Source organism: Pleurodeles waltl, chromosome 12 (genome assembly GCF_031143425.1).
Source record: "Pleurodeles waltl isolate 20211129_DDA chromosome 12, aPleWal1.hap1.20221129, whole genome shotgun sequence".
NCBI lineage: Eukaryota > Metazoa > Chordata > Amphibia > Caudata > Salamandridae > Pleurodeles > Pleurodeles waltl.
This window is the reverse complement of record NC_090451.1, coordinates 186213097-186357275: the sequence shown is the minus strand read 5'-3', so window position 1 is coordinate 186357275 and position 144179 is coordinate 186213097. Positions and strand designations below refer to the sequence as shown.

The following is a 144179-nucleotide window of genomic DNA, read 5'->3' as shown; positions in this document are numbered from 1 at the left end:
TGGTTACCCCCCACACACACACATTTTGCCTGATATTGATGCTCACTTGACTGGGAACGTGCTGGGATCCTGCTAAGCAGGCCCCAGCACCAGTGTTCTTTCCCAAAACTGTGCAATTGTACCCATATTTGGCACATCCATGGCACACAGCTATGTCCCTTGTAAAAAGGTACCCATGGTACCAAGGGCTCTGAGGCCCGAGAGGGTCTCCTAGGGCTGCAGCATGCACTGTGTCACCCTAAGGGATCCCCCACCAAAATTTGCACACTGCCATTGCAGCCTGTCTGTGTTGGTGGGGAGAAAAAGGCAAAGTTGGCATGGCATCCCTCTCAGGGTGACATACCCACAAACAGTGCCTGTGGCATAGGTAAGTCACCACTCTAGCAGGCCATAAAACCCTAAGGCAGGGTGCACTATACCACAGATGAGGGCATAGCTGCATGAGTAATATGCCCCTTCAGTGTCTAAGTCCATTCTTTGACATTGTAAGTGCAGTCTGACCATACTGAGTACATGGACTGAGAGTTTGTCATTACACATTACGAACTCCACAGCTCCATGATGGCTTCACTGAAGTCTGGGAGGTTTGGTATCAAACTTCTCAGCATAATAAACTCACACTGATGCCAGTGTTGGATTTATTGTAAAATGGATCCAAGGGCATCTTATAGATGTCCCCTGAATTTTAACTAACTCTTTAGTGCAGGACTGAGCAATCTGTGACAGCCTGCCACTACCAGACAGGTTTCTGACCTCATGGGGTGAGAGCCTTTGTGAGAGCCTTTGTCCAGAAACAAAGCCTGCTCTGGGTGGAGGTGCTTCACACCTCCCCCTGCAGGAACTGTAACACAAGGCAGTGAGCCTCAGAGGCTCAGGCCTCCTGTTACAGTGCTAAAGGGCATTGCAGCTAATGGAGATGCCCACCCCTCTGCCCCCCAGGCGAGGCCCACTTTTGGTGGCAAGTCTGGCAGGAAAACTAGGTAAAACAGGGAGGAGTGACCACTCCAGCTAGGACCACCCCAAAAGTGTCCAGAGCTGAAGTAACCCCCTCCCTGCAGAATCCTCCATCTTGGTTTGGAGGACAGGGACCAATAGGGTTAGGTATGTGTCCCCCTCCCCAAAGGGAGAGGACACCAGAAAGGTGTAGTCACCCTCAGGGACAGTAACCATTGGCTACTGCCATCTGACCCCTGTAACGCCCCTAAATCCAGGATTCAAGGGCTCCCCTAAACCTAGCTCATCAGATTCCCTGCGACCTCAAGAAGAGAAGAAGAAAGAAGGACTGCTAAGACAACCCCCCCAGCAGAGAAGACTACAGACAGCAACTGACTTGGCCCCAGCCCTACCGGCCTGTCTGCAGTTTCAAAAGCCCTGCTCCAAAAGGGTGAAGCATCCTGCAGGTCCATTGACCTCTCCAAACCTCCAGAGGACTGCCTGCCTACCAGCGGACCAAGAACTCCAGAGGACAGCAGCCCTGCCCACAAGAAACTCCTACAAGGACTTCAGAACTGTCCCAGATCCTGCAAGTCCTGCCCACTCTGCACCCGACGCCCACGGCTCATGTCCAGGTGACCCACCAGTCCAGAGCAGGTCCCCAGGAGATTCTGACCTTGTGTCTACTTGTGATGATGCCTGCAAAATCTGGAGGACCACCCTGACCGCAAGAGAGCCGAACGAAGATTCCCGACGCCTAAAGGTACCCCTGCACCTGCAGCCTCCTGGCCTTGGGGAATCTGATCACCAGTCCAGCAACATTCAGCAGGCAGCCCTCTTCCTCGCCTAGCCGGTGGTTTTCTGGAACCAACCCCTTGGATCCAGCCTGCAGCATTCTTGTGACCCCTGGGGTCCCCTTATTGAAAAGGATTGGGAACCTGACACTATGTTTGCACCCTGCACCCAGCTGCCCCTGTGCCGCTGAGGGGGTGTGTTTGGAGCTGACCTGTGGCCCCCCCTGGTGCTCAACTAAACACCCCAGGTCTGCCCTCTGAAGACACGGGTACTTACCTGTTGGCAGATCTATTTCCGAGTGACCCCAGTCTCCATAGGACTCCATTATAAAACCTACAGCAACTTGGACCTCTGCACCTGGTCGGCCCGTGTTGCTGGTGGTGGGTGCTTGGGGTTGATTTGAACCCCGACCAGTGGACAGCCTAACCCCCGGAGTCTGGAGCAGTAAGTCTAGTACTTACCTCAAAACTTCTCAAACATTTCTTCCCCCCACGACTGTATTGAAAAGTGCACTGTCAACGTTTGAAACACAAAATTGCTATTCACTTGTAAATTGTTTTCTTTACCAAACCTTAACAAAGTGGTGTTGATACATATGATTGATACTTACTTGCTAATGTACTTACATGCAAGAAAATCCGTTTGCTTTTAGAAATAAAGTAACAATATATATATTTGTTATATAAAAACAATTGGGCTGGAGTTAGTTATTGAGTGTGTGCCCCATTTCTTGACTGTGTGTGTACAATAAATGCTTAGGACTACCCTCTGATAATCCTAGCTGCTCGACCACACTACCACAAAAGAGAGCATTAGTATTATCTACTTTAGTCTCTGTTAAGCCTCCGGGACCCCCGGGAGTCTGTGCACACTATATCTCATTTTGATATAGTATATACAGAGCCAGCTTCCTACAATTACTTTAAAACTAAAGTGCAAATAAAAGTTTAAATCTTTGGTCTCTAATGTTTATCTATAATACCTCTCTGAGAACAAGGTTGTTTACAACTCTCAATGAAGGTGCAATAAATTCCAATCACATGACAACAATATTCCGGCTATAACAAATATATATCATGATTGCCTAGCAAGGAAAGCTCTGAACTATGCAGAACATATACTCACTGTATCCTAAATGGCAGACAGCATTGCAAGTCTCAAAAGAGTTCTATGGCATTCTGGAAAATGTGCTTTTCTTGAATTCACATGCATATTTTGCCTAATGTGGGGTGTTACACCATGAAGCTTGACACCTGATAAGACTGGCCTATTGTTTCCTAAATGTGCCCTGAGACCGTCATTCTCTCCTTCATATTTCACCAGCAGTAATATGTAAAGGGCCACGGAGACCAGAGGAGCTCCTCTTGCTCTGATCAGTGCAACACTAAGAGGCCACAAACAGAGAAAGTAACATTGTCACAATTTGTTTACAGTAACAATGTAGGGTTTACATTTTGGGTCTGACCTAGAGGTAGTTTTAACTTTCTCACCAGCCTTATGTAATCGGAAACGTGAATACATAAAAATGCAAACATATATAAGCAGACCCCACTTCATGCATTGGTCTGTTAAGCTGTCATTCAAATTTATTTCCACCAACCAAATTATATCCAATGGGCCAATGGGCAGTCCACTCCATCCACTGTCTCTCTTGCACTGTGAGAGATACCATTTCACCAGTCAACATATGCAGATCTTCCTAAAAATAAATGTACTTCAGAGACAGGGCTCTTTATAAGTCATCATTGTGTATTTAAACTCTTTCTTCAGGATCATGTAATGCAAAGCTATTAGTACCTTAGTATGTCTTTTCAAAGTGCACCCACCAGCAAGAAAGCACCTTTGCTGTAATAATAAATGATCTGTGATGTTTAATTACTTTTTACATTTAAACGTTATTGCAAGCATGGGTCTACTAAGTTTAGGCAGTGTCATGTTTTCTCTTTTTCTTCTTTCTATTTTGTGGCTTATGCTTGCAATAAAAAAATAAATGAAACTTAACCATTGCACCAGCTTGCTGTGGACAGACATATCGACTTTGCCAGTGTTTGTTAATTCCTCTAGACTCATTTGCTGTCCTATATTTCCAAACTTCAAGGTGTCTCTCTGTTGCCTTGCCCATTTAACTCCTTTACTCTGTAGTATTGCTAGCTTTCTTTGAATGGCAGTATCCCCGCAGAGTGCCTATGGTTGCCCTACTTTAGTGAAAAGAGACATGAGATATAACCCTGCAAGTGTCACTCTAGAGAGGACGTTTACCTTTAATCTACACTGCAATATTTTAACCTGCAGTGAATAGTGTCTCCAGCAATGCTTAGCACAATATCTGCGCTGAGAACATTGTAGTGGGTATTGTTTATAAACGCACTGTCACGCCTATGTGTTTGAAACGCACTGATTAAGCCCATAGAAACTGCAGAAATGTGGTAGTAGCACTATATAAAACATTGTTATTAATAACACATGGCAAACTCGACAAACAAATATCCAGGTGGCAGTTGATTTTGTCTTGTGAGTTTGGATGCAAATTTGAACGAATATGAAATACGCTGTTCTTCAATAATTGTAGGGTACATGCCTAATTCAGTCATTAATATGTGATGTTTTCAAGTGTTCCACCCTTTTTTCCAAAATGTAGCTCTACTCTGCATGTTCCTTTCGCATCATATTTCTGGGGTAGCCCACAGGTGTATTCAGAGAGAAATATGCATGCAAGGGCCCAGAACCATATAGGAGGAGAGACCGATGCACACAGACTCGTATGGCAGCAGCACAATACAGTGTCATCTTAAGGTTTTTGGAGGCCCCCGGCAATAAATATTTTGGTGGCCTCTGTTTGGAATAACTTGTAATTGTTATCCATTTTCTGCTAATCCTAGCCCTGTATTGCGAAATAATACTGAATTATATGTAAAAGCTTAAGATGCAGAAATACTCTGAATAGAGCTAGAGAGAAAGTTCACTTGCCGAGGGGCCCGTTGGATGTTTAGGGCCCTGGGCAATTGTCCGCTTTGCTCATGCCCCGAAACGTCCGCTGTGCTCGGGACAGGGTAGAAGCTTCAATAATGGAAATCAAACAAATATTTTCATTCCAAATATGTTCCTTAATTATGTAAATCATTATCTCAGAAAGTAAGAGTCCCTGCCTATGTTTGGCAACATCCTATCAGTCCTAATTAAAGTAACGATCCTGGAAGGACTGTGGCCAATAATCCCATCAGTAAATGGTAATACCTGGTATGTGCCACGTTTGCTAGATTTTCAGGCTGTATCTAGTCAAATTGTATTGTTAATGTTGCAGTCCAATGTGCTATATAAGCTGCACTAAGCAACATCCAAAGTTACACAGGGCACGCCTCTTTAAAGGTTATTTGGTTATGTTTCTTAGGACATGCCCTTTAGACGTCCTTCTTCACCTTCCTTCGTTTTACTTAAAGCACTGGTTTATGCTTGCCATCATTTGACCACTAGGTGGCACTAGCTTCTTTGTTACAAAAGAATAGATTTAAAACAAGTATAAAACTCAGCTTTGTATGAAGCTGTAAACTGAGGGATGCAGCCAGCATTAGACAAAAATAATAAAATTATCACGTAATATGGTACCGCAATTCCTCATAAAGCATTTTATGAGAATGTACTCCAGTTCGGAGCAAAATACATAAACGTTCTGGCTCTTTTGGAGAGAATGTCAGCCTATTTAGTAGGCCAGTGTTTATGGTTCTTTTTGAACTCTTTCAAAGACCTTACTAGGCTGAACAAATGCTTACATAAGGAAGCAACAGTCTTGCCATTGAGATAATGAATTTTGTGCCATCTTTTCTCTTTTTTCTTTCCAGCATGCTAGATGTCCATGCATGACTACACAGTGAGAGGAGTTGTTAAAGATAACTATGGGACAATCATGCTGGCAAACAGGGAATGTGAAATGAAAAGCTGAAGGACGTCATTTTTTGTAACACACAAAAAATCTAAATTAACTCTACACATATTTAAATAGATATAAACAGTAAAGAAAGGAAAAATGGAGGGAATTTTTTGTATTTCTAAAATGTGAAGGAAACAAAGATTTTATTAGACTCAAAACAAATTAAAACACTTTTGCTTGGTGATGCGCAAATGTTAAATATTCACTGAAACCCAATTTCCACTCATTATCATTTGTCTGCTATATAGTGTTAGCTGTAAAACGGTATGAATGTGCAAATTTAGTGGACATTTCAGTGGAAAATATGCTGTCAGTAAATGACAATGTGGAGCCACACCAGGATTTAGTAATATATTTGCGACAGTTTGCACCAAACGCACCACAAGCTACCTACTACACCCTCCCCACTCTCCTACCGAATACATTTGCTACTCTTTGTGTGAAGCTAGGATTTTTCACAATCACTTCAACCTCAGTGATGTTAGATTGATGTTTGCACCCTGGTCTGAAAATTGCTCCAGAGCCATTGGTGAAAAAGTGCAGCACTATGGGCCTGATTACAACTTTGGAGGAGGGTGTTAATCCGTCCCAAATGTGACGGATATCCTGCCCACCGTATTATGAGTTCCATAGGATATAATGGCCTCTTAATACGGCGGGTGGTATATCACACCATCCTCCAAAGTTGTAATCAGGCCCTATGTCCCTAAGTCCAGTTTTAAAACAAACCCTTGCAAGAATTCCCTGGGAAGACTCCAGGTGAGCCACCCAGTATTTCCTGCTGCTGTTTTTTGTTTTACTTCACAAAGACATTTAAACAGGGAATGTGCTCTCTATACGTGATCATGCACAATCATCTCACTTTTTATGACTTTCACACATAAATGGAGAAATAGAGAAATATGGATGTGACCTAAAGGCCAGAGCTGCCTTTGGATCTGGGGAACCAGGTTTGAGTTCTGGCATTTTAGCTCTGAGCAAATCACTTACTCTTCTGTGCTTAAAATAACATGAAGCTGACCTTATTTATTGTAATCTGGTGCTCCAATGCCCTTCAGGCAGTGTTCAGGCTATATAAAACTAAGCACCACTGGGTCTTGTTTTAACACAAAAATTGATATAAAGCTTTACGCTATACGGTTCTGCAGAAAGGATCTCTTAGCTGATAGACTTGACTTAACACTGCACCACATTCTTCATCACCTGTTTTGGCATTAGGACCCCCAAAATCTCTCTTGGAGCATCAGCAATGCTGCTGAATCTTTGGCTGAAGCTCTGTGCTTCCCTGATGATTACCCACTCATTGGTCTGAGACAATGAGAGTGCCATCAAGTCTCAAAGTATATGTACATTTAGACAGAGTTTAAGTAATTTGAGATGCATGTATGAGATGCAATGCTATATCTGAGTCAATTTTGGTTTGTGACCTCGTTGTACCTTTCTCTTAGTTGTTAGTCCTCTTGAGATTCCTCTTCATGAGAAGACTGGGGCATTCTAACACAAGGTCTGGATTTAGATGTATTGTTGTGGGGTTTCTTTTCTTCCTTTTAATTTATTTCACTGTCCCCTCAGTTTTGGTTTTTAGTTTTAGCTGAGGTCTGGGAAAGTGAATCCTTAAGATTCACTTAATCAAAGACATATATTTGAGATCTTACTTTCATTAACTCTGCTTCTTTCTGATTTGAGGGGTCTCAGCAAACCTCAAGCACATGACCAAGAGGGATGCATCATTTGTAACATTATTCAGTGTTATCCCAGTAATTATCTATTTCTTTTAATTGCCTTTAAAAAAAAAAAAAGGAAAAATACTACAAAACTATGCAATAATCATCATCCAGATACATTGAGCAAATCTGTAAAGCCATCACAATTTTAATCTTATTTAATCAATATCACATTTTTTGTGTACACATCAGAGTCAACCAATTTCTTCAAGGAATCTTGAAGCCATCAATAGTCATTAAAATTGGGAGTGTCACACCACATCAAGAATAAGACTCCATATCTGTTCCACATTTTATCTCTCGTAACCTGTGGACAAAAGATTGATTTTGAGGTCACAAATGTCAACAAATTCAAACCACCAAGTCCTGACATTTGGAGGGTCTGTATCTAGCCAAGTTCTAGTAATGCAGAGTCTGGCAGTGACCACAGCAAAAAACACTCCTCCTTAGAGTAGTGATCACACGTCCAATGAAGGACGAAAGATAATGAATTTAGACGAGAAAAGCTAGTTGGAGCCCAATAACTTGTTTATTGCTGTAAAAGCTTGTTTCTAGTATTCTGTATTCTTGTGGCACCTGATGAACAAATGAATCGTGTCAGCATCCGTGATACCACAGTGAGAGCCATCTGAACATCTTGTACTAATTTAAATTGATGAGTCTTCAAACTAGAGCTGTGGACAACGGTGTCCCTATTGAAGGGAGTCAACAATTTCTTCTACAATCACAATTTTCTCTAGCTTTTTGGTCCATCTGTCTGACAAGTGCCATCTGTCTTCCAAGTGCATCTCAAGTTATTTGGATATCCAAATATGAAAACACTGTACAAATGCGAAATCATACCCATGCAAGAGGAAGCTGTCAACCAGGGGGAAAGATGCCAGACTAATTTGATTTGGCGATAATCTCCTGAAAATTTCTATTACTTTAAATATTTAAAATAAACTAGACACAAACCTGCGTATATCGAAACTCACCTTTCAAATTACATCAATTCACCTGCTTAAAAAAAAAAATCACATTCCCTGCCCTGGTCAGCATTCTACCACTGACTAATTAAAGTATCATGGAAGAAAACAGGAAGGGAAGGGTTACACCAAAAGAGAGACATGCTTACTAATATGAGAGTTAGCAACCATTTTAGGACATAGCTGCCAAGGCTGTACAGTGAAAATCTTGAATTTAAGGTTTGATTTAGACTTTGGCGGATGGCGTACTCTGCTGCAAACATGGTAGAGTACCCTGTCTGTCAAACTCTTGGTCCCACCCACTCTGTTATGAGTTGGTGGACATTCATCTTTCTGAAAATAGCGCCCCTGCTGGGTCTGCCACCAGAAAGCTGACTCCGACAGCCGGATGGGGGCATTGAATAAGGATATCAGACCATCTGCCCTAATTAGAAATAATTCTGGCAGTCCCAAAAAGAAAAAGAAGAAAAATCACCCTCAGAGGAAACTCCCAGTGCATAGGGTAAGTCATTTTTTGTTTTCCAATAACAAACACTTGTTTGGAAGTTTGTTTTTGAAAAAGAAAAACATTAGGTGCATGGGCACCTGTTTGACACCAAAACAACAAAAATGCAATAAAGGCAACTGGGGATACACATGTTAAAGGCTCACCGTGATGGAGAATGAGTCAAATACACCAAACGAGTTATTCCCAAAGATTTTACCTTATTTTTTTTTATGGAGCTCAAAATTGTCCAGAAGAGCAAGCCTTAAACTGTATTTGAGAAAGGTGGATTAACATCGCACAATCCTAACGCACGATCTCCTGATGGATCCGGAGATCTTGTAAGTCCACACTTTTTAGAGTTTCAGGGTTTCTGGTGCATCTCCTCTAGGTCACTTTTAAGGCTCCTAGGACCACAGGGGATCATTTAGGTGCCAGGATACACTCCAGTAGAGGCTACCAGTAAGGTCCAAGCAGGGTCCATTTGATGGTGGACAACTGGTCACTTCAGGAAAAGGCCTCTTGCAGTTTTTAGTGTCTTTGTAGCCACACAGGAGGTCCGCCAACTGACCTTTGGTGTTCACTTCTTTTGTCCTGGGAACAAGAGGAGGCTGATTGAGTCTTCTGGGTCATTGACAGCAGGTCCAATCCTCTTCTGATTTTCCACAGGTTCAGAAAGTGTTCTGAGGAGGATGTCCTTCGGTGCCACATTATTGGCCGGCATGAGCTAGCGGGTGGGGATGTCTCCTTACTCCTCGCTAACAAATAGGGTAACATTTCCCAGGGCAACCATACCCACCTTTGCAGTAGTTACTCTTTGCCCTGCTACAAACAGTCCCACTGTACACCTTACACCAAACATTCATGATGGAGAACCTCTTCCTCCCTTGTGCAAAGCCCTGATGCCCCCAAGAGGTGTGGCCAGGGAAATAAGTAGTCCCCTCCTCTGTGGTCACTCAACACTGGTTCTGGAAGTAGATCCTCGCCCACTGGGTTTGATGCCATCCTAGATGGGGGACAAAGGGTTGCATTCTCCATGTCTCACACCTACATTTACTTGTGGATTGGCAGGCCCCTCTACAAATTAATGAAGTTCCTGGCTCCACCCTAACTGGAAATCTCTGAAGTGGAAGAACAACATCCCCCCACACCCAAGCTGTTAAAGCCAAGGACTGGCTGGTCAGCTGTTAGAGAGCCAAAGCAAATTAATCATCATAAATGTCCTTTAGAACAGACATTGTGGAGCAAAACGTCCTCTCTCCAATCTCAATAGTTATGAAAGTTTGTATAATAGTCCTATGAAGAAAAAAATGTGAGTAAGGAGGGCCACTGGTTCTCAGAGTATTGTCCTGATGACAAAGGGTTTGGTGTATTCTAACCCATGTGTAAAACCTTGTTTACACACTGGCTGGAATTACGAGTTTGGTTGTATTGAACACATCCTATAATTATTCGATGCATTAAATACATCAACCTCTATTATATTTTGGCAGGTCAAACTAGCCAAAACGTAACAGGGCAAAAGCACATAGTATTTACCATATCATGTGCATTTTGGTGCATTAAACACCACAATCTGTATCGTATTCCCCACACTCAGGTAAGAGGTGCTATTTATTGCACCCAGTAAATAACATGCCCAGTGCTTAATTTGAGCCAGTGGTTTATGGTGCTCGATACCAGCACTTAATTTTCAACACAGGCACTTATTATAGGGGGTCATTACGAACTTGGCGGCGGCCGCCAATGCGGCCGCACTTGCACCACGGCCATTATGAGATCCCCGCTGGGCCGGCGGGTGGAAACCTGGTTTCCGCCCGTCGGCCCAGCTGGGATCTCGGCCGCAACACAGGAGCTGGCTCCAAATGGAGCAGGCGGTGTTGCGGCCGTGCGACGGGTGCAGTTGCACCCGTCGTGCTTTTCACTGTCTGCACAGCAGACAATGAAAAGCTGCACGGGGCCGTGGCAGGGGGTCGGTCCCGCGACTCCCCTTTCCGCAAGCCTTTTCATGGCGGTGCAAACCGCCATGAAAAGGCTGGCGGGAGGGGGACTCGTAATCCCCTGGGCAGCGCTGCAAGCAGCGCTGCCCTGGAGGATTACTCCAGCCAGGACTTCCGCCGCAGTCGTATTACCAAGGATTTCACCGCCAGCCTGCTGGAGGTGAAATCCGCCAAAACAACCCTGACGGTCAAAGACCGCCAGGGTTGTAATGACCCCCACAGTCTGCCACATGTAGCACTGTTTATCTCGTTTAGAGATGAGCACAACAACAATTGTTTAGTAATTAAATATACATTAGAAATGACTAATACCTGTCACACAAGCCATTCTTATAGCTTTAGGGGCCTGAAGTAGTCTGGCTTGCCACACTTGTAAGACTGTGGTGGTTGGTAGTTGTGTTGGTAGTGTTATTGGCAGAGGGAAGTGGGTGGTCCCAGCTACAGTGGCCCACTGACAAGGGCCCTTGCACTTATATTTTTTAAAGAAATTAAGTACTGAACGCACCCCGTGGTATCATTATCGGGTGTGATAAACAACTCCTATACTCATAACCAGGTCCTCATGGGAAGGGCACACATGACAGATAAGCAATTGTGAGGTTTACCCATTCATCCACTAACCAAACAAAGTGCTATACTCTATGAATATGGGCCGACAATACAAGAATGGCGGCGATTTATACAAGCAAGTCTTGGTAAAATATACATTTGGCAAGTATTTCATGTTCCAGTATACTGAGATAATGCAAAAAAACATACAGTTCCATAATAACGACTAAGTAATATGCATAGGCAGCAGATACACAGGACCCAGGTTATGGATCTTGAGTGAAAGCTGCAAGAGAAGTTGACTCAGGATATACAGACACACGACAGTCTGGCAATTAGTGGCCCTGAGAGATATTTTAGGTCTTGGGTTCTTACCTCGTTGATAGGTTTAGAGTTTTTATTGCAGGAAGAGAGTTTCCACAGCACATTGATTTTCTGATATGCAAAGCAGAGTACCTTGAATGACAGAAGTCATTCAAGGTACTCTGCTCTGCATATCAGAAAATCAATGTGCTGTGGAAACACTGTTCCTGCAATAGAAACTCTGAACCTATCAACCAGGTAAGAACCCAAGACCTAATTAACAAGAGTTCTAAATCAATGGTTGCATGGACGAGATTGAAAATTCTAGGAATAAAATGCATTTCAACATCCTGCATGATTAGAAACTGCACGAGCTTAGCTAGTTGACTTGTTATTGATAGCTTGTTTTCCAAGATTACACCGATGTTCCTAACTGAAGCTGGTGGAGCCCCAAGTTCTTTCGGACATTGGACACATGTCAAGATGGTAAGGACAGTGTCTCACTGCCATGAGAAGCTGAGGGTCCTAATGACTAGGAGTGGTCTATGTTAAGGTTTGAAGCGCAGGGACATGATTGTAGCACCTTGATGTACACCAGCTCCAATGTTGAATGGTGATGATTCATAAAATGGGACAAATGCAACAAATGAGCCAGTGTAGGACAGCTCCTTGACTCAAGTTGTATGAGCCTTTGCAGGAAATAAAATGTGTCGGACTGTGCCGAATGCCCCTGAAGCACCAAGAATCAGAAGAGCTGCCCCCATTCCTATCCACTGAAGACTCGTGGTCCAGTCAGATGAGGATTCCGTGTGGGGTCCAGAGTCCTGTGTTATTTTGTTGTTAGACCAGTGAAACCTCAAATAGTCCAGACACGAATCTTGAAATAATATCTTCAGAATGTTCAAACCTCTAAACCCATCCATGTGGTTCTAAAACAGCAATGCTGCCACCTCTGGGTCTCTTTCCTTAAAAAGCCTCTTGCCTTGCCTAGTTCTTTTTTCAAAATCCACTTGGGAGATAAAGGAGTGGAGAAGAAGAGAAGCCAGCAGAGATGTTCACCTGGCGGCCTTGCCGAGGCCATTTTTGCAGCACTCCGTGTACCGGAAAATGTCCCTGCTGCCCCTGATGCTCATCACTCGGACATCAAGCATCACTAGATCCAATGAAGCCTTCATACTCGGGCTTCTATGGCCTTTTATACTTGTCCCACAATAGTACTGCACAATCCGCGAGATGTTTTGACAGTACTTGATGTTGCGACTTTGTGTCATTTTGGTGTGGTTGTTTGGATTTGTTTGGACCTACTTCTAGCCTAGATCCACCCCCCCACACACTTACCAGAAGCTGTGTGTTCTGCAAATTGTATACACGATTGGCCTTTGATCGAAAGTGTTGCAATACAATTGACCTTGAAATAGAAACCTGGGAACAAATTAAACATCGCAGTGTGCCTTTGCTTTATTGTTGAACATTAGCTGTACGCCTACTCGAATCATGCTTTGTAGCGCTAAATGTTGTCACTAACCCTGTGAGCTGCCTGACTTTAGAGCATGCACATGGATCCATGCAAGCAGTTCACCCGCTGACCAAACTGACCTAGCGGGGTTTATCTTCGCACACTGCTGCTGGCCATCCTTTTCCTCCGCTACAACATGGACAGTCGAGAGAAACGGCCTTTTAAGGTCATCAGACCTGCTGCTCATCAAGGAAGAGGCACACATTTCTAAAAACGTGTGAGTCACAGACAGATGAGCTGGGAGCCGCAACTTTGCTGAAAGGGGAAGTGGCTGCTACTAAAAGCAGTTCTGAAATGTGTTTTCACAGCTACTTCCTAATGACCTTTTCTGCCAAGGAACAGCAGTGCAGAGATGTAGAAATAAAATGTTACTACATGGAGACAGAGTACAGAATAGGAGCCGTACCATAGGAATTGAACACGAGGACCACAACTTTTGAACGAGGAATTTTGCATCCATCCAAATCATAGAAACAGATCTTTAGGGGCATATTTATACTCTGTTTGCACCGAATGTTCATCAAAAATTTTGACGCACATTCGGCGCAAACCTTGCCCCATATTTATACAATGACGCCCGACCCCGCGAACGTCAAAATCCCTCCATGTGCATCATTTTCTGGATGAGGGAAACCGCCTTGCGTTAATGACATGCAAGGTAGGTGTTCCCATCCCAAAATCACATTCCTGTGCGCCTTATTTATACTCCTGCGCCATTTTGACGCACATGAGGGGGCGGGCCTTAAAAAAAGGCACACACCTTGATGTGCGCTGTTTTTTAACGCCTGGGTGAGGGCAGGCATTACGGGACATGTGGGCCCACTTCCATGGTCTGTGCCCCCAGGGACACCCCCTGCCACCGTCGCCCACCCCGGGAGGACACCCATGGATGGGGGGACCCATCCCAGGTAAGTACAGGTAAGTTAGGGTAAGTATATATTTTTTATTTTTTTAAAGTGGCATAGGTGGGCCTAACTTGGCCCCCCCTACATGCCACTGTGCCCAATGGCCATGCCCAGCGAACAGAAGTCCCTTGGGCATGGCCATTGGGCAAGGGGGCATGACTCCTGTCTTTGCTAAGACAGGAGTCATTTCAATGGGGGTTGTGCATCAAAAAATGGCGCAAGTCCGGTCTGAGCCATGAATTTTGACTCAAACCTGACTTGCGCCATTTTTTGATGCACAACCCCCATTTTTCCCTACGCCGGCACTGCCTGGTTTGAGTAATTTTTTTTTTACTCTGACCAGCCCGCAGCGCCGGATAACGTCAATCCTTAAATAAGGCGCCCGACTGGTGCGTAGGAATGGCGTTAGCCGGCGGTAAATGTTTTGACACAAACCAGCGCCGGTTTGCGTCAAAAAGTATAAATATGGGCCTTAGTGCTCTATTTTTAGGGCTGACTTCCAAGGCAGCTTTAGCTGTCTCCCTATTGTTTCTCCCCAAAAATCATACATAATATACATACATAATGCTGCTTTTGGTCAGAGATCTTCATGTTTTAGTCTGTTAAATTGTCATTCACATTTTGCTTCTATCCACTGCAGCATAAAGCATGAGGCAATTGGTCAGCCAACTTTACCCATTGGCTCCCTTCACTTTGAGTGACTGCACAAAGCCTGTGCACATTGTTCTCACCCGCCTAAAGATAATTCCCTTTTCTTTTGTGACATAGCTGATTTAAAATACTATATTTTTATGCTTGAATAACTGTTTTTTATTTTGCCTGCACTTCGTGTGCCACATTAGATGGTGATTTAGTTTGTCTCTTTTTCAAAGTTTGTTATAAAGTGCGTAAGTCACATTGCAACATTGTAGAGCATGCAATTTGAGTTTTATTTGTTATTATCTCCTTCACAAAAATAATAAAATGTGTAGCACAACTCAAAAGCGTATTATTTAACAAAAATCATTAGTAAAACTGCCACAGCAGAGAATGTGTTTTAAATCATTCATTCATATATCATACTTTAGTTTAGTGATTGCCATAAAACCAAAAAAAAATGTGATACATCAGTACAATAATGATTAAAAAAACATTGAAATCATCTCAGCAAAAAGTTATTCAGGACTCAAGATAGAGTATAAAGGTTCTATCAGATGGAAGACGGTCATTCATGATGTAAAGAAGTGCTTAATATTCAAAGACTAGTGACCTCCCATCAATAGCCCAAGGACATCATAAAATTAATAAATCATATCCAATTAAAAGGTACAAACATTAAGTGCATGCAAGTCTCATGACCTAGTCAGGTGCCAGCAGAGCAACACTTTTCGGTCTATACCTCCACATAGATAGCAAGTTACGGGGGACTGCGAATACGGTCAGTTGGGCTTTGTCGGATCTTAATATCCTTGTTACAATTATACATTCCCTAACACCGAATTTGGGGCACAGCGGCAGGATCCATGTCCTCCTAGAAGTATGATAGTGTGGGCAAAAATACAGGACACAATTCCTTAGCCTCAAAACAAAAAGGGCAACTCAACTCTGGTTGAAGAAGGGGGCAACGCCATTTTGCAGTAAATATTCGAAGTGGCAAGGTCCCAATCCAAAATTTAATGTACAGAGTTCTAACGGCCATGGGCTCGATTGTATCCATGTACTTTTCCAGGGAGTGGGTGTTCTTAAACTCCATGAAATCTGAGGTCAATGAGCCCCGCTCCCGGACCTGTGAAAGCTAGCATCCACACGGCTCCAATTCACCCCCTTAAGCATCGTTCTCACACAAATTCAGAGAGGCAATTAGGCCATTGACCTATACCGTGAAAAGTGTTGGAACAAGAACACAGCCTTGTCTGACTCCTCAGATGACAGGGAAGGGGTTAGTTACCTCACCCAGCAATCAACATTTAACCTGAGCATAATTGTGATCATTGAGCCTCATTATGACAGTAAGTAGGCATGCTGGGACTCTCATGTCATATAACATTTCCCACAGACTCTGTTTAAGTACTAAGTCAAAGACTGAACGCAGGTATACGAACACTACATACAATCTTCCGTCCTCCATGGCAATAGTTTTCCAAAGTAATAACTGGTTACTATGGTTGATGTATGCTCCCGAAAGCCCACCTACAGGGGAGTTAAGGTCTTGTTTGCTACAATCCACTCCTGCAGTCTTTCTAAGATGACTCTACTGAACAGTTTTTGTGTCTTGGTAAGGAGGCTAATGGATTTAGTTGCTGGTAAGAGAGGAGAGCCCTTTTTCGGTTTTGCCTGCATATGCGCTTGCTTGCAAAAAAAATTGTTGGTAAAAAAAAAATTAAAAGGGTATTGGAAGTAGCCCCTTACTTACCTGAACATACCATTGGCTTCCTCCAACATCACTCTGATTTACCTGCTTCCAATTGGCTAGCACGTCGTCTTCATGTCACTTCCTGCCGTTGTCGTTGAGTTGCCTGTGGACCTAGTATTCCTTCGGGTCACTTGCTATTGGACACTAGCCAGTGGCCGTCCCGCTGTCTGCGGCACTGAAGGTACTTCTTTTTAGGTCGAGCACGCAAGTGCTTGCGACCCGTTCTCATCTATTCTGTGGGCCTTAACCATGCCTATCCCACTCCCATCACTTTTATTTGTTTCTGGGCTTGCCTTTCAAAAATCCCTTGATGTCATTGTTACATGCTTTACGTTTGTCCGTCCTTGAGGCTGCCCTTGATATGCCTTGCAGACTAACCCTATTAAATGGATTATTGCATGATTGCTGATATGCTTTACTGTGAGCTAACTACTTTTTTTCTTTTGTCTCTCCCCTTCACGCTCCATGGCACTTTTAAGTTTTACAGAGTGCAAACTTGATCAGCAGTATTCGAGCGCTTTCCATAACTACCAGTTACTTTACATTGTTTCTTTTGTTTTCCCTTCGTGCTCCATGGCGCTTTCAAGTTTTACACAGTGCAAACTTGATCTGCAGTATTGTAGCGCCTTGCATGACTACCATTTACTTCACATTATTTATTTTTTTGCTCCTTTGCGCTCCATGCCAGCCATGGCACTTTTAAGTTTTACACAGAAGGAACTCAATCTGAAGTATTGGAACGATTTGAATGACTACTAGTTACTTCATATTGTTTCTTTTGTTTCTCCTTTGCGCTCCATGGCGGCCATGGCGCTCGATTCGCCTTCCCTATAAATTAACTTTACTTTTTATGACTATGTAGCCCACATTACATATGATTGTTCCATAATGCACAATTCTATTCTTTCTCCCAATGTGACACTTTTGCTTTTTTTAGTCTTACTCTGTGTCCAAAACATGTGGCAGCAGTGCTTAATTTGTAAATAATCACATGCTGGTGCCTAACGCTTTCCTTTGCAGTGCAGGGCTGCTGCAGTTCAATGTGAATACTAAGGCAGTATTATTCTAAAGCCATCTCAGGCATTTTAAATATATATAGAGATACCTTTAACCCCTTTAGCACACTACTTAATTTGTAAATAATCATGTGCAGGTGCCTAAAGCTTTCGTTTGCAACGTGTGGCTGTTGCAGATCAATGTGAATAATGAAGCACCATTATATTAAAGCCATCTCAGGCATTTTTAATATATGTACACCCATGTTTAACCCCATTAGCTTGCAGTGTCTCATTTGTAAACAATCATGTGCCAGTGCCTAAAGCTTTCCTTTGCAACGTGCGGCTGCTGCAGTTCAATGTGAATACTGTGGCAGCGTTATTCCAAACCCATCTCAGGCATTTTTTAGATATGTACAGCCACTTTTAACCCCTTTAGCTCGCACTGCTTAGTTTGTAAACAATCACATGACAGTGCCTAAAGCTTTCTTTTGCAATGCACAGCTGCTGCAGTTCAATGTGAATACTGAGGCAGCGTTATTTTAAAGCCATCTCGGGCATTTTTAATATATCTAAGGCCACTTTTAACCCCTTTAGCGCAGTGCTTAATTTGTAAATAATCATGTGCCATTGCCTAAAGCTTTCCTTTGCAACGCCAGCTGTCCAGTTCAATGTGAATACTAAGGCACCATTATTCTAAAGTCATCCTGGGCATTCTTAATATATGTACAGCCACTTTTAGCTCCTTTAGCTCACTCTTGCAGTCCTTAATTTGTAAATAAGCATGTGCAAGTACCTAAAGCTTTCCCTTGCAACATGCGACAGTTGCAGTTCAATGTGAATACTGATGCACCATTATTCTAAAGCCATCTCAGGCATTTTTAATATATGTACAGCCACCCCTTTCGCTTGCAGTGCTTAATTTGTAAGTACAGCCAAATCCAAAAGTTTATTTCAGAAAAATATTTTTATTGGGTTTATATGATAATTGTATATGTTTTATTAATCTCTCCTTATTACAATTATGACCGTGAGTCAGGACAACTTAACATCCTTATTACACTATGACTGTTTGAGCACTCTTGATATGTTTGGGTGACCCTTTCTTGTTTATTTCTCTTGTTACTCCTCAGTGATTGCCTTCTGTCTTTTTTTTTTATTGTGTAGCCTGCAACTCTGATGGGGTGGTGAAAGTAGTATTCTTTTGGAATAAGCATAGCAGATTTAAATTAGGATGCTAAATGGCAGCATTTTAATTGTTTGCTGCAGATACAGGAAGAAGGAAAATGGAAGAGCGTTAGTTATATGCAGAGCTACTGGAATTACGTGGCAGGAAAAGACCAAATTATGAGGCAGGGTTGACCAAGTTATGTGGCAAGAAAAGTCCAGTTATGAATTTACAATGGCAATAGCTCTAACTCAAGCAAATGCGAGACCTATTGCATTGCAAATACTTTTTTTTTTTTTTTAATGCTGTCTTGTTGTTGGGCACAGTGCACCTTGGGCATTGTAGTCCGCCCTGCTAGACCATGTTGTGGTGCCCCCTTTCCCAGGCAGATGATCAGTGGCGGCCCATCCTTTCGGGCGGAGTGGCCACGCCCCCCCCCCACCTTTTGCCCCCCATGAAGAGTGTCTATCAAGCTGAACAAAGGTCAGCCTGACAGACACTCTTCATGTTCAGGTCAGGCAGCCAGGAGCAGACAGGAGCGATTTGCGCAGACTCCTGGCTGCCTGAGCTGAACTTTGCTGGGCTGAGGAGATCACAGCTCCTATGGGCGTGACCTCCTCAGCCCAGCAAAGGTGCCTCGAGGCCCTCCCCTGGGTGACGAGGAAAGCGTCAGCAATTGACACTCTCCCTGTGCGCTTCAGTTTAAGCCCTGAAGTGCCCAGGGCGAGTGTCAATCAGTGACACTTCGTCACAGAGTGGGGTGGAGTCAGCAGACTCACTGGGCCCATCCCACTCAGTGACAAGGCTGGGACTGCTGCCTTCCCTCATTGGCTTACCTTCCCTCATTGGCTGACCTAAGGTCAGCCAATGACGGAAGGCAGCAGTCCCAACCCTCCTGGGACCTGGAGGCCGAAGGTAAGTGTGTGTGTGTGTGTGTATGTGTGTGATGTTTCAAACTGAATGTTTGGTGCGTGCGTGCATGTTTGAGTGGTATGAATGTTGTTAATGGATGTGCGTGCGTGTGTGAAAGAATGAGTGTGTGTGATGTTGTAAAATGAATGTTTGGTGAGTGCGTGCATGTTTGAATGGTATGAGTGTTGTTAATGGATGTGCATGCGTGTCTGTGTGTGAAAGAATGAGTGTATGTGTGTGTGCCCCGCCCGCCCCCCTCCCTCCTAAAGCTGCCGGCCGCCACTGCAGATGATGTCAATACAATTGGCCCCTGAACGCTGCCCCTGCGATAGAATAACCAGTTCCTGTTCATTGTCCCCATGGAGTTTAAGCGCATCATGTGCTGCATGGGCTTTGCTACCTTTTATCCTGCCACAGCGAAGAGTGTCACCTGTTGTTGGGTGTAGAAGGCTGGCCTGGCTTATAGTGGGTACCTTGTGGTACTTACACCTTGTGCCAGGTCCAGTTATCCCTTATTAGTAGATTAGAGGTGTTCTAGCAGCTTAGGCTGACAGAGGTAGCTATAGCAGAGCAGCTTAGGCTGAACTAGGAGACATGCAAAGCTCCTACTATAACACATATCATATAGCACTATATCATAAGAAAACACAATACTCTGAGTTACTAAAAATAAAGGTACTTTATTTTAGTGACAATATTCCAGAAGAATCTCAGAGGATATACTCCCTTAGGAGGTAAGTAATATACACAAAATATATACACAAACCAAAATCAGGTAAGTAACAGTTAGAAAAATAGTGCAAACACTGTAGAACACAATAGAATGCAATAGGAGACAATAGGCCTAGGGGCAACACAAACCATATAGTCCAAAAGTGGAATGCGAACCACGAATGGACCCCAGGCCTAGTGTAGTGTGTAGAGGGTCGCTGGGAGTGTAAGAAAACACTAAGGGTGTCCAAGATACCCCACCCCAAAACCCAGAAAAGTAGGAGTAAAGTTACTCTACTATCCCAGAAAGACAGTAAAGTCGAGATAGGGGTTTCTGCAAAGACAACAACTGACTGCAAAGCACTGAAGATGGATTCCTGGACCTGAGGACATGTAAAAGAAGGGGACCAAGTCCAAAAGTCACAAAAGTGTCCAGGGGGGGCAGGAGCCCACTAAGCCCCGGATGGAGGTGCAAAAGTGCTGCCTCTGGGTGGAAGAAGCAAAAGATTCTGCAACAACGAAAGGTGCCAGGAACTTCTCCTTTGGTCAGAAGATGTCCCATGAAGTGCTGGAGGATGAAGAGTTGTTTCCACGCAGAAAGACTACAAACAAACCTTGCTAGCTGCAAGAGTCGCGGTTGAAGATTTTGGACACTGCCAGGGCCCAGGAAGGACCAGGAGGTTGCCCCTTGGAGGAGGAGACAGAGGGGGAACTCAGCAATACAGAGAGCCCATGCAGAAGCAGGCAGCATCTGCAGAAGCACCTGAACAGGCACTTAGAAGATCTGAGGACAACAGTCAACTCAGAACGACAAAAGAGGGTCCCACGACATCGGAGTCCAACTCAGCGAGTTGGGCAATGCAGGATGGAGTGCTGGGGACCTGGGCTAGGCTGTGCACGACGGAATCCTTGCAAGAGTGCACAGAATCCCTAGCAGCTGCAGTTCACGCAGTAAACAGGATTACTGTCTGGCGTGGGGAGGCAAGGACTTACCTCCACCAAATTTGGACAGAAGGGCCACTGGACTGTCGAAGACACTTGGACCAAGCTCCTGTGTTCCAGGGACCACACTCGTCAGGATGAGAGGGGACCCAGAGGACCGGTGATGCAGAAGTTTGGTGCCTGCGTTAGCAGGGGGAAGATTCCGTCGACCCACAGGAGATTTCTTCTTGGCTTCCAGTGCAGGGTGAAGGCAGACAGCCCTCAGAGCATGCACCACCAGGAAACAGTCGAGACAGCCGGCAGGATGAGGCGCTACAATGTTGCTGGTAGTCTTCTTGCTACTTTGTTGTGGTTATGCAGGCGTCCTGGAGCAGTCAGCAATCGATCCTTGGCAGAAGTCGAAGAAGGAAGTGCAGAGGAACTCTGGTGAGCTCTTGCATTCGTTATCTGAAGAGAAACCCACAGGAGAGACCCTATATAGCCCTCAGAGGAGGATTGGCTACAGAGAGAGGTAAGCACCTATCAGGAGGGGTCTTTGATGTCACCCGCTGTCACTGGCCACTCAGAGCTGTCCATTGTGCCCTCACACCTCTGCATCCAAGATGGCAGAGGTCTGGGACACACTGGAGGAGCTCTGGGCACCTCCCCTGGGGAGGTGCAGGTCAGGGGAGTGGTCACTCCCCTTTCCTTTGTCCAGTTTCGTGCCAGAGCAGGGCTGGGGGGATCCCTGAACCGGTGTAGACTGGCTTATGCAAGGAGGGCACCATCTGTGCCCATCAAAGCATTTCCAGAGGCTGGGGGAGGCCACTCCTCCCCAGCCCTTCACACCTATTTCCAAAGGGAGAGGGTGTAACACCCTCTCTCAGAGGAAATCCTTTGTTCTGCCTTCCTGGGACTGGGCTGCCCAGACCCCAGGAGGGCAGAAATCTGCCTGAGGGTTGGCAGCAGCTGTAGCTGCCAGGAAAACCCCAGAGAGCTAGTTTGGCAGTACCCGGGCTCTATGCTAGAGACCTGGGGATGCATGGGATTGGCACCCCAATACCAGAATGGTATTGGGGTGACAATTCCATGATCCTAGACATGTTACATGGCCATGTTCGGAGTTACCATTGTGACGCTACATACAGGTATTGACCTATATGTAATGCACGCGTGTAATGGTGTCCCCGCACTCACAAAGTTCGGGGAATTTGCCCTGAACGATGTGGGGGCACCTTGGCTAGTGCCAGGGTGCCCTCACACTTAGTAACTTTGCACCTAACCTTCACCAGGTGAGGGTTAGACATATAGGTGACTTATAAGTTACTTAAGTGCAGTGAAAATGGCTGTGAAATAACGTGGATGTAATTTCACGCAGGCTGCAGTGGCAGGCCTGTGTAAGAATTGTCTGAGCTCCCTATGGGTGGCAAAAGAAATGCTGCAGCCCATAGGGATCTCCTGGAACCCCAATACCCTGGGTATCTAGGTAACATATACTAGGGAATTATAAGGGAGTTCCAGTGTGCCAATGAGAATTGGTAAAATTAGTCACTAGCCTGCAGTGACAATTTTAAAAGCAGAGAGAGCATAAACACTGAGGTTCTGGTTAGCAGAGCCTCAGTGATACAGTTAGGCACCACACAGGGAACACCTATAGGCCTTATGAGCACTGGGGTCCTGGCTAGCAAGATCCCAGTGACACATATCAAACATACTGACAACATAGGGTTTTCACTATGGGCACTGGGCCCTGGCTAGCAGGATCCCAGTGAGACAGTAAAAACACCCTGACATATACTCACAAACAGGCCAAAAGTGGGGGTAACAAGGCTAGAAAGAGGCTACCTTCCTACATTGGGTGCAGTGCACCTTGGGCATTCCGATCCGCCCTGCTGGACCATGTCTGCGTTTCCCATTTCCCAGGCAGATGATGTTAACACTGCCCTTGTGATAGATCAGCCAGTTCCTGTTCACTAGGTCCCATGGAGCTGAAGCGCAGTGCACGCCGCGGGGACTGTGCAGTGTTTTATTCTGCTGCAGAGATGAGCGGCAGCTGTTGTTGGGCACCTTGGGTGTTCTGGTCCGCCGTGCTGGACCGTATCGGCATGCCCCTTTCCCCAGGCATATGATGTTAAAACAATTGGCCCCTGAACATTGCCCCCATGATAGATCAGCCAGTTCCTGTACACTAGTCCTCACGTAGCTTAAGCGCGTCAGATGACAGAAATTATTGGGCTGATGTTCCAAACAGAGTAGTCTGAACAGGCTGTTGGAGACCTGGGGGCAGTTGGTAGGGGTCTCTTAACCGTAGATGGTTTGCTCTGCAGACGAATACCACACTTCCTAACATAATCTCTACTATGTTTATATAAATAAGGCCACCAGTAGCATTGGTATAGCATTGCTACAATGGCATTAACCCCAGCATGGGCTGATGCCAATCCTTCATGAACTTCCCTGATAGAGGGCCTGATTTAGAGTTTAGCGGAGAGGGTTACTCCGTCACAAACAAGACTGATATCCAGTCCGACGTATTACAATTCCATAATAGTCTATGGAGTTTGTTATACGGCGGACAGGATATCCATCATGTTTGTGACGGAGCAACCAGTCCCCCAAACTCTAAATCAGGCCCCAAATCTAATGTGTACTGCTTATTAGGTTTTATCACGTCTTCACTCCTAGTAGTGTGACTACGAGAGGGTGGTCTGAATTGAGAGTGTATGAAAATTTGGGAGAAATGCCTGCAGGTGGCTTTCTGCCTTGGTGGTATGTACGGCAGTTAAAGTATCTGTGTTGATCTTCATTTGGGATCTAGTTAAGGCTGCTAGTCTAACAGTTTGAATTGCAGCTTTGGCCGCTCTATGAGCCACACAGCTTCCTTTAGCAAGAAATCCATCACGTTGTTCGCCCAAAGTATGCCTCACATGGACCAATGTCAGGTTATCTTGTAAGACAGCTACTATTCCCCAGAGTTGTTTATCATTTGTAGATTTTCTCTTTGAAACCTTGAGTAAATTCAAGAGCCAATGTTGCAAATCAACATGGTTCCCTTGAGCGCAGAAGGACAAATTGGACCCTATAAGTCTGGAAACTGATGGATTGCCCTTTGATTGTAAGTAACAGGGCATGAAGTTCTGTATGTTGCTCAGTACTATCACCTAAGATCTTGGTGTGGGTGCGCCGCAGACAGAATTCACCATCTTTCACTACGCCTTGCACTGCAGCACAGGCTACAGAATACTTCAATTCCATTCCTTTTGCTGGTTGAGCAGAGCCATGCGTATACAATATGCTCTGGTAAGACTCAATGGGTAAGGCTTTTGGAGTAGGAGGGATATGTTGCTCATATTGGAGAAAAGCATGGGTACAGACAGTGGGATCATGCAGACACATTTCCTCCACTGCACCTAAAGGAGGGGCCCACTGCACCCACTTGGGGTGTAGGGTGTGAGCATTAGGAATGCTTGCCTTGGTGGCTGCCTCTAGGTGTGTCACAGGAGAAACTGCAATAATTAGTTTTCCCTGCCCCAAGCGGTGCTCCTTCAAGATAGCTGTTTGCATAGCTGCAAGAATTTTTCACTTGAAGCAAAACGTGCTTCAGCTGGAGAATACAAGTGAGATGTGAATGCAATAGTAACAGTCTGTCCCTCACTGTAGATCACAGAGGTATAATCGGAGTGACTTGGTAAGACTCAAAGAACTAGGGTGGTCTTACTGTCACTAGTTTGTAAATATTTTGTCTCAAGCATGTCTGTATGGAAAGCATGCAATATATCGGCGTACCTGTTTGTCCACTGCTTTGTCTGAACATGTGGGAGAAATAAAGTCTACAAGGGCTTCACTTTCTCAGCATAGTGCAGCAAATAAGTTAGTCCAAACTTAAGCCATCCCAGGAAGGACTTCAAGGGAGCACACTTCTGAAGAAAATCAGAGGCCAGACCGTTGCCCTCATTGGAAAGGTCATATCTGAGGAAGGTGCCCCTAAGGGAAGCAATCTTCATTTTTTTTTTTATTAATTCTGTAACCACGTGATGTCAATAATGTAACAACTTTATCCACCCTATTTAAGTGTACATCCAAGTTGTCATCTGTAAGACAGATCCCTTCAATGTATGACAATACCTTAGGATTTGGTTGTAAAATATTCATAAAATGCACTGAGAATAAGCCGAGACTGTTCTTATAGACCTCAGGCAAGTGTCCAAGTGAGAACTGCACCCCGTTGAAAATAAAAGCAGTTATGTTTAGGTACTATGCTATAAATGAAATACCTATTAGAGATGTCTAGGGTTGTTTGGAATTTTTTGCACATCAGGGGCCATATGTACTAAAGCATTTTCCCATAGACACAGAATGGGTAAAACCCTTTGATACATCTGGCCCCAGATTCCTTATCAATTCTATGCTATCTGTATTTCGCCCAGCATATGTTCTTGTATGTGCATTTAAATTCCTATGGTCTAAAGCTATCCTGTATGATCCGTACGTTTGGAGACAGAAAACACAGTGTGTTCATTGGTGAAAGACAAGGCACTATTATGCCCTGATATTGCAACTGATCTAATATTGATTTAATACCACGATTTGCTTCTTGCTATAAAGGGTATTGAGTCTTCGCTTGAGGTTCGCTGCATAAGCGAATGCAGCTACTTTATCACTTCTTGCTTCAGTTCTGTACAAGGCTGGAGCCTGTCTTACAGTTTATTCAATTAAATACATTTTCCTATTGTCTTCAGGTACTATGGGTGAAAAAGATACCCTGATTACTTCCTCTCCACGGTGCACATCCCTAATAAAGGCTGGAGACCTGTCTCCCTCAGCTAGTATGATGACATAAACTTCTGATAAATGTGCCCAGAAGGCAGCTTTAATAGTGTGTGGTATGTACCCTTAGATTTGCAATTCAAAATGATAAACCCCATCAGGAGGATTTAAATGTTTATCCGGAGTTTTGACTTGTATGAAATAATGAGTTGGATTCGCCATCAGAAACCTCTGAAGTGTCAGAGTCTTGTTTTGCAGGAGGATCCATAGTTGGATTGGTGTGTTTCTTAGAAAGTCCTGTTAACTTTCTTCTTAACCAAAGTCTAATTCTTTCACTTCCACCTTCACTCTGACTTCAGGCTCTCATCCTGTGGCACCTTTTCTGTTATATTCCTCCATTCCTCTGAACTGGAATCATTTCTCTCTCTGCTTGTTTACTCTCAGAGTCCTGAAAAGAATATGGAGAGTGGATATCAGAATACTGGTATCATCCAGGTTTTTTATTTCCTTGAAGTCGCTTAAATTATAGCCACCTCCCCCACAAGATTCCAAAGATGTGGAAATCTAGTCTGTCTTTGCTCTCTAACCCTGTTTCTTTCTGCCTTTCATTGTAAATTTCTCTTTAACTATACCTTTGATGTGACGTTTAGGTTTAATATAAGGCTTAAAAGCTTGCAAACCTAACAGCTTGCGAACCTAAGGTATCACAACCCACAGAGATGTATACTCCTGCAATTATTTTTGGTAGTTTCCGTTTATAATCTGGAACTGGAATCGGTCCCAGCCTCTTGTGCATGGCCAGAACAGAGGCTTTTTCCTTTATGTAACTCAGAATGATTGAGGAAACTGTAGACAAGTTCCCCATTAATTTTAGTCCTATGCCCAGGGCTGGTGCAGCTCCATGTTCCTTTTGTACTTGTTTTAGTATCTGAGAGAGAACTGCCAATAAAGGTGTGCCATGCAGTCTAGAGTAAATGCATTCAACTGTGCTTTCCCAGGTGTTACGTTCCTCTTTGGGTGACACCACCTGTTTAGGGAGACACATAGTCAATAGTCTTTGCTGGGGTGTTAAGAATGGGTAAACCACTTCCAACTGGTTGGGTTTGCGGGAATCCCAGAAGGGAATCTCTTCACGCTCCACAGGCACTTTTCCCATGACAGCATTAATAGTCTGTGGAGTAATGGTTTGTATCCGCACATGGGCTGCTGGTCCTGATGTGAAAACAGGTCTATAGTTCATGACACCTTATACAAACTGTACAAGCCTTCCGTATAAGGTGTGAGTGTAACTGGAAATCTTTATTCACCTTTACAAGTGCCAAGGTGTCTGGACATGGAACGGGTGTGTAACTAGCCAAGACTGGCCCCGTAGCCCCTTCGTTACTCGGGAGTCCCAGGTGGACATTCCTGTGTGTGTGTGTATGTGGTGACTGACAAGCAATCAGTTGTGGTGTTCCTGGTAACTCAAAGGGATTTCCAAATCTTGGTAAGCACTATAATCTGCAGACAGTGGTCTTATCTTATTAGCCTGAAATTTCCTGAGGCAGCATCCATAGACTCATACTCCACTCCACAAAAGTAAATGCCCCTCCCCCCACAACAGGGATACCTTGATGCTTGAGATGGTGATTAACTGCTTCCCTGTATTTGACACCTATCAGAATAGGGGCTGCCATATGCTTGATAAACCACAGCAATAGGTGTTCCCTTATTCCCCATAGAAAGTAATCATGATTATTACAGAAGTCTCCATAATGATGGTAAATGTGTGTGTGTGCAGCCCCCCTCCCTGCGCCTTCTTAGGCCCGAAGACCCCATACTCAGGGCCAAATATAAGAAAAAAGGGGAGGGGGCCACGTGGCCCCCTCCCCGAGACTTATTAGGCACTCGGAACCCTAGCCCAAGGGACTTGTATTTTTTTTTTAAAGGGCAGGGGGGGCACTTGCCCCCCTTCCTGAACCTCATTAGGCCCTGGAGACCCCATCCCCAAGGGCCCTATGTATCTTAAAGGGGAAGGGGACCTCACGGCCTCCTTCTCTGAGCACCTTTTTTTCTTTTTTATAAAGGTGAGAGAGCTATATGGCTCCCCTCAGCTTGCCTCGTTAGCTCCTAGGGACCCTAGCCTCCTGGGCTCTTTTTTTATTTTAACCAGGAGGACTCCAGGCCCCCCTCCCTGAGCCATTCATGGCCCTGGGTCCACCATCCACCAGGGTCATATAGTTTGAATGGGAGGGTGTGACGGGCTGGAACCTGTTCGCCCGCAATCAGACTTCGCTTGTGCTGACACTGCCACTGGTGGGCCCAGGCAGCCCAGTTTACCTTCCCGTGATTGGCTGGATGCTTTGGAGTGGCGGGATGTCAGGAAGTCAAATTCGCCGCTACCCGAGCATACGGCGTTTGGTGTTTGTGAGGAAGGAGTAAGAGGCGATAGAGGGACCGTGAACCATTTCCCAAAGGAGGAGTCGGGAGGAAATAGGACGGACGCCGAAAGCAGAGGACAGAGCCAAAGTAATAACCGGAGGCAGTTGAAGCATTTGTATCCTGGAGGAGACGGCTGGAGACGAGCATCAGATGCCCCGAAACCCAGCAACCGGGAGGACGAGCTGCTGCATTCCGCCACGCTTCTGGAGAAGCGTGGCAGTACAGGTGCGTGGGACCACGACCCTGAATCCGAGTGAAAGAGTGGAGAGAGAGAGAGAGAGAGAGACAAACAAGGGCACAGGCACTACACAAATGAGGGGAAGGCGAGGGAAAGGACCGGAATCGAAGGGGAGGGTCAGAAAACTTACCACTGAACACTGTAGAACACATGAGTAGCATAGGTTACCGAAGACACCGCACACAGGATAACGAGCACTGTAGAAGGAATAAAAACACAGAAAACCTATGTGTTAACCATAAGCATCACTCGGAGAACTAGTACCTTGAAAAGAATAGTGGGATAAGACAGAAACAAAAGAAAGACTTACAGTAAGAGCAAATAGACAGACGTACCTAGTCCACTTACCGCTACTGTTCTCTTCTTTTCGCATGTGCCTCCGGGGGAACACCCTACGGAAAAGGAACAGAAAAGAGGAGAGTGAAGACCAGACCACGGAAAACATCCTACCACCCTATACCCAGCGGTTAAAGACAAATAAATACGTACCTGCACTTGTTCACCTCTATTATTCAAAATAAAACTTCTTGTTTTGTCACACCTGTAACTCTGTCGGAGTGTTTCATCCCTACCATCCGTCACAGAGGGTGGACCCCAGTGCTATATATATTTTAAAGGGGAGGAGGGCTGTATGACTCTCCCTCCCAAGCCTCTTTAGGCCCTGGGTACCGCATCCCCCAGTGCCTTTTTTTGTTTTTGTTTTGTTTTTATAAATGAGGTGGAACCCCTCCCCAAGCCTATATAATTACCTGGAGACCCCATTCACCAGGGCCACTCAAGTTGTAGGTGAGGGGGTCCGCATGCCCCTCTCCCTGAGCCTATTCTGGCCTCGGAGACCCCATTCCCTAGGCCTGTATTTAACATAGGTGAGTGCCCCGGTACCCACTCACCATACACTTGTTGGGTGCCGCAGGGAAGCACCAGGACCCCCTCAGCCCCAGCTGGTGCCCCACATGCAGTGGGAGTGAGCATTGTTCCTGCCTCCATGGAGGAGCAGTCTCTTGATCTGTTTTACTGACTGCATCTGTTTGGACAGGAAAACAGGTCATAAGTCTGCTCCCAGCCGGCATGAGCATTTTCAAAGGTCAGCCCTATGGGAGCAGACTTTGTGTTTGATGCTCCCTGGCTGGTGCAGCCTGGAAAACTGGTGTGTCCCAGGGTGGGCTCCCTGGGACATAGCATGTGAGCCGGCACCAGGGGATGTGTTCCAGGTGGCCAAAGAAGGCTCAAGGACAGGGGCCATGCCCTGGGGAGTGAGGTAACCGGGGCCTTTGAGGGCTCAAGCCCCTTAAGCTTGAGGAGAGAGGCTACGCCCATGTCCTCTTATAAAATGTGATCCCGGGGTTGGACTTCCCAGTGCCCTACCTAGCTTGGGAAGGAGGCCATGTGAATTCCTCCCCTTATCAAATGAAGCCCTGGGGATGGGCTACGCAGGGCCTACAGTGGTTTGGGGAGGGAGGGACTGCCTGCCCCCTCTCCTTATCAAATTCAGCCCTGGGAGTGGGCTACCCAGGGCCTACAGCGGCTCAGGGAGGGGGGTTTCTGCATTCCATAAGGGAAGGGGGCACGCACCCCCTCCATTACAGAATGCTGCCCTTGGGGGAGGGCTTCCTGGGGCCGATAACAGAATAATGAGGCCCAGGATGACATTTTTTTTTAGTTTTACTGAGATCCTGCAGGATTATTTTTTTTATTTAGCCCCCTGGTCCCTCTAGGTCCCCTGGCCCGGAGGAAATCCCTCTAGATCCCCTCCAAGGCCATTAGGGCGGCAGGATATCCCTGCCGTGCTCCCTTATCTTTTTGTTTTTTTTAAACTTCAGGACTGGTGACTAAGGGCCATATGTATGAACACATTTTCCCATTGACACAGAATGGGAAAAACCCTTTGCTACATCTGGCCCTAAGTCCCCAAGACTGCAACATTTTTTTCATGTTGTTAGCCAATCAGAGTGATTGCTCCCTTGGGTGCCTGACTCCAGAGGAAGAAAATTGTCCCAAGAGAAAAATAAACTCCCGGGGCCCACCAGAACGCTCTATTTTTAAAATTAGGTATCCAGATATACACATATTTTTACATGAAATCACAAAAACCACAATCTGCGCACCAAGATCTAGGTTCCTGCCAAATTTAATGTAATTCTGTTCAGTAGTTTTAAATGTAGCCCTGTCTAAAGGAGTCTGAGGAAAATGCATGGAGATTTTGAGTTTTGGGACCCCTCTTTTTCCTCAGCCCTCACTTCACAGATCACTCCAAATCTTTCCATGCACAAACGAGTCACAAGTAGCACCTTTTTGGAAAGTTTCATGGAGATTCGTCAAATGGTGCCAAAGTTATGAGCAACACAAAAAAACAATTTTCCTATGGAACAGCTGACCTAACTATACCCAGTGGTGACCACCGCTGAGTAATCCTTGTCTATTTATCTATCTATTTATCTATCTATCTGTTTGTGTATCTATTTATGCATATAAATATATATATATACACATACACACAGAGGGTCTATTCACAAAGGTAAATTACGAGTAATAAAGTTAAAAGTGTGAAGTCTTCGTATTCACTGCGGAGTCTAGTCTCCGCACTCGGGGTAGAATTACTGCACTCAAAGCGGAATCTCCACACTGCGCACTGCAGAGAGTGCGCTGTGAGGAGATTCCACCCTGAGTGCGGAAATTCCACCCCAATTGCGGATACTCCACACTCATAACTTTACCACTTGTAAGCCACTTTTGTGAATCAGTCCCTGAGGACTTTGAGTCAAGTGGCTTTATATACTGGCCTGTTCAGATGTTCTCCGGAGTGGCTTCTTAGCCTTCTCAGAATGCAAGGAGGGGAGAATGAAGCAGCAGCAAAGTCCAGACATTCCTACAGTGGAGCAGTGAGTCTGCTGGAGTCATTGGGGCTCTTCTCTACTCATATATTTTGCTTATATTTGCCATATTTCACATTATTGGAAATACAAATACATTTAAAAAATAGCATGTTTGCCAGGGTAGTCCTGGTGACTTTGCCAATCCTTACTTGTATTTTTGAGACCATGACTGAGAAATGAGTTGATTTAAATCCTTCTTGAGAGAAGGAAGGAATTAGACTGCATGTCAGAACTGCTGAGACTGTGTGATACGATTATTCGGAATAAGGAATCTTCTATTTGGAGCCTCTTTGCCTTTCTTTGGCCCTACATAGGTTTAGAGCACTGCTCCATGTTTTGAGATGTCTGAATTTTAGGAATGCAAAGTTCTGTGAATTATTTTTCTTCCAAAGCCTAAGTAGTGCTCATTCCATGACCTGGTCATAGGGAAAGAGTATGTCCCTTGCTAGCCAGTGGTGGACTTGGATTATCGGAGTGACCCACTAGTCATGCTTTGTGTTCTCGTTCTTTACCTGCTGAGGGAGGCATTCATTCTTGCTTTGACTGGCGGGTGGAATTTGATTAGGTTTCAACATCTGGGTAGTTTTTCCATCCCTGACAGCTATCAGACCAATCCCAGAAAAATTCAACCTTGTCAAGGAAAGTGAAGTGGTCACTAATTAAAGAATTATTTTGAAAAGGTCCTTCATTTTGGAGTACGAGGGGCAAAGGCATGCAAAGAGGAGAAAAGTAGGATTGTTGTTAGTAGTCAAGTGTTGTGTAAGAATTTGAGCACTTTAAGTAAAATGGAATGTTTTCCTCCTGGATCTCTCGCCTTGTTTTTATTCGTTTTATAGTAATTCAGCTCCACCTAACACATTGGCCTACCTTGCATTAGTGTAGGCTTTTCTTGCTTATGGCCTAGTGGTTTTGCTGCAAATCATTTCAGTAGACATATTTGTCATAATGGACTTCTCTTTGGGGGTGACATATAAATTCCCATGCTGTCTAGCCTCTAACATGGACAGCAAAATGCAGATGCTTTAAGGAGTTTGGTCAGATTTTAATCTGTCTCAATCCAAACAGCACAGTTGGGGCCAGATGTAGCCAAACCCATTCTGTGTCTATGGGAAAATTGTGTTCGTACATATGGCCCTAGGTTACTTCTTGGGAGAAGGGTGTCCTCATTACAACATTGGCGGTAAATGCTGCTTACCGCTGTGCAGAAGACCGCCAACACACCGCCATGCCCGCGGAATTCCGCCACAGGTATTACGACCCACAGCTCGGAATCTGCCAAAATCTAGACACCCACACAAGTCCGCCACACCAAAGGTCAGTGATAAACCGGCAATAACAAAACCTCCACCGTCACGCCAACAGGAATACGCCCACACTATCACAACCCACGAATCCATGCGGCGGTCTTTCAACTGTGGTATTCCATTGGCGGTACACACCGCTGCGCTGAAAATTCACACACATCCACAAAACACGACCACATTGGACAATTACAAATAAACACACCTGATGCACATACACAAACCACTCCCACACACCCAATACAATATAAAACACACATCCACATTACCCACAAACCCTTACTACCAAAATTTCTGACGAAAGCCAGAGAGACAGCACAGCAAAGACAACACCAGCATACAGAGGCACACAACACCATCACACATACACATCAATGCACAAAACAACACACACCCCTAAACATCACCCCACATATCACAACACACACCACCTCACACATCACCCACACCACCCCATGGCACTGCAAAGACACCCCAGGTTTTCTGAGGAGGAGCTCAGGGTCATGGTGGAGGAAATCATCCGGGTAGAGCCACAGCTATTCGGATCACAGGTGCAGCACACCACCATAGCTAGGAAGATGAGCTATGGTGCAGAATCGTGGACAGGGATAACGCAGTGGGACAGCACCCCAGAACACGGGATGACATCAGGAAGAGGTGGAATGACCTATGGGGGAAGGTGCGTTCCGTGGTTTCAAGACACCACATCGTGGTTCAGAGGACTGGCGGCGGACGCCCACCTCCTCCCCCACAACCAACAACATGGGAGGAGCAGGTCTTGGCTATATAAGTCAAATCTTAACTATTACATCCCCCACCCTACCTGCATGCTATCACATACCCCCACCCTCGCCCTCACCCCCATCACTCCAACTCCTCACAGATGTCCCACTATCACAAAACACACATCCCAACACCAGGCCCTGCATGCAACAACAAAGCATGGACACCCATCACCAATGCATGGCCACTACACATACCCACACAGACCCCTAAACAATTAGCATACAAGGTCCTACACAGGAATGGAAGCACTGGGGTACAGGGTCACCCACCCATTGCACACCATGGCACACACAGATGCAATAATCATGCCTCTACACACCTGCAGGACCCCTACCCAATGTCATCGGACAGGAGGTTTCAGACATGTCCACTTCACCCACAGAAGAAGCAGCTCTGTCCAACTGGATCTAGATCACCAGCCCGACCCATCTGGGACCTCGGGACAGTCGCTTCCCCTGACACTGGCACAGGCCACCGCAGTCCCTCCCCCCTCAGGAAACACCAGCACAGCACCCGCCCAGCAGGCCCATACCTCTGTCCCCAAGACACGTCAAGCAGCAGTGTGTCCACCACTACAGGGAACCCAGGCTAACCCACCACCCCAAGAACAGCAGGGACCTGGGGGCAGTGGCAGTGGGCACATGGTTCAGGGGACAGAGGCCCAGGAACACAGGGGAACTGGGAGGGCTGCTGTGCGACAGGGTGAGGACAAGCCAAGGGAACCCACTCTCTGCGAGGCCCTCTCCAACATCATGGGAGCCTATCATCAGTCCCAGGAGACGATGGCAACGGTACTGGCCAAGTTTCGGGAGACCCAGCAGCTGCAGGAGCAACCGTATTTGGGGCTCAGGGAGGAACTCAAATCCATCAATACCACCCTGGGCACCATTGTAGGGGTGCTGAAGGAACTTGTGAACACCAGGAGGGACACTGTGGCACAACAAGGGGCCCCTGACACTAGCCTGGATGATGAACTGCCCGCCACCTCTGCCGGTGCTAGTGGACAGGAGGCACTGCCACAGGACCACAACACCAGCACCCCACCCCCTGCAGATGGAGAACCACCCCGCAAGTGGTCCCTGAGATTCAGGACAAAGACAGAGAACAATGCCAAGACCCCCGCCAAGAAATGAGACCACCCTGATTGTCATCCTTCTGTCCCACTTTGTCACCCTGTCCATCCTTAAACTGCCCCAGCTCCACTTCCTATGCCCCTTTGGACAATGCACCTGTGAGACTAATAGACTGGACTCTGCCATGGACATTCCTTCACTATCACCCCTGACCATTTTACAACACCCTCCACTATTTAGCACTTAAATAAACACCCTTAAATCACAAAACAATCTGGAGTCAGTCTGTGCTTTCACCAATGTGTATTTGCAATAACCGAGGGAATAGCAATGTCAATTGTATTGTCAACATACCTATGTCACACAGCTCTAGTCCGTGAGGAAACATAGCAGAGGTAACACAGTGGGACACACATCTGTGAAATCGAAAGGGTAAGTGACAAATCAGGGTCCATACACTGGGTGAAAGTGACAGACAGATGAGAGGTAGAACAAGTGTATCAGATGTAGGAGGCAGTGATGTCTTCTTACCTGTGTCTCACTGGAAGTATTGATGGATCACAGTGTTTCTGTTGTCTGTGTCCTCTTCTTCTGCCTCCTCTTCTTCACTGTCCACAGGCTCCACAGCTGCCACAACACCTCCTTCAGGACCATCCTCCTGCAGAAAAGGCACCTGTTGTCGCAAAGCCAAGTTGTGCAGCATACAGCAGGCCACGATGATCTGGCACACCTTCTTTGGTGAGTAGTAGAGGGAACCACCTGTCATATGGAGGCACCTGAACCTGGCCTTCAGGAGGCCGAACGTCCTCTCAATAACCCTCCCAGTTCGCCCATGTGCCTCATTGTAGCGTTCCTCTGCCCTTGTCCTGTGATTCCTCACTGGGGTCAGTAGCCATGACAGGTTGGGGTACCCAGAGTCACCTGCAAATGTCGAGGGACAACTGTTAGACACACACTAACCCTTAAAGACAACCCCAGACCCAGACAACTATTCACACTGTATAGGGTCCATGTCCTCACCTAATACACTCACACGGTGCCTCTGGAGTTGCCCCATCACATAAGGGATGCTGCTATTCCTCAGAATGTAAGTGTCATGCACTGAGCCAGGAAACTTGGCATTCACATGGGAGATGTACTGGTCGGCCAAACACACCATCTGCACATTCATAGAATGGTAACTCTTCCGGTTTCTGTACACCTGTTCACTCCTGCGGTGGGGGACCAAGGCCACATGTGTCCAATCAATGGCACCTATGATGTTGGGGATATGTCCCAGAGCATAGAAGTAACCTTTCACTGTAGGCAAATCCTCCACCTGAGGGAACACGATGTAGCTGCGCATGTGCTTCAGCAGGGCAGACAACACTCTGGACAACACGTTTGAGAACAAAGGCTGGGACATCCCTGATGCAATGGCCACTGTACTTTGAAAAGACCCACTTGCAAGGAAATGGAGTACTGACAGGACCTGCACTAGAGTGGGGATACCTGTGGGATGGCGGATAGCTGACATCAGGTCTGGCTCCAAATGGGAACACAGTTCCTGGATTGTGGCACGATCAAGTCTGTAAGTCACAATTACATGTCACTCTTCCATTGTCGACAGGCCCGCCAGCGGTCTGTACACCGGAGGATGCCGCCATCTCCTCACCTGCCCCAGCAGACGTGCTCTATGGATGAGAACAGCGAGCAGAGGGTCAGCCAACACTGAGGTACGAAAACACAACTTTATTGCACACATTTGTCAATCCGCTATGTGCCAGTCTTATTGTATATGCAAGGCCTAGATATGTGTGACGCATTAAAAAATAATGCCATGAAATAGCGGCTGCCTGACCTGTAAGGTGGGACAATGGGATATGAGGTAACTGCACTGGCATTGTACACCGTTTCGGTAGGCGGTCGAAGACCGCGGCGCAATCCTGCATTGGTTAACATTCGACCCTATGGGTCCCAGGAGCCAATGACGATGTACACCGGCAGTGACGGTACGCACCGCCGCGGGCGTGACCACCATTTTCTGTCTGTTCACTCACTTGATACCTGATCTTCGACAGGAGAGGACCTACACTGCAAGTGCTGCTTTGACCTCAGTCTGGAAACGACAATGGCTACAGTGTCTGGGGAAAGGGCCCCTGCCTTCACATCGGAGGAGTTGGACAAACTAGTGGATGGGGTCCTCCCCCAGTACACGCTACTCTACGGTCCTTCAGACAAACAGGTGAGTACACTGTGAGCATGCTGTATGGGCAATGCCTGTTTGGAGTGGTGTGGATGGGGGATGGGGGGGGAATGAGGCGTGCATGAACAACAGTGAGTGTATGTGCGTCAGGGCAAGGGTGGGCACGTGGGCCAATGACTGTGACGGTCCGGACGGTTATATTTTCTCCTTTTCCCCTGTACTATTCCTCAAGGTCAGCGTCCACCAGAAGAATGATATTTGGCGTGCCATCGCCAAAGAAGTCCGGACCCTGGGGGTCCACCACAGACGGAGCACCCACTGCTGTAAAAGATGGGAGGACATTTGCCGCTGGAGCAAGAAGACGGCGGAGGCCCAGCTGGGGATGGCCTCCCAACGTGGGAGGGGTACCCATCGCACCATGACCCCCCTGATGTTCCGGATCCAGCCATTGTCCCTGTGTCCAGCCTCCCCCCTCCAACTTCCTCCACCCAGACCCAATCCCCAGTACCTCATCCTATCCCAAGCACACCATCAGACCAGCATGCACACACCTCAACACACAAAGGTAGCTCTGGCAAACATAAGCACCACACATCTCACAGGCACTCACACAAGCATCATACCCATGCAGGCATACCAACAGCCACTGCCTCCACTGTGTCCCCCTCCTCCACGTCTCCCTCCTCCGTCCCTGCCATATCTCCACTCACACCTGCATGCACTACATCTTCAGCCACTACGTCCATCACCAGCAAGCCCATCACCACACACTGCTCACGTGCACTCACCACCCCCACTACCATTCACACATCCCCTGTGTCCTCTCCCAGTGTGTCTGTGAGCCCACCTCCCAAACTACACAAAAGCAGTCACACACACACCCAACAGCCATCAACCTCACGACAGCCTCCAGCCCATGCACCTTCACCCAAAGTCAGCAAACGAACACCAACTACAACCACTACCTCTTCCTCCACTACCAAACCCCCTCCATCTACCCATCCCAGTGTGTCTAAAAAACCTTTCCTGTCAAACCTTGACCTCTTCCCTACACCTCCCCCACCCCTTCCGTCCCCTAGGGCCCACCTTTCCAGGTCCCAACCCAGCACCTCAGCCACCACATCACTGGGAAAAGTGGTGCCAGCAGTAACCGGCTTCTGGAGTGTGCCAAGCAGCAGGGCAGCCAGTGTGCCAAGGAGCCAGCCCAAGGACTTTCGCCCACCTCAAAAGCTAAAGAAGTTGGCCACAGCCTGGAGGGAGAAGGCCAAAACACCTGCCACCAAGGGCTCTCCCAGGACTACAGTTGTGAGTGGCAAGACAGCTGCGCCACCATCCAAGGTGGGGAAGGGCCAGAGGAAGAAAGGGAAGTCGCAGCCAACCTGCACAGTGGGCAAGACCACCACCAGCACCGCCACATGCACCGCCGCCAGGGGCACTGCTTCCCAGGACACCGCTGCCAGCAGCACGCTCACTGAGCCACCCACCAGCACCACTGCCCAGGACACCACCGCCAGCAGCACACTCACTGAGCCACCCATCAGCACCGCTGCCCAATGAGCGCCGCAACCACTGCCGCTACTGAGGCCGCCGGCTGCACCGCCAGCTGCCACGCCACATCCCGTGCCAGTGGCACCACCGCAGACATGGCTGCCATCCCCAGTGGTCATTCGTACGTGGCTGGTGGTAAGTTCCAGGGGCCTGGACAGCTTCCATGTTGGCCCACTGTCAGTGGAGTATCACATCCACTACCTCAGTCCTTGGCAGGATGAAGCACTCTGGGCACAAAGCCCCCTCCAGAACCAGTGGAGAAAGGCATCCACTACCTCAGTCCTTGGCAGGATGAAGCACTCTGGGCACAAAGCCTCCTCCAGAACCAGTGGAGTATCACATCCACTACCTCAGTCCTTGGCAGGGTGAAGCACTCTGGGCACAAAGCCCCCTCCAGAACCAGTGGAGAGATACATCCACTACCTCAGTCCTTGGCAGGATGAAGCACTCTGGGCACAAAGCCCCCTCCAGAACCAGTGGAGAAAGGCATCCACTACCTCAGTCCTTGGCAGGATGAAGCACTCTGGGCACACAGCCCCCTCCAGAACCAGTGGAGACTGTTATCCACTTGAGAGACTGAGGCTTTTCACTCCCCAGGAAAAAGCAGTGGGCAACCCACCCACTGGAGAGACTTGAGAGACTGTGGCTTTGCACTCCCAAGGATGCAGCAGTGGGCAAACCACCCACTGGAGAGACTTGAGAGACTGTGGCTTTGCACTCCCCAGGATAAATCAGTGTGCAACCCATCCACTGGAGAGACTTGAGAGCCTGTGGCTTTGCACTCCCCAGGATGCAGCAGTGGGAAAACCACCCACTAGAGGGACTTAAGAGACTGTGGCTTTGCACTCCCCAGGATAAATCAGTGGGCAAACCACCCACTGGAGAGACTTGAGAGACTGTGGCTTTGCACTCCCCAGGATAAATCAGTTGGCAAACCACCCACTGGAGAGACTTGAGAGACTGTGGCTTTGCACTCCCCAGGATACATCAATGGGCATGGAGCCCCCTCGTGGAGCTGGCATCGTGCACTCATCTGGCTGAGGTGCCCCCCTTCCCTTCCCCCTGAACTACCTGTTTTATTTCAAACTGATGCCCCTGCACTGTTCTCTCCGTTTGGATCGGGTATTGAGTGTGGGCCTCGCCCATGCATTTTGGGCCCAGTGGTCCAAGGACTATGTAGGTGCAGTACATGGACTTGAAATCTTGGTGTACATATTTGTTAATAGTGTATATATATTTTTGACTAATGGATTTTTCATGATTACAATTGTTCAAATCATTTCCTTTTGTCCTTGCGTTCTTCCAGGTGGGTAGGGGGGTGTAAATGTAATGTTGCAGCATGTATTTGTGTGTATGTTGTTGTGTGTGAGGGTGGGGGTGGGGGTGTTGCGTGTATCGTGTGTGTGTCACTCTCTTTTCCCTCCCCCTCCCCTGTGTCGTAGGTGCAGGACTCACCGTGGTGGTCGCCGCCATCGGTCATGCTCCTGGTAGAGGAGCAGGAAGAGAATGGCAGGTAGAATTTGGAGTTCCGGCTTCATGGCGTCCTGGTTCCTCGTGGAGTGTGTAGAGGTGAGCGTTTTCCCTTCTAAGTCCTGTTTCCGCCGTGTTTTTGTTCACGTTGAATCCCGCCCCGGAAAAGGTGGCGGATTGGCCTCTCATATTGGTGTGGGAGGTACATTGTCTTCCGCCTGTCTGTTGCCGGGGACCGCCGTGCTGTTTGTTTGTACCGCCATGGCGGTTGGAGTGTTAAAGTGGCTGTCTATGTTGGCGGTTTCGGCCACGGTAGTGATTCCATTTTTTTCCCCACCGGCCTGTTGGCGGTCTTACCGCCGCTTTACCACCGACCGCCAGGGTTGTAATGAGGGCCATAGTATTTACTAGATAAATACCTACTTTGTTGGATTAATGGGACTTAATTAATGGTAAACAAGTGTCCCAAGACCCAATTGTAAGCTGCATCCACCTTGACTTGTTTGAATGAATGTATATAAACTTGATTTTTTACTAAACAATATAAGCCAGTAGCTTTTGGAAGCTACTGGCTTTACCAATGCGTTTTCCTCATGGGTTTTTAGAATCAGTGAAAAAAGGCACACCGACGCAGCCACTGTTGGTGATCACATCGTCCTGTAGGCGCCATTGCCTGTAAATTTTATGAGCCAGTCTAAGGGTGTGTGCCACTTACATTGGTCAATAAAAAGAAAATAAATTGTAAATGTGGAAAAGTGACTTTGTGGAGAACCAGCAACAATTTACTGACTGGCCCTTCAAAAAATATATATTTAAAAAAGAACAAGGGGCAATGGAGGAGTGAGTGGGGTAGCAAGATGGGGGAAGAAATGGGAATTGGGCATGGAGCATGAGGGAGAGAGCAACATGGGGGCGGAGAGAGAAACACAAATGAAGGCAGCAAGAAGCACTGAGGGATACAGACATAGGATTAGGATAGAGAGCGAGCAGCCATAAGGGAGGGAACAAGCAGAGAGCATCAGTAGTGGGTATTTGGCAGGGGAGGAAGGGAAAGAAACACAAGAGGCAGAGAACTGGAAAACACATGCACCTGGATGAACTGCTTAATCAAAAAGAAAAACATAGCTCCATAAAAGTGAGCAGTGGAAGGACACGTGTCAGCCAGTCAAGAAAATGATAAAGAAGCTATGCTCCACAGAGGAACAAACACATGATGGGAGAGGACATGCACTGAATAAAAAGCAAATACATGTGAGTGACAATCAAGCCAACCAGTGGTAAGCAACAAATGGGATGAAAGCCCCTGTAAATTCTTGTTAATACCTATGTATTTTACAAACAGACACCGCTTGCTGTCTGGTATGCTCGTCCTAAAAAAGAAGAGAAAAAAGCTGTTTAGCTGAATAGGGTTTCTTTGAATTCCTAATTTGGAATGCGGAAGGAAAACTTGAATATCAACAGGTATGCACCTACGAATAACAATGTATGCCCTCCCTCTCACTATCATTCTGTAAATTTTCAAAAGGCTACCTGTACACTGAGTGCCGAGACCTCTGGGTTGATAATACTGATTTCCTAAGAGTCACATGGGGCTAGCAGTTATGTGGCCTCATAGTCAAGCAATTTTGATTGAATGTCAGCTTTCCCCCATGAATTAACAGTGTGTAACCTGGACACATCACTCTATGATCTGTGACCTCTGACCTCTCCCCCCATCTGCTAAAAGACTGATTCAGTGTATAGTGAGTGCTGTACAAAGAAAAATAGTTATTCCTTTTTGACTTCCGGACTGGGCAGATGCCAGTCTTCCTCACAATGACAACACCTCCCATGCTGCTAGCGCTCAAACTGAGGGCAGGGTCTTAAAATGTGAAAATAAAATCAAAGGTCTGCTGGAGCCAAGCTCTTAGTAACATGAACTCGAATATGCAAAATACGTGCAAACTTCAGTTATACACATACCTGAGCTAAATGTATGTAATCTGGGCCTGGGAGAAATTTCTACGTATTCTCCTATAATTTCTCCCATTTGACATTTCGCTTGTTAATCCAAATGCCCAAGATTGTGTCACCTCGCATAACATTGTATCAGTTTTGGGGAATTTAGCGTAATTTCCACACAAGAAATTACGCAAATTTCATCCAGAACTATGATATGATCCAGCCTTTCACTGCAACAGTATCATAAATATGTAAAATAACTCTGACCAGGGAATTAACAGATGGGTGGGAGAGTAAGGAGCAGTTATACTCCAATGGGGTACACAGAATGCTTTAAGAAACAATAGATTTTACACTTCGCAAAGCACACAAAAAGAGGAATGCCCGAGCTACTCAAACCCAACAGAAGGAAACAGATCTAAGAAAACAAGTTAATTGTATGCAGTTTCACAAGCTGACTTTAGCAACACGTTTAGCACAAAATCAAGCAACACATAACAGCTCTGGCTGTTAACACTGTTCTGCAAAGCAGTAACCTCGTTTTAACTTCAATAATTTCAAGTAAAAACTGAGAATAATGTCATAATCTGAAGCCTGTTTCGTTTTCAAACATCCATATAACTGGAGCAGAAGCTGCGGCCGGTGAGAGCACATGCAGTCACCGTCCCACCATGGAAGCAGCATCCCCGGGGGGGTCGGAGGGGGCACCTCTCGGCTGATGGCTCACCTGAATCCCCGTGCCTTCGAGGCAAGGCCATATATGGTAAAAAGAGTCTGGCAGTGACTCACCGCCTCCTAGTCCTGACATAATGTGTGCCTCATGCAGGAAGTGGGATTGTGCAAAGAAAGTGCAAACCTCTGCAGAAACTCACACGTTCCTCCTTGCTGCAGCCATGCTGGCAGTGAGTGACTAAGCGGAAGTGTTTCAAAGGGCAGTTGAGGGTCAGCGGCTAGAGTTCCTCTTCACTGCACACTCCCTAACGCAGTGAACCGCAGGATCTACCAATCGCCTGCTTAGATACCAGAGGCAGAGCTCTCACGTTTCCTAGGTCCTTGTCCGAGATGCTCACCCAGTCCATGCTTTTTATTTGAATTTTGTGACACATAGTCCTTATTTAATTTAGAAATAGAATTGAAAATATGTTCAGATCCAAAAACGCGAATAAAATATACTGGATTGTGTAGTATTTAAGCATGGACCTGGGAATATTGAGAGATCTTCGTTGGCATGGACCAAAGGAGCCACACACCACATATTTGCCTACTTGAAAGCCTGTGTGTTGGTAGGAAGGTAGGTGCTTACTTATATTCAGAGGTTCATCATAGAAGGGCCATGATACAAAACCATCATGTGTGCATGCATGAACCTACAAAAAGACGTGCAGATTCACATACAGAATAACGTTAAAAAGTGAAAGGTCATTAACATTAGAGTTTGTTTTGTACTGAGTTTTCAGTCCATGCTTACAATCTTAACCAGCATTGACAAAGCCAATAGGTCTGGCTTGGAATTTTACTGATCCATTGCTTTTCTAAATGCTTTTTTAGCAGATGCATGGCAACAAGATAAGAAGGAGCCAGCAGACACACTGAACAACAGATGCAGTCTAATAGCAGCAGAGAGACAGCACGCAGACGGAGAAAGAGCTTCTGGGCATGCAGGTGCAGAATGAGTCTCAACTCAAGACTAGGTAAGGACTGATTGGTCGAAGTCTGGCATGATTGCACCTTTGTTGCTGATCTCACAATGGTATTCAAAGTCGGGCTTTCTATATCTGCAATAAAACACGCAAGTGGAGTGGCCACTTTAAGATCAGTCTTACATTGAAGTGCTGACAATATCATGCAAAATGGTCTCGAGAGAGAAAAAAGAAAATAAGGATTCCTTTATGTATGAAAACATGCATGAGATAAAGGATTCAGTGTGACCAAAGTGGGATCAATCTGGATATTTTAAAAAGATAAAGTAGTCCTTTGTGTATTGCAATATAAGCACTCTTCAGGAGGCATAATGCTACAACAACCAATCAGCTACATGTGGAGAGAGAAATACTCCTCTGGGCGGAGCCAAACCCCGCTCTGTGTACATTTAAAAAAAAAATAACTGGTAGCAGTAGGTCATAAAGACAGCTGGACCATCAAGTCAGGCCTAAAAAAAACTACCAGTCCCAGAATGCAAAGTTCGTTTGGATAAACAGTGAGGACTGAATGAAGGTGTCACAGACGAAAAGGTGCCACTTAACAACTGTGCCACATTGGAAGGGTGATACTTTATGATATTGGCAACCTCCCCTATGAAAATAACGTTTTCACCCTTGAATGCAATAGGCACATGTGCCATTTGAAGCCCCTTTGCAGGCAATCTGTTGCCCCGTTGATGGTGCCTTTTCCTACTATCTAGAACGTCTTTATCATAGCACCGACCCTCTGTGTGGTGAGATCTCCAGGGACTTGACTCTAATGCCTCGTTGGAAAATGTGTCCCCATCAAGGTTGGCCTGGTCTACAGGGCTATCAGGCAGCCCCCGACTGGCAGATCCAAAAAGTTAATGTGGGATTTTTTTTTTCTCCTTGAGGGCCTGTTTTATGGTCTGCTTGGTCAGTTTTTACTGTTGATTTCCCAGATACTAAAACAAACATTGCTGCAGCAAGTTCAAAACCAGGCAGTCTGTCATACCTTGTAAAACACTTAGGCTTCATGATTTACAAGTTCAAAACTGCCCCAATTTGCAAATATGGGACACTATTTTAGCTATCTAATTCACTAATGGGAGCAATATTTTTTTATTTTTGGTGCCTGGGTCTCTTTGCTATCTCAGTCAGACCCTGGTCCTCACCTATTTTATCTCAGAGGTGAAGAAATGTACCTACTCAACATGTGGCACTTCTGCTCCATCACCACCACCAGTCCATAGACTTAAAAAAATAACAAGCATTGGTAAATGCATTAGGTTTTGCCTATGTGATTAATAATTTGTTTAGCTTGGTGAGCAGTTGAGCAATATAAATTAAAGAAACCATGAATGACAAATAGAGTAGTTATTTTCTTGTTCACCTTAAACACACTTTGGGCACCACAAGGGATTTTAAAGTGCTGTGTAAATGCAAAGACAATGCAAAACAATAAATCTAACTTCACAAATTCACTAGGGCACAGAGTGATTTCAGCTGCAGCATGAAGGAACCCAGAAGCATGCACTGGCAGTAATTAAACAAGTTCTGTGACACATCTGTAGTGTAGCATGTATGACCCACAAATACAATAGCCTGAGCAACAGTTTGAAAATCCCAGCTGCCTACACACCTAGCATTGCACATATAGCTTCTGTTTATGGGCCAGTATGTAGAAAAGCTGTCTGGATGACAGAAACCTACAGCTGAATACTTAGATCATACATACTTTAAAATACCAGTACAGCTTGCTGTGTCCATGTACAAAATGTCCTTGCCGTGAATGGAGCTTTGCTTACAGCACTTGCTGGGTTTCTTCTCAACAATAATATACAAAAATAGAAAAAGTTTGAACCGTGAGGCACTGTAACAAGATAGTGTTTGTCAACCTTATCTTTAGAGCCCAATATGGAAGAATTGTGCCTAAAGGTTCACTAATAGTCTGCCATCTCGGTGAGACATCCGAAAATGTCCAAGCAAAAATGCAGGAGGGGACATGAGGTGGGTGGGGGGGTGGAGCACAGGAGAGAGGGACAAACATCAACACGGCAAGCAACGATGGGACAACAACAGGGGAAGCAACAACGGAGAAACAATAACAGGGCAACAACAACGTATAGAGGGAGGAGGAAAACAGACTGCAAACACGTGCTCTTAAGGAGTGTATAACTAAAATGTAAATAAGTTTGCACACTCAAAACCAGAACACCGCTAAACTTGTTGCAGTGGGGGCAGACTTGGTACATTAATACGGAGACACGTGCATGTTGTTTTGATCTTACTGGTGTAGGAACACACACAGAAAGTTCTACACGTGCATCATTATTATGAGCAGCACAACTCTTTCTTCGAAGAGTGAAAGTAATAAACTGCACATCAATATGTTATTCCTGAATCTTTTCCATGGAATAGGACACATGTGGTAAAAATCACCCCAAGACAACTCTTTGGATTATCTAATCTCAAAGAAGATACTCAAATGATTTAAGCCTCATCAATGAACCTGACTCTCGCAGTGTTGGCAGGTTAAGTTACGCTAATGATGGGGACGCCAAAAGGAATGTTTTTTTACTAGCAACCAAACGTTACCAATCTTGCCGCAGTGCCTATTCACCAGTTTCGATAATTTGAAGTCCACCCAAAAACAAGCATTAGTATTTGCAAGAAATATGCTACAGCCAACAAAAACAGAGGAAAAGTAAGTGGCAAGCACAGGAACCAATAAAAAGCAAGAGGTAGGGATTAAGTCCCTTTTAAGATATATTAACAATAGATTTCACAAGCACAACCACTGTGCAGGCAAATCCTAAAAAAGGAGCCTGTTTTAGTTTCTTGGCAACAGCACTAAGCACGGGTAGACTTATAAAATGAATACTGTATCTATAGTTGCCACCAAAACCCAAATGCTGCTGATATTCTATGGTTACTAGATGACACCATGTTACCAGACCAAAACTTTTTCAACTTTTTATTTTCCTTTTGCAAATCACTGGTTTCAGGTATATTTATTTAACCCCTCAGGTGCCCAGGACGAGGTGGTTACGTCCGCTACCGTGGCGCTCAGGCACCACGGATATAACCACCTTGTTCTGAAATGGGCCCTCGGGGGAAGCGCTAGCACTCCCCCACAGGGACTCGCACCACCCTCCCATGGGCAGGGTGGAAGGGGAATCGATTCCCCTTCCATTCCCGCCACTGTGATGTCTGATGATGTCAGCGCACGATTGCTTAGCTTAGCTTCCAGCGCGGATCGGAAGAAAAATGCAAAAGCATTTCTCTCCAGATCACGGGCTGGGGGTGGGGGAGGCATCAAAGGAAAGGAAAGGCTTTTCTTTTCCTTTGATGTCTCTCTGAGCATTTCCGCAGCCCGATCATGAAGCAATCAGGCTGCAGAAATGCCCAGAAGACACCAGGGATTTTTTTTTTGTGTGTTTGTATGAGGCCGCATCTACGTCTTATAAGAAGATGTCTGCAGGTTCAGCCAACAGTAGCTGAATTCTGGGAGTTGTAGTTTTGCTTTTCACAACACAAGTATAGAATGAAAACTCCCAGCACGCACACAGTTGTTGGCTAAAAAAAATCTTCATTGGCTGAAAGTATCAGACATGAAGTGGGGGGACCAGTTGAACAGCTAAGCGCCCTTAATAGCATGGGACCAGCTGCATTGAAGTCTGCAGGAGATGTGTTTGAAGTACAATGAGCGCATGTATGTTACTACAGCACACCAATTTCAAACCGATCTTATCGCGCCAGCCGGGTGCGAAGGAAACCTTCATTCTCAACAGTCTCTTCAAGGTAATCTGAAGGAAGCAGCTGCTTCTCGCATGCCTGTCCTCTCCTCAGTCAGGCGGGAGATATTACAGGAAGTTTAACAATAGCTCGCGCCTGCTGGTAAACTTGTCAGCTGAAGATTCTGCCGTAAACAACCTCCGTGATAAGTCGTAGCTGCAGCCGCATCCCTGATGAATACAGTGCGCGTGCCGCGCATTCTGTGCCACAGCATAATTACTATGCGAGGCATTAACACGTGCACGTGATTACGCGGTAGGAGAGCATGCGTGTCTCCCGATCACTACTGGTATGATTTTCATGTGAGAGCAAAACAGATTCATTTCTCTCTCACCTGGTCTGAATTTCACTCTTTGGGGCACACTTTCACTCACTGGTTTTGAGCAGGACTTTTGTAATTATACAGCAAATTATGTTATTATGGGGCAAGTTTGCAAATTCATAATTATGCAAAAAAAAGCCTGGGCTGCAGATTTGGATTTGTCTAGTCGCCCTGGTTGCGCATGCTGCTTCTTAGAGAAGCGTGCCAGTCACTGTGTGCATGTTTCATACCTTGAAGATCAGTCTCACTGTTAACTACCATCTGTAGATCTTCTCACTTAAAAGGATGTCCTGTTTTGGAATAACCCCATTTCTGTTAAGATTCATTTTTAGACAAACCATTTAACAATATAATTGATGGGCTCTTGAACCTTGAGACTTCTGTCAAAATGAATACTAAACAATGTAGCCAGGGCAAGAATTTTTTTTGGCTTGGCATGTTCAGTGTAATCTGCGCTCATGAAGTGACTGATGTACTTATATAGCACGTGGGGTGCTCCCTGTTCACAAATGAGAACACAGGAAACAATGTATCATTGTTTTAAAACTGACAACTGACCAACTGCCATTCGAATCAACCTTTAAATCGAAGGAACACAATGACCCTGAACTATGCATTAGTGGCATAGCACAAACTGATGAGCCCCACCTGCAGAATGTCATAAGGGCCCCCAGAGTCTCTCATATCTTACAGATATGGGCTGAACGGGGCCCCCCTGAAGGGTTGGGATCCCCCCAGAGGGTTGCAGGCCCCCCTGCTCTCCAGAAGCTTCAGGATCCTGCAACCCACACAACAGGAGTCATTTTGGACTCCAGGAAGCACAAAGGGTTGGGAGCAGGAAGGAGTGGTAAGATGGGGGTATCGTCTTTGGTACATTTCCAAATTCCTAGTTTGTGCAAAACTCTGATGGCATGTCAGCAATGTTGCTTTGCTTCATATTCTAATTCTCAGCTGTTTTTTAGATGCTGAATTGTTACAAAGTCAATTGTCTTCAGGTGTGGTTATTACTGGGTACAAATACTTGAAAATGTTATCGGTAAAGCACTGTTTTCAGTTTGAGAAAGTTGTGATGTGAAAGAAACTTGCATTTCTCATCTGTCCAAATCATGAAAATGGGGGCCTGGATTAAGCAAGGTTGCTGCTGATGCAGCAGAGGAATGGCTGCTACCCTTGACATCATAAACATAGATCTATACGTGATCATGCTGAGCGCAAGTTGTATGAATTTCCGGTTGAGTAATTGTGAAGTGGTGCACCTGAAGTCCATATCGAGGTACATTCACTATTGTGTAGAACTATATGTGTGCAGTATAATCATATTAAGTGCAATTTTACCTTTTTTAAAATTTCTCATTAATCTGATACTACCATAATTAGTTACTTCGAAACAATAATAATTTAAATAATTTATGTGTACTAAATGTTATAGGTTAATGTTATAGAAACATGGTTCCCCATCATACCTACTTATAGGCTTTAATAAGTCAATTCATTTCAATTATCGTAACACGTTTATATTTTAAGTGTATATGTGTTGTAATTAACATGAATAAAGAGCAATACACTGAATCCTGAGTTGCTTAAGATTAGAAACAAGAGGCCTGCTAGGCCCCGTTTAATAAACTGTGAGAAATTGTGTTCCTTTTTGTTAACCTGTCATTTCTTTCAGAAGTAGTTCACATGAAATGTTAGTTTAGAAATAGATGTGCTATTGTTTTTCCACATAGGGAGCCTGAGAAATTAACCTTGAAGACAGTATACCAAGAGACTGTCAATGTGAAGATTGTCGCTCTTTAAATGTGTTGCAAATTCCTACACAAAAGCAAGGACAGATACCTTCCCAGGATGTTCTTGGGAATTAATTTGAATATTAATGATGCCTGCCGTATGATGCGAAGGCATAGGACAATTAAATCTTCCGACCCATAAGGCGTTACCAGTGGACAAATCATCATTCACTTTGGACTTTAATTTTTCAATTTCAGCAGTTGATAGAGGAAGTTACTGTCTGGATTATGAGAGGTACAGACCTTCTTGCCCCTTCCCCGCATTTACCCCATGCTTGCAGAAAGAATTTAGGATTTTTCCTTTACCCATGGGTACTTACCGGTAATCTTCATTACTCCGATTCTTCCTTCCTCGTCCCATTCCTAACGTCATGGAGTGGATGTGCCCATTCACTCCCAATGTCACCCTTAGAAAGCTACTTCTTCCCTTTTCATGAAAGGGAAGAAGGACAAGGAGCATCTATCCCTCCCATTCCTATGAACTTCCTGTATATCACCAAGCACCACATCACCGGCTGCTGAAAGAACAGGGAGGTAGGAACGTACGAAATGAGATGAGGAAGAATGGTAATGAAGATTACCTGTAAATAATCTGAGCGTTACCTCCTCATCATCCTTCCTCATCCCATTCCTAACATCATGGAGGAATGCCCAAGCAAGACCACTTTCAGCAGCACCCAAGGAACCACAAGGAATTGAAAGTAGTATAGAACGAACAGCAAAAGCTAAAGGCCAAACAAACATCCTTCACCAGTGGGACAGGAAAAGACCCCACTGAAAGCATCCCCGACAGGAGGAGGAAGCAGCAGCCACCACAAGTCCCAATCCAACGGACAACACAGAACCTGGAGCCACAAGCAACCAGTAAGGGCTAATGAAAGTGGAGGGAGAGGACCAGGTGGCAACCCCACAAACCTCCTGGAGTGGAACACCAGACCAGTCCAACCAGGAAGCAATCAAATACTGAGGGGAATGGGCCACCCAGAACCACAATGTCCAGAGCACGTGGAGTAGATGAATCACAGACCTCATCCAATGAAACAAGTAGAGGAAGAGGGTGACTCGCTCAACCGGATAGGCCAAAAGAAACAAAGAAGGAACAGAGACCAAAGGCTCCCAAGGCCAAAAAAGGGAGAAAAACATCCTGTCCACTGAGAAAGGAAACCACCTTCGGGGGAAACTGAGAATCCAAGGAAAGGACAACCTGGTCATCAAAAACACTGAGGTAAGGATGGCGGTAAACCAGACGATGAGGTATCTCCAAACTCCCTGCAGTGGTAATAGCTACAAAAAAAAACACTGTAAGGGCAGGGACGGAAGGGACTCAGACTCCAGTGACTCATACAAAGTGGACTACAAATGGGAAAGCACAAAGGAAGGACCCAAATGGAGGACGAAGAAGGAGGAAAGCCCTGAACAACTGAGCGGTGGGACACACAGCAGATGAGAACAACCCAGGGAGCCCAAAAAGGCCCAAAAGAGCACCACTAAAGCATCAGAGTAGCAGTGGAAAAGAACAAATCAAACCCCTCCAGAGAAAACTGAAAAATAGCAGGGGAAGGGATAGAAAGGAGACAAAGACCATGCCTGGAACAAAGAAGCCCCAATGACACGCCAGTGCCCAGTCAGTGGAGACCCTGCAAAAAGACAGGAGGGATGGGACACTGGTAGAGAAGAACCATCAGTACGAGGCCCGTCCTTGCAACCCCCAAACAGAGAGATGCAACCGGGCCCGAGACTGCAGAGGAGGCAGAGGGATGGACAGATGGGATGGGCCAGAGGAAAATCCACTCCAGCTCCATAGCCAGGAGATGGAGAAGGGGAAACCAAGGCCGCGGTGTCCAAAAAAGTTTAAAAAAAGAGGACCACCACCACCTTCACCACTACCTGCAGCAGAGTAGCCAGGAACCGTAGGAGCAGAGAATTGGAGGAAAAGCATAAAGAAGATCTGAAGGCCAAGGACTGGAGAGGGCAACAGACCCCAGATCACTCCGAGTGAAGAAGAGGGGAAGTGTGGCAATCAGGGAAGAGGGAAAACCCCACTGATGCCAGATGACCGAACACTGAAGGAGCCAAAACAAACTCCAGGGTGGATGGGAAGACTCAGCTCAGAAGAACCGCTAGACCATTTAGCACCACTCTGAAGGGGAACAGCCCCCAACCCAAGAAGAGTGGACTCCGCTCCAGACATGAAGAGGGAAGCCACAGTCCAGGAAGGAGTACACAACCAGCAGCGACGATCCAGGATAAGGAAGGGCCACGGAGGTGCCACGTGCCAGGGTCCAGTGAAGCAGAATATGATGCACAAACAGACCTAGGTGAGAGCACACCCAAGGCATGAAGAAGCAACAAAGGAGCACCACAGAAACCAACCACAAGGATAGGCAACAAACAGGTAAGAAAAAGAAAGGGATTTGCCCACACAAAAAACTCCACTTTACAAGTAGATCGCAAAGGTAAAGCCACACCCTCTTGGAGGTGACCTGGACCGCCAGCGGATGCCGAAGAGACAGACACAGCTGGCACACCTGGAGCAGGAAGGAACATCGACCCCTTGTGCCTACAGCACTTGGTTAACCCAGGCAGTCTCCCATCCAAGGACTAACCAGGCCTGACCCTGCTTAGCTACCAAGATCGGATGAGATCAGGTGCATTCAGGGTGGTATGGCCCATAGGCCTTGGAGAAAACAGGAAATGGAAGCCATACAAGAGAGGCACCGTGGAGGCCGTGACTGCCAGAGACTCAGAGGGACCAGGAATGAAGAAGACCCAATGCTGGGGCCAGGACCCCAGAAAAAGTCCAGTGGGAGGACAGTAGGCCAATGGAAGTTCCCAAACTGCCAGTGGTGCCAGTGGTGGCAACCCAAGGCAAACCACAAAAGGACCTGGAAACAGGAGCCACCCGAACGTGGAGATAGGCGACCTGAAGGACGGACCTCAGAAAGGCCAGCAAATCACCAAAGCAAAGTGGTCAATTGGAAGAGTAGTCGAGCATACCAGCATAAACCATGTCAAGTAGTATCCGGAAATACCTTGCTATGTACCCAATCAGGAAGGCACGGGAAAGCAACTGCAGCCCCCCCAATAGAGGCAGAACAGCAAGCAGGGCCTGTTCCAGTACCAGGGAGGTGATGCCCCCAGCCAGGGCCAACGACAACACATGGTTCTGAGGCCAGGCAGTTGGAAGGAGGATCTGGAACTCCATAGAAACGTCCTGAAAACACCAAGGGACACCACTGAAAGAACCCAAATGCCAGAGACTGAAGTCACCAAAACAGGGAAAAACTGCCCCCAGCGCCCTCCCTACAGGACAAAAAAGGGGGGGGGTGACAAGGTAGGAAGGAGGTACATGGCCTCCCGCAACAAAGAGATGGGAGGCACCCTCCGACCGAGGACCCCGATGTAGAAAACCAGAGCGAGTGGCTGGGGAATCAGGCCAGCAGGTCCCAAACTGAAACATACACCACCTACCGCCATCCCAGGGCCCGGGCCACTGACGGAAGAGGGGAACATGCCACTGACAGCAGAAAAACATTCCTAGGACTCCCATGCATACCTGCTGGATGGGGTTGTGGACCTGTGTGCTTGTCTTCGACCAATCTTCGCACCCCTGGGGGTGGAGAGCCTGTCATGGGGAATCCCCTGCCTGGGGCTCGCTGGGGAGGACAGTGCAGTTGCACGGGCACCAGCAGGCATCAGTCGCCTCCACCAGAGGGGACGGCAGGGCCCACACCAATCCCAAAGAGCCCAGAACTCCCAAAGGGTAAGCAAGAGGAAACAATCTCCGAAATTCGAAGATGAGGCTGTGCCAAAATAGAACTGGCAGTGGCAAGAGCCAAAGCCCGAGTTAAACAAAGGCAAAGAAGAAGAAACTAAGGCTGAACCTCCAAAAAGGACAGTAGAACAAAAAGACAATACTGACCCGAAAGGCAGCAGAGAGGGAGTGAAAACCATGACCAAAGACTGAGTAGCACAAAGATGACAGAATTTAAGGAGAGATGGAGGCCAGCAGGAGAGAAATTGAGAGCAGCCTCTACCGTACAACAAGAGGAACAGAGACCCTCATATGAGCCTGCGATATCCAAGGCTACCTAAGAATATACGTCCCCATAGCCAAGGCAAAAGCAGGGAACTCCAGAACAATATATATATTTGTTTTCAACGGAAGCAGGAGACTGCATGGAGCAAACCACAGTAGATGAACAGAACCTGGATGCGCACACCAAAAACGGGGTTACAGCATCAAGTACCCACCAACACACACACCTGAAGGGGCATATCAGGGGAAAGATGGCGACCATCCAGAGTGTCAGTCCTCATGATGTAAAGCAACAGAAGAACAAACACCAGGAGGAAGGGAGCGTCTGCAAAGCCTCAAGCTCCCACAAGAAGTGGAATGACCATGGACAGACCTGGAGATGCCAGTGGAAGGGACAGTGAACCCAACCATTAGGCCACATGCGACTAGTGTCCAAAACCACTTGTCCGTCAATGCAGGAGCACAATGGTGTTCAAATGCACTTACCGTGATCATTTTTTAATGTAGGGAGACGTAAGGACATATGATATTAAACTCAAAATCGGGGTGAAAAAGCTTTAAACCTGTCTCAAGGAAGAAGTGCGCAGCGTGTATGGCGACCTGGGCTTTTCTTTCAGCTGCATAAATTGCCATGTATTGGTGGCCGGTTGTAATTCAGGAGTTTGGTTTGGAAATCACTAATTGCATATTAAAAAGTCGCGGTTGGAAATACATAAAATGCATGTGTTAAAAGCTTTTAAAGAGCGCGTATACACCAAAATGGGTGTCTGCGAGAACCAGCAGAAAGGACAGCTGGATCAAAATATTGGACCACATTTAGCAAAGCGGTAAAACCTTGCCCCAGCAGATAGTAGGGCATCTTCTACTCCCGTCACCCTCCAATCAGGAGCAGCCTTCCTGTATTCCCACAGCAGCAGCCATTTTACTGTAGTCGGTTACCACCTCCAACGCCCGAGATTTGCCTCAGCAATCAATGCAGCATCCTTAGATGATGTCACTTTCCGTTGTCAACCAATCAGAAACAGCTGTCTGTTTTTTTGCCCCTTAAGCCTGTTCATTTTGGCCACTCAATATTCTCAAGGCCTGAGTCAGGTCTCAGCACAGCATTCTCAGCTTACGTCAGTCACTCTGCCTCTTTGGCAAATCACGCACTGCCTCCTTTGTTCTCGCTACAACATCCCTTTGATTTTGGCAAGTGACCACCCTCCAGACCCAAGTCTTACCAAAGCAGCCAGTGCGGCATCCTCTCTAAATTCATCATTCCGCCACAACCCAGCTAGGTTTAGCTGATGGCTAGGGCTTTACCTGTTTGGTCGAGTATGGTACTATGGCCGAAACGTTGCTCAGCTGCATCCACTTCATGCACCAGCAAAATACTAGTGCATCATGTGTTTAACACCCTACACTACCCATTCCAACAATCACACTCAAATCCAGGCTATCAGTTCCAACCTCATACACATTCCACTAATGACTAACCACCCACAAACTACCAAATATTCAACTCATGTTCAAGAATACACTCTTTGCAGTCCTCTACACCTCTGACATCGCAGACCTCATCATATATCACAGCCATGATTCATTCATTATCACAAAGGTTTGCCCCACAGAGTTATGCATCCTAGACGTCCTTCTCCCCAGAGTTTACCACATTCATTCTGTGGACCACACATACACACACGAAAGGGGAAGCTCTCACCATCATCCACAAGACCACCTAGCTCTGCACTGTACACAAGCAAGCAGCGGTCAGCATCATGGAGCTCCTCAAATGTCAGTTCCAACTCCCACAACTCACTACCACATTCCATCTTATCTATAAGCCTCCTGGACACAGCAAAGATTTCATAGACACTTTCTCAGGCCTCAACAATCCCTCATCTGCCTGACATGCCCACATCACTCTCATCTATGACTTAAACCTCTCAGACCAACACAGCACAAAGTAGGAGATGCCATCCTATACTCACAGACTATCTCAATATCTTACATCTTGTCATCCAACCAAACAATTCCAGAGGTAACACTTTCAATCTTGTCTTCTACGGTTTACTAACCATGAAATAGAAACCCCACATATCCCTGGACCAGACCAACTCCTTCTCCATTCCCTTAACCCTGCTTCACATCCAACCAGCACAGCAAGTTCAACACAAAAGTGAACAACTCTTCAGATCTTTGAAGTTTTTCTTCATCAACACCCATCATCTTGAACCTATCTCATGCTCTGTTCTTAACCTTCTTATATCCAGGGGGAACTCACTGAGGCAATCATGAGTTTTTCAATGAGTACTTCAGGAGTACAGTTACATGTACCCATCAATGCAAAACACACAAGTATAGTCCTGATCCATCTGCGCCCTTTTACACAAAAGAAACCTCTGACAAACAGCATACCATCTGATGACTGGAAAGAAAATGCAGATCCCCAGTGACCCTATACAACTGAATCCCTTCTGTCAACACCCAGACACAGGGCCAGACTAGAAACCCAAAGCAGCCCTGGCAAATTGTGTCAGACCAGCACTCTTAGGGTGCATAGCGAGCGAGCCTGACCACCACAATTGGGGTTGGGGAGGGTTCTTCCCCCAAAGAGAATTTGGGGAAAATGTCAGAAACGGTAAATTCTACAACAGATTTTTACTTATATATTCAATTGCATTAGTTTTTAAAGCATAGTAAATAATGCTTACAGTGACCAGGATATGGCAATCCTTACCGGGGCTCTTCAATGATTCTCTCTCATATATATTTCATTTGTTTTATAACACCACTCTTACCAGCGTAGGGTGCTGGAACACTTTACATCACACACATACAGAGACAATGAATCATCTGTGTGCAAATCAATGTACAGAAAATGTTACATAAGACAAAGGGGACTACAAGGTGTAAGATTCACGTCATACATACTGGTAAGCATTTTTTAAGAGTTCTTGGTCTTGCGAAGCATAAACTCAGGATTCAGAATGTTACACTGTGGTTAGGATTGCCTTTAATAATAATAATTTATTTCTACCCAAACAAACCATTTTAAACAAAATTAAGATCATCAAAGACTGGGAAAAAAACATAACTTTCTAACATGTACCATGCAGATGCATGCAATTCTTTGATGGCAGTTCATGGCTCACTGTGCTAGATTACGATTGTAACTTACGAATTGCACAGTAGTAAAATGACCTCTTTAACAAAAGCAGTGACTCACTGAGCATTGCACTTAAAATTCTGTACTGTGATCTGCATATTTCACGTTTTTTGCAGCAGGCATATAAACCCTCTGCACTACCTTCAATGAGTCAAAACGTTTGTACTGACTGAGTCAAAACTGCCACTAGACAAAACTCCGATCGCTCTCCAGCAGGTACATCTTGGCACTTTCATTGTTGCCTGAAAACTGTTGGATGAATCAGGAACTTTGCAGTGCTTTTAAAATTGCTGCACTGTTACAAAACCACCCCCCCCAATAACAGATGCAGCCCTCCACCCTTCCAGCCTCCCGGGGAAACATCCGATGCAAAGTACCACGAGTCCAGCCCTGCCCGGACACATAATTCCATCAAAAAGGCAAACACTATTACATCATGAATAAAATAGCTTAAAAAACTTTAAATATACATAAGTATCAGTACCAATTAGATTTTTGTCATTTTGGTGTTGAATAATGTAGAACAATATACTCTCTATTTCTAAATTAGTGTGGGATTTTTTTTGTGTTTTATTTTCACTTTATTACTGTTTAAGTGCTGCATAAATACTTTACACATTGCCTCTAAGTTAAGCCTGGCTGCTTTTGTGCCAAGCTACCAGGGGGTTAAGCACAGGTTACTTCAGTGACTTTATGTGGTTCACCTGACAAGGATTGTGGCTGTTGTATGAGTAGGGTTTCAGCCACCCCACACCCCCAATGAAAAACCCAATGTCTCACAACTGTCTTCTCAGAAAATCCTCAATATGATCCAGATCCTCTCACTACTGACACAATCCACACTAGACCTTGATGACCTCTCCAATTATTGTCTCATCAACCACCTACCCTTCAGTGGCAAGATCTCAACCCGTTTTTAAGTGCTGATGGGCCAGGATGCTCTGTGATAGGGTTGCTGTGACCTAGCTGTTCCTCATGCTGTTTTTCTAGTCTGGCTCAGTGCTGTGGTGGGCCATTAGGGCGGTTCTCTACCAGGGAAGGGAGGTGCTAGGCTGGGGACAAGGTAGTAAAGAGATGTACATTTCCTTAGACCTGAGTTGGGATGGGTGATGCTTTTACTCCAACCTAGGAGAGCAGACCTCAGTGCCAAGCAGCAGCACTGGGTCACAATGATTCTAGCTGAACCAGTTTTACTTTAATGGTGACAGGCAGACTGATAAGACTGGTATCTCTCTGCTTCCATGGCCAAGTTATGTATACAGCTTAACTCTGTCTCCCCCCGGTGAGTTGGCATGGTCTGTAGGATGTTATTTGTTAAGAAGTGTCACTGTTGCTTGTGTGAATCTCAGATTCTCCTCACTGTATTTGTGAGATGATCAAACTGTTTTGTGTTATGCACATTCTTCATCAAGGTTTGTTCGGAGGTTTCAAATTGTGCCAGAATAAGAGACCGGATGACTACATTTGAATGTGATTGTGGGTATGAATATAGAACATAATACACCTTCTTTTCACTCTAGTGCTGTACAGTTGAAAAAAGGATATGGATGTGCTACTATTTTTATGTTACAAGGCCTTTATCATAGATTTTGTAATTTATGAGCAAAAGCAGAATCTGCTGGGAAGAAAGACAGATATCTTTGAAGTCCTGGGCTTTCGGTTTCCCAGAACTTTTGTCTGTCCCACGCCAGGTGTCATTAGTTACTCTGGTCCTGGTTTTGTCTCTGCATTCTAGTGCCTGTAGGCCTGCAATTAAAATAGAGAAAAACACAACTACAAGAATGGTTTATCAAAGGGTCACTGCAATGAACACACTTTTACTATACAAAGTGTCATAGACAGAAAAAGTCAAAGAACACGTTGTGTCTGCACCCTGGGCCAGCATTGTCATTCAATCTGTGCCTAGGCAGCGTTGTAACTCTTTGAATTAAGAAGCCTACATCTTGCAGCCTTCAATTCCCAAACAATATTGGTATCAGAAGCTAATGATGTTTTTATACTTTATGACTGTATTTATGGTCCTGATGCAGGAATCCTAAAACTAAGTTAGCTGCCATTTTTCTGGATTAGCTGTAAACTGACCAGCCAATATTTTGGAAGGTCTAAATAAAACATGTCCCACAATCCACTTGTGAGGCCACTTTGGCTTGAACCACTTTTTGTTTACAATATTATAAAGATTACATAGGAAACATGTTCATGATGCCTTTAACAAGAAAGAGAACAGCCAGCTCAATCTTCTCACATTAGGTTTCTGGATGAGATCTACATCCCTGTCAAAACCCAAACTTACAAACTAAAGTAGATGGAACTGTGGCTGTACCCAGGCTATTAGTCTACGCGGGATCAGAGAGTGGGGTTGCCTACAATGAGGACTAATTAGCATCGAGTTTGAGAGCTTTCTGGGTCATCTGGTTTGCCACTGTTTTCTTGTATCTTTACAGGGAGTGCAGAATTAATGAGTATTTTGACCACATCATCCTCTTTATGCATGTTGTCTTACTCCAAGCTGTATAGGCTCGAAAGCCTACTACCAATTAAGCATATTAGGTGATGTGCATCTCTGTAATGAGAAGGGGTGTGGTCTAATGACATCAACACCCTATATCAGGTGTGCATAATTATTAGGCAACTTAACAAAAAACAAATATATACCCATTTCAATTATTTATTATTACCAGTGAAACCAATATAACATCTCAACATTCACAAATATACATTTCTGACATTCAAAAACAAAACAAAAACAAATCAGTGACCAATATAGCCACCTTTCTTTGCAAGGACACTCAAACTCAAAATCCTGCCATCCATGGATTCTGTCAGTGTTTTGATCTGTTCACCATCAACATTGCGTGCAGCAGCAACCACAGCCTCCCAGACACTGTTCAGAGAGGTGTACTGTTTTCCCTCCTTGTACATCTCACATTTGATGATGGACCACAGGTTCTCAATGGGGTTCAGATCAGGTGAACAAGGAGGCCATGTCATTAGATTTCCTTCTTTTATACCCTTTCTTGCCAGCCACGCTGTGGAGTACTTGGACGCGTGTGATGGAGCATTGTCCTGCATGAAAATCATGTTTTTCTTGAAGGATGCAGACTTCTTCCTGTACCACTGCTTGAAGAAGGTGTCTTCCAGGAACTGGCAGTAGGACTGGGAGTTGAGCTTGACTCCATCCTCAACCCGAAAAGGCCCCACAAGCTCATCTTTGATGATACCAGCCCAAACCAGTACTCCACCTCCACCTTGCTGGCGTCTGAGTCGGACTGGAGCTCTCTCCCCTTTACCAATCCAGCCACGGGCCCATCCATCTGGCCCATCAAGACTCACTCTCATTTCATCAGTCCATAAAACCTTAGAAAAATCAGTCTTGAGATATTTCTTGGCCCAGTCTTGACGTTTCAGCTTGTGTGTCTTGTTCAGTGGTGGTCGTCTTTCAGCCTTTCTTACCTTGGCCATGTCTCTGAGTATTGCACACCTTGTGCTTTTGGGCACTCCAGTGATGTTGCAGCTCTGAAATATGGCCAAACTGGTGGCAAGTGGCATCGTGGCAGCTGCACGCTTGACTTTTCTCAGTTCATGGGCAGTTATTTTGCGCCTTGGTTTTTCCACACGCTTCTTGCAACCCTGTGGACTATTTTGAATGAAACGCTTGATTGTTCGATGATCACGCTTCAGAAGCTTTGCAATTTTAAGAGTGCTGCATCCCTCTGCAAGATATCTCACTATTTTTGACTTTTCTGAGCCTGTCAAGTCCTTCTTTTGACCCATTTTGCCAAAGGAAAGGAAGTTGCCTAATAATTATGCACACCTGATATAGGGTGTTGATGTCATTAGACCACACCCCTTCTCATTACAGAGATGCACATCACCTAATATGCTTAATTGGTAGTAGGCTTTCGAGCCTATACAGCTTGGAGTAAGACAACATGCATAAAGAGGATGATGTGGTCAAAATACTCATTTGCCTAATAATTCTGCACTCCCTGTAGACACAAGAATTAAGATAAGAAGGTTGGACATCTAAGTAGATGACAAGTTGGATGTTATCTATGTAGGTGTAAAATAGAAGTTTGAAGGGTTGGAGCAAGTGCTCTGAGCAGTTACATTAATGTTTAAAGGTGTGGGGCCCACGGAAGAAACCTGAGGCACTTCCCATTTTAAAGTTTTTAGCCCACAGCATTAGTGAGGAATGGAGATTGCTTGGCTCTGATCATCTGACAAAAGTGCCTACCATGGCAGTGCAAAGCCATCACCTCCGACCGACTGCATACGTTCAATTAGCATGTTATGGAACAAAAGCTGTGAAGAGGTATAAATGTGTGAGGTTGACTCTTAGTGCCTCATCAAGAACATGAAACATGGCAGCAGATACCAATTTGATAGTGTGGTTAGGCCGAAACTAGTTCCATGCTGGGTGTGTGCAAGTCATGGCTATTAAAATATTTTGTGAGTTTTTTGTTGACTGCATTCGTAAGATCTTCACAAGGGAACAGAAGCAGTGAAATCGGCTGACAGTTTGACAGAACATTACTACCAACAGAGGGTTTTCTTCAATAGTGGAAGCACATTACCTTAATAACAGATATATCTTGATACAATGCTTCTGAGTCTGCTATGGTGTTTTTTCTGAAAAATGGAGAGGCAAATTCAGAAAACAATTGAGAAAACATCTTTTACCTAGGTGTCATTAATGTGTATCAAATACAAAGTAGATAGACTGCATTTAATCTGACTTTTGTAATTTTTGTACTCAGTAAGATAATTCTCTTTATTCAGAGGTTTAACATTTGGATGTCATTTATTTTGAGGTGTTTTAACTTTTTTATTACAGGTAATTCCTGTGTGCACCAAGGGACTGTCTTCCTGGCACACTTTTGAGAAATTTGTTTTCAGAGGAGCTACTTTCTTTAAAGTTGATATGATCCAAGTGCTGACAGTTTCAATGTTGCTATCATTGTTAACACCTGAACTCGGGGGACTCTGGGTGAGCATCAATGTAAAATCAAAAGATGTAACTGTCAAGTACTGGTCTTCTGCTCGACGATTGCAGGGTCTTCTTCTTTCACAGAAATAGACATCTACCGCCAGAGGTAGTTTCAGGCACCAAATTATACAGAAAGTCTAGAACTACTGCAGAAAATAATCCAGCCTGAAGGAGAAAAATCTAATAATCAGAAAAATCCTTCTAAGAGGCCAGGCCAATCAGCAGATAAAGGATAGTGAGTGGTGAAAACTGGAAAAACAGAAAATCCACAGGATCGAGGGAGCAACTAATGATTCAAGAACAATTGTGATGCAGCTAGACTTTGTAACTGATCTCCTTTTATAGTGAAACACAGGACATGGCATCATCCAAGGAGTTCAGCCATCTTGAATTGGGATCCACACATAAATATACTAAACAATAACACTTTCTGTAGAAATGTATAAAAACATAAGGAAGTATAAATATAACAGGGAAATATATATATTATGTTCCTGTTAAGTTGTGAAGAACAGAATTCCCTATAAGCTTATAGAAATGTCTCTCCTGCATGTAGCATTTCTGGAAGGCTTACATGCAGGAAGAGGTACCCCCAAATCCTTGGCGCTGTCAGACCGTGACAAGCGCAGATAATCATGATGGTGCTGGCTGGGACGCTGTTGTGCCCTTGGCCCACATCGAGTGACCCACCCTAGAGATAGCCACTGTGGCACCACCCGCAAGAAGGTAAGGACATTTTCTTTGCAGTAGCTATGGACCAGGAGCACATAGAAGTGGGAAGGGAGGGAGTATCTTTGGAGAAAATATTGACACATATAAACTAAAATGTAATGTCTGTATAATCAGTCCAGGGGAGATGAATTAAAGTTGGCAGTGATAACTTAATGAAATTGGAAAGAATTAAGTCATGGGTATGACCTGCCTTGTGCGTTTGGCCAGAAGTCAACAGGAAAGGACTGAATGCAGAAAAAATTACCACAAGTAGGCAGCTGCAGTTGACCAAATGGTATAGTGACCAGTAAGGATTAATTTAGAGATTTGAAAAGCTGGAGGGACAACTAGAGGGAAAATTAACTCCACAAAAGTAGGGCCAAGTTCATTGGCAGGGCTAGGTATGCACTACACATTCGTTAGAGAAGAAAGAAGTGAGCATATACAATTTCAGCCAGCACCTCAAGTAACTGAAAAGTCAGAAAGGGGATCAAGCAGACTACTGTTGTTGTAAGAGGTTTGCTGTTATCTTGTTCATGACCAGCGGCAGCCGACGCAAATGTCAAGTGGGAGGTCGGAGGGGCGTGGGGGGAAACGTTTATATATATTTTAAAAACGTACTGTTTTTGTTGTGCCGCTCATCTCCCGCCGCCTCCAACCTCCTTGCTCCTCTTGTGGTGTTCCACCATTCGCTGGGACACCAGCACACGCTCCCCAGGAATGATGGTGCTACTTTTATGCTGAACCAAGCATGAAAGCAGCATCAGGATTGGTCTGAGCGGCAGTGACTGTTGCTCCGACAGAGCCCTGCGGTCTGTGCAGTTTCTCCAGCCCGGCTGTTAAACACAGCCGGGCTGGAGAAATCTAAGTGCGCATGTGTGTTTGGCCGGCCTGAGATAGCCGGCCAAACACACATGTGCACTTGGGTGCATTTTCTCCTCCTTCCCCCTCCCACCTCCCGTGCCCTGCCCCAACCCTCCCTGTACTATGGGCTGAGCCAGCAGATGAAAAATAAAACAATAGTGCATTGCAGAGGAACCCCCCCCTCTTCATAATAGATAATTTCAGTGAAAAGGTACTTTTCTTCTTACTGAAAGGATTATCCACAGCAACAGCAAACACATTGACAGAAATCTTCCTGGGGTAGTCAGTCCAGTTATCTCAGTTGTTCATAGTCACTGGTTTTTAAGAACCTAGCCTGTAAACAGTTCCTGGAAGAATGTTCTTGCATCTGTTGGTATTTCAATGACACTATCATCCATCTACTACCCTAAGAACTATGCCCAAATTGAGCACCTTAACCATTTTTTATTGCAGTACTAGAGAAGTTTTGTTCGATGGCAGGGCTTGGATTGAGTGGCTGTTCTACAATCAGTGGACTGTGTGTATATTAATACATCACACTCTTCTCTTAATCCACTGTTTTTTTTCTATTTTTTGTATTCAAGGGCATTACCGGGCTACATTCCAATAGAAACATTTGATGAAACTAACATTGTCTTGAGTGTTGATAATCCCATTAATCTTTAACTCACCACACTTAACAGCATCCAGGACAAATGCTGGTTGACATTTTCATTGCATTTATGTTTGCATTTATATCTTTAAAAATATGAAACTTGCTTATAATATTTTGAGCTCTTGTATGTATATTAATTTAATAAAGTATTTGAAAAAGCATAGAGAAAATAAGTCAACTTAAAAAGAACACAGCCAATCATAGAATTACTCTAGATTCATCACGGATACATCAGTCAATCAGTCTGAGATGATTACATTTCAACTATCAAGTTTAGCTGATGAAGACAGTAAATATAATTGTCCTTTCTCAGGTCATCTAAGCTTTTAAGAGCATATAGCAACATGTCTAAAATTAAAAATGCTATACAATAGAAAACAACTAGCATCGTAAAAGAAGGAGTTACTCCACAGAACTTAGTCCATGGGTGTAAGAAAGTGGATTATTATTTGAGGTGAGCAGTCACCAAACGACACAATAATAACATCAACTTGTCAGGGTGAACCCCAAAGTCACTAAATTAACCCGAGAGCAACCCCCTGGTATCTATGCACCGAGCACGCAGACTTAACTTAGGGCAATACGTAAAGTATCTATGCAGTACCAAAACATTTTTAAAGTCAAAACATCAAACTGAATTAGAAGCCTAAAGTAAATTTTAATAAACAGAATCACACCTACAATTACAAGAATGTGTAGGAAAGGGGGTTTCTTTGCAGATGCCCCCCACACTTTTTGCCCCCTTTTAGAACTACTAGATGCTGACTCTGACAGTGCTGCTAAACAGACCCCAGTGCCAGCGATTTCCTTAAAAACAAGTTATGTCAATTTTTTTACAATTGGCACAGGAATTTAGCACCCCTGTAAGTCCCTCCTTGTAAATGCTACCCATGGTACCTAGGGTATGAGTACTAAATAGGGTCCCTAAGGATTGGTGCATAACTTATGCCACCCGACGGGACACACACACAAATTGCACACAACCTGCCACTGCGGACTGCCTGTCAGGGTGCAAGCCCTGAATGAAAACACAACACGGCACACACATTGTGTGCCATGCCAAAGTCACTCCATGCAATATAATACATGCGAGGACATATCTGCATGAGCAGGTATGCCCCTGGGATGCCTTGTTCAAATTCTGTACATTGCAAATGACCAGGCAGCCATCTTAAAGCATGTACTGGACACTGGTCAACACAAGTGACCCAGCTACATGATGGCTGCATTAAAAATAGTGGTGTTTAGTATCAAACACCTCATCTTAATAAATCCATACTGTCAGTATTGGTTTTGACCAGGCTGCCACCACAGATGAGTTTCTGACCCCCTGGAGGTGAGAGCCTCTGCTCTCCGAGGACAGAAACAATGCCTGCTCTGGCAGGAGGTGTTATCACCTATGACAACAGGATGGCTAATAAATCTGCATATCAAGGTCAGGGACTTAAAAGTCCCTGTCACCATTGGTATGTGACCCCCAGCTTCCCCAGACCTGGGAGAGGCAACCCCCTCCCCTGAGGCCCATTTGGCACCAGGACAGGCTGGAAAATTAGCAGGACACACCTCTAGGGTGACCAGCCTGAAGTGAACACGAAGTACGAAATTCCACCATCTTGTGTATGGTGAAATTAGGATTTATTTGACAGGGTGATTCCCACTCCCCACAGGAAGTGGTCATCTACAGGGTGTAGTGACCCAGGCAGCAAGTAGCTCATCAGCTACTGCCCTTCACTTCCCTTAACGCCCTTAAATTGGGTATTTAGGCAACCTCCTGATATGAGGACATCAGATTTGTTGGACTACGGAAGAAGGAGGACCGGAAGAGCTGCAAAAAGATAGAACTGAGGAGCGGGCCCAACCCTTCTGGCCTGTCTGCTGTCCTTGACAGTTGCACCAAAGACAACTCGTCCTGTAGCTGTTCCGCTTCCAGAAGCCTGGGAGGGCTGCCAGAACTTTGAGAAGTAACCAGGATCACCTGTGGAGTAGCCGAGCTGCTTCCCTGCACCCTGCAGGCTCCAAAGAAGACTCACAAGGATTTTGGACCCCCAAAACCCAACACAGGACAGCACCACTGCAACCGTGCTCCCTATTTATAGCTGAAATATTGTGTGCTGTTGCTAAATATTCAATGTACTCATTAAGGCCATGGTGGATCAGTGATCTGAAAATAAAAAAAATAATTACATTAATTTACACCAATTTTGGCACTCTGACGCCAACTGTAAATTTCTGTGAAATTTTTGGAGACATTTTTAGGCAGTCTGCTAAATGAGGATGTGAAACATACACACTAGTGATGATGAAATTATTTACCTTTTTTAATTCCTTGCAAGCTCGCAATATTCTGGTTTTTGGCCTCTGTTAGTTTGTGTTTCTCAAGCTCTAGTGAGTTCCACTGAGGGGTGTATAGTACATCGAAAACACACTGAAAAGTTGGCAGGACCTGAACTACGGTGCACTTCAGCAGAGGACGGGTAGATCCTACACCACATTTGACAGCTTGAGCTCCTAATCTAAGGCGGAAAACAGCTGACCACTCACAGCCTGCCCTTTAAAATGAGCGACACCCCAGGCTACAAGTTAAAACAGCAAGATCTGCGTCATCCCTGACACACATTAAAACAAGTTGCTTGAAGTTCTCACATTGCAGATAATGGGGAAATGTACTTACTGAATATGAATGAATTCGGAAATGTGCTCATAAATCGCTCTGACCCATGGCAAGGCACCATACACAATGTACCGCGCTCACGGCTGCTTTTTTTCCTGCTGTGCACATTTGAAAATTCACACTGGCCAATGTAGGGGAGGCTGCCACCCTTCCTGTGGTGCAGCAGATTATGACAATGACATTACATGCAGCGCACATTCTGACAGTTATCCACAGAGGCACTGTGCCCTAACGTTACCTGCTACTGTTCTGCGATCGCGGAGCTAGCAGTGGCATAGCCAGTGTTTACAGAAACCCTGAAAAGCCACCCGCTTTACTTGGGGCATGTCAGTTTACAGGGCTTCTGAGGCACACACACTCCCCCTTCTGCTTCCTCGCCCCATTGTTCTTTTGTTGCCTTCCATACCTGACTGCACCCAACTCTTTTTCAGCTGAGAGCGCTGGACAATGAGAGCACTGGCGCTAAGGGGCAGGCACCAGATCATTAAGTGCACTGTTCCATGGGGACAAACTCAGGTCAACTACGCACTCCTATAAATAGAAGCAAGACCCTCACACACCCAATGGGTGTCATGCTTCATCATTGGGTCTGCCCCTCGTTGGGCTGGCCCTGCAATGCCCGACGGGCCCCCCTAGGGGGCTATTTGCCAGAGTTCCTTTGATAAGTGCAGTTGTCAGAAGTAGGAATAGATTCAAACCTACAAGGAAAAATGAAGTACTGGAGGTGGTGTATTAAAATTGACCCTGGGCCCTCCCGTCAATCAGTTTATTGTTGCTAGGGGGTCCAGGTCAAGGTTAAAAACAGGGGGAGTGTCTGAGGAAATTATGTTCCTCCACTCAACCTCAACAGAAAAAGGGAAAAGAGATTTCATCCTTTAACCTTCATGAGCGGTCAACATGTTTCACGCCTGTATTGTCACCTACGGATCAGTCAGCGTTTCTTCCGGACCAAAAAGAGAAAAAAAATAATCTCCTAGACTTCACCTGGAGAACCTTAAATATGTGTAAAGTGTGTGAGAAGTTAAATAAATAAAAAACTTACATTGGGGGTCCGAAAACCCTAGTCAAAGGTTGACCTGAGGGAGGCAAAAGGAGAAAGAAAAACAATGACAAGATTAAATATATCAAAAACCTAAACATCTGTGCGGTGCCAGAAACCTCAGTGATAACATGCACACACGTTGTGAGCAGATGTATTGTCTTTACCATTCACACTACCCGCTAATCAAGGTGCAAGCAGCAGTGTCAATGTACCCATTGAAAGGATCTGTGTAAGAATAATGAGCTTAAAATTCTTACTCTCCTATATTAAAGAACACGCCCCTTGGGAAATGCAAGCTGAGGGACTACCGCAGAGCAGAGGTAAACAAAAGCTCAGAGATAAAAATACATAGAGAAACAAATATTGTATGGCATCAACTGCTGGGAAGTACCCAGACTCAGAGCTAAGAGTGCACACATTGAAAAGAAGGGATATGGTATCATCAATAGAATCCAAATGAGCACTGAGTGTGAAATACATTTGTTGTCCTTTGGTCAGTACGTAGTGCTGAGGATGAGGTTACAGAGACCAAAATGCAGACCGTGTCAAATCAAATGGAAGATTACGGTAAGGTAACCATTGAGGCCCCGTAGAAGGGTAAATAGACTACACATAGGGGTGGCGCTCCGACAAGGGGCCACATGTTCTTTATATATCATGAATCCCCCCATAAGCAAAAGGAGATGTTGATCAGATAGAGATCATTATGGATGGATCACCAGAGTAGCGAGCAAATTGTCAATAAGGTGTGAAATATGCCGGCACCTCAGAAATACCGTCATGCCCACAATAAACATACATCTATACAAATTAAACAATCAGTAAACTACCCAGTACCCCACATGGTCAGGTAAAGGACAGTGTCAATCAGGAACCAGTAAATATCTAAAAAACAGGAACCAGTATACCCCGCCAGCAACATTAGAGGGGCAGTAAAAAAAGGCAAGGGGAGAGAGATATGCTGCTACTTACATTTTCTGTACATAGTCCCAACGTCGAGACCTACCGGGCGGCCGCAATCCCGGAAGTGGAAGGGTTACGCAGGCCGCCGTATTTACATCATTGGCGTTTGTGCATATAGAGGCAAGGAATCCCCATTTGGGTGATCGACTAGATCGTTAACCACCCTATGCTGGAAGTGGAAAGAGGAGCGGGAGGGAGCCATAGTTTAAGTTAAAAAAAAGAAACAGTGACCTATACAGACAAGCAGGCACTAGCCCAGGGGCCAAACAATAAGGTGACCCTCAACGCATGGATATGTGCGCGTGGCTATTCATAATACCGTTTGCACTATGTGTGTATATGTATATGTGGGTTGAGGGAGGGGGGGAGAGGGAAGGGGGTGTAGTGTGGTCAGTTTTACGTATATTTTGCGCATTAGCTTCAGGCCTTAGGCCTCTGTGCACTTTGCCCTAAATATATTTTATTAATTTGCTAACAGCTTAGAGCCTCTGTGCACTTTACTCGAAATGCTTTCTATTAGGCTTCGTACTTTTATTTTACAGAATAGCCAGTTCTACGGTGTTGTTTTTTATTCATATCACACTGTTTTGCCTACTTCAGCACTGGAGTTCTTCATAACATATTCACTCTGTGCTTTAGTCAAGGATACAGTCTGGTACATTGCCGATAGACGTGGTAGGAGTCTAGACTTGCCATTCCTGCGCAGGAACATTTTGTGATCACGATGACATGTTAGTTATAAAATCACTTCCTTGTCCCAATACATGAAGAGGGAGATTCCGACCAGGGAACCACAACTAGACGCTGACTGCCTCGTTGCAGATGCTGAACCAGATCACAGGCCTTTGCTCAGGTATGAGTGTGTCCGTCTCCCTAGTGATACAGAAAGGCAAGCTGAAAGCTTAACATGCTGTGCTCTAAATAGAACAAGCAGAGGGAGAGTAGAAACCGTTAGGAATTATGATAGCTTTATTTCTATGTTTTACTCTCCTGGTTACTATATCAATCCTACTATGTTGTATTGTTCTGGTTATTGCGGCTCACGCCTTAATATCTAAAATACAGTCGTTTTATTAAAACATTATATAAAACTTATACTGTCTTTGTCATTTGTATATGAGACCATATAGTGAATGAGAGAGTTGGTTTGGATCTGAGTGACCACGACTTCCCTGAGAAGTTCCAAAGATGTCATGCGCTCGGCTGCCCAATCATTTCTTCCCCGTGGGAGAAATGAGGCACTGCTAGTTAGCCGGAGCAACAACCGGATTTAGGGTGACAGAGTTCCTTACACGTGGGTCAGACTCAGTCCCCCACACCGTTATCGATCCTGCTGCCTAGAAATCCAGTAGTCTCATTTAGGATAATGAGAGCCCACGCGACATGGCGCCGCCAACGTTTGGTCTGGCTCTAATGTTTGGGTCCGACTGACTCTCTCGGTCTCGTATATATTTTGACTCCTCGGTTCCGTATGCGGAGACGTCCGTGGGGCTGAGGGTTTCCGCCACCACAGGTTGGGTACATCCTATTACTTAGTGGTTGGTTGTTCAAGCTTGAACTTTGAAAGGGAATACCCCGATATTGGTGTGCCTTCTCTGTCCTAGAGCTATTATTGTTATACTAATGGCGAATCCAGTTGTAGTAAATATACCGCTTAATATGCGATTTCCGCTCACGGGTCATCTGATAGCACATGGACTGACGGTCCAGGGGGGTCCGGTCACTTTTGTGGTGGACGCCCATGCAGCCTATAGAACAGAACTTTTTTATTCTTGGGTCGTATTTCCAGCAGCTGATGGGGGTACAAATACTTTTCACGAATATACTGTTGCGAATGTCCCTGGACAATACAGGGCTTATGCATACTTAGAAATACCTTTATCTTATCAAGAACACCATAATTGGCTTGATGGCGCCCTCCCACATTCAGTAACACCAGTACGGTTAGGTCCGTTGAGTAATGATGGTCCGACCTGGCCTTTATTGGCTACATATACACCATATCCTGGAGTGGCAAATGTGACAGTGGCTGAAGTGCGTCGTTTATATGTGGAATTAACTGCAACGTACAGACGATTAGTTCAGTTTGTGATGCAGACATTAAATACTAATGCAGCGCGTGCTGCTCCAGCTCATCCACATGCGGTGGTGCCGGGAATAAATCCGGCCACTGTACACTCTGTAATGGGCAAGGTACCGGCTAAACGTGAGGAGACTCCATTTTGGCTGGCGCAAAAAATTAATACGCTGGAAGCAGTATTTCCCCAAACGGGACCTCAGGATAAGCATAGAATTTTGATGATGTGTTTGCCGTATGGGATGGTTCCTACGGTGGATCTTTGTAATACTTGGGGCACGGTGTTTGCCGCTCTCTATACTACAGCACACGGTACACCGACTTTGGCTAATTTGCCGGAGGTGCTTAAACAAATTCAGGATGAATATGGGGCTGCCCCTGCCTTGGATTTAGGCATGCAATTGATGGGTAATTTTGACGCGGTTTCTTCTATTATTTTGAGTAATCTCAAGGGGGAGGCTGTAGCACTAGCAGTGCGAATGCGTCTTCGGGACGTTCCGCAGATTAATCAGGAGCGGGAACTTCCGAGAATAATAGCTGAAACATATTCTAGTATTGGTCGTGATAGCCTAGGGGCTCGACCGCAGAAACCATAATTGCAGGGTAAAAATAATAAGGATAATTCTAAGCAACAGCAACCTGAGGGTGCGAAAAAGCGCTGGGATAAGAAACAGCAAACACCTAAGAAAGATGGTGGGCAGTCTCCGCAACCGGAGACCCCACAAAATAAGTATAATCTCAGGAATAGGGATACCTTGAAGACGCCTGATAGATATCAATATACTGATACGCGCCAATCTCGTTCCTTTCAGGACTCCTCGGAGAAAAGAAGTGAGAGAGGTGGGCGGTCAGAGCGGAGGACGGAGTACGTGAAACCGAGACAGGATTCACAACGCTCAGCGGAGGTTTCTATTAAACAAGAAGAGAAACCGCTGCAACAAAAACAGCAGTTTAAAAAGAAGAAAGTGGCAGCAGTTTCAGTTAGACATGCCGCTCAAGAAGAGAGTTCTCTTGACGAACAAGACATGGGCTTTAGCGCTGTTAGACAGCGCGGCAGAGGTCACAATAGTTCGCCGGAGTCTTCTAAAGCATCTGGAGGCGAAAGCAATTGATGACTTCATACAAGTCGAGACGGCGGATATGCGAGTCTCTGATCTTGATCAAGTATATCTTGTGACTCTACGATTAGAAGGGGACATTGACCGCGTTGTACACGCCATCTTTTGGGACCATATGGTGAAATCATATGATGTCATGTTGGCCGAACAAGATTGGCCACCTGACTTTGTTCGCGACTGTCCAGTTGGGGAGGAGGTTATTGCGCCTTCCTTTTCACCACTTGTTCCGAGAGAACTAGCGGAGTCATATGGTAAATCATGGGCTCTAGCACAAGCCCCCGCCCTATATAGAAATAATGTGGGGTGGGATAAACAATCACCTTATCATGTCATTCCCATTAAAGGAGAACCTCAGCCACAGCCGCAATATCCTATTAAATTTGAAGCAAGGGCATCGGTTCGGAAAATTCTTACACAATTGGAGTACCAAGGTGTGATTGAGCCTTGTGTCTCGCCGATGAATAATCCCTTATTTCCGGTTGCTAAACCGGACCATTCCTATAGGATAGTGGTGGATTACAGACATTTGAATAGTCATACACGCACATATGCTATACAGAATTCACATAGCGCTGCGCTTATGAATAATATAGTGCGTAAAAAATACAAAACAACCTTGGATATCTCGAATGGATTTTTCTGCCAGAATATAGCACCCGAAAGTCGGGACTATACCGGTTTCAGTGCGTTTGGCTCTCAGAAAAAGTTTTGTCGTTTACCTCAGGGGTATAAGAATAGCCCAGGACTGTTCTCGGCTCGTGTGACTGAACTTCTGCACGAGTTGGACCCTGAGGCGTTATCATATGTTGATGACATTTATTTGACGGACGATGAGATTCTACAACATCTCAGTCGCGTATCGCGCATTGTTGTGGGTTTTGCTGATATTGGTTATGAGTTTAATTTTAAGAAATCGAAGATTGCCTTCCTCAGTGTTATTTTCCTGGGATATGAGTTATCGAGTGAGGGCAAGAGCCTGGCGCCACATTTTTTGGAGAAATGTGCTTTACTGCAGCCTCCTAATACGGTTCGGAAGCTCCAGTCTTTGTTGGGGTTTCTGAATTTTGGCAGAACTTACATTCCTGATTATGCTACACGTATAAAACCCTTATATGAACTGATTCGCCCGAATTTTTCAAGTAGATTTTGGACGATTGAGCATACACACATACTGCGAGAGCTGCAGAATGATCTCTTAGCGGTTAAACATTTACACACGCGGGACAATAAAACTCATTTGGTCATCAGGGTGATTCCTGGGGCTGTTGGATTTACGTATGTCACCTTTAATGAAGGGGAGACAGTCCCGATAGCATACAAGTCCCACTTGTATTCTGCTGCAGAACAACGTTTTGCACAGACTGAGAAAATTCTCACTGCAGTACAGATGGCTGTGATCAAAGAAAGACCGCTAGCCCAGGGCCAACGCATTATTGTCGTTTCCCCAATTCCGGCCTTGGAGGCTGTTACAAAAGCGAGTGTTCCTAATTCGAAAGCTTTACACCCGCGGTGGATACAATGGGCTACGTCTTTGACGGCCACTGATGTGGATTACATATTCGACCCTAAGCTGCAGACTCAAGATTTTCTTCAATATGAAATAGAGTACCCGGTTCCTGCTGGCACATTACCTATTGACCAATATGAAGTGGTCATGTATACTGATGGCTCTGCGCAACCGGCGGTAGGGACTAAACAACAGTATTCTGCTGCTTGTGCGGTGGTGAGCGGGACTATGGAGGGGGGAGTTTTCTGCCCCCGACATACTTATACTAAAACCTTGGGAGATTGCACGGCGCAGCTGGCTGAGCTCAAAGCTCTTTTGTTAGCGTTGGAGCATGCAGACCCGGCGATATTGACCTTGCTGGTCTGTGACTCCTACTACTGTGTGCAATCCTTCAATGAATATCCACATTATTGGAAAATGAATGGGTTCAGAGATTCTAAAGGCAACACCATTAAACATAAATTGTTGTGGGGTAAGGTTGCGGGTCTGAAAGAGACGCTTCCTAAAGTCCATGTTGTACATACACTTGGACACCAGCGCGTTGGAATACACGTTGCTGGGAATACTTTGGCTGATGAGGCTGCAAAGGCGGCAGTGACTATCGCCACTGTAGCCGCGGTAACTCGTTCGAGTTCAAAACCAGACATAGAGATTTCGGCTGCCATAAAAGCTACGGCTGATGGCACGCCATTTCCTAAAGGATTCCCTTCTAAATATAGTTACTGCTTGAGTGGTGCACTAAATGCTGTTGTTAATATTCCAGGCGTTGGTGTACGTGAGTTACCGAATAAGATTGAGAGACCTCGATTAATTTCTGCAGCGCATGAAGGGGTGGCATCTGCGCATTCTGGTGTGGCTGCCACGATTTCGCTTTTACAGGCCCGTTATTGGTGGCCTGGTCTCTATAAGGAGACAAAGCAGTATGTCCTTTGTTGTGACGTCTGTCAACAAATTAAAGCATCGTCGGCTAGACGCCCGCAGCAGACTCCTCTTCTGATATCAAATAGACCATTACAGTGTGTGTACTTGGACCATTGTGGTCCACTGACACCAGATAGTGCATACAAATACATATTGGTTGCTGTAGATTCGTGCTCCAGATTTGTGTGGGTCTGGCCACAGCGCTCGGCTGACGCTCGGACTGTTATTAAAGATTTGCGTATCTTTGTCGATACATTTGCAGTTGCGGCTTTTCATTCGGACCAGGGCCCTGCTTTTGCCTCTAAGGCATTCAGGGACACCATGGCTTCGTTGGGGGTCCAACTCCAATTCTCGTCTCCATTTCATCCCGAGGGAAATTCTGTCGTGGAGCGTTTAAATCGTGATTTAAAGCAATCCTTAACAGCCAGGGTTATAGGTACGGGTCGTAGTTGGCTAGCCCACCTGTATGGAGTACAGAGAGCACTTAATAACTTGCCTAGAAGGTCACTGGGGGGGTCGTACTTCATATGAGTGCCTGTTCGGAACACGAATGTATGTTCCTGATCTAGATGGTCCTGGTGTGGAGGCGGCAGATACGCCCTTTGACATAAATGATCGTGTCACTGTTTTGCAGGATTTACAACAATTTTGTGAAGATAACTCTTCTGCGAGTGCTGCCTCCTCTGGAATTAAGGATGAGCCAGTAACACCTACTGGTTGGATACCCAGGATTGGGGATCTAGTGCGTGAAAAGGTCGCAGTAAAGAAAGAATTTGGTCCTTCTTATCGAGCACCTGTCCCGGTGTTGGGGGTGAGCGGCACGAGAACTGTGATTTTGCCGCCGCTGCAAGGGGCCAAAGGAAATCGTTTTGTTTCCATTGATAATGTCAAGTTACAACATGTGGCCGATTCTGCACAGCAGACCAAGAGGGACACCCAGTAGTTCCGGCATCCCTCTCACTACTGGGGAAGAAGTCCCGCTGCAGGTGATTAGCACCGACCATGTTTCCTCTCCGAGCTTGGGGAGGGTGGAAGATGATCTTGCGATTGTTCCACAGTCGACGATTGATATCGATTCTTTTTCTCAAGTTGCTGTACGTTCTACTGATGTTTCTGAACATGTGATTTATAGCGTACCTAGGAGAGAACCTCCATCAGCTTCCTTGTTCACTGTTGCACCTTTTGCAAGAACTGCCTCTGGCTGCTTCAACGACGCGGATGCGTATCCAGCTCGTCTTCGCTGTCTTCAATCCGAGGTCCACGTAAGCTACTAAGTTGGCTTAAACGTACATATTTTGTTGTTCCTTGGAACTATTTGTGGCTTTTTATGGCTGTACTGACTATTTTTTTATGGTTGGGATTTGTGGTTACCTTTTTTCTGGTAATACATGGTCATTTTCTTCCTGATCGATCAGACATTGAGCACGTGGAGACTGTGTTGAGACCACATTTTTCGTCTCATATGGTTCGAAGAGACATATCCAATGTGAACATTTCTGCGATACCAATTCCGGATGGAATTGTGTGGGATAAAGTAATGTTTGAAATATATGGTCCCACTGAATTGATTCAAATACCGTATGTTCTTAAGTGATCAATGAATTATATTGTTATTCCAGGCATTGTTTCTGATGATTGGGATGTGAAGACAGTAGATGCTATGCTAAAAGATTTGCAATATTATACTGTCTATGACGATGAAGATGCTTACCAATTTAAAGATAATCATGGTGATATGTTTTGCTACACCTATTATGGACACCACTTTATTCACAAAGCGAGTAGCCCTAAGTCCATCTTTCATTATGTACAATGGGAACATTGCTCGACTCCTCCACCAGGGAGTTCGAAAACGTATAATGATAAATTTGCATATTTTTCTGGGCATGATCAGCGAAGCGCTAAGTCTTACTATTTTAAAGTGACACCGTATTCTAATAAGCAAATTTTGTTGACCGATACTAAATTACTGTATTCCAATTCGTTTGTATCTAAACTTTCGGTCGAAGGATATGAATACTGGTTGAAGACTGTTGACTTGAAAAGTGTTTGGGGTACGAAAAATTGGCAGATGCAAGGCAGAGATACATTATTTCGAGCATGCATTATCCCTGTGCAAATGATTTTCCTCAATGACACAGTACAACAGACTAGTTGTTTGGGCTTGGCGTCGATTAGAGAATTGACTTTGCCTAGCATACCTGTCCCTTCTAAATTAAATAACTGGCAGCACTATGTGAATGCTACTTTTAGTGAATTTACGCATTGGGTCCAGAATGGTACGCTTAACGCTTCATCGTTACATCCGGGCGGGTGGTTATTGTGGCCTGTAGACACTAATCAGTGTCATCAACGTTTTGTTACCTCTTCTGGGGGGTTCAGGACTAGTAGGGCAGACCCTCGTTACATTTCACCAGAACATGCAGATATAATAACTACATACAGTGTGGGGAAACTTTGTCAACAATGGTTGAAGTACTCCACGCTGGGTGCAGTTAAGTCATACCTCAAGTTACTGTCTAATGGTACTGATTTACAAGATTTCTTGTCAGGTCCCAAGGTGCCCCGGAGAAAAAGGTTCTTATACGAAGTGTATAATGAGTTTTGGAAACTTTCCCAGCAGGAGGCTGCAGCCAGGTTAAGACAGATTGATCGAGAAAATCTGCTGCAGACTTTGTCTGTTGTTGATAATGGCATGCATACCCTTTCTGACCGTGTTTACACGATTGACAGCATTGTCTCTTCTGCTATTGACATTATAAAATCAGACATGTCTTCTTTATATCATGGGCAGAGTCAGACACGATCTATCATGCAGCTGGGTTGGACTCTTCAGACCTTGAAGGCGGGTCGCGTTCCATGGCAGCACATTCGTGCCAGAGAGATCTTTATCTCCTTTAATTTAACTCGTCAACAACAATTGATGGCTAAGAAGGAAGCGACGTATGTTATGTTAAATATTGAAAAGTTGGAGAAACTGCCTTTTACGGTGGCTGAGATTCCGTCAGCTGAGTGGTTGATTCATGGGGTTATTAATTTGCCTATCTCCACTCTGCAATTTACTTCTTGTTTGAAGCACATTCCGGTGGGTAGATATGAACTATTGGGTGACAGTTACATACACGAGGTGTGGGAGCTTCCTTTTCAGTACAGATGTGTTAATGGTTTGCGGGAAGTTTTTCTTAGCGGTAGCGACTGCGAAACTTCTGTTAGCCATTCCATGGTTTGTAAACAGCTGTCCTTGCACGGAGCGTGTAATGCTTCGATTGCTAACTTAGCTTGTTATCTGAAGGGAGTTCCGGTCCCGGTAATTAAAAACACTTTCCAGGTGCTTTCTAACGGCAGTTACATTGTTCTTAACAGCGAACGCTGCTGTGGCATGCGTGCCGGAATAGTTTACATCGTCGTTGTCAACAAGGCTGTTACGTGCTGCGGGAATGTGTTGTTTCCCCCTACTGAATTTAGGGAGGTAGCGGACATCTGGCCTCATATTGCTACTTCCAAGGTTGATTTCGACAAGTTGAGTCGGCTGAAAGCTTTATTGTTTCAAAAGCATGTGGCCCTTACATCTGCTAGCGAGACCTACGCACTTCAAGTGGCAAGGTCATCGGCGGAGATACAGTCCCTTTTGAATACTAACTTTCCGAGGCACTTCGGTGAACTTGTGGGACGTATATTTAATGCATCCAGCACTGCTGGTATTGCTCATTTTTTCAAAGCCGTTGGTGTTGGTTTCGTTCGCACCTTCTCTTCCATATTCGGTTTGATACCTTCGGCTATACACTCTATTTTCGGAAGCATTTTTGGGGGTTTCCCAATTACTTTGGCTTTATTGGCTGGAGTTTTGCTATTGTTGCTATTTTTTCGCAATGGCTGTCCCGCCGCAACGAGATCCTGTATTGCTGCTCCCGTCAGCGCAGCTGTGTCGTGAACGCATGATGCAGTGTTTTGGAGCAACACTCCTGGCTCATTTGGAGTGTGACTGGTCTTTGTCGTTCCGACCGGTTTTGGATTGTGTGCAACCCGTGTTTCGATGCCTTTGGTGCTCGTTTGAACATGCACTGGCTTTCTGTCTCTCACTGCAGCGCTCTCCAGTGGTTGATCTTGATCTGTTGATGTTCCCGATTAGGGCTCATTCCCAGACTTGTGCACTACGGTTGCGTTTGCTTCGTGAAGCGGATTATGAGATTCCCTTCCTGGAGGAAGATGGTTTTGTCTCTTTCCTTGGCACTACACGGGGTGCCGCCCTGAATGGTTTTGGGGCTTTGGAACACACCTGCTCCATGGTACTTTGTGGCGTGGATTTTCCGATATTGACATATCTCGAAGTGGAGGAGCTTCTACGTTCTATTGCTTCTGTCTGACAATTGGATTTTTTTTTTTCTCTCTCTCGACTAAATTGACACTATATTGCAATTCGCTCTATCGTCACATGTTTCCTAAATTTATGACTTTGTTGTCTTCTCATCTTGTCGAAATGTTGGGTTTAAATTTAGGTCATTTTTTTTTTTTTATGTTGTTAGAACCACTTGCTACCGACAAGGGGAGGGTGTAGTGTGGTCAGTTTTACGTATATTTTGCGCATTAGCTTCAGGCCTTAGGCCTCTGTGCACTTTGCCCTAAATATATTTTATTCATTTGCTAACAGCTTAGAGCCTCTGTGCACTTTACTCTAAATGCTTTCTATTAGGCTTCGTACTGTTATTTTACAGAATAGCCAGTTCTACGGTGTTGTTTTTTATTCATATCACACTGTTTTGCCTACTTCAGCACTGGAGTTCTTCATAACATATTCACTCTGTGCTTTAGTCAAGGATACAGTCTGGTACATTGCCGATAGACGTGGTAGGAGTCTAGACTTGCCATTCCTGCGCAGGAACATTTTGTGATCACGATGACATGTTAGTTATAAAATCACTTCCTTGTCCCAATACATGAAGAGGGAGATTCCGACCAGGGAACCACAACTAGACGCTGACTGCCTCGTTGCAGATGCTGAACCAGATCACAGGCCTTTGCTCAGGTATGAGTGTGTCTGTCTCCCTAGTGATACAGAAAGGCAAGCTGAAAGCTTAACATGCTGTGCTCTAAATAGAACAAGCAGAGGGAGAGTAGAAACGGTTAGGAATTATGATAGCTTTATTTCTATGTTTTACTCTCCTGGTTACTATATCAATCCTACTATGTTGTATTGTTCTGGTTATTGCGGCTCACGCCTTAATATCTAAAATACAGTTGTTTTATTAAAACATTATATAAAACTTATACTGTCTTTGTCATTTGTATATGAGACCATATAGTGAATGAGAGAGTTGGTTTGGATCTGAGTGACCACGACTTCCCTGAGAAGTTCCAAAGATGTCATGCGCTCGGCTGCCCAATCATTTCTTCCCCGTGGGAGAAATGAGGCACTGCTAGTTAGCCGGAGCAACAACCGGATTTAGGGTGACAGAGTTCCTTACACGTGGGTCAGACTCAGTCCCCCACACCGTTATCGATCCTGCTGCCTAGAAATCCAGTAGTCTCATTTAGGATAATGAGAGCCCACGCGACAGGGGGTGTTATATTTTGGGGGGTAGCCTACTCAGGCATACTTACATTTTGCATAAACCATAAGGAACATGAGGCAACTGAACTCCACTCGCCCCATAGTGTTGTGTAAGGAAATTAAGTCAATCATTGCTACCTGGCCCAGTAACCAATAGAACAGATATTAGCAGTAGTGAATGAACGGAAGTCAGGTGATATGATTACATCTCATGACTCACCTGATGTTAACCCCTTGTTTGAGTACCAATGTACAGGCATAACCCCCATGTGTTTCATAGAAAAAAGCTGGACCACTGTATGTCATCATTCATCCCAGTCACATGTGTCTTAAGCCGAAATATCCAGCGTTGCTCCCTTTCAAGTAAACATTGTGGGGCCATCATAGGGTTGGTAAATACATCAATTCTAACCCACCACAGATAATCAGGGGTGTGTCCTTTGTAAAGGAAATGTGTACTAAGTTTGGTTGTGGCTTGCGCACATCTGATATTACTACGGTGTTCATTGATCCTAGTCTTTAATGGTCTTGTTGTCATCCCCATATAGCATCAGTTACAAGGGCATGTTATCATGTAGATGCAATTGTGAGTGTTGCAGTTAGTATGTCTTTTAAGTTGCCATCTCCCTATAGGTTCTAGGTCTAGAGAGTCCACTTTTCTAGTCAAGGGGCATACATTACAATTACCGCAAGGGTGGTGTCCTTGCACTGGCGGAAGCTGCTACAGTGTCTTCTGTAAGGGTTCTTGGCAAGTAGTTCTCGGACGAGTGTGGACCACCAAGTCCTTGATGTTTTTAGTTCGTTTGAAAGAAAAGACGGTTTTGGTTTTTATTTTTACCTCCTCTCCCCGCTCCTGAGGATGGACCAACATCTTTTAATGATCTTTTTAACCTGATTGGAATGAGGTGTAAAAGTGGAGACACACATCAAGTGTGTCTCCATCTGTTTGGGGTAGGTGGCTAACAAGGACTCCCGATGGTTGTTATGTGCCCGTTTTCTTTCAGGGTTAATGATGTGTTGTGAATAGTGTTGATTATGTAACTTCTGGGCAAGATCATTGGCTTGATTCTCAAAAGTGGAGCTGTCACTGCAATTGCGTCTCAGTCTTGGCCGTAAGGTAAATTTTCCTGCAGTGCCCGAGGATGATGACTGTCATAGAGGAGCACATCTTTGTCTGGTAGGTGCTGGTCATCAGTTTGCCTCAGTCATTGGTGATCAGAAGAGATCTCCTTATCTGAGAATCGTTGTTCAAAATGGAACATGTAGAGACAAGCTAGACTCGGGGCGAAGGTACTCCCCATAGATGTTCTGCGTACTTGATGGTAAAGTTGATCCTCAAACTGAAAGAAGTTCTCTGTGAGGGCCAAAGATGCACAATGCATGATAACATTTATTGGGGTGGGTGAGGACTAGGGGCCAGATGTAGCAAAAATAAAAATTGCGACTCGCATTTTGCGAGTTGATGCGACTCGCAAAATGCGAGTCGCAAATTGGAATGCCAGAAAAAAAAGCGATCCGATTTTGCGACTCGCAGCCGGACTCGCAACGCAGTGTGCGAGTCCGCAGTTTGCGAGGTCGCTGTTTGCGAGTGTGCAAAAACGAACTCGCAATTAGCGAGTGGGTGTCGCAAATTGCGAATACCTTCAAAATTGCTTGCAGATGCAGCAGAACACTCCAGAAAGCTTACCAGAACACCCTGGAAACACTTCCTGGCACATGATGATGACATCACAGCCAGGAAGTTAACAAATACACCTGGGAGGAGGGCTCAACAGTGAGCAGTGTCTCTGCCACTCACAGTAGGGTGCTGAGGAGTGGTAGGCACAGCACCATGGACGCAGCAGGGACCAGCCAGGCTGGCAGGAGGGGCAGGAGATCATAGATAACAGCCAGGACAGATTCATGTGGCACATGGCGTTAATGTGCCACATGACTGGTTGGCATTTTCCTGCCCATGGACAATTTCAACTTGTATATAGTTTCTTCATGACATTAATAAAACAGTTATTTTTGTTCACTTAACAAATGGTTAATAGGTGAGTATGGTGGGAGTTGACACGTACCGTCCAGAATATTGCGTTGCAATGTGGTCCCGTCTCAGTCTGCCTTGATTAGCTAGACTCCAATCCCCATGATGGCGATGTGGTTGTTCTTGCTCTTCATCATCAGGATCTGGGTCTGCAGGGGTGAGAGGTAGCCCACGTCGGGTGGCTATGTTGTGGAGGATGGCGCATGCGACCACAATTTTGAAAGCGGTAATGGGGGTGTATTGGAGGGCGCCTCCGCTGCGGTGGAGGCATCGGAATCTTGCCTTCAGGAGTCCGAAGGTGCGCTCTATGAGGTTCCTGGTCCTCTTATGCGCACTGTTGTATTGCCTCTCTGAATCATTGCTGGGTGTTAAAAATGGAGTCATGATCCATGGCCTTAGAGCATATGCACTGTCACCTGTTGGGCACAAAAGTACACTGTTAGTAAGTCCAGATAGTCGTGCACAGTGACCTGTGTGTATGTCTGCAAGGTGTATGCAGCTCTACCTAGGAGGTATCCGTCTCCAAACTCCCCACGTTCCCGGCGTTGATGTATCCCACTATGTCTAAAAATGTATGAGTCATGGGTACTGCCTGGAGACTTAGCTACGATGTCCGTGATGACGTAATGGGCATCACAAACAACCTGTATGTTGAGTGAGTGGGTACACTTTCTGTTGCGGAAAATATGTTCCAGATTAGCGGGGGCATATTTGAATGTGTGTCCCATCTACACATCCAATGACATGGGGGAAGTGGGCAATGCGTTAAAAGTCCAGCTTCGTGCTGTTAATTTCTGCCTCATTCCTTGGTAAGTATATGAACTGAGACCTGTGCGCTACTAAGGCATCTAGGAATGCCCTGAGGAACCTTGACACTGCACTTTGGGATACCCCACCTGCCACGGCAATGACCCCCTGATAGCTCCCTGAGGCCAAGAGGTGCAGTGCGCATAGTACTTGCACATGCGTAGGGATGGCGCAGCCACGCAGAGTCTTGTGTTCTAGCTGTGGTTTTAGTAAATCTATTAATTCTAGAATGGCAGCGCTGCTAAGGCGGTATTTATCATAGATCTCCTCTTCAGTTTGCTGGAAAAGGGTCTGCCTTGTTCTATATATCTTCTCCTGTCTGTGGCCCCTCCTCCTCCTCTGCTGGGCTGCGTAGACTCTCCTCCTCACTGCTATCAGGTATATGTCCGCCATCTTGAGTGACCCAGATGCCTTCTGGGTCTCCTTTTATACTTTGGTAATGGTTACCACCTGCTCTGAGTTAGTGGTAAATGCGACTTGCAAACTGGGCTTTTTGCGACTAGTCGCAATTTGCGAGTTGCAATTGCATAAGGTTTGCGACTCGCAAATTGCGACTTGCAATTTGCGGGTCGCAAAATAGGGTCGCAACGGATGCGACTCGCAAACGGGTCCCATCGCTTTTTGCGAGTCGGAAATGGGCTTTTTGCATCCCATTTCCGATTTTGCACTGTCGCAAATTGCGAATCGGCCCGTTTGCGAGTCGCAAACGTTTGCTACATCTGGCCCTAAGTGCTAGCTGTGAGCATTTCCTCAACAACCCTCATTGTAGATTCTTGAGGTATATTGGTATATAGGGCCTCGACATCAAGACTGATCAGAGCATCCACTTGTCCTGTCTCATTGATGGAATTAATGAGGTTCAAAACATCTTTGGTATCTTTAAAAAATGTAGGGGGCTCCCTCATAATAGGCTGTAAGAAATGGTCACAGAAGACAGAGAGTGGTTCCAGGATTGACCCTATCCTGGAGACTATTGGTCGACCAGGGGGTGGCTGTAAGCCCTTATGTATCTTTGGAAGACAATAGAAATATGGAGTGTGGGGTTGATGGGTATCAAGAAATTCAGCCTCTTTGTGCGTGATCCAATGATTGGCCCCAGCTTCCTCAATTATAGTGTGTATTGTTTGCTGTAATCTCACTGTGGGATCCTGTATGATGGGGTTGTAATAGGATATGTTGTTAAGGAGGCGCAGACATTTCTGTTTGTCCAATATGACTATTGCACCCCCTTGTCTGCTGGTTTAATGAAATGACAATGCTCTGATCTCTTGCTAGGGTGTTCAGGGCATCTTGCTCCCTGGATGAAATATTCATGAATGGACGCTTTGGAGTTAGTCTGTCCACATCATGAAGGACTGCTTTCTCAAACGTAAGCTGTTCGCAGTTCATAGCATTAGCTGGGGTTGGGGGTAAAAATAGACATATTTCTTAGTCCTGTGTTACTGTAACAGGTCTGTGTAGGTCTATCCTGGAAGAAAAAGTGTAGTCAGATCTTTCTAAAAAAATTTAGATAGTTCACAATTCCTCCTTAGGTGTGGGTATGAAACCCAAGCCTTTGTTAAGGACTTGCTGTTCAATTGCTGAAAGGGCCCTCTGTGTCAGATTTACCACTAAGTTGTTTTGGTCTGGTTTTTGATCCGACTACTGGTGATCATCTATGGCTCCTCCTTGGCCCAGGGGATCTGTCGTCCTCTTCCTCTGTGCCTGCCTCTTCCTCTGCCCCGGCCTCTGCCTAAAAAAGGAACGTAAGGCATAATTGGGTGCGTTTGGCAGAAGGGGTAGTGAGGTTGCCAAAGTGGAGGTTGGTGCAATTTAAAAGGGGATAAATTGTAGTAAGGTTGTGGTACGCACTCATCCGTGCTCCATCCTCCCAATGAGGAACTACTACTGTAGGTTCTTGGTTTCCTGTAAGTAGGTCCAGATTCATCTGAGGAGTGTGATTGGGTGTCTTCTTGATAGTCATCCTTAATATTATTTCTCTACTGAACTTGGTGATATCCTTTTGCAACTTAGTGATCTTTTGTTGGGTAAGATATTCTTTAGTTTCGTTCACTTCAGTATTGATCTCAGCTAACCGGTTCTTATAGGAAGTCAGCGATAAAGTTGTCTTAAGTGTGTTCTTTGCCGTATTGATCTGAATAGTAATAGTCTCTGCTAGCCTTTTCGATGTGTTAATAATCAGGACTAACCAATCCCTTGTGCATTTCTATGCAATTTGGGCCCAGTCTTTTCTAAAGGCTATGTCCTGGAGGAAAAGCCTAGGTACATTAGTTACAATCAGGCCGTTTGGGGCTATGTTGGCCCGTAAGTATTCAGTCATGATCGTACCATGGAGTACGTTTTTTATCAGGTCACGTTTCAAAGAGGAAAGTTTATCCCAATCCTCCTTGAGACTGCCTGAAGGTCCTGTACTGTCATTACCTAGAATGGATGGGGTCTGTAAAATGACAGTCACAATGCCATTGTCAAAACTCAAGTCTTGGAAATCTTCCATATTGGCCTAACTTGGTTTAGTTTAAGGGTTATTACCACAATGAAATGTCCCACAGCTGAGCCGCTGTGCAAGTATAGAGTACAATAGAGGGACTGGGAGATTTTACATTGGGCCAGTGAACATTCTCCCAAAAACCAGATACCAGATCATTAGGTGCACTGTTCCACCTGGACAACCTCAGGTCAACTAGGCACTTCTATAAATAGAAGCAGGGATGACTATCAAGAAGACACCCAATCACGCTAAGGGGCTAAGGGGCAGGCACTCTGACATCGATGGTAAATTTCGGTGACAGCACAGTTCACATACCTCTAAGGCCAGCACTTATTGAAGTCAATGGGACACCTGATGCCGTAACATGCTTCTGCACCCAGATGCCCCAGCACCCCTGAAGTGACCTGTTGGTGTTGCTGCAGTGTCTGTTTCTTTACCATATTATGACGTTAGGGCACCCGAGGCTGAAAAGCACCTCTTGCGCTCGGACACCTCAGTGCCTCCCGAAGTGACCTGTTGGTGCTGCTTTGGACCTTGCCCCATACTTACCTTAACTCAGGAAGAACAGCTCTGTAAGTTGTTGTTAAGTGCCTGAAAGCACTATATGACTTTTCTCCATAGGATAACATTATGGCTCCAGAAATTGCACTGTGTTGATTTTTCAAACCTGCAAAAATTCATATCTGGAAAAGGACTTACCTAATTTTGATGATCTTTGTTAGAAATGGGGTGTTTAGTTGGCAGTCAGGTACCCCGTGTCCAAGCAAGGGCCCTCACTCTAGTCAGGGTAAAGGAGAATCACACTCAGTTAACCCCCACTCACTCCCTTTGTAGCTTGGCAGGAGGAGGTAGGCTTAACTTCAGAGTCCAGGTGTAAAGTATTTGTACCAACACACACAGTAATATGGTAAAAACACCACAAAAAGACTTAACACAGGTTCAGAAAAATAGCCAATATTTCTCTAAACAAAACAAGACCAAAACGACAAAAATCTGACTTTCACAAGTCATGAATTTTTTAAGATTTTCTAAAATTTCTAAGTTCATATAAAAATAAGCGTTATTTTTACAAATTGGTGTGATATTTCTTTATTGAGTACGTGACTTCACACTTGCTTAATAACTTTGAAAGGGATCAGTTTGCTAAACTGTGCTATTTAATTCTCCTCATACTGAATTCCATGAAGCAATTTGCAGTTTAGGGTTGCGTGAACAGACCAAAAGGGGTAGGCCTTGTTTCACAATAAATATATGTATACGTGAAACTTCGGGTAATACCAACCCAAACACTTATGTGCTTTATACTAACTGTTTCACTTTGGGGAAGGAGAGAACAATATTGATAAAATTGTGGTCATGTGCTTTTATGCAGGCATAATCATTTGTTGTGCTGTAAATAACCTCTGTATTTTCCGAAGCATGCGGATGCCTTATGTATCAGTATGTAAACAGATAAAACTCTCAATTACCAGTTAATAATTCTACAGAATGTGCCTTACAAGTTGTTATTAACCGCATAATTCAGAAACCTCTATTGTATAGTTTAGCCCAGGACTGCTGTATAATTACAATGCCCCTGCCAGAAGTGCTGGGCACAGTCAGTGGCAGTCACATGTGAATATGCCACCTGTGACTTCCTGCCCCCCCCCCCCCCATGCCGACTTTTCAGGTAATTTCCCGATTTTCCTGAGTATCACTGACCCTTACATCCCTCTACTGGCACACAAAGATACAGGTCGTTTGAGGAATGTGTAGATTGGCCTGTTTGCCGAGCATGCCAAATTAGTGTGCTGCAGTCAAGTGTTTTAAAAGAACTTTAGAACTGCCCAAACATTTCCGCCTACTCCACGTGATATTGATGCGGCCCCATCCCTACCGACCTCTAGCCATTGTAACACGTAGCCACTCCTCATCTCTTCATTGTTAGCCCAGTCATCGCTTTGGAGTCCGCGCAGCGCTATAACCTGCGCTTTGAGGCCAGCGCCTGCCCGCCCCCTTCGCTCTGCATTTTCGAGTGGTCAGCATAGAGCGCCTGGCTTGTCACGCGACGAGGAGGCGGGCCCGCTAGAAAGCAGACGTGCCCATATAGGGATGAAGCCACAGACCGCTTCTGCCGTGGCGCAGCTGCTTTGTGATGACTGGGCAGCATCGAGGGATTTGTGTCACTTCCTGTTAGCTTCATCCAGGGGCAGCTCAGCCATGAGCCAGGCCTTGCTGCAGCGTGTGTAATCTGTTTCCTGCTGGTTGTAAAAAACATTTCCATTCTTTCTCGCCGAGGACCACCTCCGAGAAGAAACAAAGGCAAGGCGGGTGTTAGTGAGGCGGCATCTGATGCTCAGTCTGGCCCAATTATCTTAACATAGCAGTCCTGTACGTGAACAAGATGAAAGTCTGCTTGCAAATTTATGGGCCACTTAAAGAGCTCTGAGCATTCATTGGTCCCGGCTTGAACTAGGTGACGAATCAGATCTGGGATAAAACTGGAGACTAGCATGCACATTATAGCATCTACTACGGTAATCCTGTTTCTGCTATAAACACGATTTTGTGGAAAAATCAGGATTACAAGCTGTGTGGGAACACTGCGAATCCAAATTTCCTCCAAAAAACACATATCATTAAATCACACCCTTGAATTTTGGTAATTTTGGGTCTGGTATTTTCCACGGATGCAGTTTTCTCGCAGCTGTTGTAATAAAGATGTGCAGTGCGTTACACTAGGCAGACTCAATCAGGGGATGTGTGAATCCAAAACAAACACCATCCGTTCACCTCCTTAGCTTTGCCAGTATCTCCCCCGTTCCCTTTTTAAACACCAACCCAGGTGTCTTTTAGAGGGGGCCACTGCCCTTACTTATCAGGACTTGAAACAATCTGATGTGTGGTTAACAGTAGGTCACATTTTGAGATTAGCCCACAAGGAGACTCTCAGCAGAGTTCAATTCCCAAACAGGAAACAGCCTTTGCTTCCAATGGCTCAAACTAGGTGCACTTTAACTGTGCCTCATTCAGGCTTTTAGAACATATTGGAGGTAGCTAGGCCGGAAAACCAGGAGAGCATCCAAAATGAACGTCAGTATGCATCATTTTACGCCCTTTCCATGGCCTGCAAATCCACATATATCTGTGCTGATGTCTTGCAGCCTCATGTCTGTGGTTATTTGAGGTGTCCTTTGTTCATCACTGGTTCCTGTCACCGCACATCATCAATATTCATGTTTCAATATTCATGAGGCACAGGGTGACAAATATATTTGAATATTCATGAGGCACAGGCTGACAAACACAGTCGATAAACTAATTTTGTTGAGTAAGGAAGCACATGAGAAAGAAGCATAGATCATCCCGGCCTTAGCTCATTGCTGGACAAGGAAAACAATCGATTGCTATCTATTATTTATCCAGATCAATACTCAGAATGATAAATTTCATTGTATTCTGTTTATTGGCAGGGTGCGGTTGTTAAAAACAAATTATGTGCATGCTATTTCTGAGAAAATGGGAGAAGCAGGTTTTCGATGCCTACAATCCCAGGCCTGACCTGCATTTATGTTCCGATACATCTTAGATACCCAGATTTGGAAAATAATGTACAGTACCCATATTAGTGGCTGACATGATATTTAGCTACACTTCCTATGTTCCTTCTCTTCTCACATCTCAACATGAAGAGAGGATTAAGCCTCCTTGGCCAGCCCATGTTCAGTTTCCTTGCAGGAGACATTTCCTTAAAAGCACAGGTATACCATTTATCAGAGAGTTAGACGTGGAACTTAGAGGATTGTTTTAGAGGAATTACATCTGATCACAGGGAAGCATTCTTCTCCATTTCAAAAGGGACTCAGCTGATGTGGTTGAAAAGTCATGCCTTCAACTTTCATCACTGGCTTAGCTCTAGGCATGCATAACCTTTTCAGCTCCTACAGGGCCTCTATCACAGAGCCCAGCCAGGAAAATCAGAACTCAACTTCCACTGGTTTCCTTCCATAGTTGAAATAGATTATTCATTTTTTGCGGATTCACAAATCTCCTCAAAAGCAGGTGTGGAAACCTACAAACGTAGGGATTTCTAGGTGTACCCCTGCTTGGCAAGGGGCACTTGTGAAGATTTCCACAAGGTGGAAAATCCACATAAGAAAGTGAGACGAAAAAAATGTACTTGCACGAAAATACTTTTTTTCATTTGTTTCCCCACAGAGTAAATATTTGTGACTGTGGAAAAGCCCATTCCCTAAACTTTCTGCAAAACATAAGTAAGGAACTTCTGCAACCCATTTGCGCCCTTCTTCCAACCTTTTCAGGTGAGCTTTAGCTATCTGCTGTGCAATACGCTATTGTGTACAATACTTATACTTACAGCGGGCTTTGCATCAGCCCATTGATCCTGATTTCTTATCTTTCTCCTTTGCTTGTTTCATTTTCAATGTCTTTTTTTGCAGTTTTATACACTGCAAACTCAAACCGAATGTATTGGAGCGCTTTACATAAGTACCAGTTACATAACTCACCCGTGACCCTGCTTCTCTGTTGCTCCTCCAGCCCTCCTCATTGCATTATTTAAATTATTTTACTTTTTCGGAGAGCCAGGAAACTGACATTTGCCACCAGCCACTCATTTCTCGACAATGCCCTTTTGTGCAGTGTTTATTTTTTAATTTGGTACTTCGAGATGATCATCTGCTATCTGTGAACTGCAAACAAATAGTAAAAAAAAGTACCCTGCACCATTATGAAGGCATCCATAGATAGTACAATGTTGGATCAAGCCACTTCGGTAATTTCTTTGTTTTTCCGATATTGTTCAGTATCAGCACAAGCATTGGCTAAGTCCAAAGGTCAGGTATTGCCTTACAAAAGTTATACCTGGTGGCTCTGTCATTGCTTGATTTATGGTAATTTAGGATAAGCAAGTGTGGTGGAATACCCCATTGTAAATGATTGCCATTATCTGCAAAGTTACCACTTTTTTAAAGGTCGCTTCTCTGCCACTCCCATGTAAACACACAAGTTCCCTACTCTTAACCCTAAACCTGCAACCATGGAAAATCAACAGTACTGGTTGAATTTGTACCATCTGTAAATGCGCATACCAGTTTTAAGCTTTCACTTACCCTGATTGAAGATGTTAAACTTTGAATCAGTATTTTTTTGCCTACCTAAATTACAGTAAGTATGCAAATACAATTGTAAATCTTGCCCTATAATGGTATCCGCTGACTAAAGTTTTGTCACCAGCTTTCTTTGATCGCCTTCAGTAGGGGAAGATATCTTGCTTCTAATTGATTTGGTGGGTAGCCATATCACATGCATTATATCACATTCACACTAAGTTATCACTATATTGTAAGATAAGTATATATTTACTATTCTTAACTCCACTAATAATTACGTCTCATGATAAATATGTAAGAATGGAAGAACAGTAAATATATGCTTCCCTTACAATGTAGTAGTTGTTCGAAGTAGTGTATGCCAGTGGTTCCCAACCTTTTGACATCTGTGGACCCCCACTTTTATCATTACTGGAACCCATGGACCCCCACTGAATTATTATTGGAATCCTGGGACCCCCTATTGAGTCATTACTGAAAGCTGGAGACCTAATCTGTTAATTTTCAAAGCAGACACAGACACCTCAGGTTGGGAACCACTGGTATATTCAATCCTGTTGTAAACAAATACTAATGATCTCAGTATATTGCCGCACAATCTTAACTGCCAGAGTTTAGCTCTGGGCCTCACCTCACCATTCTGTAGAAGGAGGTTATAACAGGGTGCCCCGACCATCACAGCTATGGACTGGCTCAGATATGTAGCAGCCCTAGATGTCTACAGAGGTGGTTTGGCCTATTTGCAATGTAATTTAAGTCATTAATGTGTAGAGAACTGTCACCAAAGTATATTAATCAAGAGGGCTAATGAAGGGTTGGATTACACCCAAGTGGTGCTAATTTTCCCAATGGGATGTTTAAAAATGTATTCAAGACAAGTGATTTTGCGCCATCCCTTATCAGCTACAGCCAGATACGGCAAGGGTTAATGTGGTCCAACAAAATCATTGTTTCCATATCTTCTAGCCAGACAAAATGCAAACACTGATCTTCTCCGTCTTAAAAAAGAGTCATTGCTGCAAAAAGCAACTATGACAAAAAGTTCACTGTTAAAATAAGTAATATGGTTCTAAAATCTTTCTTAGTATGGCCTCCGTGCAAATTAGCACCAAGGGGGCAGTCAACGTAATTTGTCTCCTATTTTCTTTCTAATGCCCATGTGCCTCCATAGGTAATGGTGCTGTTGTGTGCATCATTAAGAACACAGCAATCAGTTTCCAGTAGTTCACTGCTAGGGTGGAACAGCATCATCCAAAGAACATTTCCAACTTGGGTTTAAAAGCAATGCCATGACAAGATAGATTACTCAAGGTTCACTCTTGTTTTCTGTGTCACCTGGAAGCCCTTTCTGAACAAGAGCGTTAGTCGTGATGGTCACTCAGCTACAAATTCTAAATATGGCTCATCGGACCAAACCTCTGCTCTCTCCATGAGACTTCATATGTTACCTTAATTTGAGGAGTTAGAACATATGTAATCGGTTTTATTGTATCAATGTAAATTGTTTATTTTGAATTGGGATTATGTGAACAAATATTTGGCTCATTAAACAATTATTAATATTATTATTATTATTAGTACCCAGCTCAGATGACTTCCATTAGTTGCCTAAGTGCCCTGAAGCCCATTGGCTGAAGGGATATTTTAGCATACACATTGCTACCTTAACCAGGACCATTAGCAATAACACATTTGACAAGTACATGCAGACTTCACAGCTCTTTGCAAACTAATATTCTTCTGTGACTACCCCTAAGACACTAGGCATCAGAAAACACACTTCAATGCATGAAGATAGTGCTTTACGAAGCCAAGCATTATTAATGAATGGAATCTAAGGAATAAGGGAAGGAAGTAAATTTAGAGAAAATGAAGATGAAAAGAAAGAATGACGAAGACACTCGAGGAAGGACGGAGAAACCTATGGAATGCATGAAGAAAAAGAATTAAGGAAGACGAATTAAAAAGATAAAGTGGGAAAAGAAAGCTGGGAAGAAACGAGGAAAGGAAAGGAGGAAAAGAAGAAAGAACAGATGGAAGGAGAAGGGGAGAAAGAACAGATGGAAGGAGAAGGGGAGAAAGAACAGATGGAAGGAGAAGGGGAGAATGGGAGAAGGATGGGCAAGAGAGGCCTGCACTTAGCAGAGATGCACAACCCCGCTGCAGGGCTGTCGCGTCAGCATCTCCATCCAGAGCTGACGGCTGCGCGGCAGCCTCCGACCACGAAGCTACACGTACTGAGCCAAGCGCACTCCCCACTTTCTGCAGAACTGAAGAGGCTCCCATGAGGGTCTTCACCGGCACTTGCACTGCAGGCTAAGTGGCACCCTGCTACCCCCCGTGGAGAGCGAGGATGTACTTCTACAGGAGAGGGGGCTGCATCTTCGAGCACTGTCGGCCTCCCCGCCCCCCGGAATCGGAAATACAGCATCCTAAAGCCACAGACTCTCACAAGCTGTCCGATTACCCGCGACATGCACAGTGGCTTTTACTGCACATATTGCAATTGTGATTCTTAAAATAAATATGGGTAGGTAAAACTTGGTGTTATTATAAAAGAAAACGCGCCCGGTAATTACCAGGACACGAGGGCAGTGGGACACTGCACAGGCCGGAAAAACACAGTGGTGAACAAAATGCAATATGCTGTTTTATGAGGACTTTATGTGGTGCAAAGCCGTCCACTTCAAATGGCTTCTTGGCGCTGTATGCAGTTTATCAACCTGGTAATGAATTGCCCCTTCCTGGGGGGTTGCGAATTAGATCACATGATCCTCAGCTCATGCATGACCTGTGAGCTACGATGCATGTCTCACTGCACATTGGTACCACATACGTTGCCTGTGAATAGTCCTTAAACAGTAAAACCTGACACATAGAGTGATTAAACGTGAGCAGCTGCTCGCTGTACCTGAATTCACTTTAAAATAGGCCCAATCTCTAATAGTCTCTGTGTGTCTCTACTTTCTTGGTCATCATGTGCCCAAGCCCCTAGGCTTTGCTAAATGTTTACTGCCTGTTATTGGTTATAGATGAACCTGGCAGGGGGGAAAACGCAGTGAGGCTACACGGCGGTGTTGTCCTGCACCCCCTGCAGGGTGATCAACAGACAACACCCATGTGGCCTGTGGCACATGCTTGCTCTTCCCTGCCGGTGCTCTGCATTCAGATTAGTTCAGTGCTTTAAATGTGCCGGGGCTCACAGGTACTGAGTACCTGCACTTCTTTAGTTTGAGAGGAAGAGTACCTACACTTCTCAGTGGGGCTCAATACTTTCAGTGAGAGAGTACCAGTACTTCTCAATAACACAAAGGTACTCTTGGCCAGTGAGTACCTCTAATTGTTTAGCTTATTTCAGTACTTCACTTTGGTGATATGTGAGCAGTACAAATATTCACTCCTTGGAGCGCATGTCTTCACTCCATGATCATGAGCTCCAGGGAGTGAAGACATACTTGTGAACTATGAGGCTTGGATGCTAGGGGAGGAGGGCTGTCTCTCTGTATTAGAACATATTGTTTACATAGCTCTTCATAGTACATTTCTGCAGTTTCTCAGCACAGGTAAAAGCAGGTGACACATTCAAACGGTATCAAATCACAATGAGAGAGAATGTGGGAGGGAGGGGGCAAGCAAAGAACACAACCGTACTCAGCTCCCAAATCAGTACAAAATCACAACAGGGAGTACGGGGTTCTTAAAATGTATCGAGGGGTGGGTCAGTGGTGTAACAATTATAACACTGGACCCCTCGTGGCCCTCAGCTAGAGGCGAGAAATAGGTGAATTATGGCACTTTAAGAACCCCGTACTCCCTGTTGTGATTTTACATTCAAAGGGTAGCCAATCTGTCAATCGTCAAAAAGTGGAACTATCAGTGGGGCTGGTAGGATTTGAATTAGTTACCGCCAGATCTCAGCAAATGTCAATGATGAATTCAAATACAGAACCATGCGGCCAACATATTTATAACGCAACAGACTTTTAATGTCGGACTGGTACAGACGGTTAGCCAATGCGAAATGTGCAGTTCACAGGCAGTAGGTTCATAAGGTCCAAAGTACCTCACCCTGAAAAGGAGGTTTTCTGTTCTATCACGGTACTGGCTTTTCTGTAGTCCACTCTTCTCCTGGTATGGCACTGCTGAGCTCTCAGTCTAGAGGTGACTTTCCAACAGGTTTCAAGTTTCCATTACAGACCACGAGTTCTGAGGCTGGAGCACCATATTGTATGTTATCGTTTTCATGTATATTTATATTACATGTTTATTTTTCTGCAGTACTTTCGAAAATGATTTTTTTCTTCACAACAGAAATAGTTTATGAAATTTTGAAATGAAATACTAGGCTAAACGTTAGGTTATCTCTAAAAAAAGACACAAATCCTAACTTGTTGTTTATTTAGGTACATAGGGGGTCATTCCTACCTTGGCGGTAACGAGACCGCCAGGGTAGGGGACGGAGGAAGCACCGCCAACAGGCTGGCGGTGCTTCTGGGGCTATTCTGACCGCGGCGGTAAAGCCGCGGTCAGAAAAGGGAAGCCGGCGGTTTCCCGCCGGTTTCCCGCTGCCCCTGTGAATCCTCCACGGCGGCGCTGCAAGCAGCGCCGCCATGGGGATTCCGACCCCCTTCCCGCCAGCCTGGTTCTGGCGGTTTTCACCACCAGAACCAGGCTGGCGGGAACGGGTGTCGTGGGGCCCCTGGCATGGGCACTGCAGGGGCCCCCTAAAAGGGCCCCACATTGATTTTCAGTGTCTGCTTGGCAGACACTGAAAATCGCGACGGGTGCAACTGCACCCGTCGCACACCAGCAACTCCGCCGGCTCCATTCGGAGCCGGCTTCCTCGTTGCTGGTGCTTTCCCGCTGGGCGGGTGGGCGGCCTTTTGGCTCTCGCCCGCCAGCCCAGCGGGAAAGTCAGAATGACCGCCACGGTCTTTTGACCGCGGTACGGTCTTCTGGCGGTTCCCGCTTGGCGGGCGGCGACCGCCGCCCGCCAAAGTAGGAATGAGAGCCATAGTATTTTAGGAGGTAAACACCCATTTGCTTTATTAAAAAAACACACACATTATGCCTGAGTAAGGGAGAGACTGGTGGAGCTGCTCTCTGTAAAATGTTGGTAACAATGTTCATGTTTTGTTTACCTTTCATTAATAACATGTTGAATAAATAGTGGGAAATTTTAAAGTTGAATAGAGTTGTTTTGTCCTGTTATTAAGAAACCAATATCTACATAGCCACGTTATGTTTTCTAGAGTTCCCAGGGTCTGTGATATATTTTCCACATTTCATAGCTCCCTGTGAGATGTGGGGTTTTATACCACTACACTTTGTGTCAGGGAAGCATCACGCCTAATAAAACTAGACGTAAACACGTTTGTTTTTATAATGCTTAAACCAGAAAGTATCCAGTCCCTTCGCCTTTTTTATTTGTAACATTGTTATTGCTGTGGGGTCGGGCATGGGCTGTGCTTGCAGCGTGTATTTAGCAGTAAACAGATATTTAGAGATGTTCCCGAATTCCCTTTCGTGCGGTTCCCTCTCAGTGTAGAGCCCGTCACAGTATAGAGCCCCCTACAGGTGCCATCCTTCCGTCTAGGGACTTTTGGGAATATGTTTGATACCCTGCGCGTAGTTCATGCCTCATGGCGACGTCTGCTGCGATCTGATTGTTGTTTGGGACTTTGCCTTGGAGCGGATTATGTAATCATTGATTCTTTGAATTTCATGTTGGATTTGTCCATGATTAGGTTATAAAATCTGAGGACATTTTAGCCTCTCCCGTTGGCAGTTCTTTTCTTTTTGAATCATACATTTGTAGCAGTGTCCGTGTTTAGGACTATCTTGCTAGTTAAAATGTAGCACTTCGCCTGCACGTACTTTTGTGTGTTCAAGAGACAGCGTTGACAGATTGTGGGAGGTAGAAACAGATTGAAAAGTGCCTCGTGCCTCCGTGGTACCTCAAAAGCACATTCTGTGTTCCTCGGATCGCTGGTGTTGGTAGCCGCTCTCACGGCTGGCCCAGAGCCTCCTTCTGCACGCCTCGCCCAGGGTGGCACACGCCACACTTACTGCCAAGTGCCAAACACATTCAGAGCCCATTCCAATAACCCATCTTCATTGCCGTAGATGGCTCCATTTATGCCTGGGGTACCTACAAAAGGTTTGCCAGCAAGCTGTAAATGCTTTTACCGATGTGTAACTGTGTACAATTATGCAGTAGTGAACCCTGTGCAAGAGGTAGGCGGAATTGTTCAACAGAGGCGTGGCTTGACTTAAAAGTTTGTGAACAAACATGAACTTGAGGTAGGAAGCTATTCATAAACTCCTCTCCGCATAAAATGATAAGTGGATTGCCGTACCCCAAAATATATTGTGGGAGTAGGGTTTACCCCTGGTGAAAAATATTGTCTCTGTGGAATAAACAGGAAAAGGAAAAAAATACTTTTACAGTGGGTTCCTTTTCTCCATTGCACGGTTAGTACAACTCAGCATCTGGGAAATACGAGCCTGAGAAAATGTCAAGTGACAATCCCTGTAGTAATTCTGGAAACCCCTCATTGACACTGCTTTCCAGGGTACTGGCAATGTATTTGAGGTCCCACTACTTACAACAATACACCAATACATATTTGTATCTGTGAGAGTGTAGATTTTTTTCCCTTTATTTTGTAATACAGCCCTCAGTGTGCAAGTTTACCTTTCAAATATAAGATAGCTTAAAGCAATTGCGACAATATTGCACCTTCTGGGATGGTGTTTCATTATTTTTTATTTATTTATGTTTTTCTTTGTGTATAGAAAAAAATTGCCACATGGGCACTTAAAAGCAATTTTACAAGGTGATGCGCAACATACAAAGGGAAGATTCTTTGCCTGGCGTTTCTTCAGTACAAGGGTGTTTGCCTTTTCAGGCAAAAAAACACGAGCATTTTGCAACTAGAATGCTCCCCCATCCACTGGAAAATGTGTTGCCCTCGGTATTTGGCACCAGTTAGTGTTGGTAGCCTAGGGCTGCCGCCTTACCTCCCTATTAAAGGCACCAGGTACATCTCCAATGCTTGACGTAGGAGCAACCTAGCCAGAAGGCAATGGAGCACTGTAAAGGATCATTGGCAAAGACTATCGGTAGCTAGTTTGTGAAGTGTTACTGCACCATGATGGTGTGTTTTTTAAAGAGGCGAATCATCAGTTCATATCAAACTAGGAGCAGGGTGGCAGCAGTGCGGATGGATATGTGGATACCATGCAATACCTTATGTGCATAAATGGAAAAAACCTGTTACATTTTTTGTTCCTTACACTTCTTCATCTCCAACCTGATCACTTAACCACTGTGTCTTCAGAAAAGTTAAATGGTGTTAAAAGGGTATTAAAGGGTAGCACTTTGCCCAAAGACAATAGAGGCCAGATCCCTGGGATACTGTCCAGGTCAATCCTCCACAGAAAGTATGGCCTTAGCCTACAATGTTACATTCGTACCGCAGACCAGGGCTAGGCAGAAGCAAAGCATCATGAGTCTCCTGACTAGTAACACTGATGCCCAATCAGAGGCCAAGGAATGCGGAGCAGGTGAAAAAGAAATGGAACAAATTGGACTTATGCCCGTGTCTGTTTCTTTGTCACACTAATGGTGTGGAGCCAGTAGGACAATCCCTTGCCTCTAGTTGGATTGCAAATTGTGAAAAATTGGGTCCTTTTCACTAGAAGGTTTGGTGACACCGAAAAGCTGGAATTCCTGGAGAGGCGAATGATATGACTCAGAAATGACCATGTGTCTGTACTCAAAAGCTTTTTGGAGAGAAAGGTCTTTTACTTTCTCCAGATTTGTTGTCACCATTTTTCTCTCTCTTCTTGAACTGGATACTATCCAGCTTGTAGATCATCAATTGTTGCAAATTCTGACCCTGCTAGTTCATATACAACTACTTACTAGCAATCGTATTTACTCCTAATTCTGAGATTCCTTGTCCTATTCATTACTTGTCCTTACTTACAAAAAAAAGGAATGCTGAGATGGCTTCCCCACCTATCCCAGTGGGGCTCGTTAAGGGCAGCCTTACATGGCATTCCTCCTGGATTACCAAACCTGGACTACGAAGGCTGTTGTGGGTGTGTGTGTGGGGGGTGTGGGGGAGTAATGAATGGGACAAGAACTCTTTTAAGACTAGGTGTAATGCAGATTACTTCTAAGTAATTAGACATCACCCACATGTCCTTCACCCTCATCCCCTTCCTTACTTATGAGTAATGCCAAAGCAAAACTTACACAGTCTTCAAACGACATAAAGATATGCAAAACCACCTTTCATACTACACCAAAAAGATTTATTTCCAAGATATTGGAAGATCAAATTAATAGAGTATCATTTGTCCTTTTTGCTCTGACACTGATCTGATATTAGTTTGTCTCATTGTATTCTGTGCTCCTTTTTATGGTGAGAGAAGGAGGTTGTTATCGCCAATATTCCAGGAAATTAACATTCGTCATTTAATTGACCTGCTAGCATCCATTATGAAATGTTACAATGTTCGCTAATGCCATGCACTGGGCAGACACCTGGATATTTTAAGAATAAAGCAGGGTAAGGGCAGAATATGTGTTAAAGAAATTATGACTTCTTTGGATTCCTGTCAGTTAGGCACATCACACCTTTTCTTGATATCTTTTTTGAACCACTGAAAAAGTTAAACATGAAATTGTGTTAATGTTTTGAATATATGTTTTTAGGCGTTGTGTGTTTGAAGTTTGTATGTATTTCCTTTTTTCTGATTGATAATAATGGTGGGGTGTTTAATTCCCATCTTCTATATTTTTAGGGTTCAGTTGTTGGAAGGAAGGTGTATAAATTTTGGGAATTTTATGAATAGCAAGATGATGCACTGCCTTTTGGATACATTCCTTGCATCCGAGGTGTACTTAGGTGCATGGAATGATCTTTTTGAGCAAGATCAATAGATTAGTGAGCCAGGAGATTTTAGAAAATATAGCCAGAGGAGTTTGGGATACATTGCACTTTTCTCCTGGACCCATTTCAACAATGACAACACCATCAAAATCATGAACACCATCCACTCTGGCTCACCATCCGAAACCTGCCCTCACCACATCTTCAACAAAGCGAGGTCCACCATCGCACCCGAACTCTGGAAGATCATCAACAGTTCCTTTAAGACTGCCACCCTCATGGAGAGCTGGAAACACGCCGAGATCAACTCCCTCCTCAAGAAACCCAAGGCAACCCAAAGGACCTCAAGAACATCCGGCCCATCTCCCTGCTCCCCTTCCCGGCAAAAGTAAACGAGAAAATTGTCAACAAACAACTGACCCGCTTCCTCGATGAGAACAACACTCTGGACCCATCCCAATCTGGATTCTGCAGCAACCACAGCACCAAAGCCGCGCTCATCGCCGCCACCGACGATATCAGGACCATACTTGACGACAGCAAAACTGCAGCCCTCATCCTCCTGGACCTCTCACCACTCAGCCGTGTTCGACACCATCGGCCACCAAACCTTATGAACACACCTCAATGACGCAGAGATCCGTGACAGAGCCCTGGACTGGATCACCTCCTTCCTCACCGTCAGAACCCAGAGAGTCCGTCTCCCTCCTTTCCGCTCTGAAGCCACCTAAACCATCTGCGGCGTACCCCAGGGATCGTGCCTCAGCCCGACCCTCTTTAACGTCTACATGGCTCCGCTAGCAAACATCGTCCGATCTCACAACCTCAACATCGTCTCATACGCCGATGACACCCAGCTGATCCTCTCCCTCATCAAGGACCCCACCACTGCCAAAACCAACCTCCACGAAGGAATGAAGGCTAGCGTTGAATGGATGAAGAACAGCTGCCTGAAACTGAATTCTGATAAAACTGAGGTCCTCATTCTCGGCTCCACCCCCTCCGCCTGGGACGACTCCTTGTGGCCTTCAACACTGGGAACCGCACCGTTACCCACCGACAACGCACGCAACCTGGGATTCATCCTGGACTCATCGCTATCAATGACCCAGCAAGTCAACGCCGTCTCTTCCTCCTGCTTCAACACCCTCCGCATGCTTCGGAAGATCTACAAATGGATCCCCACTGGAACCTGAAGGATGGTCACCCAAGCCCTCGTAAGCAGCAGACTGGACTACGGCAAAGCCCTCTTTCGCAAGAACCACGGCCAAGCTCCAGAAAAGACTGCAACGCATACAGAACGCCCGCACGCCTCATCCTGGATATCCCCCGCCACATCACAGCCCACCTGAAAGACCTGCACTGGCTCCCCGTCAACAAGAGAATCATGTTCAAACTCCTCACCCACGCTCACAAGGAACTGCACAACACTGGACCAGAATACCTCAACAAACGGCTCTCTTCTAAACCTCAACCCGACAGCTTCACTCCGCTGACTTTGCACTCGCCACCGTCCCACACATCCACAGAACGACCGCCGGTGGCAGATCGTTCTACCACCTCGCCGCCAAGACGTGGAACACTCTTCCCACCCAGCTGCGACAAACACAGGACCTACTTACTTTCAGGAGACACCTCAAGACTTAGCTGTTCGAGTAGTAGCAGAAATGCTTTGATTGATTGATTGATTTTATTGTCTTATAAACATTGTAGGTTTTAAAGAATTGATTGAATTATTTAGAACTGCACTTCACACTTTCTTACACTGTTGATTTTGACGTGATTTATTTAGAATAGATAGAAGGGGCCGTTTCAATATAATATATTTAACTAAATTTAGATTCTAAATCAAGAGCAATGGCACGGGTCTCTAATTAACGATAGCTCTTAATGATGATGAATTGTAGTTTAGGGTCGATATAATATTGACTGATGTTGATAATGCGTTATATGTTTTTGTTGCCTTATTGGCACAATATCAAAGAAAAAAAATGAAACTGAACTATTTATACAGTGTTTAACACACCTACAACAAAGTGTGTGTTCTCTTTCACGATGTCCTGAAATCTGTAAGGTTTCACTGACTTGTTAGGTAGTGCCCAAGAGGCGGTCCTGCAGGTTTCAGCAATAAATACACTTTTTTTACTCTGCCCAACTGTCCTCTAGTTGAGCACCCTTGTACCAGTGCTGGGCCGGAATCCCTGCTACAGAATAAGTCAGAGGAATAGTTGACTATATTCCTCTACTAATTGAGACCACAGATGCATTAATTCCCTAGCCCGAAGTGACAAACATCAAATTTAATCCATCTGATTTTCAGAAAGGCAGTGATCTATTTAGATGGATCTGTAAAACCCTTTTCACATCTAACAAATGACAGTGCAAGAACGAGGGAGAATTACAGAAGTCTGGGAGGAGTATCTCTTGGTTTTTATGACAAGCGGATTACATCTTTGGGATAAAGGCAGAGTCCAGTGTCAATAGTACCCCATCTTCTTCAAATGACATAAATGGTTCGCTAGCCATAGTAGCTCACAGCTCCCCAATTCTTCTTGCAGATGTGACTGCCACCATGAAAATCACTTTCAATGTGACAAATGTAATATCTACCTCAGATAAAGTTTGAAAGGGATGGAAAACCTGAGCCTTATGTACAAGAGGTAAATGCCAATAAGGACAGGTAGGTCTTAGTACTGGACATAAAAGAGAAACAAGTTTGAGTAGTGGAGAAGCTGAATCTTTGTCATCCTCTGAATGTGTCCAAGGCTTTCTGAATGCCCTAATTACCACCCATCGTTACCTTACTGCAGATACTGTCACACATCATTCAATTTGCAATCTATTGCAGACAGACTGTGAATTGAGCACCCCCTTTTAAAACTACCCCGAAGTTCTTCATTGGATTTAAGGAGGAGGGTTTCGGGAATCTTGAATAGCTACTGCTCAGTGTCTTAGCAAACCTTCGATCTGCAGATGCATCCTCTAAGCTTCACAAGCAAAAATCATACCTCTTTTAAAGAAGGATGTTTTGAGATTTCTGAGAGGAAGGAAAGAAAGAAAGATAGCAGTGTTCCTAAATAGCCAGGGTTTCCAGAATGTGAAACCATGACCTTCATAGTCAAAATGGAACAATCAAAGTGATCACCCTCTCGTGGGTCTGAATTTTGACAATCATTTGGAAAACAATGGGACTGGAGGGAATGTGTAAAGGAGGATGTCAATACATCCTCTCATCAGGTCCCTTCTGCCACATTCTGGGAAGAGAACCTGGGGGGTTGAGCATTATATGGATCTGCAAATAAATTCTGGAAAGATGCCACAAACCTCCCACTAATCTTTTGAAAAGAACTGGTCTGTTCTCTTGAAACCCACAAATATTGTTGACTCCATCTTAGTCCAATAAATTAAATTTTTTATGTTTGATGCAAAATGTTTAACAACAGGAATTAGCCAAGCTAACACATTTCGTTCCCAAGTGGAACTTCTTCATGGTCTAAAAAGGACATACAAATGCATTTTAATATGTAACCCCTCTACTTTTTCACCATCAGTGATCCAATATTCCAATGATAAAAACATATTACATTATGATCTCTCCTAAGTACTTTTCTTTCACCAAGTGATCCTCTAACCTATATTTTGAACAGTTCCCCAAAAAGCAAAGGGAAAATATTCAGGTACGTATTTGATTTATCACAAGACTTAAATTTGTAGACCCACTCTACCATATGAGATTTAGTATATCTAAAACTACATTCTTCCATCCACCACAGCACACAGCAAAGTGTAATGGGTCAGCCCACTTCAGCCATTGTATCACTTGCTCTATGAATGATGACATTTCAGTCACAGCTCGCTGACATTTAAAGAGGCACGCCGGGGGAGGGTGAGTGGTAACATTCAATAAAAAAAAAAACTTACCACCTCTGTTGCCGCAGCGCTGCTCCTCTTTCCCTTGAACCTCCAGGCTGCAGACACAGGCTCCCAGTCTGCCCTGCGGCCAATCCTGATGCTGCTCAAAGTAGCATTAGGATTGGCTGGGAGTGCCCAGCCAAGGCACTCCTAGGCAGACAGGGAGATGTGCCTGCTCTCTCCAGCCTGGCAACATGGTGCCGGACTGGAGACAGCACAATGCGCATGTGTGTTTGGCCGGCCCGAGATGGCCAGCAAAGCATAAATGCGCACTAAGGGAAGTGCTGTGGGCACTTCCCTCAGTGCTCATCACCCCCAGTGCCCAGCCCCTTTACAAGAAAGTGATAATAAACACAGTTTAGTATTGTTTTGTTGTAAAGGTTTTGCAGCTGCTGCTGCTTGCGGGGTGACGCTCCTCCGCCCTAATGGAGGAGCCGCCACTGTGGCATTTACCAGATCATATTTGCTCATCTGCATTAAAAGACATCGAATTCCGTGCCCAGGCTTTACTTCGACAATACTTTTTTCTTCCCCTTCTATATCCTTTGTCCTTTTTTAGTCAAGTACTACAATGCCAGCAGTGCTTTTTCTTTGCTCCAAAGGGATGCTGATTTTTATATGATGTGCAGGAAAACTAAAAGTTGTTTATGTCCCTATTTTAAGTACACCTGTCTGTTAGGGAGGATTATCTGTTAATAATATATACAATTGTCAATTAAAACATATTTTATTGAAAGCATACAGTGCCACGAATAGGTGGTTGCATGGTTTCTTCTTTATTCTTTCTATTTTTGTGGTATATGCTAACACCTCCCTGCACCAACATCGGACACTCCCGCTTCCATTGTCCGACGGCTCCACAAGCATGACAAGGCAACAGTTTCTTCATTCCTTGCACATCATTCTGAATCACTACAGTACCCAGATCTGGACCACGATTCACATTACCTCCGAGACCTCTACCTCTCATTTGGGGCTGAAATACCATGTTTCCTTGTTGCGGCTGTGACTGTGTAAAATTTCCCTGCATCCCTGTTTGTGTGGCTTTAATTTGTAACACCATCACCTTCTCTTTCAGCTTTCTCTGCTTCAATTCAATCTCATCACTACAGTACGTTGCATACTGCAACACCTCATCAATCAGTTTTGCTTACCAGCAAATCAAATGACTCTTAATCATCTGGCTAATTTCAGGTCTCAATCATTCCACAAATCTGAACACAAAATGAATCATGTCCTTCAGCTCAATTGTCTCTGTCCCACTGTAATGCTTGAATGCCTGCAACAATCTCTCATAATGCGCATGTATCGATTCTTTGGCTGCCTGAGCTGTCCTATCAATTATCTGCCAATGAACGTTTTGGGGTGAAATTCTCGTCTTCAGGAACTCAATCACCTTATAATATTTCATTTCCTCAGCAGATGGTGCACCTGTAATTTTGTCTCTTTCTGGCTTGCTTGTCGGCCAGTCTATACTTCTCTTACATTCCATCCACAAATCAACTGGAACCACTATCTCTAAAAGAGTGTTCAAATCTTCCCAAAGACATTTTGCAAGTTTCACAAACCTGTCTGTCCGCTGATACCATTCAACTGGCTTCTCTCTCAATCTGGGGTAATCATTTGTAAATGACAAAATGTCACTCCTGCTCCAAGGGACATGAACAAAATTCCCCCCTGGTGTTTCGCTCATGAGCAACATTTTTATTGGGTCTTTCTCCTGCTGCACGCTTGCAGTTGTTTTTACTGAATCTCTTTTTCTCTTATTCCTTTTCCTCACGCATCTGCCCTACCACTTATCTAAGGCTCCCCAAAGCTGGGCACTTTGAAGCAACTCCATAAAATGTGCTTTCATTCCGGTAGATCTCATGTGTTCAAAATCTTTAGCTTCGAAATCTAACCTGTAACTCCTCTTCAAATGTTTTGTCTTGTCCAACTCTATGCCATATTTATCTGTCAGGTCTGCTAATCTCTGGGCACATTGCTCACTTCTCTCGTCATTTTCAGGCACAAATATGTCAATTCCTCTTCGGTGTAGGACTCTAACCTATTCACACCCATGGTTCCCTCAATAAGCTCACCTGCTTCCATGCTTAGTCTAGCGTAGTTCAGGTATTCTCCTCTCTGAGGAGCACTTTGTGGGGTATTCAGTTTGTCTAACCATTCAGTCAGTTGCTGGGCTGTTAAGCCTTGCAATGAAATGTTATTAACCTGAGCTTGTGGCACTTGTGGTAAAACTGCATTCGGGGTCTGCAGTGTCAATAAGCTCAAACTCTGCCCCATATTCGGTCTCACCACAATATCTGGAGGAACTCCGAATGGACTAAGATCCAACAAGGACCTGGACCCATCCAAGGTCTGTCCCACAGCATAGACAACACGAGGGTTCTCAGTAAGTCCTACCCCCATTGCGTTCTGTGTCATTACTCCCTGTTCACATACACTGGGTTTCTTTTGTGCATACAATGGTACAGGTGGACCAGCAGTAATAGGAAGAGATATGGCATCTGGGATTGGTCTGGCACCTAGGTTCTGTGGGAAGGTAACTCCCATATTCTGATTCATCATTGATGACATTTCCGACTGAGTCCCTGTCACTGGAGTATATCTTGGCATTGCCTGTGGTTGCACTTGTGGCAGTAAAAGTGGAGTTTGCTCCATTTGAACCAACATTGGCCTCAGAAAAACCTGTTCCGTAGCTACCACTAAATTTGTGGCAGTTTCCATAATGGGCACATCAGAGTAAATTCTCTGAACCTGTGGCATCTGATTCTGTACCATCGGATTAATAGATGCGTTAAGATTACTTTGCACCAGAACTTGTATCGGCTAGGATTAACCTGCACAGGACTCATAGTTGCATTAACCTGTGTTAGAGCTGTAGGATCAGCACTGGTACTTGGACTGCTCTCATGTGCTGCATATGGTGGTGGACAATCTCTCAATAACTGTGTAAGAAACTCATTGTCATCCAAATCTTCCTCCGCTGTCAAAGACTTCTTAGTCTTCCTACTCTCTGAAGGGCTTCTATTTATCTTTCGAGTAGCTTTTCTCCCTTCTTTCTCAGTGTCTAGTGTAATTGCTGGAAACAATTTAATTCCATGCAAAGTCTCATTTCTCCAAATTCTCTGAACACTGTCCTAGCTAGCCTCTGTTAAGGTCTTTTCTACCTTTCTCATCTTTCTCTCAAATTTCTGTTGCTGTTGCTGTCTGGCTACTAATTCAAGGATTGCTAATGCCTCAAACTGTGCCGTTCTCAGAAGGGGCTTCGATTCGTATAGCACCATCCGTAAATGCTCCAAAATTCTCAAATTGAACATTCCATGTATAGGAACAGCTAAACTTCCATCTTTCTCTGTCAATTTGTTTTGTTATTCCAAAGAAACCTTTCTCTTCCATTACAATGTAAGCTGGTGTACTTTCTTGCAGTGTAGCCTCTCCTACACTTGCTGTAATTTACGGATCTCCCCTCAAAGCACTCTTTAAAGCTTTGAAAAATTTCATCTTTTTGCCTTCTATGTTATTCAAAATCAAATCAGGAAGTGACTTTTAATCCCAGAATTCTCTTCACCCACCTTCTCAACCAATTGCGCCTTATGGACGGCTGCCAATCCGTGCGTGACCCTTCTCACTAACCAACCTATCCCAGCGCAGCTCCAATGGCATCACACTCACACGTACTGAGTCTGACAGTCTTGCGGCTTGTCCTTTTAAACTCAGATCCACACAACTAATGCAATATATTGCGAGCACTAATAAAAAACAAAAAACTAATTTGCTGGTTTACTACTGGTAAGGTAACACAATCGCTTTATGGATTTTTCACTGAAGGGTTGTTCACGCTCTTATAGCTACTCTCTCTTTCTCAGTTTCCCTGACTCGCAAGCAAAATTCGACCTGCAAATTTTACTCTCAACTGATCCTTGGATCTGTCCTGGTGCACATACGACTTGCCAGATCTCAGTCGAAAATTTCTCTCATTCTTTTAGACTCTCACTCTGACTTGCCAACCACCCCTGATTGACCCGCTAAACCAGACAAATTACAACAAAAGCCAAGTGTCTCATACACTTTTCAATATACTCAGGAGTCTTAGACCATGCAGGGTCCGTACATCAACAACCATGTGGACATTTTTTGAGCACAATGCGCCACACACATATGAAGTTTAACGACTTCCCTACTCCCACACTGCGGAGTACACAAACTCCTACTACAGCCTTATTTGGAGTACGCAAACTCCCTAATCCCTTACAAACATCAAAATTAACCTACGATTTCCATAAGCTGTGCAAGCACAAAACCTACATCATTCATACTATTACTAGAACGTCGAGAACATCCTCAAACCACCATTGGCAAGCTCAGAGATTCTGGAAAAGTCATTTCTGACTTAAGGGACTATTTTCTCTCCAATTTGTATCAGTGAAAAAATGTAATCCAAAACCTTTACCTGGTATTTATTATGAGCTCCCCAGGGGACACACCATCAAACTGGTACAGAGAACTGTGGGCTTCTAAAGGAACAAACCTATTCTGGACATCTATGATGGGGTCTCAAGGAGACGAACCATCAGTCTGCTACCAAGATCTGTTAGCGCATCGGACCTTAATAAGTAAACTTACAAGAAGACGCATATAGGCCGATTAACCTTTTGACTAACACTTGAGATGTTCCCACCATAGGGATCCAAAATCAGCACAAATCAATACCCAATAGTCAATCATTAACATCAATTATCAGCAATAATCAATACCATTTGCAAATCAACAGGAGTCAGCAAAATGATGCCCCTCGGTCATGAATAACCACACCTTTATGTAAAAGTTAGAATATTTATTTCCCTATATTAACAATGCTAAAGTCACGTAAATTAATCTCAAAATCAAATGATAAACATACAGAAACAACACTTGTTGTCCAAATCGGCGGAAAAAGCGTAATCTAATCAAGACTTGAACTACTATATATTCTAATATCACAGTTCAAATTAATAACAGGAACAATTGTGTAACGGATATTGCATACATCTAGATTCAGCAAGGAAAATACATTCAGTTGTTATTCCCTAAATTGAACTTCATTAGTGAGAACCTCATCTACCATCTTATTAGAATCAGCATGTTGGTCTTCATGCAAAACAATTTAATCAACACAAATGTGGTAAAACATCTATCTATGGCTCTATCAAAATGAGTGCAGTTGGTACCTAGAGAGAAAAGCAAATAGACAATACAATTAACATTCTAATTATTATACCTATCCTTAAGGCGGATCAGCAAGCAGTGACAGTCTTCGTCCTCAGGATATCAGTTGTTATGACTCGGTCATCCCATCTCTAGGGGGCGCTGTACGGGGACTGTCGGAAGCCTGTGAATCACCTTGAACAGTTATCTAGAGTCCCTTGCTGACTCCGGTTTGTTTCTCTTTTGGCCATGGTATACTTTTGTAGTACTACATTTGCTTCCTGGGACTGCAAATCCCATAATGCACAGCCTGGTAGTCAGGAAAGCCTGGATTCTGTTTCCCATTGTTTTCTATGGGAGAAGTCCAGTTGCTCCTTTTCATCGGATCCTCTGCTCCAGGACTTGCGAGTGTCTGAAACTACACACACCTGAGACCTCTCCTGTGCAGCCCAGTCATGTGATTCCATCTGGGTTTTTTTTGCAGCTTGGTAACTGCTTATAAGCAGCCATTTCCTCAAGATCCCCGTCGTGCATTGGAGTTCGATTCCTTTGTGTTACAGACCCTTTATCGGTTGGAGTTCCAGTCTTGTTCCTGTTCTGTTCCAGTTTGAAGCTGTTTCCTGTTTCTCTGCCCTGCTCCTGATTGTTCCAGCCAGAGTCTGCTCCCTATCTCTTAGCCTTGTACCTGTTTGTTTCTTCCAGAGCCTGCTCCCTGTTTCTCTGTCCTGTTACTGCCTTGTTTCAGCCTGAACCTGCTCTCTGTTTCCAAGTCCAGTTTTCTGCTTATTCCTACTCCCTGTATTCCAGCCCTGTCCTTGCTTGTTCCAGCCAAAGCCTGCTCTCTGTTTCCCAGTCCTGTCTCTGTTTGATCCAGCCAGAAGTTTGCACCCTGTTTTCCAGTCCTAGTCCTGCCTTTGCTTCAGTCTGAGCCTGTTCCCAGTTCTTGTCGCTGCCTCTTAGTTTGTTCCCTTCTGGTTCCATTTCCTCTCGGTATTTGTGCCTGGTAAGTGTTCTATCAGTTTTCACCAGTGTATAGTGTCCTCCTTTGTACTTGGGTTGGCTCCTTGTTTCCAGGAGGCAATTCCAGTCCCCATCCTTGTCTAGTGTTATACATTGTTTTCGTGCCTAACAGTGACAGTGTGCTATTGCTGTTTTTCCAGGAATCGCCACTGTGTTTCCAGCTGGACCCACAAGAGCTTGTCTTGTGTATGTACGTACTATCCTTGTTTGTGCTCTAGGGTCCTGAGACAGAATCACTTCTGCTGCCTCCTTTCTATGGGGCTGGCAGGGTACTATCTGTAAGAGCAAACTGCACAGAGGCATTGACATTCCCTGTCACTGTGGGAGGTTCTGCGCCTTACTCTGTGTACAACCCCAGCGTGTTTGTCCATTAGTAATCCGTTTCCTGTTTGTTCACACAAGGGTTGCTCTGCTTTTACTTTCCTGTTTCCTGTGCCTGTCCATAGCTGTCCTTTCCTGTATGCCTTTAGCTGCTCTTCTGCCCCAGTACACTACCTCTTTAGGATATTCGGTGATCTCAAGGGGTGTCCCAACCAGAGTCCTGATCAGACCCGCCCGAAACTGTTACATCAGTTTGGTCAGCAAGGCATCAGGATTCAAAGCTCAGAAAGCGGCAAAGCTCTTTTAGCATTAAAGTTAAGCAAAGTCTCTTTTAAAGATGAAAGTACTACAGTCAAAGTGACTCGTCGTGCAGTTCGTAAAGAATGGCGGTGTCCTCCCTCTAAGGAGTGCAACTAAATTGGCTTTCCTAAAGTTACTTTCCAAAACCCCATTGGTCAAGGTCGCATGTTAGCACTTTGTCCAATAATATTAAAACACCCGATTAGTGATTTCTAGTATTGCACAGTTCACATGTCGACGATTGGTCTGTTAGCAATGTCCTCATCATCCGGCTTATCAGGTAACAATATTGTTGCAGCTTCTATTTTAGTCAGTGTCTCCACTGTTTTTCTTATGGGAAAGTCAGTCTCACACATTTTATTTAAAAAGTTACTTACAGCAGGAACAGCATCTTCTAGCAACCTGTTCTCATAGAAAGAATTTAGCTACCAGCACATTTGACTAAGTCATGGAAAATTACAGTTTGCACAGCCCTTTTATTAAACGTTTAGGAAATACAGCTTGACATGAGGCTGTGCAACTAGCCCAAGACCTTCACTAAGTTAAGACTTTTAATTAATAAAGCAAACACACATAACCTTAATATGATGTAGTACTACATTAATCAAAAATATGCTTAACATTTCATATTAATATTCCATAGGGAAATACATTTCGTGAACACTAATGGCCACTTCTCGTGATCACGCTTTCAAATGCGAGCATTATTTCCCTTACGTTATTACCTTGTCTAAGCAAATCCGACAATCAAGATCATTAATACTTCTTTTGTTAACTCCTGCCCTAGCATTACCACAGGCATTACCGCTAATTAGCGTTTTGTGATGGGCGTGAGAGTAAAGTACAGTAACATAATTCATATGAAATGCTAACCAGGAAGCTGTAAAGTGTTTATTCAAATAAGCAGATAAGATAACAGCAGCCAGTGCATGACTCTTAAAGAAAGGGTGTCCTTTTTTAAGAAAAATGCACCTTTTCACAGCCTCTAAAGGGGAGCGAAGTGGCACAAGAGGACCCAAGGCGCGCTTAATGGCCACCGAGGTGGTTCCTGATGCCCCTTTAGTGAGACACCACCTCCCTATCTGTATGACACAAGGGCCCAAGACTCAGAAAAAGGAGTAAATACACCCCTGCAGGTTTACGATCTTGCATGGGGTATGAGTTTACACATTTTAGGAATTTATAAAGATTTTCTTGAAAAATCTTTTTGGGAATAACTCCTTTTTTAAATGCAAAGGTAAGTATGTGAACTTCAGAAGTGGTTTCGCAGTTTTTGAAAATATATTTGACATGCGAACTAAACTTACATGCGTGCCTAGGGCTAAGCACAGTGGATCTGCTAAAATGCAGAGTGCAAACTGCTCACCCACTAATTTCCGTTGGTGTGACGTGTGCTAATTGGTGGGTAGGCATTTGCACCCCTTTCCAATTTTGACACCCAGGAATGGGGAATACCACTCCAGTCAAGCATGTAAATCCCCATTCCTACTTGCACAAACTGTGCATGTGCGCTACTTACACCCACAGTTAGAAGGGTAGCTTCCATCGGTGCAGCTGGTCCGGTGGCACCAGGGCCCAGAAGCTAAGGGTTTTTCCTGAACCCTGATTATTTCTGTACTTTATAATACTGACATCTGCTAAGGTGCCTGTTCCCTCCCCTGCACTAGGGCCCGTGACACACGAGCTATCCTACTAGATGCACTAGGAACCCCGCTGAAGCAAAATGGGATTCGTGGCCCCATAGCTTTGTGAATTAGGCCCAGAATGCCCTGCTGGGTGATGCTCGAGGCTTGACGGACAGAAGGAGCTAAACCTTGTAATCGATGGAAGACAAAACGGTGCAGGGAATCACGATTCTGACCCCTGGTGACCTCGAGATCGAGAGCGTGGCAGAAAGGATCTTTCCAAATGTAAAAACTACAAAAACATAAATAAAATATAACCCTATAAAAGGTTACCAAGCTTTCTCAGGTACAAGAGAGAGTGGCGAAGTACAGGAGTGCAGAAAAAGCAACAGCTCTTGAGATGTGAGCAGCAGGGAAGGCCGCACCTTACTGATTGCACAATCCCACGGCGCTTTCTCTGAGCAGAAAGATAAGGAGGAATGTAAAACAAACTGCCAAAGTAAATGAGTAAAGGAGAGGCGCCTCCTGCTGCAAGTTGGTTCTTGATAAGTTTGGACTCGCACTAGAGATAGAACAATGTTAGTGCAAGTCGCGACGTCAGAGGCTGAGAGAAAGTTAGGTTTCAGGCTGCAGTCTTTGTCGCCTGCGGGTCTTTCCTTGAACCGTGTCTCACTGTAGAGTTACCCTAAAAATAATGGGGTTTCCTCAGCAACTAAATATAGGCCGTGGAAGTAGTGGTGCTGGGGGGTGCTGCAGCACCCTCAAAATAACCATGGAGATCAGAAGGTGAATGAGCACCAGGGCTTCCTTTAGCGCAGGTGGCGCCCTGTGCGACAGTCTTTATTTGCGCCCCCCCACCCCATGGGACTCCCTCACTACCACCCAGCTAATGTGCCCTTCATCTCTCCATAGCCTCCCTTTCACATACATTCGTTTTAAAAGCTGTTGTAAAGGCTGGGTTGACCCAGCCAGCTAACCACATAAAATATAGTTCTGTTCTTTGCAGCAGGCGTTGTAACCCTTTGCGGTACTTTATGGCGAGTCAAAGCTGCCACTAGACAAAACTCCCATCTCTCTCCCTTGGAGGAAGATTAATCACAAGAGGTATCTTGATATTTTAATTGCTTCCTGAAGGCTGGACGCACAAGGAACTTTTCAGGATGTGCTTTTAAATCGCAATTATCTGTTATTGCTAAACACCGCGCACCCCTGAGGTCAGTGCCCGGTGCGACCACACCGCCCTAGAGCCGGCCCTGATGAGCAATAAAGATGCATTGTCATATTTACTCTGCTTTCAAACACAGATGTCAAAAGTCAGGCTGTCTTCTGATAGACTGCTGCTGATTGTTTACTTTTCTTTCTCTGACTGCAAACTTAGAAGACTTTGTAAAGTGAACTATCTGACAAGCTTAATGAGGGGCAGGGAGTGTCCCAGCAAAGGCAGAAGGTGCTGGACGTCCTTTTTTTTCTAAGATACAACATTCAAATATTTGTACATGAACTGTACAAATATTTGAAAATATATCAGCAGTTAGGAAAGCACAAACTAAGTACATTTGGTTGTAATTCTGAAGTGTCATGTAAACATAGACTTTAATACGATGAAAGCAAATTGAGGCACTCTTCTTGGTGATGTGAAAATGGTAAATATTTGCAGAGACACGATTTCCACACATTATTGTTTGTGTTCTCTATAGTGTTATCAGTAAAACTGTATGTCAGTGCAAATTTTGTGGCCACTGCAATTGAAAATGTGCCTTCAGTAAATGGCAGAGGTCTCTCACACAATGTTTATGTAATATACTTGTGACAGTGTGCTCGAAAAAGAACCACCAGCTACATACCACTGCCTTATTGCTGAATGGGCGTGCCCCATTTTCTATACTTGTTCTTTGCGTCACACTTTTTTTTCACAATCCCTATGACTTGAGGGACCTAAAATTGGTGGCAGTAACCCCCATCCTGAAAAGTGTTTCAGCATCACTGCATCTAAGGAAGTCCTACTTTTGGAAATGGTGTTTAGCGTGTGAGTCTGGCTGAGAGAGTTCCAAAAAATGTGCCTTCTGGAGGGCGTATGGCCTGCAGAAACATTTGGACATTCCCAGCATTCTGAAATCTCAAAAAAGCCAAGGGTGGCTTGGTCAGAGTTAATCAAGTGTCAGACTCATTGATAAAAGGCCTGGGAAGGTTATACTAGAGTCAAGAGCGTGGAACTGCCTCCAACTACACAACATAACTACTTCCTCTCTTCTTGAATTCTACAAGAAGCTGAAGACCTGGCTTCTCCGTTAGCCAACCTTCTATATTGAGGGCTAGGCAAGCAGATCTGCTCAGTGCCAGGATACCCTCCCGGGTGATAATGGGCTTTACAAATATGCATAACATAGCAAGAGAATGTCAGGTTTTCCACTGAAAGTAATGGTGAAGAGCTCTCACGTTCCCAAGTCCAAGGACCAGAGCCAGGCTCCTACCTTGTTTGGCAAAAGTGCAGATTTTATAATGGGCTAAACAGACTACAGGCTCCAGAACACAAACATAAAACCTGGACTGGATAAGACACTCACTCCTGGAACTGGAAACTTGAGACCTCTGCATGGAAGCGTTAGGGCACAGTCAGTCACATTTCAAGCTTGCCTCTGAGTCCTGCCTCACCCAGAACCTGGTCAGATTAGTCTCATGTCAGAGGTCAGTATAAAATGACTGAGAGGACTGCAGCAGTGTTAGTCTTTTTGTTGGACTGGGGGGGTCTAATATTTTGAGATCAGTCAACCCCCTCAGACAGAGGTGCTTGATATCTGACTGATTCTGAATTAGGCAGCCCCACTGCCCTTTTGTAGAGGAAACGTCCTTCCCAGGCATATACTGGGTTATCTTTGGGCCATCCCACCTTTATTCTAATATTAATTTGTGTTCAAGTTTGGATATCTATGGGTGAGCTCTGGCATATGGCTTCTTTTCAGCCATGTCCACAAATATGTGCTCTGCGCACCACTTGCAGGGAGGTCACAGCGGGCTGAATATATTTAGAAAGAGGAAATGGTCTGAGTTTTGTTCTTGTTTGTTCCTTGCATATGCCCCTAAATAGTCCAAAGACTGCCTTGGGCCCAACCCTAACTATGTTTCACCATCACTTGCTTTTGCAAGCTTGTCACGAGCTGCAGAGATGAAGCAGTTATCTGTGGTTGTGACAGAGTGAATGCTCTTGCGTGGTTGTAGCACGTGGTCAGTGAGCCTTTTCTCACCAGCTCTGTGCAAAGGTGGGTCAATTACAACTTTGAACATAGGGGCTGTAGAGTGGGGCCCTACCACATACGACACAGGGCCCGGAGATGGTTTTAACAGCTGTTTTATTCACACCCTCTAATACTCGCTGCATTGCTGTTCTAACTTTCCCGCCGCCGCAGGCTCCTATTTAAACCCTTTGGCTGGACGCCACAGCGGCACTACCACGGCTCCTCGCAGAGGAGGGGTGTGTCCGCTCTGACCCCTCAGTGAATCACCATAATGGGTTTGCCAGAACACAGGCAAACATTACAGGGGCCATACAATATAAAGCTTGCACTAGAAGTACACAGTATTAACAAATCTGTTTTGCACTGGTTGCAAAAAGAAAACAGCCCATAGGGGACGCAGGACTCCGTACTTTACTATCTGCATGTCATATCTAGGCAAAAATGTATAAAGCGCCACATATAAGTTTGTGAAGATGGTGTAGCAGAAATTGTGTTTGACTTGCAAACACCCTATTTTGCGAATACCCTATATTTTCAGGCCTGATTCAGAAAGATGTTGCTGTGACTTACTCTTGTAGGCCTCCTGACTTACTACTGTTATCACGGAGGAAGCCTGGAATTATTTATACTCGCTCAGAGAAAAAAACCTTCTGAATCAGACCCTATGAATCTGACTGTTTAAAAAATTTGCAAGTTCACACTGGTACGTTCGTGCCCACGTTTGGGTGCATATTTGCATATTTTTAGAATTCATGAAAGTTTCAAACTCTCAGAAAACTTGTGAATTCCCAATAAAGTGCACTTCAAGGCAGTTCCACAATTTTACAGTGTGCAAAGGTGTATGTGTAAATGCCTCCACATTAATGCAGTGCCACTTTTATGTTTTTTTTACATGGCGAAATATTTTTCCATGGAAGCATCCCATCCCTCTTCGCCTTACCTAATCTGGAAGTGGTTCTTGCCAATTTCCAACCTACACAGTGATTTACTCCTAGCCTAGACAGGAGTAAATCTCTGACTTTTCCCAGGGTGGAAATAGGCTAATATATAATTTGGAAATGCACATATACTCATATGTTTGTATGTGAGCAGAAACCTTCAAGTACATCCTAGTCAAGGAAGCCCACTTCTCACCCGTCGGAGAAGATTTACTACTGCACAATATTACACTTTACAGAGGTAATAGTGCGCTTAAGCACATTTTGTTACGAGTATTGAACCACTGTTTTTTAATAGCAAATGTTGCTTCTTAGAGGAATAAGAGACACTAACCTGAACTTACACATGGAAATCCGACCCCCTGTATTGGGCACCTAATCATCACTGTCCAAGAGCAACATTTCGATGCTGCATGAACATGTTAACATCTTTGTGCATTAATGGCACAACAGCTTTATAGTGATGGAGATTCATGTTTCTCAATAAATGATGCCTGTATCTAAGTAAATGATGGCTGTGTCTAAGTGCTATAACCGTTCTTTTCCATAACTTGTTTAGCGTGATATCTGGCCTTCTTATGTTCCAGAACGCACTGACACAGCTGTGGTACTTTTCTGGACCATGAAGAGAAGCTTTGCATTACTCACTCGAAGACCCACCAAAGACTGCATCTAACAAAACTGTTGGTATTGTCGTAGTTTGGACTCTTGCTTTGAGCAAGACTGCTGGTCTCAGGATGACAGTACTTTCGTTCGTAGGTGACTAGGTCTCTTCCTACAACTATTTGTAACTGTTGTCCAAACCTTACCGGCTTACTAGCAGTACCTCACCGAAAACACAATAGTAAAAGGTGATTTGTAGCAGTCGCTTACGCGTGGACTCAAAATACAATATCTCAGGGTTGTCGTGGTTAAACGGAAATTACCCTTTTCTCACAGATTTATAATGTCTCATACAAACAAAGGCAATAACACAGATGCAGTAAAGTTATAATAGTTTTTATTCAACATAACTGCAATTTGTGATAAGTTGCATGAACTGCAATGATTAGGATAATGAATATACCAAGCAACAGTATAGTAAAGAGGAGAGTCATTGTTATAAAGACCCCCACCATTATGCAATATAAGATAAAAATATATATATATGTAAAAGATGTAATAAGCCCTAATACCCTAAGGAGAGTAGGTCTAACCTTCTACCTAAAAAGGAAGAGCTGGGTTAGTTAAACCTAATCTGCCAAAACCGTGTCCATGAGAGGAGCCCCCAACCCTCGTTACCTTGGAATGAGGTCTCTATCTCAGACTCCGCAGGGACACGAAGACTGGATCAGTGTCAAGATGACTGCAGCATCGATATCAGCGATGGTGGCGATGCCCTCTGGTCGGAATCCCTCTGATTATCTGTCTAAAAGTGTGTTGTATTTATACAGATCTACAAGGTCCCTGACATAAGTGTTATTCATAACAATAGATAACAGGCATGCTTGGGACGGCAATTAATATCAACAATCCCTCGAAAGTATAGAGAGGGAAAATCCCTAAGTGTGAATGCCTACTGTATGTTTGTCTTTGGTGCTTGATCTTGACGCCTTGGCGCAGTGACACTGATAATAGAACCCATAACAAGTGGCCTAACTATAAACAAGGCCGCCATTTTAAAGGAAATAAATAATTAAATGGACTAAGCCAGAGCAAGCTAAGTAGGTTAAAAGTCACTGGGTGACGGGGGCACGAGTTTACAAGCCTACGGCTAAGCTAACTCCTGTTAACCCGTTAAAATAAACTAGGATTCACTACACCCTCCCCATTGCCGTAACAGGTATGATGAAGGTAAAGAAAACCCAATCGCTAAAAAGCTGCTTCTGAACTAAAAAAGCCAAAAAACTTAACGAAAAAATAAATGCTGTGTTATAAAATTCGTTTTTTTTTAAAAACAGTTCAGAGATTTTAATATCAACCATGACAAGTCTAGCAAACTTTTAGTATAATTGCTTCTTTTATTAGAATCGGGAACTGGCAAGCTAATTCATCAAATTATGTGCTATATGCAGGATCTTGAAGAATGTCATCGAAGTCACCATTCAAGGATCTCAAAAATGAGTCAACATCGTCTGAAGTGAAATTGAGAGCTGGGCGGACAAACGGATCCACAGAGCAGAAGTGAGCCATATTCATCGGTGCATCGACACTCGCTGCAGCGTCCTCATCCATGTTAGTTTGTATAACAGAGGCTCATAGGTGGCCTCGCGGAGCAACCTCAGTCTCAAGGGGCATGACCGTGTATGAACCCTCATCGGGGACATCGGCAGTTCGTGGTCCACAGGAGATGTCGGTGCAACAGCAAGACAGACCATAGGCAGATGTTCAAAGAGACACCATATGCAGCGGAACACCGGTTGTACACACCATAGTAGAGGCCGGAATGACAATGACCAGTCAAACTCTAGTTCCACCAGCAAAAGTGTACCGAAGATCCGAACCATGCGTTCACGGCACAGCGGGGTTGACGGGAGCGGCTCCATTGCTCTGAGTAGCTGGAAAGAAACAACCACCGCGAATCAGAAAATATAGCAGTAGTAGTCCGCCAATTAAAGCCAAAATAATTGGAAAGCCACCAAACACACTGGAAAAGAGTGAATGGATGGCTGATGGGATGACTCCGAAGACAGTCTGGAAGATGGACACGAAACCAGACCCGACAGCCTTAAAGAAATGAACAATCCCAGTGGTGCTTGAAGCATTGAATATTCTCGATACCAACTCTCCAAAGTGTAAGGGGAAATCGGTATTTAAAAGGGATTGTATCTCGGCTGATGATCTCGCAACCTGGAGAGCATACGTCTCTTTTGCGGATGTCAAGGCGACCTGTTTTTGAAACAATAGCGCCTTCAGTCTACTCAACTTGTCATAGTTCACATTAATAGTATCAATGTGGGGCCACATTTCAGATACGTGTATCTCTCGTGTGGGGGGAAACAAAACATGGCCACAACACGTAACGACCTTCGTGACTGAGATTGCGTAGGCAATTCCAGGTCGCAAGCCGCAACAGCTGTCATCGCTCAGAAGAACATAACTCCCATTAGAAAGAACATGAAACACTGAACGAATCAAGGGGACGGGAGTACCCTTCAGAAAACAGGCCAAATTTGCGACCCCCGCATTGCAAAGACCGTGAAGAGACACCTGTTTGCATATCATGGAATGACGAACATTAGTCTCACATTCACTTCCGCTAAGAAAGACCTCTTGTTCGCCGTTCAGACATCGATACTCAAAGGGCAACTCCCACTCTTCCTTAATAAAGCTGTCTCCTAGCCGCTCATATCGTCCCACTGCAAGATGTTTCAGGCAGCTCGAGAAACGAAACGTTGAAAACGGTAAATTAATAATGCCGTGTAAGAGCCAGATAGTTGAATGACTCTCTGCTACCGTGAAGGGCAACTTATCTAATTTTTCTACTTGAAGCAAGGTGAAACGAGCCTCTCTTTTAGCCATTGTCACTTGTTCCCCGGAAAAATTAAAAGCAGCTAATAGTTCACTCCCATTAAGGTATTTCCATGGAATGTGGCCACTTTTCAGCGTCTGCAATGCCCAACTCAGCTGCATGATGGAACGCAGCTGTGTTTGCCCATGATATAACCGAGACAAATCAGTCTGAGTGATATCAATAGCAGATGACACTATATTTGACAGGGAATAAATCCTGTTGGAAAGCGTGTTCATGCCATTGTCGACAACAGCCAATGTATTTTCCAAATTCTCTTTATCAAGTTGTCGTAAACGTGCAGCAGCCTCAATTTGAGAAAGTTTCAAAATTTCATTATACATGGCATATAAAAACCGTTTCGAGCGTTGCTTTCTAGGACCTAATAGGAAATCTTGTAGGTCTATACTGTCAGAAAGAGTATTCAGGTGTTGTTTCACCGCTGTTAAGGTGTTCGTTTGTACCCATTGTTGGCACAGCTTGCCCACACTGTAAGTTGTAATTATACCAGCATGCTGACCTGACAAAAAGCGAGGGTCTGGTCTATGAATGGAAAAACCCCCTGAAGAGTTCAAAAAACGCCTTTGACACTCATCAGTATCGGTGGGCCATACCAACCATCCCCCGGGACTGGAAAGTGAAGAATTGTAGTCACCACCCTTAACCAATGCATCTAGCCTATCCTCAGAAACATTTAGAAAGTGTTGCCAATCTTTACATTTTGTCGGTGTAGGGATACTGGGCGTGTTTAGATCCTTTATTTTAGCTAATCCTAGACATGATGTCTGCTCAACAGTGTCATTTAAAAAAATAATTTGCACAGGAATTAAGCAAGCTCGAAACAAAGCCTCCCTACCCTGTATCTGCCAATCCTGCGTCCCCCATACAGTCTTCAAATCGATAGTGTTTTTCCAATATTCATAACCCTCAATTGAAAGTCGGGAAACAAAGGGATCTGAATAAATCAGTTTGGTATCAGTTAGCAACAGTTTTCTAATCTGTGTCTTAGGTAATTTAAAATAATATGATTCAGCTTTCGTTGTATTATGCCCAGAAAAGTATGTGAATTTGTCACTGTAATACTGTGGACTCCCTGCCCGTGGTGTTGAACAATGTTCCCATTGTGTGTAGTTAAAAAGAGGCCTATATCTAGTTGCACAGTGCAGGTAGTGATGTCCCCAATTATTATAGCAGAACATTTCACCATAATTCATTGTAAAATCATATACATCATCACTTCCAAAAGCGGAGTAGTCCTTCATTTCATTTAGCATGGAATCCACTGTTTGGACATCCCAATCATCAGAGACAACATTAGGTGTAATAACATCAGACATAGAAATTTTGAACACGTATGGTATTTGAATTATCTCAGTGGGCCCGTATATATCGAACGGAACTTTGTCCCAAATAATCCCATCAGAAATTGGAATAGCTGTAATATTGACAGGGGACAAATCACGTCGGACCTTATGTGATGAATGATGCGGTGTTAAAATTACATCAACAGGCTCCACTGAGGAGCGATCAGCAATATAGTGACCATTAATTAGTAAAAAGAAAACAGTCACAAAACCAATCCATAAAAACAATGCAATAAATGTCAAACAGAACCAGAGATAGTTCCATGGATATATCAAATAGTTCTTTTTAAGCCATTGATAGAACTTGCTACCTCTGGAAAGTTTGTCAGTCTCAGTTGAGGATGTATCTGAAGAAAAATCATCAATGTCCACAAAATAACCAAATGAAGTCTCCGCAAACATAGGACTCATCGAATTCCCATCCACTGGTCTTGGAGGTTCATGATAGATGACGTTACCAGTCGTGGAAGTGTTCGTGTAAAATACAGCCAAATCCTGTATCGGTGTATTCTCCGAAGTTGTTACAGGAACCAACAAAAGTTCATTTTCTGCCCTCCCCTTGGTCGAGGAAGTGTCTGGAACAGCAGCTGACATAGTTGTATAGTCTGTAGTAGCGATGGTCATCCTACTATGTAGAGGGATGTCCTGTTGGGTAGTGAGAGGGGATCGGGAACTACCCAAGGGACCTCCTGGTCTACTGTGAAGAATCGGCCACATGGTGTAATTTGATGTCATCAATGGAGATGAATCTGTTTGATTTGGATCCAGACAATGGCGGAAGGATGACAGTCCTGGTGCCTTTTATCCCCAAGACCGGTACAGGTGCTCTGTATGCGGGACCAAACTCTTTTCTCACAGCGATCTTCTCACGAACCAGATCCCCAACGTTAGGAATCCAGCCAGTCGAAGTTTTCGCCAAATCCCTTATTCCCAAGGTGGCAGCGCTTGCAGATGATTTATCATCACGGAATTGTTGAAGCTCCTGTAAAACAGCGAGACGTTCTTTTATGTCAAATGGTGTTTCTGCTGCCACCATACCAGGGGCATCAAGATTGGGAACATACATAGTTGTCCCAAAGAGAACCTCATATGGAGACTTGCCCCTCAAGGACCGTCTTGGCAGATTATTCAGTGCTCTCTGGACCCCATATAGGTGATGTAACCAACTACGGCCTGAACCTAATACTCGAGCTGTTAAGGACTGCTTTAGATCACGATTCCGCCTCTCCACGACCGAATTTCCCTCGGGATGGTATGGTGAAGAGTAATGGAGTTCAACACCCATCGTCCTCATGGTGTCCCTGAAAGCCTTAGAGGCAAATGCAGGGCCCTGGTCCGAATGGAATGCTGCAACCGCATATGTACCGATAAAGATCAGCAAATCTTTTATAACAGTCCGGGCGTCAGCCGACCGCTGTGGCCATACCCACAGGAATCTAGAACAGGAATCTACAGCCACTAAAATGTATTTGTATGCACCATCAGGTTGCAAAGGACCACAATGGTCCAGGTACACACAATGGAGTGGTTTGTCTGACACTAAGAGAGACGTCTGCGGAGGGCGTCTGATAGTCGAGCCCTTAATCTGCTGACAAACGTCACAGCAAAGGACATATTGTTTAGTCCGTCTGCATAGACCAGGCCACCAGTACCGTTGTTGTAGAATGGTGATAGTGGCCTGTATACCAGCATGTGCAGAAGCGACACCCTCATGTGCAGCTGTAATTAATTCCAATCTCTGATCTTCATTTGGGATCACTCGATCACCAACATCTGGAATGGTTGCAAAAGCAACATTCTGTGCACTGATATGATATGTATAGTTCATAGGGTATCCTTTCGGAAGGGGCTTGTCTGCAGCCGAGGCTTTAACGGCAAGCAGTATTTCATTATCCAACCTCGTCCGAGAACGAGTCACTGCAGCCACAGAAGCCGTAGCTACTGAAGCTTTGGCTGCTTTGTCAGCCAATGTATTACCGGTAACATGTATTCCTACACGTTGGTGCCCCAATGTATGAACTACATGGACACATGGCAGCTTATCCTTAAGATCAGCCACCCTTCCCCACAATATTTTGTGTTTAATGGTGTTCCCTTTAGAATCTCTAAACCCGTTCAGTATCCAATGATTGAGGTATTCATTGTATGACTGGACGCAGTAATACGAATCACAGACGATCAAAGTCTGCGTTCCTGGCTCTGAATGTTCGAGCGCTAGAAGAAGAGCCTTAAGCTCGGCCAACTGGGCTGTGCAGTCCCCTAAGGTCTGAGTGTACGTGTTATGAGGATGAAAAACTCCATCTTCCATTACCCCGCACACGGCTGCGCGAGCTGCCGAGTATTGATGTTTAGTACCCACAGCCGGTTGTGCAGATCAGTCAGTGTAAATGATGGTATCATAACTGGCAATATGTGTAAGGGAGCGGGGTACTCCTGTTCATACTGGAGAAATTCTTGTGTCTGAAGTCTGGGGTCAAACACATAATCAACATCAGTGGCGGTCAGAGATGTTGCCCATTGAATCCAGCGTGGATGCAATGCCTTAGCGTTAGGAACGCTCGCTTTAGTGACAGCCTCTAAGGCCAGAACCGGGGAGACAACAATAATGCGTTTCCCCTGGGCAAGCGGTCTCTCCTTTATGACGGCAATCTGAACTGCCGTCAGAATTTTTTCAGTAGGAGCAAAACGTTTTTCTGCATTGGAGTACAAATGTGATTTGTATGCTATTGGCACCGTGTCACCCTCATTAAAGGTGACATAGGTAAATCCTAGGACACCAGCTATTATTCTGATGACCAAATTTGTTTTATTGTCCCGTGTGTACAAGTGTCTAGCTTCTAGCATGTCTCGTTGTATGGCCCTTAGGATGTGTGTGTGTTCAATTGTCCAGTGCCTACCAGAATAATTGGGCTGAATTAAGTTATATAGTGGCTTTACGCGTTCAGCATAATCTGGAATATATGTTCTGCCAAAATTAAAGAAACCCAGTAATGACTGCAATTTCTTAAGCGTGTTCGGAGGCTGTAGCTGAGCACACTTCTCCAGGAAGTGCGGGGCCAGGCTCTTCCCCTCGTTTGATAGTTCATATCCTAGGAACAATACACTAAGAAATGCTATCTTGCTTTTCTTAAAATTAAATTTATATCCGAAGGTGGCAAATCCCAAAATTATCCGATCGACCCTGGCAAGATGAATGTCAAGGGTGTCATCAGTGAGATAGATATCATCCACATATGATAATGCCTCGGAATCAAGCTCCTGTAAGATGGATGTGACACGGGCCGAAAACAGTCCTGGGCTGTTTTTATAGCCTTGAGGTAAACGACAAAAGCGTTTCTGAGAACCATAGGAAAATGCACTTAGGTCTCTACTTTCAGGTGCTAAATTCTGGCAGAAAAAACCATTAGATATATCCAATGTAGTTTTGTATTTTTTACGCACTATATTATTTATTAGCGCTGTGCTGTGTGAATTTTGTATAGCATAAGTGCGTGCATGACTATTCAAGTGCCTATAATCAACCACTATTCTATATGAATGATCAGGTTTCGCAACGGGAAATAGCGGATTATTCATTGCCGATGTACAGGGCTCAATTACTCCCTGGTATTCAAGTTGTGACAGTATCTCCGTCACTGGAGCTTTTGCTTCATGTTTAACAGGGTATTGTGGCTGCGGGTGTGGTGTAGACCGAACGGGAATAACATGGCAAGGAGAGTCCTTGTCCCATCCTACATGATTACGGTATAATGCAGGTGCCTGCGCTAAAGCCCATTCAGCAGCTAATGCTCGTTTGTCTGTCTCCGGAACAAGATCGGAGAAAGAAGGCAAAATGACATCTTCCCCATGTGGGAGCATGCGGACATGTTCAGGTGGCCAGTCTCTCTCGGCCAACAGGATATCACTAGTAAGTTCATCCCAGAATATTACACTAAGAATGCGTTCCACGTCTCCCTCTATCTGAATTGTTAAATCAAAAACCCGATCAGGTGGAAGTACGCGGCCATCCGCCGTTTCAACTGCGATGTAATCGCTAGTTGCTGTCGCACCCAGATGATCTTTCAGATTCTGGCGACATATCGTGACCTCTGCCGCGCTGTCCAACAGAGTCACTGTCCACTTCTTGTTCCTCAACAGTGTTCTCAATACTACTGGCATTTTTAATGGTCAGTGCAGCCACTTTTTTCTTTTTAAATTGTGGCTTTTGTTGAGGAGTCTTTTCTTCTTTTTTAACAGTAGACTGTGGCGAGTCTTTCTTTTCTTTCACGTATTCCGGACGTCGATCTTGACGGCCCCCTCTCTCGCTACGTCTATCCGGTGCGTCCTGAAAGGAACGAGAAGGACGTGAATCAGTATATCTGTCTGGAGTTCTAATGTTATCCCTATTCCTGAGATTATATCTCCTCTCGGAGTAATCCGGATGATGAGAATCAGCTCTTTTAGTTCTCCTATCCTTGAAATCTTTTTGTTTATCCCAGCGCTTTTTAGAGCCCTCTTGTGCTTGCTTCGTACCTTCCTTATGGGTGGTACTTGGTATGTCCAATTTTTTAGGTTTGGCTCCAAGCCCATCCCGTCCTATACTAGTATAGGTATCAGAGATTATTTTGGGTAGCTGTCTCTCTTGTTCCTAGTGTGGAGTTTCCCGGAGACGCTGGCGTATCGCCAGTGCTACTGCTTCCCCTTTAATATTACTCAATATTATCGAGGAGACGGCGTCAAAATTACGCATCAATTTCATCCCCAGATCTAGGGCTGGTGCAGCCCCATGCTCATTTTGTATTTGTTTCAATACTTCCGGCAAATTGGCCAGTGTAGGGGTACCATGCGTGGTAGTATAAACGGCAGCGAAGACTGTACCCCAAGTGGCACATTCATCAACCGAGGGAACCATCCCGAATGGCAAGCACATAGTGAGCAATCTATGTTTCTCCTGTGGCCCCGTATGGGGGAACACAGCTTCCAGCTGATTTGTTTTCTGAGCAATCCAAAACCGTATTCTTTCTCGATCCGAGGGCATTTTACCCATAATGGTATGCACCGTTTGTGGATTAATCCCAGCAGCCAATTGATAACCACCAGCTACTGGCGGTGCTGGACGCGCTGGTGCAGTGTTCAATGTTCGCATTACAAACTGGACTAAACGTCTATATAATGCCACTAATTCATTATATAATATCCTTAAATCTACAAGCGGCATAGTCTGTATGCCTGGATGAGGTGTATATGTGGCAAACATGGGACACGTCGGCCCTTCATTACTTAAAGGACCTAGCCTCACCCGCCGCAGTATATGTGGTAGGGCGCCTTCAAACCAGTTTTGATGCTCCTGATATGTGAGCGATATTTCATGATACTGGTATGCTTCGTACCTTACGGGTACGTCCGCAATGTCATAAGTGTGAAATGTGTGCGTTCTTTGGTCAGCCTCAGGAAAGGTGACCCAACAGTAGAATGTTTCCGTTTGGTATGCTTCTGTTGCTTCTATAATCAAAGTAACTTCCCCACCCTCTTCTGTAAGGCCATGCGCTAATAAATGTTGTGTAAGTGCATGTCTAGCATTTGCAGGAATTTCTATGGTATTAGCCATAGTTGTTTAGAGAAACGGAACACCAAAATAGGGGAAGTTTTTCCTTTTGTGAGTTCGAGCTCGAACAACCTACAGCCTAAGCAGGTGATACCTGTTTGGCTGAGGAGGATTCTCCCAAAGACCACGGATGTCTCCGTATAATGGTACTGAGGGTACCTGTTGTCTGTGAGACAGTGATAGTCAGGGTATCCGTAAATTAGTGCCTAAACACCATCGTTGGTGGCGCCATGTCGTAGTTTGGACTCTTGCTTTGAGCAAGACTGCTGGTCTCAGGATGACAGTACTTTCGTTCGTAGGTGACTAGGTCTCTTCCTACAACTATTTGTAACTGTTGTCCAAACCTTACCGGCTTACTAGCAGTACCTCACCGAAAACACAATAGTAAAAGGTGATTTGTAGCAGTCGCTTACGCATGGACTCAAAATACAATATCTCAGGGTTGTCGTGGTTAAACGGAAATTACCCTTTTCTCACAGATTTATAATGTCTCATACAAACAAAGGCAATAACACAGATGCAGTAAAGTTATAATAGTTTTTATTCAACATAACTGCAATTTGTGATAAGTTGCATGAACTGCAATGATTAGGATAATGAATATACCAAGCAACAGTATAGTAAAGAGGAGAGTCATTGTTATAAAGACCCCCACCATTATGCAATATAAGATAAAAATATATATATGTAAAAGATGGAATAAGCCCTAATAGCCTAAGGAGAGTAGGTCTAACCTTCTACCTAAAAAGGAAGAGCTGGGTTCGTTAAACCTAATCTGCCAAAACCGTGTCCATGAGAGGAGCCCCCAACCCTCGTTACCTTGGAATGAGGTCTCTATCTCAGACTCCGCAGGGACACGAAGACTGGATCAGTGTCAAGATGACTGCATCATCGGTATCAGCGATGGTGGCGATGCCCTCTAGTCGGAATCCCTCTGATTATCTGTCTAAAAGTGTGGTGTATTTATACAGATCTACAAGGTCCCTGACATAAGTGTTATTCATAACAATAGATAACAGGCATGCTTGGGACGGCAATTAATATCAACAATCCCTCGAAAGTATAGAGAGGGAAAATCCCTAAGTGTGAATGCCTACTGTATGTTTGTCTTTGGTGCTTGATCTTGACGCCTTGGCGCAGTGACACTGATAATAGAACCCATAACAAGTGGCCTAACTATAAACAAGGCCGCCATTTTAAAGGAAATAAATAATTAAATGGACTAAGCCAGAGCAAGCTAAGTAGGTTAAAAGTCACTGGGTGACGGGGGCACGAGTTTACAAGCCTACGGCTAAGCTAACTCCTGTTAACCCGTTAAAATAAACTAGGATTCACTACAGTATAACATAATTTGATTTTACAATTGGCTCCCCTTAGGATGACAATTTTTATGTCTTGCAAATCCAGCCTCCTATGTACACTACTACAGATTCTCACCTTGAGAATATTCTACATGAGCGCAGGGAAAGTTATGAGGATAAACCCCCACCTCAAAGCCGCAATTCAACCAAACGGGAAAAAGGGGAAAGGAAAAAAGAGAACACACGTTCATGGAAAGGAGCACTGTACTTCAGTCTGGAATGGGACTGCTCGCTGTCCTCCTTGAAGGTAAACATTGGATAATATTACCTAACCAATCAAGTACAATGTATTCCCTTAAATCTCACCTCGCAGTGTGTGTGACACAAGTATGATAAGTACCTGAAGAAGTTGATGACTCCTGTTCAACTGCGAGAAAGAGACTTTCCACCCAAACGGGAGCCAGGCAGCTGACGTCCACTCTTGACTGAAGTCCTGGAGAATCTCCATTAAAAGCAAAAATGCTGGCTCAGTGTGGGAACCGAATAAGCTCGGAGAGTGGCCAAGTGTCCAAACTTCACTCGTTCCCAGGCTGGATTGAGAGGTAAACACAAAATCTACGCTCTCTTATCAGCTAGGGTTTGGTGTGAATTCAATACGAAAAACACAGCTTGGTCAACCATGTGGAAAAACACAGCTTGGAAAAACACAGCTCATCTGCAATGTCTCAACTGCAATGCCTAACTCCACGTTAAAGCCAATAGGCAGCTAACCTAAATACCAAATGTAATGTTTAATGCCATGTTAAAGCCAATAGGCAGCTAAACTGAATACAGAATGTAATGTCTAATGCCATGTTAAAGCCAATAGGCAGCTAAACTGAATACAGAATGTAATGTCTAATGCCACGTTAAAGCCAATAGGCAGCTAAACTGAATACAGAATGTAACGTGCTCCTGATGAACATTGAACAAATAATATGCGCAGTGGTGAAACACAAAGTCATTGGTCAAACACAATTAATTGCATAACATCTCCACCCTATGTCCAAAGACGTTTGTTTACATACCTCTTATTTTAAACAAAAACAAAAACAACAAAAACATTATAAGCAAATCAGATTTGAATGATAAAAGCAATCACTGTAAAGCAATGGAAGTGGATTAACATATTGATCTCATAACCCTTCAAATCAGATACATCTACAATGAAAAGACTGAAACTTATATACTCTGATTGGGATAATAACTGATTGAATAGTGTCTCTAAAACAGCAAGTTGATGTAGCATGAGTTCTACTCATGTAAACGTACATGGTCCACCTGAAAGATTTGATGGAATGTAAGTGAAAGTCAGGGTTCCATCTAAAAAAACACAGACAGTTAACTGGCAAGGTTGCTTAGTTCCAGTGGAAGAATGTAAGCAAACAAGTTGACAAACATTATACTGATCCCATGTAGAACTTGAACTGAAGGTGCCAGTTGCGCAAAATGGATCCATAGGGTTTGTAATCAATCAGGTTCAGGTTGGAGGGGCGGTCCCTCCCCCGATCCCACACGCACACACCCAAAGGGTAACCACACAGCACACTTATGGTCAGTGGCAAGTCGTGGTAGAATCTGCGAAATAAAAAAGTATGACTTTTCTTGCAAATAACATTTGTCATCTGGAATATGTTCCCATTTTTCCTGTTTTGGTTTCATGATCAACAGAACATTATTGGGGCCCTTTGTTATAATTTCTGCAGGTTCTGGAGGGTCATTTGGGGCTTCAACCCACACCTTAGCACTGAGGTTTTTATCTGCTGCACCACAGCTTCCCTTTCCTTGCACTGTCAGAAGGGCTGGGGCAGACTCCTTCTTTACCAAACCTCCATTCACTGCACTTTTGACAAGTTGGGCAATTCTGTCTCCAATCTGTATGAATAAATCAGATTCTCTTCTAGTTATCAGCATCATTTTGATTTCGACTTGATAATCTGCAGCAATCACTCCCCCTAAAACCTGATCAATTTGCCATATCTGTCCTGGTAACTTTCCTCTCCCCAACTGATCTTTGACTGTTTGTGGGACAGATCTCTGCGTGCTGATAAATAGGACCTTGCAAAATCACAGTTTTTATCAAATCTAGGGGAATGTGCATCTCTCTAATCTCTGCCCACCTGTAAGTGGCTTTTTCTCCCTGATGTCCACATTCTTGGTGCGCCCACTTAGCCATCCCCACCAAGTCAGAATTCTGGGTGGACACTTCTGTCTCTGAAATTTTGGCTTTAACATCTGCAAGGGAATTGAGTCAGTTATGTACAAGCCATGTGGAAAACCAAACGGCTAATCCATTGGCAGTGAACCAAGAATCAGTGTAAAAATGACACGTCTCAAGCAGCTCTTGCTTTAAAGTCTGACACACATTGTACAACTCTGCATTCCATTGTCTTTTAGTACTCATGCATTTCAATGAATCATTAGTCAAACAAACACGCTTTTTATCCTCAGGGGACAAGAATTCAAATGGTGCACTCAATTTCACTGGTGACTCTTTTACCTGTGGTACCTTCTGCACCCTCTCCTTATCCTGTAAAGGGGCTTGTGACACCTGTTCATGTAGGACTGCAGTGACACTAGCCCTGTCTTGTATGTACCAGATCCAGTGTATGATACTAGCCTCCTGTGCCTGTCCTATACTGTGAGATTTAGGTGAACTCATCACCCACTACATGAGTGGTAGTTCGGGTTTCAGAATTACATTATCATTTAATGTCATTTTCTCAGTATTCACTAGAGTCCAATGACAAGTCAAAAACTGTTTTTCAAAAGGAGCACGGCGCTCCACAAAGTCAGATAGTTTTCTAATCCAAAGGTCCAGGGGCACTCTTGTCATCCCCTGTTCCTGATTTACATGTAAATCAGTGTTTCCCTCTTGCACTGCACACAAATCTAAAGTCTGTTGACCTAGATGAGGGCTATACTGTTTCCAAAAATCAAACAAGCTTGTGAAACTCAGTGTCTCTTTCTCAGTGCAAATAGTAAGAAACTCTAAAATCTGTTGTTTTGCCTGTGACAACACCTGTCTATTTTCTGGATTCCACCGAATTCCCAGAAACTGCACATTTTGCGACAGTACTGCTGCCTTGTCCGAATTAATTTTAAACATCGTACTTTGCAAAAACGGCCTGAAAAGAACATTCTCAACTTCGTGCTCAGTGTAATCTTTTAAGGAATGCACTTCAACTGCCAACAACCGTGGGCTGGTCTGCACACGGAGATCTACGTTCTGTTCAAGAGGCTCACACTGGCCCCCACCTTTTTTAACCTCCTCATTACTGGAATGGGAAAAGCCAGATTCACCTAAAACAGCTTCATTATCTTGCAATAATTTGTTCTGGCTAATTTGCTCACGTCAAGTCTTATTTTCATGTTCTAACTGCCTGCATCTCGTATGCATTTTTTGTATGCAGACAAAAGTATCCAAACCCTTCTGTCAAGAACAAAAGGAACATAATTTCTTTCAAAAAGCACATTTTCAAAGTATGAAAACACTTTTGCTTTAACAAGCACTCATCCCAAGACTCACAAAGTCCTGATAAACAAGAAAACATGTTTCTCATAGCACCATAAGGCAATTTAACTTCACATGCATTTTCAAACATGGTCTGCCGTGCTTCTTTAATTCTCTAAACAACAAAAACAATTAAACTTTTAAATCGTGCACCTCCAATCTCTAACTCAACTCCCAGACTGTCGACTCACACCAAAATGTTTTGCTTTCCTTCTCTTATCTTATGACCGAGCTGACAAAACTTCTCTGGAATGCACTTCTTAGTTTAAAGAAGACATTTATTATTATTATTACTTCACCACGAGGTTCCTGAAAGACGAGATTAGTAGGTTGGAAGCACATGTTTAAAAGTAGTTGCAGCAATGAAAGCAAAATATATAAAAGTACTTCTCAGTTGCAATGTACACAGCAAATGTGATTATATTATAGCATAACTTCAAAGCGAAGAATAAAAGTCAAAATTACATCACTGTAGGGCCTATCACTGCTTTTCATCTTTCTCCTATCTTCAAGTTGATGACTCCTGTTCAACTGCGAGAAAGAGACTTTCCACCCAAATGTAAGCCAGGCAGCCGATGTCCGCTCCTGACTGAAGTCCTGGAGAATCTCCCCTTGCTGCTGCCAAGGGCCACTGTTAAAAGCAAAAATGCTGGCTCAGTGTAGGAACTGAATAAGATCGGAGAGTGGCCAAGCCTCAAACTTCACTCGTTCCCAGGCTGGATTGAGAGGTAAACACAAAATCTACACTCTCTTATCAGCTAGGGTTTGGTGTGAATTCAATACGAAAAACACAGCTTGGTCAACCATGTGGAAAAACACAGCTTGGAAAAACACAGCTCATCTGCAATGTCTCAACTGCAATGCCTAACTCCACGTTAAAGCCAATAGGCAGCTAACCTAAATACCAAATGTAATGTCTAATGCCATGTTAAAGCCAATTGGCAGTTAAACTGAATACAGAATGTAATGTCTAATGCCATGTTAAAGCCAATAGGCAGCTAAACTGAATACAAAATGTAATGTGCTCCTGATGAACATTGAACAACTAATATGTGCAGTGGTGAAACACAAAGGCATGGGTCAAACACAATTAATGGCATAACAAACACACAGGAGATTTAGCAGGCATTCCTGCACAACTATCAATAGTTTGAAGGTTCAAGTGTGAGAGAGCCCACTATTGTGATATCTGATTAGCCTTTGAAATAGAAGTAGTTCACCTGCTTTCACAAATAACTCTCAACATTGCTTTGAAACTTTATCAATGTGGCTACAACATTTCATGACATCATGAAGTCAGAATAGAAATTCCTTCTTTAAGATAGGCAAATCAAGTTCTATCTCCTATAACAAATGGTCTTATATAATGGACTGTAAGTCAAAAAGGTCTGTTCTGTCCAATTTTTAATTTGCCTGGGGAAAGGGCGACTCATCCCAGCTGACATGGTGTCTTCATGCCCAGAATAGAGCACATGAAAAATGTCACATGTCACTTTACGAGGGCCCTAAATAGGAGGAAAACCCCACACAGAGTAAACAAACCTCCTCACCAATCTTGTAGCTCTTGATTGAAGATTAAAATTAATACTGAAGCAATGGAAAGGCACCAAACTCCACCTAAGATCATAGAAGAGGAAAGACGCAAACATAAGCATCCTGGAATCAATCTTATAGAAAGGCCAAATTCCACCGTCTTTCTATTTGTATGAACTGTTTATGACTAGTCCCTAAATACTCCCATTTTATTGTAATTTTTGATGTTTTGAGGAAAATTAACAAAGTCATTTTGGAGTACTACTTTTACTATTTCAAAATTCCTTTGTGACTAGGCTCCATCGTTATATAAGGGATAAATTACCCCGCTGTGTCTTATAAGAATATTGCAAGTCACCTTGGAGTTCAAGATGGAGGAATGAGGCCGAAGGTCAAGTTCTTTTATAAGGTTATGGAACTCGGAGGTGACTTTAAATATCCTTATCATTTACGCTGAGGGGTAATTTATTACATATAATACATGGTCACACCATCAATGTTCACACAAACACTGAAAACCTTGGTGTGTAGCTGTTTCATACAGAAAGAGCTAGCATGTTTGCAAACATGAAGCATAAAAATAAAACCACTAGTTCAAACTTAAACACATCAAAAACCTGTTAATTATTTGGTTGTTTGTTGCAACCAGATATTAGCAACAGTTCAATAGTAGTCAGTTTAAAAAAAAAAAACTTCATTAGCTCCGAATGTGTAGAGACATGCATAAAGATTCTAGCTTTTCTCTAAATTATCCAAGGAATGTAAAAAATAAACATGCTAGCTCTGCTGGTAATTGTAAGGGGAAAAAGTAGAGCACACGAAAGAAAAGCAACATTCTGCTTTAATTGCTTTAAACAGTTGCTTCAGGTATGGTCCGTGACCCGACCTGTCTTTCTCCTTGGCTGCTGGCAGCAGACATTGTGATGTCAGAACTAGACTGCAATAACTTATAATAGTCGACATCTGATGTCTTATTGTTTATAATTAGGTGCATTGTGGGTGCACCACAAGTCGGCGATTATAAAGAAATTAGATACTGGCGTTTATACAGGGATTACAGAATCCAATGTATTATATACACAATATAACATTATCCTCTTGAAAGTGTGCCATTCACACAAGTTTAGAGGCTGCTGAGTTGCACTGTTTGGGTCTTTGTTGTTCAGGAATACATAAGGAGGACAAATATTCTCAACTCACATGTGCAAACTTTAAGCACTTCTTGCAGAGCCGTTGGTTGCATCAAAGAGCACTCTGAAGGTGTTCTGACAACACTGTATATTAGGTATGATAGACATGGGTCTGTGGTGTGTAGATTAGGACATTTTCTGTATCTTATACCAAGAGTATTACATTTCGTCTTTATAGAAACTGTTGCCCATTTACTCTACCCGTTCTACGTATTTCCTCTACTTCACAGCAGTGTAGTCTAAGAAATACTGCAGGTGTCCTCTCATTGAGATTGAGGTCTATCATCACTTTTCTGGCTGTTAATAAACACTGTGCACAACGACTGATAAACTAAGAAAAGTTGCCCCAGGACCTCAACTCTGATTTAACATCTATTACATGAACAATAGCAAAAGTAACCGTTCAATTCCTTAGTTTAAATGCTACATTGCTATTACCTAAATTGTGTGTACAGTTAACCCCAATTGCTTACGATCACTATCCTTGATGGTTTTTTAATTTCTATTTTAGTTTCTTGTATAGTTCTATATAGCCTATGTCTCTCTACAGCTGAAAAACCAAACTTTTGGTTTGGATATCAAAATACCAGATAACTACCTTACAACAATTTTGCCACATGTCTAGTCCATGAAAATGTGCTTCTCCAGTAAAGTGCACTTTATAAGGGTTGCTATATAATCCGAAGGTCGCAGGATTGACACGCAGCTGAACCAAAGAACCAATCAATATGTTCATCCATATGCATTTATTACAAGGAGCACCATCAGAAAAGACCACCGCTTGATTCCACTTCATGCCTCTTTTTTCCACCACCAGAGATTTTCATTCTCTTTATCTCACTCTTGCAGCTTCTTTGTCCGCCCTGCTTTGTCCCTTTGTCATTTTTGTCTATTTCTCTATCCCTTTTTCCTACCCCTTCTGCCTTTCTCTCTCTTGTCCTAGCTTAATTCCTGATGATGAAAAAAATCATGGTCCCATAAGTGAGTGCTGGTTCCCACCACTTGCAACAATTAGGCACTGATGAAAAGCCTCCATATTGTGCGTGTTGGTGTTAACCTCTGCAGCTTCACAAGGTGCCCCTTATTCCGTAGGCGTCTTGGAAAGCATGACAACTGTCACTATTTCATCCAAAGACATCTTGGTCATTGTCTGAATCATATGCGCTTACTTCAGGGCCTGAAAACGGAGATCTCTATCTTAAAGCACAGTCCAGAGCATTTGGTTCTAGCAGTATGGTAAAGAGTAAATTAAGTAGTCACTTTGGAAAGCCAAAAGGAAGCTATGGTGAACAAAAATTGACAATCATTGAGGACACTGGTGAATCTGAATACTAAAAGAGATTCTGGCCATTCAATACCATGCTGGGTAAAGCCTGCACAGACTGTTCAGCAAACAATGTTAACTCCGGCATTTTTTGGGATACGACATATCGAATCCCTATATTTAGATCTTATATTACAAAGTGATATGAGCAAGTTAGAACTGTACCTGAAGGTGATCCTAAGTGATTTTGGATTGACGGTGTGACATCTACCCAAGTTTAAATCGCTACAGGAAGGATGATGCTCAATAGAATCTCTGCCTCTTTATCTGATGTAAAATACTAGGTATCATTGATAGATCTGCTATTTCCTAAGCTTTTCTATCTGCAGTTAAGCCCACTTATTAGAAGAGATCTGTGTCACATCTGTTATACAAGAAAGACAATGCTGAGCATGCAAGTAATTATCTGTTGATTGCCCTTCTGGACATTGATGCTAAGATGTAAGAATGGCGCGCTCTAGGCAGTCTAGAAATCTGGGTGAATGATACTTCTGTTTTACCAGGCATGGCTTTGGGTAAACTCTAGCACAATAAATAGCATTCTGCCTATCTCGTTGCTAGCTGCCCGTATGCCCGTGTTGGTGGAGCAATGCTCCTTGCCTGCTTTCTTTTCATCATTGTGCGTCTTTTGGCTATATGGACAAAGCTTTGCTCTGAAACAAAATTGCGATTGAGGCATAGATACTACATGGTTTAAAGCCTTCCAGGCTCTCTCTGATGCACATTAGGTAAGTGTGACCCTGTTGGATAGGCACATACTTATGGGTCAAATCCGAATGTACACGTGACTGAAGAGAGGTGCATTCTTGCTCCTCTGCTTTTCAGCCTTCGAACTGGTGATTTGGCTCATCTTGGAAAGGGGAAATGTCTTTCCTCCTAAACCGGGTCAACATCATGTCCATGCCATGCACTATGCAGATGATACTTAGATGTTGAATTGTTCATGAGTAGGCCCTCAAAGACCACTGGTTGTATTAGATAAATATAATCAAAACAGTAAACTTGTCATTATCAGTGGTTAAACAAAGATATTATTCTTGAAAAAATACCTTAACCATACGGTAGATGCAGAATAGGCACTGAGCTCCTGGACAGTGTAATAATCTCCAAGATGCCATATTGCCAAACTGAAAAACAAAACCATGCCCTTGATTTTTGCTTTTTTCTAAATATAAGTGAAATTCTGAAGTTCAAATGCTTTACCATCTGTCAGTAATATAAGATGAATGTATGATGGAACAATGCATGCCTTAACAACGGGGTCGGAACAACGACTAAGTTGTTTCCACTCATGCCTTTACAATGATTTTTCATTGTAAGAGCATGGCTAGAAAAGGCATGTGTGGGAACGACATGCGTGGTTCTAATATGCCACCCCCCACCCGCCCTAAGGCCCAAAAATGTCCCACCCATAATACTTAAACTACCCGACTCCCACCCATCCTAAAAACAAAACGACCTAATCCCCCATAAAATTACCCCAACTTCCCCACCCACCCCTAAAACAAAAATAGCCCAACCACCTCACCCCAAGTCCTTAAGCCACCCACCCCTAAAAACTACCCGCAACCCTGCCCCAGCCCCACTTACCTGACTGCACCCTCTCCTGATCCACCCTAAAAAAAAAAAAAAAATCCCCCTACCCTGCACCTAAAAGAAATAGCCTAACCCCCCCTACGCCAAGCCCTTTATCCACCCCCACCCCTAAAAACTACCACCGAACCCTGTGAAACCTCCACCCTAAGCCCTACCCTTAAAACAAACACCCCCTCACTCCACCCCTAAAAAAAAAATAGACCAACCTCCCCACCCCAAGCCCTTTATCCATCCCCACTCCTAAAAACTACCCCCCAACCACAATTCCTCTCCCAATCCGCTCTGCTTTTTTCTCTGCCTTAACCATACATATGCTTAGTTCAGCACATGCATGGTTAAGACAGAAAAAGCCATGCATTGTTCCAGCAACCGAGGTTACGCTTGCATGGGAAACGGCTGCGTTGTTCCCAACGTGTTGTTCAGGACAGGCGCGGCCTGTCCTTTAGGGCCGAGGGGCCACGCCCCCCCACCTTTTGCCCCTCATGAAGAGTGTCTGTCAGGCTGAACAAAAGTTCAGCCTGACAGACACTCTTCATTTTCAGCTCAGACAGCCAGGTTGAGACATACACGATTTGCGCAGACTCCCGGCTTCCTGAGCTGAACTTTGCCTGGCTGAGGCAGTCACAGCTCCTATGGCGTGACCACCTCAGCTCAGCAAAGGTGCCTCGAGGCCCTGCCCTGGGTGACGAGGAAAGCGTCACCCATTGACTTCGACCTGGGTGCTTCAAGTTTAAGCCTTGAAGCGCCCAGGGCAAGTGTCAATCAGTGACACTTCGTCACAGAGTGGGGCAGGGTCAGCAGTCTCACTGACCCCATTCCACTCTGTGACGAGGCTGGGACTGCTGCCTTCCCTCATTGGCTGAGCTAAGGTCAGCCAGGGAAGGAAGGCAGCAGTCCCAACCCTCCTGGGACATCGAGGCTGAAGGTAAGTGTGTGTGTGTGATCTTTTAAAATGAACGTTTGGTGCGTGCATGCATGTTTGAATGTTATGAGTGTTAATGTGTGTGCGTGTGTGAAAGAATGAGTGTGTGTGTGATGTTTTAAAATTAATGTTTGGTGCGTGCATGTTTGAATGTTATGAGTGTTGTTATTGGATGTGCGTCTGTGTGTGAAAGAATGAGTGTGTGTGTGTGTGTGCTTCCCGCCCGCTCCCCTCCTTCCTAAAACCGACGGCCGCCACCGGTTCAGGACGTTTCCCCTATAAGACTGAAGTATTTATAGGCATTGGATTATGGATTTGAATCTTTTCCAGGCAGGTTGAGTAAATCTCCAGAAGGTGTTCCATCTAGCAGCGTCAACTGACCAACTCCAATCGAGACTCAAATTCTGGTTGCTTAAGCTAAATTTAGAGACCATAGCTTCTATCCAACTTTGTCATTGTAGTAGAAATGCCTCACTGACCCGTCAAAACTAGTTAGGGCACATATTTAGAATTACATTGAATGAAGAAGTAATAGCTCAAAAGCTCTCACTCAAGCTGGTTTGATAGGGCAACAAGCTGCCAGGAGGTAAGTGATGCTTGGAAGAGCTTGCATACCCCATCAGACTCCAAGTAGAAAACCAGTTATCAGTTGGTTTCAGAGTTCTGGATTATGAATATTTTAGCATCGTATGAAAAAAGGGTGAAATAACTTTGTCAGGAACAACAATTAGGTGCACAGTGATACGATGAGATAATTCATTTCTGATTTCAGTTGTTTTCTTTGTGGGAAGTAAGGTAACTTGGAATGGTCCCTCAGATAGTAAAGGGCAATCGTACAGATAAATTGCTCACTGAGTGTGCGCTGAGATGAGTGGTTGGGAATTTCAGAAACGATCGACGCCTTCCTATGAACATTTGTGTATTGTGTTGCATTTTGTTTTGAATATACTGGAAAATGCAAGCTTCTTTTGTAGTGGCCATAACCCGTTGCGTGGGGTGACCACCCTCCTTAGGTCATTACGAACCGTTTATTTGCGTCCCGTGCTTTTATGTAGTGTACTGATGTTGCAGTCTTGCTGGCGTCGGTACTGACCTGGAGTCTGGTCCTCACACTAGCTTTAGGCAGATGTTGCATTACACCCCTCTACATGCTGCTCTATCATTGCTTCATATGGAAACAAGGGGTGCAGATAATGACCAAACTAGCTTCTGTTTGAAAGGTGTCAGGCCAGTTTCCTTCAAATGACTGCAGCCCCACAGGGAAGCTTCAGATATTTCCCTTTTTTAAAGGTAACCTCTTCCTGGCAGGATGCACACACCCATCACTCCTGCTTTCTGTATTAAGCATTTAACTGACATATTGGTGATGTGAAAAAGAAAGAAGTACCTTCATGAAATATCTATTCGCTCAGAAACACAGGCACATGAAAGGAGAAGGTGAGTTACACAATATATATATATATATATATATATACATATATATATATATATATATACATATATTTATGTGAGAACATTTCTAGGTGGATTACACAAAAGTCTAGTAATTGAAGAGAAAATGTAGTTTGGTTTAAAAAATACCATAATGTATTCATACTCACGGATACTTACCTGTTGTTTTCTTCAGGTGCTGGACTATTCTTGGTTGGACTCAGGAACGGCGCAGGGTAACTGTTTGCCACAGGAGGATTGGAAGCGGATGTCCTGGAAAAGAAAACCACGTATAAGTGTGTGAACATGTTTGTGTTCGAAACACCAAGTGACTGAAAAGGAAATAACAACATTAAAAAAAAAATGTGACTCTTAAAATTTTAAGCGAGCTTGCGTCACGTAAATTTATTTTACATTACCCTAGAATAAGTGATGTCTGACGTGGGATCGATGCCTGTGAGGCCATCATGCATCAGTTGGCAGAGGGCAGTGGCATTTGCAAATGGCATTGAAGCACTAAGCCCAGACACCTCAGCTAGTAAGGAATAATCTTCACCAGGCAATACAAGCACAAAATGAACCTGCCCAGGACAATTTAGAGAGGAAAAATAAAACTTTCGGGAAACTCCTAAGCCTCTGTTCTACCAAATTAAAGATTTGGCCAATAGACGGCTGAAGTCAGGGGCCACCACTAAAGAAGAAATAATTTACAGGATATAGTCAGCACAATTATGGAAGGTGTACTCCCAATATGAAAAAAGCGCAAGAAAGAGCCATAAAGTTAATAGATTAATATAAGGCTACCGCATTGAGGCCTCATTTTGTGAACTTGCTTATGGAAATAAGTGCCAGAGCCAACGGTAATGGCGTTCACAGAAAGAAAAACCTGTATATTGTGTATAGCAGTGGTTCCCAACCTTTTTGACTTCTGTAGACCCCCACTTTATCATTACTGGAAGCGGGGGACCCCCACTGAATCAGTTTTGAAATCAAGGACCACCCACTGAGTCATTACTGGAAGCTGGGGAGCCACCCTAAACATTGTTGATGAATTGAACCACAAAACAATACACAAAAAAGACAGAAACAAGCATTCCATCAAACACATACACAAATGATAACACATTTTATTTAATTTGCAAACAAATAAAAATAAATAATTTTCTTAGGAAGATTGGAGCTTTTGTAGAGTCAATTGAATCCACACATCGTCCATTTTATATTCTGTTTGGTGCACCGGCACTGCTCCCACAAATCAACTTGAGGATACTAATTTAATTTTTAAACTTTAATTTCAAATTCCTTGACATTTATAGTATGTTTCAAAATTTTCAGTTGTACATTTAGCCACTTTATTTATATACACTTTATTAATCTGTTAATATGCGTTATTTTTTTAAGCGGTCATGGGTGCCCTCAGGATGCTTCGGGAACCCCCAGGACCCCAGATCACAGATAGGGAACCACTGGTGTAGGAAATCGAGTAACACATTTCACTGTACAGGGTGGGCAAATGGAAAACCAGTGCAGACATTGGTAGATACCATATTCAGACAACAGTTCTAAGAGGTCATTTGGTCAAACGCAGACACAGAAATATCCAGGGGTCAGGGTCATCTGTGTGCATGTGGACCAGAAAGTGTACTCCACCACTACAATTCCTCTTCAAACCAGAGACCAGTCATGAAGGCTTGAGTGGGGGTTGATTCACAATAGCCAGGTGAGTTTGTACTGAATATCACTACTTGAAGGAATCAATGGATTCAACAACAAGAATGATTACAGCATATTCCTTATTCTAAAGCAGAATTCCCGACTTATGCTGTATGCCCGAAGCAAACAAAAAGTGAGAGAAGAGAACAGAAACAAAAAGGACCCAGAACCCAGCTTTATACCTCAACTTGGTAGGAACCTGCTGTAGACTTTGAAAAGGATTGGGTGGAGGGATGGCAATTTCCAAGCAGCCGAATGGGAAGACCCTACTTGAAGGAAGCTTATGGAAGGCAGAAGAAAAACACAACCCTAGACGGCTGGGTTTTTATGCTTTTTTTTAAACTGCATATACTGTACAAAGGTTCCCAATATTGGACACACACAGTTGACAGTTCCTAAGCCAATTGAAAAAAAAGAATTTTCTCAATTGGGAGGTGGACTCCCAGGAAGAGAAAGGAAACAGCATTTTATACTTGGTAAGGAATCTTCCTGCACATAAGGCAGTGTTGTAAGGAAAGTTATAAATGCAAAGAGGTCACTAGTGAGGGATTCTCAAATCTCCCCTCCAATATTTACCCACAATTGGTATTCCCTTCCATCGAGTGGGAATACATACAGTATTGCCTTGAGGTCATCCTCAATCAGTAGTATTTATTTATAAATGTTTAGACACTTGTATTTAAACACTTAACAGATTAAATCATAATTTACCCCTCGCCCCCGCTATACTTCTAAAAGAGGGTATGACCCAGAATGCCAACATTTAATACATCAAGCACAACTCCCCAGCACCCCAGACCTAAAATAGCTAACACACATAACCAGCCCATCTACACCATTGATCTAGACACATTTTTTTTAAATTTGCCTAGGCACATGCAACATCTAAAAATTCCATATTCAACAAATGTGCAAGTGTCTCATTGCATTGATTTTTTTCATATCTTTTAATAAATGGCTTTAAAATCAAATTATGAATCCTATTAAAATGATGACAATCAATCACCAGATGAAGACTAAAATTTTGGCACCTCAAACCACATTAACAATTCTTCTTTGCATCTACAAGGGCTGCAAATTTCCCAGCCTTTATATATTGAAAATTCAGAGCCTGACGGAATTTTAATAAGACAGAGTGTAGCTGGGAATCAGGCCGTGCTATGTATGGAAATGCCCTCCTATTTTCCCATGATTCTTCCATATCTCTCCTCTACAATCCGTTTTTAATTCAGCTTTTGACAAATTGGAGGCCTTTGTTATATTGAATTCCTCCATTTTTAGGACCACTGCAATAATTGCTAACCTTTTTCTGACCTGCAACACCCACCTTAACTCGTGCCTTCCTATCTCAGCGGCTCACAAAGTTGATATCTTCTGTCCTTCCTAAGACCAAAGTTTGTCCCAAATTTGAATGGTTAAATTATAAGTTAAGAATTTCCAGGCCTGTGTCCCAGCTTCCAGTCTTATTGCCTGACTCATTGCACTATTTGGGAGGGCTAAACTTTTTTTGAGACACTTATTCTTGAATCTCTCCCAACTTCCTTCCATACTTAAACACAATACCTCTGCCCCATATAGACACTGAGTGGGAGCCATAGCATTGTAAGCTGGCAAAAGTGGAGACTAGGAGGGGGCCCCAAAAGCATTCCTAAAACAGAATATTCCCCCAATCATTGCTGCTGCTTGCATCTACCCACTGCTTTATGAAGGGCCCAACTCATCTGTCTAGTAAGCGTCATACTAAGATACTTATAGGGCGTTACCACCTCAACCCTACTATTACCTAGCTGTCATTTATACGATTTGACCTTTTCCCCAAAGGGAATTACTTTTGTTTTTTCCAAATTCACCTTCAATTTACTGGCCTCACAATAATTATTGAATCTAATCAGGTTTCTCTGTAAGCCTACTTGAGTCAAATCCAGAATTGCCAGATCATCTGCAAAAAGTAGGCACAGCACATGTCAACCCCCTATTTTGGGTGAGCAGGATTGAGTCGCCCCCATCACCACCGGAAGATCAGCTAGGAACAAGGAGAACAGCGTGGGTGCCAAAATGCAACCCAAACTTTATCCATTTCCTAAAGGGATTCTTCCTGAGATGGCCCCTTCCACATCCAATTCCACTTGGGCTAAATGTCCTGATTACAATTCCTGGAGGATTGCCAAAAGTCATTGGGGGATTTTCTGCTGCCTTAATTTAGCCCATAAAATACTCTGAACTACCAAATTGAAAGCCAACTTAAAATCAGCAAAACAGCAGAATACATTTCCAGTTGTTTTTTTTGCCTTCTGCCCCAAGGCCCACAACTTAAAACAATGATCTTTCACTGAGTGTCTGGTCTTAAACTCCCCCTATTCCATTGGTACAATTCCATTGCCCTCTATCCAGTTCTTCAGGGAACTAAGTATAACCTTGGAATATAATTTTGCTCCTACATCCAGTAAGCTTAACAAACAATAGTTTCCTGGTACATTTATTTCACCCTTTTTATCTATTGGTTTGATTATATCTCCCTTCCAGCTGGATGAGAATGTACTGGTCTTAGCTAGACTATGAAAGCTTTTGAGAAAAAAAATTGCCCACCACATTGGATTTGACTTAATCACAATTGCTGTAAGATTATCTGGGCCTGCTGCTCATGTTAAATTTAAGGAGGTTATCAACTTGGCTATGGATTGAACAGAAAAGGACTCCAATGATTCCTCCCCCAGGTTTGGCCAGCTCTCCCTTGATATTGAATGTCTGGCCATATATTACTTAGGAAGGTTATCCGGTCAGTTTCAGGGACCATACATCTTGCCAGTGGAGACTCGTTACCACAACCAGATTGGACCAACTTCCAGAATTTCCTCATAACCTTTTCCTGAAGGGTCCTAATCTTAAGGTCCCGGTTCGATTGGAAGAAGGCCTGCTTTTTTTTATCTTAACCAGGCCCTCATACTCCCTCTTCATACAATTATAGACCTAAATTACATCTAAGGAGCTCTTAAAGCACCTCATCCTTCCTGCCTTTCTTAGCTTCTTTCTAGCGGCTACACACTCCTTAACAAATCACTGCTGCTTAAAAGGCTGATGAAATAAATCCTTTTTTGTTTTCTTATTACATAGCCTTACCATTGCTGCCAAACAATCCGCTACCTCTACAACAGTTTTTGAATACCTTACCAGGAATGATTTACCTACAGTCTTATCATGGTTCAACTCATGAGTAATTTGATTCTGCCTCAAATGGTCCATGTATATTTCACCTATCCTTGTTGTCAGGCATTTTGGGAAGTCTACTACCATCGGTATCACCCACTCCTTGGACACAGGTGCAGCTGCTATGGCCATTTTTATCCCCCGGTGATCACTGCCTCTTAATCTTAACACTTAAAATTCCATACAGAGGGTAAAAAACCATGCCTGAATAAAAATATAATCAATTGGGCACTGCTGGTTCTATACAAAAAAATTGGGCTGCTGATAAGTCCCCCTTAAAACGGCTATTTTATCAAATAAACCCTAATTCAAAAAGAACACTTGTAATTTTCCTTTCAAACTTAGATTGAACACATTTTGGGAAAATTGCACAAGGTATCCCATAGCTTTCTAGTAGATCTGAGGCCCCAGCATCAACCTGTCCAGGATCAAGACAATGATTAAAGTCCCATAGAAGGAGAATCGCCC

General features: G+C 44.3%; 2 long non-coding RNA genes and 1 pseudogene across 2 annotated transcripts; 1 reads left to right on the top strand and 2 right to left on the bottom strand.

Annotated features, from left to right (window-relative positions):
• Window positions 1-26084: 26084 nt before the first annotated feature.
• LOC138267815 (uncharacterized) lies at window positions 26085-28983 on the bottom strand. The gene is made up of 3 exons (XR_011199871.1): window positions 28963-28983; window positions 28758-28824; window positions 26085-26416 (listed from the first exon to the last, which is right to left on the bottom strand). It is a non-coding gene; the product is annotated as an uncharacterized lncRNA (long non-coding RNA).
• A 13711-nt stretch (window positions 28984-42694) lies between these two features.
• Window positions 42695-139175, top strand: LOC138267365 (uncharacterized). Its single transcript, XR_011199783.1, has 3 exons — window positions 42695-43095; window positions 43353-43495; window positions 138991-139175. It is a non-coding gene; the product is annotated as an uncharacterized lncRNA (long non-coding RNA).
• Window positions 51930-52049, bottom strand: LOC138268927 (5S ribosomal RNA; annotated as a pseudogene).
• Window positions 139176-144179: the final 5004 nt, after the last annotated feature.